Source organism: Fringilla coelebs (assembly GCF_963513975.1).
Source record: "Fringilla coelebs genome assembly, chromosome: 2".
Classification (NCBI taxonomy): Eukaryota; Metazoa; Chordata; class Aves; order Passeriformes; family Fringillidae; genus Fringilla; species Fringilla coelebs.
Window position 1 is genome coordinate 80,047,905 of NC_140029.1, and position 144,179 is coordinate 80,192,083.

Below are 144,179 nucleotides of genomic sequence, written 5' to 3' on the forward strand. Positions count from 1 at the left end.
TGTTGAATCTTATGAGAGAAAGAAGACTCTGAGGATGAGATTTGGAGGAAGTCTCAGAGGAGATTGATATGAACAGAAAATAAGGAAAACAAGAACTCAGAGTAAATCTGAAGAAAGTGTGGAACCAAAGAGAAATCAAAAGAAAGGCAAAGGAGTTCTTGGAAGGCAAAGGCACAAGCAAAACCAAAGGGCGCAACTGCACAGAGGGGGAAAGAATCTGTGCTGTGGTTCCACCAGTCATTGGAGAAAAAGTCAAAAACTGCCAGAGACTGTGAAAATCGCAAATCCAAAGAGTCTTGGCAAGCAACATCTGTTTCTTATTGTCACAAAATATTTTGCCAGTTGGGAAGGATATAATCTGTAGGGTTTTGCCGCTGTAAGTTCCCAGAGGAGGAAACAATATTCAAGGGAAAGGGCCTTGTAAGTGGGCCTTCATATACATGTATATGAACCCATTTGATTATATTTTGTATTAGAACTTGTAATGAACACCACAGTTTCTGCACTTCGGTTGCACTTTATGTGTGATTATTTTGCTTGTTCTCTTCATACATTCACATATGTAAAACCATATGTATTTATTAAAAGACTAAGCTGCTACTGTCACAGAAGTAGGATACAACAAAGGGACAAAATACTAAATTTGGCAATAGCATTTCCCACATTTTACAGTACTGCATAAAACAAATCTATAAATTCTGAGCAGGTTCAGGGGGAAATTACTGCACACTGATAGCTCAACCTGAAAAGATTTTTTTTTCCTACACTAAGAATAAATAATAAAGATTATAATCCTGGCAGCAGATTTTTACACCTACATCCAAAGGACGTGTAGGTTTATTACCTACTATTACCTATGACCTAGAACAGTGCAATGTCTTAAAATGTGAACCAAACCTTTTACTGAGCTGTACTGCAGACTCCACGGCTGCAATCAATACTCCGAAGAGCCCTATTTTTCTTGGACAAGAGACATACATATATCCGATATTTGAGGAAGCCAGGTGAATAAATCAATAGCTAAACAAAAATGCACTTAATCATATCTGTTTTGGACAGATGCAGGCTGGAAAACCTATATAGCCCACACAATGTCTTCTGCCTAAAGCTTAGACAGGAATCTGTGTTTCCTAAATGGCAACATCCTGTTGCTGGGCATCGCTGAAGCTGGAGTGATCACAGTGGCAAGTAATTGTGTGCCAGCCAGGATCTACTGCTCAAACTTTAAAGTTCCGGTATAGTTCGTTGTTGGAGTACTTTAGCACAAATATGAAATTTAATAACTACCAAATTATGTATTTTGTAAGTTTAACAGCTTTCCTGGAATATGTAGCAAAGATTCACACATTCACTTTAACCTTAAATCGACTTGGCTGCATTTTCTTACTTAGAGTCAGCCCAAGGAGGAATTGAATATACACACATAATTTATCTTTCCTTAATGGTTTTAAGTGGTGACCATTATGGGATATTTCTCATGGTACTGCAAGTGATCATTAAACATACATAATAGCCCTACTAAATGAGTAGATAAGTCTAATGCCAAAATTTTCCCCGTTCAAAGGTACGCTTGCGCATGGAATCGCTGCTATGCTTAAAGGTGCCCCTTTACTTGACATTACTTAATAAAGCCCTTTGAGATACCACAGTGCGAGAGATGTTTTAGAAAAGCACAATTTTATTTCTTCTCTGCTTTAGCCCTAAGCGGTTCAGCATTATTTGAACATCAGCAACAGCACTTCTTTATGACTTCAAAGTCGGAACCTAACCTCAAATTGGCAGTGCACCTCGAGATTAAAACTGTGCCCAGCACTCTGAGAAATGGATGTTTTCAGCAGAAAGAAGAGCAACAGGACGTAACAACACGACAGTCTAAGACCACTTAATTAGGAGGTTTATTAAGGTTACACTAAGGTGCCTGTCATGAACATTTTCACAGGAAACACTTCAAGAAAGGCGTGAGGAAAAGGATGAAACTACAAGCATGGAAAGAGTTCTCTAGCTGTTATTAACATGGAAGAAGGGCAAGATTCCTCCCAACCAACCTTTTCAGCAGAAAGTTGTGTTAGGCACACTGCAACCAATGCAAGCCCAAGAAACGTCTTTTATTTCCAAAATGTGTAATCCTGACAAGAACAAAAGACAAATAGATGTCTGAGGTCTTCTATTTTCCACCAGTTACAGCTACTGTCTGTTTAGGAACGCGGCGAGAGGTCCCTTCTCCGCAGTAAGAGAGCAGAGCGTCTCTGTGGCAGCCGGCCGAAGCCAGGGGAGCTGGGCAGCAGCTGCAGGTGTTTTGGGGTGTCGCTGGCGCAGAGATGACAGCATTCAGGCTGCGTGCGGCAGGGCTCCCCAGCACACCCTGTCCCGCCGCTCTGCCAGACAGCTCCTGTTCCCGGAGGACGCGGAGCCGGCCCTCCATTTTTATTTTCGGCCCGTAATCGCAGAGTTTGATCAACTCAACAGGCGCTTCCGTCCTGCTGGTACGCGGAAAAAAAAATGACTTGCTCTTCTGATCCCACCTATTTCGGCGTTCTCCTGTGTGAACCTCTCTCCCCCGTCCTGCGCGCTCCCCCCACAGGGCCAGCGGGCCGACACCGGAGGGGGCCGGGCGTGCCGCACGCAGCTCCCCGGCCCGCGGGGCGCCCTCCGGGCGGGACCGACGCCGGGGCCGGGCTCCCCGGGCCGGCGGGGCCGGGCGCGGCTGGGGCCGGTGGTCCCCGGGCGGGCGGCAGAGGGCGCCCCGCGTTCCGCAGAGCGGGGCCGGGAGGAGCCTCCGGCGCGGCCGGGGAGGGCCGGGGGGAGGGCCGGAGCTGCCACGTCCTCGGCGGCGAGCGGCGGGCGGGGAGCGCAGCCCGCGCCTCAGCCCCACGTGTGGCGGCGGAGCGGGGAAGTTGCCGGCGGCCGGCGCTGCGGACGGTGCTCCTCTCCCGCCGCTGCCCGGCCCTTCCCGTCCCTCGGGAGGACGCAACTCCAAGTAAGGGCGCGCGGCGGCCCCGCTCCCGTCCGCTGTCCCGGGAGAGGCCGGTGGGTGCGGGAGGCGCTGGGAAGGGGGCGGCGGGGAGCGCTGTGACGGGGCACGGGGCGAGCCCGCAGTGTCCCGGGGGAGCCGCGGGCAGCGGGATCGGCTCCCGGGCGGGACAACTTCCTGCGGACTTGGGCTCCGAGCGCTCCGTCCCGCGGCCGGGGTGCCGCGGATAAGCCCGGAAAGTTTGGGAAGGCGGAGGGCGGGCGGGGAGCCGGGAGCCGGCCGGGGAAGGCGGGGGGGAGCCGCCGCCGGGCCACGCTGCCGGGGCTGGGTGGCAGCCCCCGGGAAGCTCCGCTGAGAGGCTGGCGAGGAAAAGAACTGCTCCGAACACTCACAGGAGGCTTTCGGGGTTTCTGTGTTGTTGCTTTTTCCTTTTTTAAAATCTACTTAATTTCAATTCCCAGTCGTGAGTACAGTTGTGCCAGAAAACGACCGAGACCTGTGTTTAAGCAGCCTGTTGGAAAAAAAAAAATAATTCAGGAAAGCATTAAAGGTGACCCAAGAAAGAAAGAAAAAAATCTGTTCTGAATGTTAAAACGTGGGGTTCGTCTCTTTTTGAAAGCCCCGTGCCCTAATTTGTGCGTGTTTTGTCCCTGTGGTGGGCTGTCATGAGTTCGGTGCATAGTTTTGTGGTTCTCCTTATTGTTGATTGTCTTAAAATTTTTCTGCTGTTTTTCTAAACCGATTGTAGTTCAACCCTTCATCTTATTTTTCGACTGTTTTAAATGTTCTCTTGTCAGAATGGTTTTTGTTCCTTGGTCCCTATCCTGCCTGAAATTTGTATGATATTTTTATCTGTCTGTGGGGTGGTGCCACCCTGGGTCGAACCTCTGGGGGTTTCCGTGTTTCTCTCAATTTTGAAAATTTGATTGTCAGTTATTTTTAGCTTTGTTCAGAATTTCCTCCTTGAAATGAACTAGAACTCTTACAGGAATTCCCCTATGCCGTTTTGAAAAAAAGTGAAATGAGTTTCTGTTGGTACATTTTTAATAACTTTTTGCTCTCCTCTCTCTTAATTGCCTTTTAGTAGCCTATTTATAACATACAGACCTCCTAAGATGAAGCTAAGAAGAAAACTATTCTCAGCCTTTGTTGATTTCACTGATTTTTGTCAGATAAATGAACTGCTCCTTGCACAGCAGTTTTAGCTGCTGGTTTCCCTAATGCTTTGTGGGAAACGTGGAAGGGACATCTACCAACAAGAATTTTAGGTGAAGCTATCAAATACTGCCCAATATTTTGGGAGAACTACCTGTTTTTTTAGTGCATTTTCCAGCGTGGACTTGCATAGGTCTCCATTCTTCTCCTCGAGAGGGTTTTGGCAGAGCTGTTGGCCACAAATGCAGGGCAGCACAGAAGAGCATGGACAGCACTGACAGACTTACAGAGATAAAGACAAATGATGTGCAGAGCTGGGCAGCTTCAGATGCTGCCAGGGTGGACACTGGAAAGCTCTCCTAGGGAGCACATATTACACCATTTTTGGGATATGATTTGCGTTCACAGTCTGATGGAACTGGTTTGTGTTCAAACCAGTGAACGTCCAACGTTCAGTAGTGACTGCATACCCACACCTCCTGTCTGTGGAACACCATCTGAGCTTTGTAGCTACCCCAGAGCACGGGCTGGAAATGGGCCTGTGTGAGGTGGCAGCCCTCAGTAACACTCCCTAGCTCATTGCTGCTTGTTTGGAGAGGGGTGTGGGTGCAGAAGCAGCGAGAGACTGGACTGTGTGCTCACTTGTTGCTACTAGATCTGTATGCTAGCAAAATAATTTCAATTTTTTAAAAAAATCTAACCGTGTTTTTCTATGCATTAAATAAACACAGAAATCCTTTTGCATATATATATATATTTGTATATGTATATATGTACATATAAAAGATACATGTTCTGATTAGGTAATATGACCTATCTTATTCGATGGTACATATATTTGATGATGGCAGTTTGTAATGTAATGCAGCTTCCTTGTTCGTTTCCACAAATTTTCCTTCTCCATCATCTTTCTCCCTTTCCTGTTACTTTGAAGACCAACAAGGCTTGTCCCAGTGGTGGTGTTCCACCAAGAAGCAGTGGTGAGGAGAAGCTGAATGAACTCCTGCAGGAAGTCACAGGAGATGGATCCTGATTCTGCAGGCAGCACTGCTGTCCTGGGGGCTGTGCTCTGAGAGATACATTGGTCTTTTGCAGTGCTTTTGGGGTTTGAGGGAACTGACCCCGTATTCTCTCTGCTGAGCTGGGCTGGGCTTTGCTTTTACTGCCACAGATGTGCTTCAGCTGCTCCCAATGCCATCTGAGCCTTTTGAGAATGGATCTGGCATCTCCTTCAGGTCCAGGTGCTTCAGAATAAAATGATCTCTGTCTCCATACTAATCTCTGCATCGTGAACTGCAAGAAGCATCCCTGGGTGGATTGACGTCCATGACATGCAGTAGCAATTTGTGCTCCATGCCAATATAGATTTCTCTAGTTTTTGATTCATTATGAAAATGCTTGGAGAAATTATCCCGCAAAGAGATCTTGCCTGTTGTCTTCTATGGAGATCCCCAAGGCTGATGGCTTTACAGGGCCACCACAGCAGTGGCAGAGCTGTAAGTCCACAAGTTCTGTAACCATGTGAGACTGTTCTTTAGAGGGTGAAAGATCCTGAGGTGTCCATGATGCCAGTTTGGGTTGATTATTTTTTGGTTTGTTTTGGTTTTTAATTTTTTTTTTTTTTTAATTATAGCAGTAACAGCTTCCCAGTAAGTCCTGCATACAACTGAGGAGTTACCTATCTTTTCACTCATTATGGGAAAGAGTTATGTGGGCAGATGTGGCCTGTGTGAAGATTTGCTGAGCTCTTAATCCTGTTTGTAGCTGATAGGCCATGCAAATATGGAAGGGCATCTCTTTCAGTATATAAAGGTCTTAACTGCTCACCACCTTAGGGAGATGTGCTGTTAAAATGCTGTAATTATTTTATCAGTAGCTACAGGCCATGAAGTAGATGTAAAATCCTGCAACAGTGCAGACCGCCTCCCCCAGCCGGTTGTTTTTTTTTTTTCCCCTTCTGGTTGCTTGTTTGGGTTTTTTGAGAGAGATATTTTTACTTGTTAAGAAAAACCATAAAATAATTACTGTAGGTAGCAGAGGAATCAGGCTTTGTATAATGAATGGGGGAAGCAGCTAGAGATGAGATATTTGTGAGCCCTTTGAGCACATATGTATCTTGTGGGGATGAGAATATGTGATAATATTCTCTCTGTTGTCTTTTGCCCTGTCACTAGCTGTTTTTTGTTCTTCTTTATCCTTTGTTTGTTGTATTGTACGCCCATTTTAGATACAAAGAAGCTAGTCACTTCTTGCTTTCTTAAAAGTGTGAGCTTTTGGGTGTCTGTGTACTTAGAAGTTTCTGACCACTGTTGTCATTAGAAATCTTGTAGAATTTCTGAAAAGGTAGGGCATACCCCAATCAAATTACTTTGCGTTAAGGTTCTGAAAGTACAAGCATAATTTTAAGTATATGAGCAACTTGTCAGAGGTCAGAGGGGTTATCTTTCGAGTCCAGCAGTATGCTTGCTGGTCAAAACTTAATGTGAATGAAAGAGTGTGTAGTACAGTGAAATCTCCACTGCAGTTTCTGGTGAGTGTAGAAAACACCATTTTTTTGCAATTCATGTGTGCTGTTTAAGTAGCTACTTCATTGAGGGGGGCTACATCCTTGGGGCCAGAGGAGTTACATTGTGTAGTTTTGTGGTGAGATTCTTTGGGGATAAAAATCTCCTATGTACCTGCCTGCTTTCCTGTTTGCTCATAGCTGCATTAGAGGCATGTGCAAGATAGGGACTTTACTTCCACCTTAACCAAGGTTCGGTGGGAGATGTTGATAAAACCAGAAATTGGGGCTGGATTTGTAGGTGGAAGATGGAGGGTAAGAGATTTGTGACACTGACTTTTGCAGCATGCAAAGCACTTGACTGTTAGGTTTCTCTCGAGTGCAGGTTGCTAACAGAGCCGCACTTGTATTTTCCCCTGTAAGAGCTCCTTTTGTGACCATAAGGCAGTCTCTAACTTGCAAAAATGAGACACAATAATATGGAAATTCAGTGAAAGTGTCAGTCTTGAGTCTTTTTCCTTTAAATAGGTAGTAACAATAATGCTGGGCTTTTCCGAGTCCTCTGCAGGTGCCTGTGGACGTGAAGGTAAAGGGACATAGCAGAGGAGTCTGACTGCATGCAGGGCGGGTGGGTTCTGATCTGCTCAGGTGGGTATTGACTTTCTGTGTTACAGCAGAGGGTCAGAAGAGGCAGGTTTACAAGGTTTTGTGAAACAGCCTGATGCATGGAAGCTGGAATGCTGAAACTCATTACTGGACTTACCAAAGTCTGTGAACCAGGCTAGAATGTGAACTCGTGACTGGTGCCCTAAGTCTTAGTGCCAGCTAACCTCTTTTCTGATCCCTTTCATGATTTTTATTTTATCTTGTTTGGATTGCCCATGTTTTCCATTAGACTTTTTCCTGTGGTCCTCTTATTTGCACTGGCATTTTTCTTTCCTGTTTACCCCAGCTGTCCTTTGACAGTTTCTCTGATTTTTTTTTAATTGCATTGTTAGATTTTTCTCCTGTGCAGGACCTATGTTGTTTACATTTATTCTTCCTTTATTCATCTTACATTTTTCTCCTTTTAACTCTTATCCTTAGAGGAGCCAGTTTTACTCTTAGAGGCCAGCCCTTTCTTATTGATTGCCAGCTGCTTTTATTGAAACTAATTTACATTCTCTGCTCTTATTGTGCTAGACAGAGGACTAGTGATTTTGAGTAAAGCTCTTTCCCGAAAGGCTTTGCTCAGAAATTGTCTCTGTATTTCACAAAAAGAGTGGAAAATAAAGAGCAACATCAGTGCAAAAGCTGCTTCTGCCTAAACCAATGTGTTTGTGTCTTTGTCACATGAAGAGTAGAAATGTGGCCTGCCCTGCTGCAGGCACAAATGACTTTTTCAGGCTGAAATGAGCTGGTGTGGTGAGGGGGAGTGCAGAATGATGTGGCCTTATGTTTACTTACATGGGCATCCCTTAGACTCTGGCAGTAAGAAACCCAGTTCATTTTGATTGTGACTGTGTTTTGCCTTGGTACTGCTGTGATTTTTTTTTTTTAAATAAACTGATCTTAAAAAAATTATGAAGAATAAAGATGCACTGCAGTTAAAGAGTTGAAGAGCTGTGTTTGCATGATGGTAAATTTGGGGAAGAAAAAGGTTAAATGAGAGGAGATGACTTGGTAGGCTTTAACACTGCGAGTACCATCTGCCTTCAGATAGGTTCTTTTGAGAAGGGTCTCTAATAAGGCTTCTCAAGCCTTATTAATTCCTAAGCATAAAACCCTTGTTTTCAGGTCATGTTGATTTTGGGCTTTGTGTCATGCTAGAGGTATGGATAATCAGGGTTTGGATTTACTAGACCTCAGGGTGTATATCCCATCTCTTTCTCAGACTGCTTTTGGTTTATAAATTGGTCTCACTGCTTTTTCACTCATTGTCAGTTTGGTTTGACACCTTGGCTTTGCTTGTATATTTGGAAAGGGGGGAGACTGTGGTACAGTGCTTAGTGTCAGGTCTGGAGGGGCAAGTGTGTTGCATAAATTTGTTACCAAAATTCACTGTAGTGCTCTGCCTCTCAAGTGTTCTTAGCATGGCTGCTTACTGGTAATTACGTCAGTAGCTTCATTGCATCAGGATAGATCTTTACTTTGGCACCCAGCTAGAAGCATAACAAAAGGAAGGAAGCTGCAGGATGGATTTTTTAGTTATAAAAGTGCACCCTCAAACACAGATTAGGTACATGCCTGTCATGATAGAAATAAGAGAACCCAGAGCCTTCTGTTAGTCTTTACTGGTGCTGGTATAAAATATGGCTGTGAGCCTGCAGTCATGCTTCAAAAAGGCTCAGGAAGTTCATCTGTGGTTAGTTGTCTTTGCAAATTAGAAACCTGTGCACTACTGTGCTGGGTCTGGCCATCAACTCAACCTTCACAACCTACTTTGAATGGAAAAACATACGGTTAAATTCTAGCATAATTTAGGACAACACCTGCAGGATAAATGTGTGGCTTGAGAGGTTTAGGTGCGCACCATCAGAAAAACTTGAGTTTTCTGAATTCATAACTGTTACAGGAGAGGCTTGTATTTATACTGTTATAACCTATGAAGTATGTTAGAAGGCTTGGAGTCTTGAGTTACTTGTGATGAAGTCTTTAGCATAGAGGAAAAGGCTGCATGCCAACTTTTTTGTCTTAATCTTAGGCTTTGATACCATTACTCAGAAGTCTTGATGCTGGTTCTTGCTGCTGAATTATTATTTCAGTCTGCAGAGCAAAGTTTCCCTGCATTGTTTAAGTCTTTCCCACAGTTGTAAGAGAAATACTTAAGAGTACAGGAAATGGTGTCTGTAAAAGTAAGATTTGATCTGAAATCTGATTGCCTGAACAATTGCTAAGTCTTTTACACTTCTAAAAGTTGAAGATGAGTTAGTTCTTTCTGTTGATAATTTACTTAGCATGTTAAACTCATTGTACAGTAATGTCCATCAAACACACTTTTGCCTTTCTTTTAAATTGAATTATAAATTGAGGAAGAGAAACAGAAATATTTGTATACAATCATTTTTTCCCATGCCTTCCAGCTAGAGCACTGCCTTCCTGAGTTGGGAGAAAGTGAAACCTTTCTGTTCTGTGTCCGAACAGAACAAAATGCAGAAACCAATAGCAGGAGTAGGAGTGAGAAATCATTTGACTTCTTAAATTCTGGCCTTTGTTAATAACAGGATGGTTTATTATTATTTTATTATCATTGAATATGATGTTGTATTTAAAAAACAAAAAAAAGGTATCAACTTTAGTATGTGCTTAAGGAGGAGCAGGGGAAGTTTTCAAGCACCCCAAAAGAGCTGTAGGAATAAATCTTTGGAGCAAATTCAGTAACAAGTAGAAATACTGCAGTTGGTTTGTGCATCTTAGCATTGATCTCTTCCTGAACTAATCACACCCCTCCTAACACACACACAGTGTAGTTGTACAGCGCCTTGCAGGCTCACCTGCACTTTTCTGCACACCCTTCCAAGTAATTAGACAGGAGCAGGATCTTCCATGTAAGCCTTTGAGCTTTGTTATTTCTGTGCTCAGTGTAAAATGCAGTGCTGAGAGAATGGCCTTCTTTGGCTTAGGCACAGCATCTTTAGCTGCTTTGCATCTGATCCCCTCTGAACAGGAGTGAGGAGGATTGGGTCTGCCTGTGGTGTAGCACTCTGTCATATCCTCTGTCTAGTTCTGGTAAATCAAAGCTGTTGACAGCTGGCTTAGCTGGTTTTTTCAAGTTCTCTTTGGAACAAGATGATCTTTAAGGTCCCTTGCAAACCAAACCATTTTATGATTCTCTGTATATGTTCCTGAAGTGCCCAAATGCCAGTGGGAGGTTAGTCCCAGCTATCCTTTGTGACTGACAAAATTTCTATGTAGTTTGGGGAGGGATGTGATTTCTCTGGGCTTTTAAAATTTTTTGTCCTGTGGCTTTTTGGTTTTTTAAGTTGGTTGTTTTGAGGTGTTTTGGAAAGAAAGAACCTGTGCAATTGCTGCTTAACTTTTAACTTCTGGATATGTTTTGGCAAAAATTGTTTTGGGTTTTTTTTTCCAGTGCCTCACAGAACAGTGAAAAAAGAATCCCTGACCCCTAAAGCTTTTCTGCTTAATGCACTTCCTTGACCTTTTCAAGTACTTTGTGCTTTTGCAAGGATATAAACCTGGATATTTTATTTATTCTTTGTTGCTAAACTAACTGGAAAATTTGGGGGTTTTAGAGATAGGAACTTTGATGATAAATGCATTTTCCCTTGTAAAACTTCATCTGTATTCTCAGTGCTGGGCACTCCTGAAGGAAATTCAGTGTGAAGAGAGGTCTTGTGACAGTTTTGCCCTTAGCAACCCTTAGAAGCACAGGAGAGGAAGAATTAAAGGAAGGAGCTGCAGTGTGCAAAGTCTGAAGAATTAACATCAGTCCCTTTGTCATACAGTGGAAAGAAAAGAGTTGACTGGAGGAGGAAATCTGTGGTACTGGTGGAGAAGTACAGACAATATCTGGCACCTAGGTAAGGCCTCACAAGCAGCAGAAGTGTATCACGCTGCAGAAGCTTTCTGGGCTGTGATCAGTGCTCTGAAATACTGTTTAAGAAACTGTCAACAAACTATGTATTCAGTTAGTTCATCTGCAAACTTCAAATGTATTTGATAATCCCCATGTAGTGCAATTAAGAAGTATTCTTAAGCCTTAACCTTATTTTAATTTAAAAAAAGGCATCATGGTAGAGTATACTGCATGTAGTGAACAGCATATACTATCTGGATAAATGACTGAAAACTTTACTACGTGGCACTTACATGCTCTTTTACTTTATGCCAAATTTTATTTTTTGCTGTTTTTTTTTCGTTGTGAAATGAGGGGGTACAAACCTTTTGCTGAATATTTCCACCCGTGTTTTTATTCATTGTGTGAAAATAATATGACACTGTTACCAAAACAAAAAAACCCTCAGATTGTAAGCATATATTGTAATATCATTGGCATTTTTTTCCTGTAAGAATGACAGTGGATGCAAAGGTGTGTTTAGCTTGAGAAGGGATGTATTTGCTTTCCAAAATAAATGCTATTTATTACAAATTGTCTACAGGAGAGTGAACATGCAAGGATCAGGGCATATAATATTTTCTTTAAAACACACCTTTGGTAAATATATTTTTAGCAGTTGCTAATCTGTTTCCTGCCTAGGAAACCAAGGAAGTCAAAGAGAAAAGAAGATTATGGACATATTTGTTATTCAATGCTGTGTTGTTTCTCTGATTTCCATCTCCTGCGCAGTTAGAAACTCTGCAGGAAAGGGATATGTGACTTGTGTTGAAAACTTTCAGAATTCCTGTTTCTCTGGGCATTTCTAGCTGAGCAGGTTAACCTTTACTGCTGGGCCATATCTCTCCATATTTTCCTTTGCCCTGGAAAATTTTTGGTCTCCATTATTCCTGACCACCCTGGACAGCTGGCAGTCTCTTCCTTCCAGTCTGACAATACCAGCAGTGCAGTGGCACCAGCTCTGTGCAAGTCCCTTTGAATTCTGCTGTCAGTTACATTTTTTGTGAATCAAGTGTTTCAGAATTCCAGGGAGCCCTGAATATAAACGTATCAATTAAGTGTCAACACAACAGCATCTGTCGTTGAAATTGGGTATCAGTTTATTTGGCATCAGCATGGCAAAGGTTTGGCTGACAGCCAGAGTGAAATATTCCAGCAAAAGCTGCTGCAACAGGAGCCATCTCAGAAGCAATTCGCTAAAATTCAGGTGCTCTAACATCATCTTTTAATAAATTCTTAAGACATGAGGGACTTTAAGCAAAAAGCTTTCATGTTCCACATTCTTGCCTCCTGTTATTTCTTTTTCATGTCCAATTTTTTTTGTTATTCTTCTCTTGGAAAAGATACATACAAGGTTCCGGGATGTATATATCCTGTGATTTAATATCCTTTTTTTGCTTTCCACTTCTTACTTCAACATTGTTTACATAAAAAGTTCCAAATGAATGCAAGCAGTGATGCCTGCTTTGGGAAAACTTTGCTGAAGTATGAAAGAGGTAAGGCTCTCGAAACAGGAGAGTAAGAAATTGTCCCTTGTAAAAGATGTGTGTTCTGGAGATTTTGTGTATTTTTTCTTTTCTGAAAAACTTTGTCTCTTCCTTGCTTTTTTTCCTAGATCTTTTTCTTAGATTTAAGTAAGTTTTGCATTCTCAAAGATGTGAGTAAGTCAAAACAGTAATTTCTGAAAGTTAGGAAACCCCAAGTCCATAACACACTCCATTTGTCACGGACATAACTGCCGTGGTTGAGTAAGCACTTTAGCATACTGTGGGAAATGGGGAACTCAGATCACTTTGTTCTTATGGATGGTTTTTATCATACTTGAAGGAGGTGAAGAGGAAACTCTTTGATTTAATGGTATAGCTTGTAAGTATAGTCACCTGGTTGATTCTGATACCTGTTTAGAAACAAAACCAGGATGAGTTGGAAAGGAAAAAATATAGCAGAAAGTCCCACTATCCTGTAGCATATCCAAATGTTTACCTTGTGCCTTTTTACTGACTGGGCTCCAAACAGTCCTTATCCCTTCATCAAATTAAAGTTTTTCACTTGGGTGCTAAAAAACCATAATTTATAGGAAAGCATTAAGAACAATACAGGGATAAAAGTAGTTGGAAGAAAATACACATTGGGTTTTCAGTGCTGGAGGAAAAGCTTGTAGAATAAAGATGAACTGGGTTTTTTTAAAGGTTTTTATGTTTTGATTTTTTTCTGGGTTCCCCTCCTCCTCCTTGAGGTTTGAAGTTGTATGAAGTTGAGTTTTTCTCAGAAGGGAGAGAACAATGAAAGGGATCTATCGTATTGTCTGCATTTTAAATGGGCTGGTTTCTCTTTGGTAGAAAATAAATAGTAAATAGTGGATTAGTTCTTAACTTCGTACTCTCAAAAGAAATAACAATCTCAGAGTTAAGTAATGAAACCTCTTTAGGAAAATCAATGTTACCTGTATCCAAGCTCAGTTTATTCAAGAGGTCAGCTTTGTTGCTGCCCTGGCATGGCTTGAATTTAATGATTAACAACCTCTTAATGACTGTTCATGTAACTTCCATCTGGTATTTTATATAAGCGTAAGCCAAGATGGTAACAGAATGCTGTAGTAAAGCAGTATGTGCTATTCAGGGAAAAATCTCGTTCCAAATCCTGTATGCAGCATGCATCAGCCCCAGTGAAACTGAGAGAAGCCCATTAAGAAATCCGATTAGCTGTCTGCTCTCTAGGTGAGTTAAAATCTCTGTCCAGCGTGGTAATCAGTGATGTCTAACTGCTGGCTTATCTGGTAATAGTGCTGTCACCTTTTATAGGTGCCTCTCTTCAGTTCCGCCTGCCTTGTGTATTCATTTCAGCCATGCAGAACACCAAGCAGCCAAGTGAGACCCTGCTATAAATTTTAAAATCCTCTTCAGAGCCGAGGCCAGCGCTGTCATGTTCTGTTGTGTTGCCCTTTGTTCCTGCAGGTTTCCTTGTGAGATCTCCAGGTGCCGTGTAAGCAGTAGCACACAAGAGCAGGGAGAGTGTGCTTTGTGTGAAAGCAGCATGGAAAAGTACAGCATTAGGTTCAAGTTTCAAAGTAATGTCAAGTACTAGTTAGTGTGCTTGCTCCAGCAGTAGTTTTCTACAGGCGAGAAGAATAAGGAACATATCATTTCAGGAGGAAATAATGGAAAATATTTCAAAAGTAGCATTAGTTAATGCAGTAGCCTGTAAAGTCTGAATTGTTTTCCTGTTAAAATGCAGAATGTGAAGGAGAGCAATTCTAATGTCTGCAGTTTTTGATGTATTTATCTCCAGAAAATACAGATCTGCTGTCCCTTCCGTATCCATAGGTGTTCATGTCCATGGAGAGACCTGGCTGAAACCTGTGGAGCACTGCAATAGCAATCAAGATGAGTTGCCATATGGGAACAGAACTTTTCATCAGCTCTTACCACATAAATACAGTCCTTAGTCTTGTGAAGGTGTCATCTCTTGGTAGTTCCTTCCCATCAATATTTGTTCATCTTCTATTCCTTTTACTCAGAGGAGGTGAATTTAGACTGCAGCTTTCTTAATTGTTGTATGCTCTCTGCTTGTGGGTTCCATCAAGTTACTGTGATCTCAGCCATGCTTGGTACCTTATTTTGTATTTCATTCTATACTTGCTGTTGTGAAATATATTAATACTGTGTCATTTCTGTTCAGGCTTATGAACAATTTTGAACTATTTTTAGCATCCTCAGCTGATTGAAACTTGGGAGTTCCCTAAAAGAAAGTGAGGTGATACCTATGGTACAGCACAGTAGATAAGAGGTTACGCTCCTCCTGTCTTTCCCTTCTCAGAAATCTGCTTTGTACTTGTAGTTCTAGTTTTCAAATCTTGGCTGATTTGTGAAATGAAATATCACTTCTCTGTGGGAAAGAGGGGTAAGCAATGGCTGATGGCCTACATCATAGAAGGAGTAAGCAGATCTGATACCTCCAGCCCTTTGTAGGAAAAAGATTATTCTGAGAGTCCATCTGAGACTGGAGGTGGTGTATACTGTCCTCATCTTGAAGTGCACAGAACATATTTGTTGATTCTCTTGGGTTTTGGAGACCCATGCTCAGGAGTACATTTGGTATTATTTAGCATATTTAGGTTTTGGTGGGGTTAGTAAGAGGCTTTGTTAAACCACTGCTGGGTTTTCTGCTCGGATATTTAGTTTATTCCCCCCTCTGTGTTGAACCTCCATTCCTTTTCTTAGTCTTGTTTATTCTTCCCCATTCAAATTGCAGTTTTGGAGGAGATATACATTTTCCTTTTCTTTACATTTACACCAGAAATTGAAAGGATAAAATTTCCCTTCTTCACTCTCAGGAGTGAAGTGCTATTTTATAGTACCCTCAGATTAAATATTGGGGTCGGTAATCTATTCCTTGCACCACAGTTCTTGTTTAGAGGAACAGTTTATTTGGAGCAGTATTTGCAGAACCATTTCAGTTCATCTCACTCACTATTTCCAAGTCAGGACTGCAACCTTATGTAAGCCAGTCTCCATCCACTTAACTCCAGAACAAATGTGGTGATTAATATTTATATAAAAGCTTTCATGTTTCCACAGTGAAATTGTCTTACTTTGAAAAGAAAAGGTGTCTTTTTCCCTGTTGACTTGGTGTGGAAAAAGCTTGCAAAGGCTTCCAGGAGCACTGTATCTGAGACAGGCATCAGCAGAAGAACTGAGGTCATCTTTAATTCGGTATTTCATTTTGTGAAATTGCCTACACCAAGAGAAATAAAACATTTACATGTATATTAACCAGTGTTTGCCAGCTCTTGGAATAAAGCCAGTTCTCTCAGGGCCAAACAAACGCTCTGAGTGAATGAGTAATAATCTTCAATTGTCACTCCTAATTTATGGATGAGTAGATAGAGCAGTGTTTGCCATTTTAAGTTGTCCTATTTGCTTGAAAGACTAGAAATCATGATTAGCTGTTGGCTTGGAGTATCAATAGCATGTCTGTTTATAGCTGATTTACTCAGTATAGCTGTTGCAAAAGTTCAAGACCTCCGCACATGATAAGAAGTAATTGTGAAAGAAGATGAGAACACATGAAGGTTACAGATGTTTTGGGACAGTAATTTGGAATCCACAGCCAGAAGCTGAAGAATAAATAGCATCTCTTCTTTATAAATTACATGCAAGGTCTCCCTGTGCCTCGTTTATTTTCTGAGGAAATCTGTATGGTCATGTTAAGAGAAAATTTAAAAATCCATGGATTGCCAAGATAATGTCTGTATTGGCTTTTGTTGTGGATAAGTAAGAGGAGAGCATACTACTGATTGTCTTACAATGATGTTTCCTGTCTCCGAGCCTTTCCATTTGCCTAATTTTCCAACAAATGCAGTTAAGAGCAGTTTTGAAAACTTTGTTTTACATTTTCATGAGCATGCTTTTGTCATGAAGTTAACAACAATCTTGCCTTGATTGGGGTGAATAAAAACAGCAATCAGACTCTATTTTGTTGATAAAGAGGTGTGTTTTTAATGGGAATACTTAAAATCCTACCTTATAAAGCCCATATTATATACTGCAGGGAGCCTAATAGCACAGCCCCTCTGGAGTCGGAGTTTATGGAAATGAGAGTCACTATTGAGTTTAAATTGTCTGTAGAGTATCCTGTGATGTCTTCCATGAGGTCTCTCAACTGGTTGTGGGGGAGGCTGCTCCATCACACCTAAATACGTAGGCAGGAGATGGATGAGAAGTAGGAAGCTCAGCTGTCAGCCACTGAAAGCAAAGACACACAGTGCAGAAGTGAAACCTATCACTGATGTCGGTCTTCTTTGATGGATGGACTCTTCCATCCACTTCTTTCAGTCTTTATTTTACTTCCATGCTTTTATTCGCTTTTATTCTGTGTGCTCGTTTGTCTTTGTTTTCATTTTGTTTCCTTTTTTTTCTTTTCCTGCACACTAAGGGGGCTCCCCTGCACTTTCTGTCTTGACTTCATTATCTTGCTCACCTACTTGCGCTACATCATAACTTTTTTCTTCCTTTCCCCCCACTGCATTAAACTTCCTATCTGTCATCCGGTGAAATGAAATAACAGTAAGGGCAGTTGGTGTTGATGTTGTAGATACCAGGATGTCCACAGCCCAGGTTGCAGCCATTAATATTCTGTCTGTAAGCTGTGGAAGACAGGCTCTGAAGAGGTGCCTAAGGACATGATTCCTCAGTCCCTCTTGAAAGGTCAGACATAGAACTTAACTTCTGTACTGTGTAGCCTTAGCTGTCACTTGGTGTTTGCAAGCACTTGGATAAGATTAAAAACTAATATATCCCTCTTTTGAGAGAAGGTCAAATAATACGTGATTCAAACCCTACACGTACTGGATCACGGCAGGAACCTTTAAATGCCCATTCCCTGCACATGCACAGCTCCCAAAATCATCCATGAGCTCCAGTGCTGACTTGACTGCCACTGTTGAGGTTCCAGGAGTAACTTGGTTTGATTGTTGAGTGCTTGCTGTTAAATTGATAAGAGAGATCTACTGAGTACTCCAGTAAAATGATAAATATATATATAATACACATATCAAATGTGTCTGGTTTAAACAAGGAAGCAAATTGAGTTGTATTTTTAAGAGCTGGTCAGCAGTATCTTAATAAAAATAGGGGGGTACTACAATAGGAATAGGGTATATGAATAAAAAAAACCAAAACAATATACATGGAAGGAAAAAAAACCAAAAACAAATGCCAAACCTAACAAAAAAGCATCACCCCAAAGAGAAAAAAATCCTGCAACCAATCCACCCAGCAGCTTGGAGCAATATTTCTTGAAATTGCTTTAAAATATGAAACTATTAAGATTAATCCAAATCAGTCTATGCAGAGTAAGACAGATATGTGCTAAGATCTCAGCAGCAGCAGGTGCTTGCAGTATTATAAATAGAAAGCAATACAAATTGAGGTGCTTATTAAATTTGCCTTTATGATGCTTTGAAGAATTGCCCTAGAACAGAAAAGAAAAATTACCATAGGCTCTGGATTAGAAGGATGACTTAAATAGCTGTGCTGCCAAAGGAAACAGAACATAAACTAGAATAAGTGATAGACTTGTTCAGAAAAGGTTATCTAACAGTGATTTGTCTCTAACATGGAGAGGTTGGCCAAGAGCTTTGGAGGGATGTGATTGAACACAGGAGGGCTTAATTTTTTTTCATCAGTTTTAATACGGTATTGAGTTCTAATATATTTTCCAGGAGATTGCACTGTAATCCTTTCTAGCACTTATATTTCTCAGGTTTTTCCATGTTTCCCTCTTCCTCTTCCCCCAGCTGACAGGAAATATTCATGTTTGTGAAATGGACTTGTTCAGAATTTTTGCAGCCTTTTTGGATAGGCCATGGTGAGAACCCTGTATCTTACTCAGAACTTTCTAATATTAGTGAAATTCTGTAGGACCTCTGCAGAGAAGTGGCCAAGCATAGCAGCTAAGGAATCGTCAAGTAAACCAGATCAGAGCAACAGGCTCAACTGGCAGACTAATAAAAATAGATCAAAATCTGCAACTTTTTTTTCTTTAACAAGATACTCAAATAGATTTAATTTGGCAGATAGCATACCAGGAAATCTTAGCATGGGAAAATAAGTGTGTTGGGCAGGAACGAATTTCTGTGTGTAAGATCTGCTCTCCTACTTTTTAGTAAGAAAGCACAATCATCCTTCATGGTGGAGGGAAGGTCTGCAGCGGCACAGTTGCTCCTGCACCCTTCCTGTTGGGTCACTGTCTTGGAAAATGCCTGGTACAGAAAGAGCAAGGCATCTAGGTTGGAAATTATCACATAGTGAAGGGGAGAAGGGAACATGTGTAGATAACTGGACTTCTGGCATCCATACCCTCTTCTCCCTGGCCCTGCATGCATGGGCGTACACAAAGGGCTGGTGTGCCATACCAAGCATTCAGTGTATTTTAGCTGTCATTAGGAAATCATTGCAACCACATCCTTAGGAGTTGCAGGAAAAGGACAACTAAGGCAGGGCACAAGCATGACTACCCTTGGAACAATGCAGCAGGGAGTGAAGCTTAGTCTTGCACTAAGCTTACTGGGGTTAATTCAGTACCCTGTATCACTGGTGACTGAGAGCGCTGTGAATGTAGCAGATTGCTTTAAAAACAAAAAAAGGAAAAGGAGGAAAAACAAAACAAAAAAAAAAGAACAAGAAGGCTGCACAGGACTAAATAAGAAGGGTGAATGTGACTAATGTTGCATGGGGGAGGTGATGTTTTGGTCTTGGTAAATGCTTAAAAAGGAGGTCACTTGTACTGTACTGTGTTGAACTGTGGTACTGATCAATAGTTGCTTGCTGAGTGTTGTAGAGGAACTTCTGAGACATCCTTCTCTGCCTACCTGGGCTTGTTCATAATGGACTCTGTTACACACATGGCTCCACAGCATTTGCTTTTGCTTCCAAGCTTTTGAGCGGGGGGAAAGTCTTGGCAGTAGAACTGTAAGTAAGAATATATAAATAAATAGGTGGTGCAAGAATCAGTGTTGCAGAGCTGATCAGGCAAAACAGGTTTGTTTATAGGGTGGCTTTGCTGAGCAATTCCCTTTGGTTAGAATGTGCAAAACCTTCTTTCTGTTTGTAATTTTATTAAGTCTTAATTAAACTTTCTGCATTTAAATTAGTTTACATTAATGTCACACTGTCTTATTATGTGTATATTGACAGACACTAACAGGGATTTGATCAGCCTAATCCATCTGTATGTAATTATGTGCCTTCCCCTTAAATAATTGCAAAGAGTCTATCAGTCATGGCAGGAAAGCCTACTGCTTTATTATAATGTGGGATTGTTTAGTGAAATGTAATAAGACTTCAGGTTTAAGCTGGGGAGTAAACAGAATGAGATTTTACTGAGACCAGTAATAGGAAGAAAAACTTCCCCACCCATCCTGTGTTGCAAGTCTCAGTTCTTTTCTCCCTCCACTGCCCTTAAAAAAAAGGTGTCCTGATTGCATTGTTTTCACACTGATGTTGAGAACGTTTCTATAACTGAAATGAATTTGGGAAAGGTGTGGATTTCTGGCTGCTGGAGGAAGAGCTCTAGCCTAAAACTGTAGTGCTCGTCCATTGTAAGGTGGAGGCTCTTATTTCATTCATTGATGACTTGATTATCCAGATGAAATGAGTATGTAGAAAGCAGTAGAGGTGGGAATGAAATCTGCCAAGTGGCAGGACTGCATAAGCTCTAAAATAAAGTTAGGAAAGCTAGTAAGGAGGGGAGTAACAGGTACCCACTCCATAGATTGTATTTGGGTTGATTTCTGTGTGATTTATTTACTCTCCAGAGTCATGCAGTCTTTCCCTGTCACATGTAGAAGCAGGGAGAGACAGGCATGTTGCCAGCAGTCTTTCCTCAGCCTCCTACTGGAAAACTATCTGTGCCAAGAAAAGCTTGAAAAACCAGAACTTCAGACAAGCCCCAAAGGGGATGAGTTTGAGATCTGAATGCCTCATTCACTGTGTTCTGACATTGCATCAGACTTGCTTTAAATCTGTGAATACCTCTAAGATCCTGTATAGAATAAAATGGTAAGTGCTTTTGTCAGTGCAGTGCTGTCCATTTTCCCCTGTTGGACTGTCTGGGGGATTTCAGGAGCCCAAGTGCATGCACATCCATCTTGCATATTCCTGTGCCAGATAGTTCTGTATGTTTGAGTTAGAAGAGCGAGATTTCCCTTTGTGCCCTCTGAAGAAACAAACTGTTTCACAAATAGTTCTGATCTAGCATACACAGATTGTCTTGTGGTCAGGAAGTACACATTTCTGGATGTTCTAGATTTGTGCTATCTCAGACTGTTCTTCCAACTTTTCTCTTCTGTCAGTCATGCTGCATCCTTCCCCTCTCCAGTGCACACACACCTGCCACCCAGGCTCTTGCCTCTGTGGTTTCTGTGGTTTTAGATTTAACATTCCATCCTTGCTTGCTGTGGGCAAGGATTTTTCTGCCTGCTAATCTTTAGCCTGCAATGAATTTTGAGTGCCAAAGTTTTAAAGACAGTAGAATTGTAATGAAAAGCAGTGACAGTCCCTCAACTCTCCTGTTTGCATTACAAAACTGTAACATCAGGCTTCGGACTTGCTGGCATTGTGCCTGGCATGTGCCTTGGGGATCTGTCTCCAAGGCGCTTATAGCTGTCTCACAAAGAGTGACTGTGTTGGGAACCCCTTAGTTTGAACAGGGGAAGCAACAACCAGACCTCACATAGGAAAAGTGTGTTTCCCATCCAGGTCGTCGTCATTTCAGAAGATGAGCGCTGCTACCCTCTGGTGACAGTTCAGCTTGAGGTGTGAGCAGTGACACTCAAGATCTGGGTGGGCTGACACAGCTGAACTGGAAAACAGAAATATTGTTTTCACACCAGATTCCTGTTGCTGTCCCTTCTGGCAGATGCCAAAGGTTGGACTGGGAAAGCAGCACTTAAATTTTGAGGAGCTCTGACACCAGTGACTAGGTTGTTATTTATTTAGTGTAGCTGTTTACAAACTGACTGAATTTATGTAAATACACTGGAAAGATAAATGTTTTGTATCCAAAGGAGCCTTGTCAGGAACAGCTGAGAAAATTACCTTTTATGAAAACAGCTGAGCAAACACATAATACCAAGTCATATGCTAGACGTTGTGGTTTACTGCATTTATGTGCAAGATCATCTGTAGCTGTGGAGATGCAGAATGCCAAGCTCTTCTTTGACAGCCCCCCCATGGAATTTAATTCACGCCGTGGCAGAAATTACATGTTTATTTTTCTTGTGTTTTCAGTAAACATTAGTTGTATTTCTTCATTGGACTGCCTGTTGGAAAAGTTATCTTGATGTTGGTTCTCTACCAGGAAAAATACGGGTCATTTATCCACCTGTTCACGAAGCAAAAGAACTTGCCTATTTATTTATTTCATTTTAATTGCATTCTGCTCGGTTTCTTTGCTGCATTCAGGGCAGATAGGATGGCACTGCAGGTCACCTGGCCTCTGTTTAACAATGCCTTCCCAAATGCAGAGATCTGCAGCTCTTTGTTTCTAATGGAGATTGCTTGCTATAACCAAGTCCTTAGAATTGTGAGAATCATACAGAAATAGCTTTCTGCTTTGGCGGCCTTGCTCTCTCTGACTTTCTGGCAGCATTCAGTGATGGCTTTCATTTTCCAAATGCTGTGAATAGTTTGGAGACTCTCAAAGCTGCATTTACAGTAAATGTGATGTTGCAGTAATGATGGGTCAATTCAGCTTTAGAAAAAAAGCCGTCACCTCTCACTAAAAAATAATGTTAAGCTGACTTCAAACAGAATCTTAATAGTTCCATATTGCTCTGTGTATAATTAAAAGCTTTCACCCTTGAAAACAGGGTTCTTTTTATTTGCTAATTGTAATTCCTTGCTACAGTCAAATAGACTGAGGTAAATTTTTATGATATTAAGAATTGGCCTCATGCTGTAACATGAAAATCCATTTTTCACAGAGCAAAAATCTTTCTCTTAATGCTTTTCTTCATCTTTAGCAGACTCTGAAATCATGACAGTCTCACTGAAAGACGGGATCCCAAATTTAGCATTGCAAGCATTATCTTCAGGTATGCATCAATTCTGCTGTGCAGCTTCACTTTAGAAGGATTGTGTGACCCAGAGCATTTTGATCATGGAGAAAGAAAGTTATTTTTTTGGCTGTTGCTGCAGTCATTGCTTGTTTTATTAGGAGATGGCTTGTACAAATTAAAAATTGGGGTTTTTTTATGCGATTGATAATAAGTTCCCCTCTTTAGTGGTTGCACAGAACTGTGTTCCAGTACTGTAAGAAGCTCTCCTGTAGCTGGAAAATTCACTCTGTCATGGAACCGCTTTTGTGTTGCTCAGAGTGGGTTGTCTGAGGAGGTTTGGGAGAGGGATGGAGGATGTGACTAGGATTGAAGGGTTTTGCTAATCCTTTGGCAGGCCCAGTCTTTAGGGTTGAGAACTCATGGTCAAATTGTTAAATCTTTGCTCTGTCATTCACAAAAGTGATTAAATAGAATCAGTCAAATAATGAAGATTTTTTTTTTTAAACTATAATTTTACTTTTAGTGTTAAAAATGAAGTGTAATAATTGTACTTGAATGTGATGGAAATACTGCTGGACATTTACCACTGCAGTTGCCTAAAAACTGTTAAAGTCAAGCTTTTTTGCTGTTTTTTTCTCCCCAAAATGCTTCCTCCATAGAGCTAAGCTTGCAAGGCACTGGGTGCCTAACGGGTCTGACACAAATCAGGTTTAGCTTGTCTCTGTGTGGGAGATGAATTCCAAACTGGTCCGAGTGCTGCTGCAAGTTCTACCTGGGTAATAGCCACACTAAGTGATTAAATGTTCTCGAGAGAAGATGGAAGGGTTGTTAGTTTTTACATATCTGCCAAAACTAAAATGTGAACTAAAATGTGAACTAAAATGTGAACTAAAATGGAGTTGGACCTCGGTGGATGGAAAGGCTGTGTACAGAACTGTACTCTCTGGAGACCTCATCTAGAGCTCCATGCACCAGTATTCCTGCTTGTACATCTGTTCCAGACTCCTACTGAAATGCTTTTCAAAATTCCCATTTAGCCGCATGTCTAATCTGGCCAAATCCCCTTAGAAAGTGGTGGCCTTGCTGATGCTGTTCCTGCAATGGCCAGACCTTAGAGTTTCAGGAAGGAAAATTCCCCATCCAGAATGTGGTATGTCACCTCAAGGTAAAATCAGTTATGAAGTAATGAAAAAAAAAAAATCATCTGTGTTAGATGGAGGAGAAGCCTGGAAAAGAGGAGGCTCAGGGGTGACCTTGTCACTCTCTACAACTACCTAAAAGAGGTTGTAGTCTTCTCCCAGACAGTCAGTGACAGGACAAGAGGACACAGTGTTAATCTGCACCAGGGGAGGTTCAGGTTGGACAGCAGGAAGTTTCTTCACAGAAGGGGTGATTAGACATTAGAATGGGCTGCCCAGGGAGGTGGAGTCAGTGTGCCTGGAGGTGTTTAAGATAAGACTGGATGTGGCACTTAGTGCAATGGTCTATTTGACATGGTGATGTCTGGTCACAGGTTGGACTTGATCATCTCACAGGCCTTTTCCAATCCAGTTGATTGTGTAATTCTGTGATTCTGTGGGGTAACCTAAAATAAGACTTGTTCTTTATTAAATAGTACCCATGGTTTGTGTAACAGTGTTACATGCAGTTCAGTCATTCATTAAAAAACCCCAAAACGTTTGCCTGGCTTCAAAGCTAGGAAATAAAGCGTCTCTGTTGCTTAGACCTCACTTTTGTTAAGGATGGAAATAAGAGTGATACTACTTCAGCTAACTTGTGGGTTTTGGGCTCCCCATGCTGGGTGGGGCAGCATGTCAGGATTCCTTCTGCTCTGTCAGAAGCTGCTGTCCCTTGGCAGCAGTCACCGCCTGGGCTGCAGGGAGCTGAAGTTCCATGAGGTAAGGTGGATTAAAGCTTTGTGTGTAGGAGGCCCTGCCCTGCTGCTCTGGCTACACAGAGCCCCTGTGCAAGGAGAGGATGCTGTGCCATGGCCTGGGGCTTCGGCAGCACTCAAGGAACAATCCGGTTTCTCTGGTGGGAGGGATGGTCTTTGTCCTGAGGATGGGGAGTGCTTCTGTTTTAATGACCACACAGTGCTGAGCAGTGGTTCCCTGCTGGCCAGGCTTCCTCTTGCCCTTGGAGTAGGGTCCCTACCTGTTCTTTCCAGCTCTTGGGCTCAGTGGTTCTTCCAGCCTCCATGCAGCAGCTGTGGCTGCATGACCCTGAAGTAATCAGCCCAGGAGCAAACATAAGTAACAAGCTGATAAGTTTGTTGGTTTGGCTTCTTCTCAATTCTGATGCTGGTGTGTCTTGGTGATTGGGAGCTGCTGGTTTGGGGGCTTTTTAATGCTCAAATAATTTGAGGAGTATTGTCTGCTTAGATGTCTTGTGTCCTTTTTTCCAACTGCTGGCAGGCAGTCTGAATACTTTGTGTCCAGATTGTCTGCTGGTTTGTTGTTCGATTTTATTTTTAATGTCTCAGTAACATCCATTCCCCTAAGGGAAAATTTAAATTATAAGAATTAATTCCTGTCAGACTATTTGTTTGAATTTCAAGTTGTTTTGCTGTTTCAGGAACGTTGCAGTGTTGGTAGCAGGATCATGAAGCCAGGTTGAGCCAAATTGGCTTGCATACTCTTGTAATTTTGGATTTGGAGAAAAATTAGTCAGTTTAACATGGTTAATACATTCATGCTGTGGGGTTGGTGATAATAAGTTCTTTAGACATCGAGACGTGCAATTACCCTAAGTGCAGATAAACAAAATCTTTTGTGCATGTGTTGCATATGCAAATTTGCAATACTCCATGAGCAGGGGTCTAGCCTGAGTTGAGGCTGCAATTCAAGACTCATAGGAATAGCCTTGTGTAGTGTGAGGAGCTTTTAACTGCAGATTCCTGAAGCTCAGGGTTAATTTTACCAAAAAACGGAGATGACAGACTGTCATAGATGTGGTTGGAAGATTGTTGGTATATTTGGAAGGATATCAGTCAGGTTCCACTACAGCATTCTGGTATAAAATTATCCCTGCTTAGCCATAATTGACTTGGTCTAAGATGCTGTCAAATACTTCAGCATTGGTATGAGTGACTTCAGTGACTCAGTCCACCAATTCATGTTTTTAGGTTTTGAGATTAGCTCTGCAGAAACAGTTCAGAGTAACTCAACCCAGAAGACAGAATGAAGAACACTTTTGTATATAAAAAGCAGTGCTGATGATGGGGAAAGAGGCATGTAATTGCTCTAGTAGGCAACCCAAACCACTAACTTAGTGAATTTGTGTTATGGTGAAGAACGATGAGGAATGATGAAGAACGTTGTCTTTAGATTTCTTCTCCGTAGGCTGAATTTTTTTATTTTTTTTTTCTCCTGGAAACCTCAGCTCTTCAGTATCAAGCTGGGGTAGGCTTTGTGAGATGGACATTTCAAACAACGTTACCAAGTTAACAGTCATTTTCTTGACTTGGCAATCGAGATTGTTTCTTTCTAGCCAGCACGTTTCTGCTTTTGGGGGAAACTTTGTTATAGTGAACTTAAAAATAACGTCATCACCCCGTACAATTTTATTATTGAATTTTAAATTTCAAAATTGATAAAAGTAGGGTGAAGTTACCATGTCTGGCTAGTGCCAGGCTGCTGTAATATTGTTGTGAACTACAGGTATGGCACTTTTGCTAGAGTGTTATTCCCTTCTGTTGATGTTCTGCTTGTGTCCCTGCTGAGGGAGTTACTGGCTTTCCAGTAAAGACAGTAGTTGAACCAGTTTGGTGATCACTTTTCCCCTTTGCCAGATGTTCGGGCCAGTTGAGCAGTTAATACCCATGGGAAGTAGCCTTAGGAGGATGGGATGTGTGCAGCCTGTGGCAGAGAGCCCTCCCCTGTTCAGGGGAGACTGGCATGGAAAGGAGGCTCAGCTTCTGTCTGAGGAGGACAGAAGAAGAGAGGTGAGAAGGTGAGCTTCCAGTTCTTCTGCAGCAAGGTTTGAGTCTGCACAAGACTGAACTACCTGTGGGACAACACTTTCTCATTGACCTTTTGATAGTGGCTTGCTCTGAGATGTTTTAAATGAGCAGTGCTAATGAGACTGTTAATTACACTCATCCCAATGCTGTATTACTTCCTTCCTCTCTTCACTGGCATTCAGCCTTCCCAGAGCACAAGCAGGGTGGTTGCTGGCTGAAGTAGGATGTAGCTCAGTAATGTCAGATAATTTGTTCTCATGGACTGTGCACGCCACAGGGAACAAGACCCTAATGTTGTAATCCTGCCCCTGTCACTGCACTGATGTGCTTTATGGATCTGTTTCTTTCTTCCCATAATTTTTAGTAGTCAGTGAAGTCCACGGGGGCTGGTAAGAGGCTTGGCAGCATAAAGCGCTCTGAATGTGCTTGTACAACATGGGCTGTAGAGTTAATTTGTATCCAGCTGAGCATTGGTTTTTCAGCACTGTTTCATTTCAGGATGAACACAACAGAATCTACAGCATCCTGGACTTTTCCTGTGGGAAAGTGTTGTCTCTTGCAGCAACTATCCAATCCTGGCAGTCATGGCTGGGCACCTGGTGGCAGCAGGACCCTGGCAGCAACTTGCAGAGATTCCACCACTTCCATTCTATGGTTCAGTTAAGATGAACCCTAAGGCTCATTTCTCTGAAAACTCTGGGTCAGTTTCTGTGCGAGTCCATCTCTGCCAGAAGCAAAGCCAAGTAACACAGTCTACTGGATACGTATTTGGAGATTGATGCCAGCTTCCCAAACTGGAGAGTGTCAGCTTGCAATTCAAGTGGTGCTGACGTTTGCGGGAAGGCTTTCTGTTCTAAGCTGTCAGATGTTAGCCAGTGTATGTAATTAACTTGGTATAATTCTGCTTCAGAATGAAATATTCATTCAAAAGAGACTTAAAAAACCATCCCGATGTTTTTAGTGTCTGGGTAGTAAGTGATGCTGCACAGAGCAAGACATACATTTATTGTTAGAGAGATTGGTTTCATGGCAACTCCTCTTTGTTACCGTGGTACACAGAAAGTCCCAGAGGCTTTTACTGTCCATCACTTCTTGGGTCTTGTGGGTAATCCAGATACAAAACCCTCAGATGTAAATTAACAGCGGAAACAGAAAATAATACGAAAATACAGCCTGAAATGCTCTGGTTGGCTAAACAAAGGACAAAGGTAAAACTTTATTTTGCATAGTAGGTTTTCTAGAGTTTGATAATAAATCTTGTGAGCAGAGGAGGAGAGGGAATGGAAATGGAAGGGGTAAAAAATTTGTCTTGCCCCAGAGGAAATTCAGGAATTAGGGAAGTGATAACACCCCCAAACCAGAAACCCGTGGCTTGCAGGTGATGTATATCAAAAGCTCCTCCCTGAGTCAGGGAGAGTTGAAGATTTGCTGAGAAGAAAATGATGGAAGTTTAGAAATGACATAGCCCATTTGATTAAAAGATGGGAACAGGTTGTTGTGTGTAGTTGCACCATCCAGTCCCTGTTTACTTCTCCATTGTGAAGTTCATTGACCACTTCTGGTCTCTAAATCTGTTACATATTTTGATTCTAATGCTCTACTGTGCAGAAGGAATTGATTCTTTTTAAGACTTGAACTTTATTGTTTCCTCTTCTGAAAAATATCCTAGGCACCAAATTTCCCCTTTTCTGCTCTATCAAAACCAAAATGAAGGGTTTACCTCAGGCTGCAAGCTGAATTTGCTAAGTTTAGGATCAGAAAACAACTTCCTGAAAGATGTATAGGCAGGGGATATAGAATTGATGAATCCAACTGAACACTGAGATCTTGTCATGCTTGAGCCTTTTTTTTTTTGGGACTGGAGTTTTTTATGGTTGTTTTGGTTTTGTTTATTTGTTTAGATTGCATCCAAGGTGGACCATATAAAGCCAGAAGTATTGATTCTTTGCCTTGTTGCTGGTTTTCTAGTACTAGGCTTGCTGTGATAGTCTGGTCACTTCTATCAGTCCAAGTTTAGCGGAGTTATTCCACATTGTACCTTAAATGATGCCAAGTAATTGTCTGGATGAGATTCACAGCAGGCAGGTTGTTACTTTTGAGAAAGGATGAAAAGTCCTTTGTAGCTGCACATAACCTCTAAGTGAGGATTCTTGTTTTGTATGTGAGTGTTTGAGTGTTTTTAGTTCCGTTTTGCTTTTGTGATGAGGCTGAGGAATGAGATTGAGTGGTAACACCAAAATAAAGCTTCTCGCTCTCAGTGAAACCTCTTCTTATTTTTCAAAAAAGTAGTCATAAGACAAGTTGTAGCATCAGCCAGAGATGACACATCAAGAGGAAATTGTGTCTGGGGTGAACTGAACTTTGCACGTTTGCTTGTTGACGTGCTCCTCACCTACAGCAGCACATTAAAATCATCTTTACATTCTGATATAAAAAAAAGGGAAAGAAAAGAGGAAGTTGCAGTAACCCACTAATTTCTACATACATTTTATTCTGAGTATATTAGAGTGATGGAAAAACCTGAATTCATAATTTACTTCAATTCAACTCAGTATTTGATACCAGTAATTATTACCCTCCAAATCTGTGTTTATTTATGTGGCCTGTGTCCAGCTGTTGTGCCATGGCAGAACTGGGGGATGTGGTAGAGAAGAATATAACCAATGGCTGACATCCACGCTCACTGTCCAGTCAGGGAATTGCACAGCTCCAAGCAGCTCAGGGGCAAAAAAAATTTGAGTATGGAAATACTAAACCCCTCTCATTTCAGAGAGGCTTTCATACCATGCTGTGTTTTTGTTAATCTCACTTTGTAGATACTTCTGTATTTAAAAATTGTCTAGGAGATACTTCAGAACAACAACCTTCTACTTTATTGATGACTGCTTGTCTACACCAGTGGTTTGTTAGCAGACTCAATGTCACTATCACTTGGGCTTCTTTTCAGTTGTCAATGACAGCTGCGATAAATGTGACAGCACTGAGTCATGTTATGATTTAGACTTTGTTGTGTGGCAGCAGAACCAGAAGTATTAAATTAAGCAGCTCTTTCTCCCCATTTTTTCCTATTGGAGTACCCTTTATGCCAATAAATACCTGTTGTGGATGATAAATGCTTGTGGCAGGGTGTGCTTGCCCCTCCTTGCTCTGCAGGTTTGTGGGAGCCACAGCCCCTGAGCAGGGAGCCTCCTCCCTGCCTCCTCCGAGGGCAGCTGGAACCCTGTGTTCATGCAAGACTAATTTAGATTATTTTCATTAAGTCTTTGGCTGTATTACCTTGTTTGCCTTGGAGGATAAAATGTATGGTGCTGGGCTTTGTTTCTGGCTTAACAGAGTACAATACAAGTTCAGGGTTCTTGGACTGATACACACCATGATGAACTGCTCTGGTTTTTATGGGGAAAGTGTTGTGTGGATGAGCTGAACTCCATGATTCTGTTTCCTTGAAAGAAGCTACATTGGCGTCCATTAGATGAAAGATTTACCAAGGGGAACTGCAAATGTTTTTAATGACTGGAATATGTGTAGATCTTGCTCAAAAGAATTGTTTTATTTCTTTTGCAGTTTCTTGCACAGCCAACCACTCAACAGAAAAGGAATTCTTCAGCCTCTTGTTTCAAAAGACCTTGGACAATCTTCTGCTGTCCACTCCCTTTGGTCCCACATTTCAGCAAAAAAAAAGACCCAAAGAGGAGAATGAGGCAGCTTAGAGGAAAACCCAAAAAAGAGACCTCCAAAGATAAAAAGGAGAGAAAACAGGCAATGCAAGAGGCCCGGCAACAGATCACCACCGTGGTGCTTCCCACACTGGCTGTCGTAGTACTGCTGATTGTTGTGTTTGTCTATGTAGCCACTCGTCCCAATACAACTGAATGATGCAGCTTTTCAGACTCTCTAGCTTTGGGATATTAATTTTACCAAGAGCCAAAAGGAACTCTCTGCCACTCTTTTAGTACTTTGCAAAGGATCTTGCTGGTATTTTCAGTCTTTCTCTTGGCTAGAGTCCCACAGATTCTCTTTAGGAATGTAACATAAAACGTATTAGTGAATGTGCCAGTACGTTTTATGGTCCAGTTATGTGCCTTTCAGACTTTTAAAAATGGTGTTTTTCTTAAAGCTGTTTGAAGCTCTATATTGTAAAAGGAAATCGTGTTCTGCTATAAATTTGTAAAAAATCAGCTTTCAGCTTTTATCACTGTTATGGATAATGTTGCTCCCATGAGCTCTTGTATGTCTATTTCAGAATTTCCAAAGAAGTACATTTCTTCTTTGTACTTAATGTCATATGAAGTGCTTTGATTCAGAAAGGATATATTTATTTTTTGAATAAAAGAAGTCTTACTTGGAATCTTCAAATTATTTTGCAAAAAAAATGTGACATTGTGAGAGCCTACATTGTGTAATGATTTTTTCATCAACCACTATATAGTTCACTCAAAAAGAATTTCTTTTTGGTGCGAGATGCCAACATGCAAAGTGAATACTTCAGGACCTGCTGGATGGAATCGTACAGAATTTGGACAGGGAGATTCTGCCAGGTTATGGTGAAGTAACTAATAACAAACTACATCAATGCAGATAGTTGCTTATCTGAATGTTCAATATTTGAAACTGTATAAGTGGCAATAAAAAGGTGGTTTTGCATACAAACCCTTGATTATTTCTTTTATTAAGAAGAGAGAAGTAACAGTGTAACTTTACTTTCTGACCTGTTTGCTGAAGTGAGCTGCTGTCCTGTGGCATGCCCCCATCCCCTCATTGAAAGGAAGCTGTGAGCACAGCTTGGGCAGTTTAACTCTAGGAAATTAAGCTACAAATTCTCATCAAAATGCCCAAATGACCCTGTATTCTACTACAGCCCTTTCTCATCCAAGTATTTTAAGGCACTCAATAGGCATTAACCTTTAGAAGATTTCGGGGAAGGAGATTGAGAACTCTTCACTGCTGCTTAAATGCAGGTCAAGCAAGAAAGAACGTTGATGCTACGGTGCACTGGTGCATGGTAGGAAATATTTCTATGCTGAAGGTTAAAGATCCCTTGAGTCTTTCCCTCATGTAGTCTTTTGGCTCAGGCACATAGTCCCAGTGAAGTCAGCAGGACTCTTCACTGAGGTGCCAATGAAAGAGGGGGCTGTGTTTCCTGCATCACCCCCTGTACTGCTCCTGTGCAGAATGCTGCTGCCAGCCAAAGTTGCTTTACAAATAAAACCACTTCAGGTGAGAAAATGCAAGTCCTTGCAGTGTACTTTGCCCTAAGGCCCATGTTCCCACAGCAGGGTGAGCCTGTGGCTGGCTATAAACCGGCTCCACTGGGAATGATGCATATACCTAATGGTGTGAGGGGTGGCTGTGGCTCCTGACGTGGTGCTACTGCTGTTGGGAGTGTCTAGAATAAAACTGGCCCTGAAGACCGAGATGTTTATGAAATGCAAAGTTTACTAAAACCTAAAGGAAAGTTTGGATGAACTGTGAGGTTGTTCCCCCCCTGCAGCTTGCATCATAGTTGGGGTATGTGCACAAGGAGCTGCACAGACAGCATGGCCAGCGTGGTCTGACTGCAAGAGCGTTTACCTGCAGAGCGGCCAGCGGGAAGTCTGCTGGCAAACCCCTGTGCTCAGCGGGCCGTGTGCTGACACTGAAATTATCTGTGCTTTGCACTGACAACCGCTTCCTTCAACTGGGGAGCTCTGAAATGATGAATCTGTAACGGTAATTGCTTAGTCTGTCATCTCCCAGCTGTTTCTGTTCTCCTAGGCACCAAATCCTTGTCCTATTTTTATTTTATCCTCAGTCAGGGATGGCTGCAGTGGAACTCTGGTAGTTTGCACCTTTTTCAACTGAGCTGTTCAGCTTGAATAAAATTTGTGCCTGAGCAAGTGACCAAAAGTGTGTGCAATTTAAATATGCATCTCCTGCAGGGTACTTGGTGTCTCGGGTGTCTAGAATAGAAATGCAGTTTTTGATAACCTCTTACACAGATTCCTCATCGTCCTCTTCCACAGATTCTTAACCAGGGATCTCTGACCCTTCTTGTTCTGCAATACTTCGTGATGGCTCTAATGAAGTTCCTGTGACTTCCCCATCACTGAGTAGCAGCTTATTTCAGTTCCTTCTACCTGCAGGGTTTTTTTATGAGCCCAGGCAGTGATTTTATAATTCAGAGAGCCTTTCCCAAAATTGTTCAGAGTCCTTATGCGGTTTTGCCCCACCTTCATTTTCTGCAAGAGTGGAGTCTGTGACATAAGAGCAATGAACTGATGAACTGGCTGATAGTAACTAAATAGGTAAAAGGTCAGTTGGGTTAGATAACTTGTATGATTATTCCTCTAATGAGATGTTACATTTCTGCTGCTTTTTCTTATGCCCTTCCTTTCTATCTTCTGTAAATGTCATATCTCTTCCTTTATGTCATCTGTAAATTCTTCAGGTCACAAGAATAATATTTTCAGAGACAAATGTCTATTAATATGAACCTATAGCTAATTAAAGACGTGTATTTCAATTCTCTGAAATGTGCAATTTTACTGAGTGCTAATTGAGAGGAAAATAGTGTTACACTTTCTGAATGGTTCCTTATATAGTTCCTTATGTAGAAGCTGGAATTGATTTCACAGTTCAACTTAAAAAAACTCAGTATTCTTTTCTCTAGTAAACAATAAAGTTGGATTCTGACATTTTCCACCAAATTCCCTTTTACTAGTATTGAATATAAGAATGTGGATTTGGAAAAAAGGTATGAAGCCTCTGCAGACAGAAACTGTCAAAAATCACTGAGTAATAATGGGGAAATAAATAAATGGTAGTTGCACAAATGTCAACTTGTGTGAGCTTCTCAGCTAAAGGTGTAACTGTGCCTCTATTTTTTTAACTGTATGTATTGCTCCAACTGTCAGTTGCCTTCAAAAATGTCTTAGAAATAGGGTTTCAAACCTTTTCCCAGCATACAGTAGCTTGTGGGCAAAATTGAATGATTTATTACAAGCATTTTCCAGAAAACTCATGCTGAGACACTTCTTCAGCAGTGTCTTATGATTTCCAAGAGTGCTCATTATCAGGTGAAGTCATTAAAAACCTTCCATTGCCTTCTGATAAATCAAGTTAGAGAAGCAGTTTTTTAAACCTGATTTTTCAAAGCATAAATCAAATCTGAGTCAAATACTTAAACATCAAGGTTTGAATGGAGTTTTATAAATGTCTGGGAAGCGCTGAGAAAACAAAGCGATGGTGTCAAGTATTCTTGCAGCGGGTAAATGCCCAGCTGCGTTACACGTGGCCCCAGCTCCCCAAAGCCAGGTGAGAGAAGCCAGTGTGGCACTGCCTGTGGTCTGAAGGAAGAACTACATGTATTTTAAGAGCTTGCAGAGATTGGCTCCTGGTCTCATGTTTCAATCCATCTACAAAGAAAATATTTACTTATTCACTGAAGTTCAGTTTAAATGCACACACCAGAGAGGATCCACTGTTCTTTTTTATGTTCAGTGCCCAGATGGTTCATGTATGGCCTTGAACACTCCTGTAGCTGTGGAAGAGGTGAAAGAAACAGATTGATCTGTTGGTATAGGAAGGGACACGGGAATGCAGCATATCACAGTCTAGGGCATTGCTCAATCTACTAGCAGAAACTTAGATGCAGTACATTAAATTACAGCCTATTTATGGATTTGAGGGTGTCCATGTGATTAAAGAGTAACTCCAACACAGAGAACTTTGAGATCTGATCCCCACAGTGAGGGAAAAACAACACACAGTTCCCACATTGGTTTACCCAACTCCAATGAACTCTGCTTAACCTAACATTTTCTCAGCAGAAGCTGTGCGTGAGGAGAAAAAAACCCACGTTTTCCTAGCACAAGGCAGTTTGTGTGTAAAATCTAGTGGATAACAATTTTGAATGGAATTAAACTGAGAAAATAAAAGATCATGCATGACGTCATCGGCTGTTGTAGGTTGTAAAGCCAGAGGGCAATGACACAAGCTAAGGACCTTCTCCCCAGCCAGCTCTCTGCCAGCTGTTGAGTCTGTGGGAGATGCAGGAGCAGAGAGCAGCAGGAGAGAGAGGAGTTCAGCACATACCTGAGCTGGCTGTGTAATCCAGGCTTTGATGGCTGGCAGGACAGACTCTAGATGTGAAGTCACCTGGGGCTCATGCATTCAGCAGTCTCTGTTGACGGCCTCCTTCCCACTCCCGCCGGTGGTGTTTAGTTGAGCTTTGAATTATGGTGGGCTTGATTCTGTGCGCTGTTGTAGCGCTGTTAAACCACGAATTAGAACCAGTTCCACCACAATAAAGCCAGAGCAGTGACACTGGGGGGTTAGGCACTTCCTGTACTGTCTCTGATCACAGCACAGATTTATTGGCTGTTGTTTAAGTCTTAGAAAGGCAAGAGAGCCGTGCCTGTGATTGTTTGTTTGTTTTTGGGTTCATTTGGCACTGTGTTTTGCTGCTGCAGTTTGCATTCCTCTCTGCACTGGCTCTGAGTACCCACTGTCTGACACTCTTCCATTCTTATACTCCTAAATTTCCCATACATAAAAGGAGAGAGGAAGAAATGGAAGAAAATGTGCTAAATATCCAACTTTCATGTGAGCCATTTAAAATGGCTATTTAGTATTCAGTAACTGCTGTTTCAGCCCCCTCTGAGAAAGTTTTGGGAAGTGAATTGGACAGCAATGCTCTGGCAGCTCTTACGCCACCAACTATTTCAAAATTGTATCTTGATGAAACATGTTGGCAACTGCATGCATTTGACCTCTGTTTTTCCTTCAGCCAAAAAAAAGAGAAAGCTGGTGGCAGCCTGAACCATTGTTCTTTGTATTTAAAACAAGTCTTTCAACTGGGAGCCAAAAAATTGCTTTTCAGTACAGCTTTGAAAAATCATCAAAGTCCAGCAGCTTACAAAAATTTTCCATTGCCTTGCTATTCACAAAGTAGAATAGACATTTTCTGTATTTTTTGGGCAATTTTCAGCTCCTGAAGTTTGCACCTTGTCCTGTCAAATAAGCCTAATGATCAACACTTTTTTTTAAATTTATTGGTGTTTTGAGGAATTTATAGCCTTGGACCTTTCTGATTATTCCTTTTTTAACAATATATATCCATGTTCAAACCCTGTCCATAAATGAGTAATTTCTCAGTCTTTATTATTTCTGCTGTGCATCATTCTTTAAAAAGTTTTTTTGGCATGGTAAGATCAGGAAGATGTATCTTCCTTCAGAAACTTCTCATCTGTTAATTGAATTTCTGCCTTTTAATGCAACTAAAGTATCCAAACCAGTGGCCTGGCTCCAGCTATACTATGGTAGCAATGGGCTCATTTAAATTGGGAATTGTCAGATGAGCAAATTTTGCTCTTCGTTTGAGAAAGAGAAGGACAACCTTTCTGGCTAATAGGTGTTTAAAAAATGGCACCTTGATCCATCGTGTCTCAGCACATTTGTGGCACAATGCTCTCTGAGCAGGCAACAACAGTTACAAGTACTCTGTTCAGATACAGGTGCTTCACAATTTTCAGTGCTCCTCACAGGAGTTTATTATATGGCATTGCACAAAAGCCAGGCTGAAACTAACTCTGGTATTTTATTAGCCAAAATTAGTGCCTTGCCCAGATCTTAAAAAGCTTTAGGAAAAAAACAAACATCATACCCATTTTTTGATTATTTCATTCACTCATTCTGCATCATCTCACAGACTGTACCTTGAGTGGTGTCCTCATGCCTGAACTGGAGGCAGACAAATACTTTTCTTTAAAGATCTGGAGCAGACTGTCATCTTGTAAGTTTGAATCTGAGAGTGGCAAAAGACTCTGGCTAACTGACTCTTTATTTTGCTCTTCTGAAAGGCAGAATTTTGCTGTATTTTTGCTTATACAGATCTTTCCCATCTTAAATTCAGCTTTATTTTCAGAGGTTTCTGAATTTCTTCATTAATTCTTTTAAAACTGCATCTCCCCCTAAGCTGAGGGTACGTATATATTTAGTTTGTTCAGATGTCCTTTCGTCATCTTTTTATTCAGTCCTTGTTTCTCCAGCTGAGTCTAGTAGTTTTCCTGAATTTTCCTGTAAAAGGTTCTTTGATGTCCTCATCTTCATTGCTCATTTTACTGCAAGCTGAGCCAAACTGGTATTTAAAATCTTGGTATTTTGTGTAAGTATGATGTAGTGTATTTTGTCTTAGTGGAAATATAGCATCGAAAAATAATTTACATTTTAGCCATGGTCCTGAATATTAATGAGACTTCTTTTACTCACAAACTGGAGCAGTTTGACAGCCTGGTATTATTTTTATCCAGATTTTCCCAGGAAGTTGGCAACAGTATATGGTGGAAAGCAGTTCTTCAGTATCTCATTCACTGAAATTGGTGGTTCATCAACAGTGTCTGTAATTTCTGTTTCGCTTGCACAGCAATAGAATTCAGTGTGAATTGCAAATAAAAGGAATCTCAATATTATGCAGATTTTCAGCACATGTAGTTGAATTAACTCTGCTTGGTTATATAATGTTTTCCTATGATGTAGGAAAATGTAAAGAATTTAGAGCCTTACCTAAGACTGATCGCGTTGTCCAAAGTTAAAGTTTTTCCTCACTGTTCCACTACAGTTAAACAACGAGCCAGCATGGTAACAAAAGCTTCAATCCAAAATAGGTGCTTTTGAACACAGGTTTTAAAAATTGTAAAGTCTAAATATAAAGTGCCTGAGATCAGGTTCTGCTCCTGGTGAAGTCCATGGGTCTGGTAAAAGGGGAAATATGGGTGGCTTCAAAACATGTGCTTGGTCTTTTAATGTTCTTCTCATGAAGCAGCATTTCCAGAGGCCCAGGACAGCCAAGAACCACCAGAGCATGGGTAAGCTTTTCATGCCAGGAGCTGAGACATGGTTAAAGGCCTTTATTATTTTTCTGTACAATCTAGAGAATTTATCCTAGTTGATTCTAATTTCAAGGGAATAATTCCACTTACTAGCCCTCTGTACATTACAGAATTTTAAGTATCTTAATTTAGAGTGCTGCAACAGGGTCTCTGCTGCACGCAATTTAATTGTGCAAAACTCACCCGTGTATTTTAGAATATGTTCAGAATATGTCATATAGTCAAGTTACAATATACTTAAATCTGTAGGAGAATTATGATTTTCTTGAAAACTTGGTGTTACAAATACATGCTATTGGCAATGTGCCTAAATACATTAACCAGCTAGTTGCAGATTTTAGTTCTGAGAAACTCATGAGTGATTACTTGGTTTGCTTTTCTTAATTGTGTGACTGGCTTAAGTATGCCTGCTTTGCTGCATCCTAGCATATTTTTTTAGAGTATTTTCAGAATATCTTTGCAGCTCTTCAAGGTGTGAATTTAAATGTTCTTCAAATTCTCTGGCGTGTTTCTCTTCCTCTTGAAGGAACTTTTCTGTTGTTGCAAGGAAGGACATCTCAGGGGGAGACTGAGCAATGAATAGAAAATCGTGGTTAGGAAAAACCAGCAAGTGCTACGACGTGTTTGCATTATGAAATCCTAAATGTGAAAACCATCTTGACCTACAGCAGTTAACAACACTATAATGCTTTACACCTCTTCAAGAAAGCACCATTTTTAAAGGCATCCATGTGCCTAAATGACATGAACTGAACGTCGTGTTTGATTATCTCTGATATTCATAGCATTAGCATGTAGCTTGGCCATTAAAAATTTAAATATCCCACTAGACAGAATTAAGCTGCTGCAGAACCTCCAAAATCTATCAACTACAGGTTATGTTAGTTATTTGTATAATGTAGACCAGGGCAGAGGACAATGATCTTTTTTGGAATGACAGAGTATAATTATGTTGGATACTGCTGATTGTCTTCTGTAATTTTAGCTCTCTGCTTCTGTGGTATGATGCTTTCTGAGGAAAGGAAGAAAACTTGTGCTCATTTCAGTACTATTAACTCCAAGCTCTGACATTCTGGAGAATGTACTAAATTTTTGTTCACTGCAAGTAATTCACTGAAAAATCTTCCTTCCATTTAATGAGCATTTAGTAGACTCAGACTGAAACCACACCAATAATCAGGCTTTAGATGGTTGTCATGGGATGCAGAGTTCTATAAAGCAAAGGACATGTGTGAATCTTTGCTGGAACAAGTTCTAAATTTTTAAGCACCAATTTCTGCTAATTTTCTTGCTAATACCTAAGATGTATTCATTGGATTATCTTTATCAAAAGAAATATGAAATAATATTTCTTTTACTAACGATACTATGCCTGTTTAAATACATTCAACGCTTTTTTTTTGTAGAGATAAATTTTTAAGATTTGGCTGAGGAAAAACTTAGTATAGGGGCTTTAATATAAAAAGAGAGGTAGTCTTCTATTTTTGTATTGTCATATATTGGGAAAAATGATTGACATCTTTAATTTTAGTTAAACCATATCTTAAATAGTTTTCGTTACTGATAAAGTTATTAACCTAGAATTTCAGGGTTTTTTTCCGGAACTGAAAAATGTTTAAAGTTTATGTGTTAGCACATCAAATAGGAATTCAAATATTCAGATGGTCTGTGGAAAAGGCCAATTATATTACATCCATAAATTTTTACTCCAGACTCCACTATATCAGAATGGGGTATTCCCTATTTCCACAGCAGCTAGAGACAGATTTGGACCTTGTTTTCAACTTCACTGAAAATTGCTCTTTAGCAGCTTTTAAGGCTAAAAGATGCTAATGAGAAAAATGCTCTGAAGCACCCATCCATTCAAACTCTTTGCAGCAGACTCTGAGATTAAATTAAGAGATTTCCTATAGGAAACCCCTTTTCTTTTCAAAGTACAGAAGTGAGTACTTTGAAAATAAATTCTGAGTTTAATACCATCCTTCTTGAGTGAGAGAGGCTGATGTATAGGGCTCCTAAAATGAAATTCACAGCAAAGGCAGAATCTTCCTTTTCTCAATCACTCCAAATGAATGTTTTAAAATGATGGGCAAGAAAAAGTGACTTAATTTGACATGTATGAATAAGAAACTTAAAAATATTGGATCACTTTTTACCATAACACCCCTCTCTCAATCCTAGTACTAGCAAGAAGAAGAAAGAACACCAATCCTCTAAAGTTTAAGAAAATGGAGGGACATCACCTGCCTTTGATTTTCTTCACAGACATGTGCATGATTTCCCATTCATAAATTATCACTGCTCCCATATGAAGAGTTTTTCCTGACATGCTGAATGCCATGGCTACATGCCATTTATTCCTTCATGGGCTAGGTCACAAATACATCTCCTCGTGATGCCAAGATTCAGTGACAGAATTGTTAGTACTATTTTAAATTATTTGAAGAAGGCTTTTGTATTATGAAGAATACATTGAATTTGGATGCTTTACTTAAAGAATCACCATGTGTTTCCCTTTCATACCAGAAATGAAATTACTAATTCAATGCTAAGCAAATTAAACACTTTCAGTGAGAAGCATGAGAAACTGGGAAAATCTGAATCTGAAATACAAATTTAATAGGTGTCATCACCTAGAGAAAAATGTCATATTAGACTTTTCCTTGTGGACTGCAGATTTACACAGGTGCCAGTCTCAGAAAATTTAAATCTAGTTAGAAAAGATTCTTAGAGATTCAGGACAATGCTTACAACTACTGACTTGTCATTGGAAACAGACTGGCCTCACAATCAAGCTATCTTCCCAAACGGTTAAATGTCCTTTGCTTCAGCTGGTACTTTGATGTGTTTCTTCTTGAAATACACTGTAAACTGCGAATGAGACATTTCTGAATTTCCTCAGAGTTGAGAGAAGAATGTTTATCACATAGAATAAGCAGGTCATGGCTCCCCACAGCTCCTTACCCGAGGGTCAGACATCACAGACCATGATTTTAGATAGGTCCCTAATGCATTCTTTTTCATGCACTTTGAGAGAAGGTTTTATCTAAGCAAGTCTAAAAGGCACCATTCCTTGTTAGCAGCATTTTGCGTTCCAAGCCTCTGGTCTGTTTTTTTATTATGTTCTTTATTGTCTTTACTTTTGGCCTCTGAGGAAGAAAAACCACAAAGAAAGGGCTTTAATCCATGTCTCAGATAAGATTCATGGTCCTTGGTTTTGAATTTCTTTTTCTCATGTATTGCTGCTTTTATGTCTTTTGGGTTTCTAACTGAAACTGGATAGGGATGGGTTCATCACAAGCTTTCCATCTAACTTGTTTGGGTAATAAGGCAAGGAGGACTCTTATTTTTTCATTTCTACAGTGCCAGCTGATCTTGTATTTCTTTGGTGTATACCAGTAATGAGGAACACATTTCTGCCTCATCATTTGCTGGAAAGCAAGGAATGCACCTTACAGAGATGGATATTTCTGTATGTGCTAAGTATGTCTTCTCCTTAAATAAAAACTACCCAAAATGGTTAAGAATTCATTCTGGATTGCTGGGGAGGAGCCCTTTAGGAAGCCAGCTCTCTCAAAGAGAGAGAGACAGAACTGCCTAATTAATTTCCATTGAGGTAATCTCTCACTTGTCCCATGAATTGTCTCAGCATTCTTGGATGCATCTTCAGCAGGGCAGCAAGAAAGCTTTAACACGTGGGACATTTTAACGTTTACTGGTCAAATCATGAGCAGTCAAACCCCAGTGTTAGAGTCTTCTCATGTTTAGCTGCGTCTGTTTTCCAGGAAAGATTATGTAATACCAAGAGTAGAAATTGGTCTGGCTAATTTTAGTCTCCTAGTGACTAAATTTGGGATGTTTTAGGAGCATTTTCCTCTAACCCTACACTGCAATACATCTTAGGCAGCAGGTGCTGTCTTAAATGTGCTTCTGCTCATATATGAAAATTAAATTTGAGATGCCTAGAAAATTGCTGAGTGACACAGGCAGATTTTTAGAGGGCCTACATAGCTAAGAAATAGTAATCCCTAAGAGTGAGAGGCATGGACTACAGCATGCCTCAGGGTAGGATCAAGACTGTCAAAATAATTCCTAATGATGTCCAGGGGTAGAATTTCCAAAACTTTTCATTGCAATCTATTTATTAAGCAAGTTCCCATACTAATGTTAGAAAATTTCCTAATGCCTAATTTAAATTTTAATTATTACAGCCTAAGTTTTGTATTTCCAAGCCTTAAAGCCAGAACAAACAATTGTCTATCATCTGAAGAGAAACATGAGAAACTACTTATTGGCTGATCTTTTGACTAAAAGATCAATCAATCATTTTCTGAAGTTGTTCATTTCAGAAAGAGAGCACAGCCTAAAGTACTGTTTAGAGGATAAAGTATTTCCCTAGATTTGGAAACCCTTGAAACAAGAATTTTTGGGATTATGGGAATTCCCAGCTGAGCTTTCTAGTTTATTCTAAGGCAAGAATGACTCTTTCTATACATGTCACCTCTAAGTAAGAATGTGAAAGGGCAGAGGTTGCAGTGGAACATTTACTAATCTGTGTCTGAAGATTCTTTACCAGGAGGAGAGATGTAAGTCACTGTCTAAAGCCCTACAGACTGTTTTCTCTCTTCCCTCAATATCAAGAGTTATTTTGGTAGGTATCATGACATCACCTGGAAATTTTATGTTTTCAATTTGTGCTACAAATAGTCTTCAGAAAACTAGTGCCTTATAAAATTTTCTGAAGTTTTGAACCTACTGGAGTTTTCACATGGGTCCTGTCCCTGTGTTCTATACCCCTGAAGACCTCAGAACTCTGTCAAAGAACTCTGGTTTACCATATTGTGTATTTTCCCCCCTCCTTCTCCTCAATAGAACAGCTTTGCATTTGAACACAGAACTCTGGAGTAATAGACTGTTGAATGATTTCTGCACTAAAGCTGTGGTATCCAATGTCAGCCTGAGTGATTATTTAATTTCAGTGGTCTGAACTTGTACCTGCTTCAATGCCACTGATTTGAACCTAGACTCTGCATGAGAAATATCTCTTGCTTAATAGTTTTGTTATATGTTTGCCCACACACCAGCTGGAAAGTCTTGGTATTGACCCTGGCCTGAGTGCCAGCTGGGAAATAATTTCCCTGCATCTTGCAGAAGTGTGTCAGAAGGGACATTTTTCCAGCTGTCTGGAAACAGAAGCTTTGTGATTTGGTGTCTTTGTCTGACACTTCTGACAAAAAAGAGAAGAACTGGTGTTTATCAGACTCATCTAGAAAAGTCCAAATGACTCTTTTCATGATTAACAGTTTAAAGAGGAAAACACTCAAGCCATAAGAACCCAAAAGCTGTTTACTTAAAGTTCCTGTGAAACATAAGAATATAAAATGGAAGTGAGATCGAGCACCTGGGACTACATAGTTCTCAGTGTTCTCAGACTGCTGGGACAAAGCTGATGGGAACACAGAGTCAGTGAAGGGCTACACTGCAATCCCTGCTTCCCAAGCACACCATCATTACGGTTCCTCCTATCAACAGTGAGGTTCTGGACTGTAGAGACAGTCCTGCAGCAGCCATATCTCGGATAGGGAAGGCTGTGCATTTGTTTCTGAAGTGGACAGCAGAACCAGGGTACAACAACCGCAGGTACAATTGCCTGTCAATCCCCCCTAATAAATGATGAAAGTCTTCCCTCTTCTGCCTCTACAGGTTCAGCCAGAGCCCTGCAGCTGAGAATCTCCTGGTTACAAAGATCCATGCATCACAGCTGGACAGAGGGAGGCCTGTAGCTCATTCCTCACTGACATTCTTAGTTTCACTGCTTACTGACGGTATGGTTTCGTGGCTTGAGGTCAGGAAAGTGCTAATTGTCAAATGCAAAACAATAGTGGCCCATATTGGAGGCCTGAGGTAGAAGAGAAAATACTAAGGAAGAGGATAAATCTCAAATTTAAAGGGAGCTCTAAAGCCAAATAATTATGGAAAGATTTTCTTAAGTTGTCCTAAGTAAAGTGGGATTTGTCCCACTTGTCATGGAGGGTGATAGTCTCCAGACTGTGAAGACAAACAGAAAGAATGCTGTCCTATTCTTCTTCCACTTCAAGAAAAATAAGGATCACAACACTTAAAATTTCTGTTTCTTTTCAAATACAATAGCTAACATATGGAAAATAGTTGCTATGATTTTTCTGATTTCATCCATCAATCAAAGAGATGTAGATCAAATAGGAACTTGATTTGTCTAATAGCACTTAAGGCAGTAAGTTTGCAGGTATTATAGAAATACACTTGAAGCTGAGTGCTCTTATATAGGCAATACAAAGCAAAATGGCCCAATATAGAAGCCAATAAAATGTAGAAATCTTTCTCACAGTCACATAATGGCAGGTAATTATCACCACTGTTATTATAACAGAGGTATGGCTCAGTAGGGGATGTTTAATCTCCAGAAAAACAGCATTTCTCTTAGGATAAGGTACTTCTATTTTTGCTGCGCTGGCGCTGTATAAATAATAATGACAACAAGATGATCTAATTTTTGGCTCCTCCAAGGCTGCATTTGGTCCACGGATGGATTTTTGAGAATATATGTGTTACAGGAGAATAGTTACTTACCAATAATTTGATTTCTTCTGTGCTGTAAGCAGGGCTCTGAAAGCTGCCTGTTCTGCACGCATCAGGAAATGGCCCAGGAAGGCCCAAAGGATACCCCACTGGTGGTAATGGAGATTTATAATCTATTTTCTTTTCATGGCCTCTGTGAAATGGATGAGAAGATAAAGTGCTATCACTTTTTGATCCAGTGATAGTGCACTGGCCATACAAAGCAGGAGTGCAGTCTCTGTGATGTCCACCAGCAGCGAGCGTAGCAGTCTGTTGACATTCCACTTCCCATGAAACTTTTTTTTGGAAGGATCTAAAAGAAAAATAATCTACATATGAAACCCAGTTAAAGCTCTTAAGCTATCACAACAAAGCCAAGGATTTTTCATTTGACTTGTTTACACAGTTTTGATTACTTAGCTGTTCAAACTGCTTCATGCATGAAGTTGCATGGGCATAAGATTCAGCATTACTAAATTGCAGCAATTTAGCAATTTCCACCTAGGTTACTGTAAAACTCTCAGTGTGTTTTCTCTGTCTGCTTCAGCTGTGAATTAAACCACCCTAATTTAAACCCTTTCAGTGGAGCTTAGGTTGAGGAACCTTGCCTTGGTTGGTATAACTGTGGCAGAACGAGCTAAAACACAAACTCACCTCAGGCATTGAAGATGTCAGTTCTCCTTAAGTTTTTTTTTTTACCTTTGTTACCTATCCTTTGCTAATGGCTACCATTCCTTTTTCCAGCGGAAAAAGCTATGCAAGCACTCTTGGCCATGTCTAAGAGCCAGAGTGAATTCAGCCACACAAATAGAGGAAATAAATGTGAAAGGGCAAGAGGAGAGAAAAAAACTATTATTAGTCGTTGGATAATTAGTCAATTTTGATCTGATAGTAGCTTAAACAACTATGTTCAAGTGGCTAGAATTTAGAATAAATACTTAAACAAAAAATAGTACAGGAATCTTTGATTCTGCACTTTTACTGCAATGATACTTTGCCACTGATTTAATGGTAACACTTTGGAGATTAATATAAAAAATTATTAGATTTTTAAAATGCACTCTCTGAAAAATTGTACAATAACTTGTTCTTGTAATAATAAATGAAATCTTCAAGCTTAAAAAATAATTTTAAAGCATATAATTATGATTTTCCAAAATTCTTGTATCTCAGTGATCAGAATTGATGTGCAAGTACATATTTCTAATAATTTGTATTTATATAAAGCAAAAATTATTAGGGTTAATAGCAACTTAAAAAAAAAGAACGCCATTTTCCTGCCATTCCTAAAATAGTTAACTGAACAATTCTGATACTGTATTGATAAAAGCAGACAATTTTGAGACTCACTTGCCCAGATGTCTGTGAAATTACACTAATTTTTAATTGCATCATACCTTGTATTATATACCAAAACATGCAAAAAAACTTATTTCAGATTCTATTAATTTTACGTTACAGTATTTCTAGCTGAGATAAAAATTTCCATTGTATTGAGGTCTGTGCTTATGATGAAATTTTAATCTTGGGAAGTAACTACTAAAACATGATAGCAGTTTGAACAGATTCTATCATTGCAAATACCCTAAAACACTCTAGTAATTTGAAATGCAGCTATAAAAGCTTTTTAAGAGCATGTTCTCTGCCACTAAAATATAATTTAATAAATATTCAAGAGTATGCAGTGCTAGTCAGTACTTTTTTTTCTTTTTAAATAAAAAGAACTTGCCAAGTGCAGGGAAAAGACAGTGTTTTCTGCATTAAGATCACACCGTAATTTTCTAATCTTAATTTAAATATTTGGTATTGGGAGAGAGTGGCTGTGGAGCCTTGATGGACCTGCTTTTACAGAAGCCTTTCTGCTGGTTTTTACAGGGACAGAGTTGATTTTCTTCACAGTAGTTAGTATGGGTCTGTGTTTTGGATCTGTGCTGGAAACAGTGTTGGTAACACAGAGATGTTTTAGTCACAGCTGAGCAGAGCTTACACAGAGCCAAGGCCTCTTCTGCTCCTCATTCCACCCAACATGAGAGGAGGCAGGGGGAGTCAGGAGGGGACACAGCTGATCCCAGCTGACCTCAGGGATATTCCAGACCATATGGAAAAAGCTGGGGGAAGGTTGCCTGGGCATCACATTACAGGTGGTAAGCAATTGCACTGTTATCACTGGGCATCACTTGTTTCATATATTCTAATGATATCATTATTATTATTATTATTGTTATTATTATTATTATTATTATTATTATTATTATTATTATTATTACTACTACTACTACTACTACTACTACTACTACTACTACTACTACTACTACTACTTCTTACTGCTACTAATATTGTCAATTTTCATTATTACTACTACCTTTTTTTTATGTCCTATTAAACTGTATTTCAACACATGAATGTTACTTTTTTTTAATTCCAATTCTTTCCTTGTGAGTGGGGGAGTGAGAAAGTGACTGTGTGCTGTTTACCTGCCAGGTTAAACCACAACAGCCCTAAAATAGGAAACTGAGTATTCAGTACATGGACTGTGCAGAACAACTCAGAGAACTAATGAAGAACATAATTTTTTTCTCTAATTATAAAAGAAGCTGTGATTAAGATAATCTGAATGCTACAGCAAAGCAAATTATATGCATGATACTGTATTATTATTTGTTATTATAATTTTATTTTTACTCTAATAATAATAGTATTATTATACATGCTAACCTAAAACTCTCTCAGACTATTCACCAAACTTTCCAGTTTTCTAAATCACCTAAAATGTTTACCTTTATGGATGCAGAATTTTCTCCTTTCTTTCATGCTTTTCTTTACATAAATATACTCTGCTCTTTGGGCACAGGAGAATACCTTTTTTCTTTATTTTTCTCCCTATTTTAAAGTCCATTGCATCTATGGTTTGGATGAAGGCCACTGTGAAAAAAAGCCTGCCACAACTGAAGATAGATGGCATGAATAATAAAATCACAGGTTGGTTGTTTTTTTTTTTTTAAATCTCATGTTCTGACCTTTTTGGAAGTAATTTTCTCTCTAAACCCATAGTAAAGTCTATGTGATCTGTGTTCTTTTTTTTTCCTCCAGAACTGCTTCTTTATGTATTTAATAAAAATTATTACTCTTGTGTTATAATTCCTCTAAGAACAGAATTTTCAGACTTGAGTGCCTACTTGACTTGGGTTATGGTAACCTTTAGATAAGAAAACCAGGTACCGCACCTCCCCTCCCCCCCTAAAAGTAAAAAAAAAATTAAAAGGACCAATTTTTTAAAAGGAACTCCCATTCTCCCATTCCTAGTGTAATCCATAGTGTTGCTGGGGCTGCTTGGTATTTTGGAAAAACGTGACACTTACATTGAGGTGCTTTGATAGGGATACTGGGCCTTTACTGGGATGGTTTCCACAGTTGTGGTTCAAACTTCTACCAGTTCATGTGCAAAATAATATCTAACAACATAGATCTACTTTAAAAACAATCTGCAAATTTGTGAAAAGCTGTCCATTTGTTAACACTACCAATGCAAATGCACTATTACTGCAGCTGAACAACTTATGCTTTTGTTGGGATTAGTCATAGTGTATTTAACATGTACACATGCTACACAAATAATATTGCTGTTGACATGGTGACATAGGGGACAAGCAGTGAAAGAACAGTGTTCTCACAAAGGAAATTTAAACAGGAACTAGTTTTCCTGACTCATACATAAAATCTGCCTGGTGCCTGTGTGGTCAATGACTTCAGTGATGCAAAAACTCCAAATTCCTTACTCAGCTTTGCTGGCTGACATGACCAGTGTTGAGAAAGAAAACTACAGATCTTTAATGGCCAGAATGTCTTCAAGAATTTGTGTTGTTGCTTTTACCTGGCAAGTATAATGGCTAGCTTGATTTTAAAATGGATAAAAAGCCTTTTCCTTAAGAATTGTGTTCACTGCTTGCACTTTATCTATTGCAGTAACTGATACAGTGGTGTGACTAAGAGTTGTATGATCTCCAAAAACCTCCTGAACACAGATACTCACTGTAAACACACATCCATTAAGTTATCCCCAGCTACCTTAGCAGGCATCAAGTCTTAGAATTCACCCTTCACTTTCCCACATGATGAAAGTGTGCTTTGGCTTGATCAGTAACCTATTTTGTGCATATTTTTGTGCTAAATAAATAGCTTTTCATTTTGGAACTCACAGGCATGTTTTAATTTTGGAAGAAACAAACTGAACAGATCAGCTTCATCAGAGAGTCGTCTTTGACCACACCCAAATTTAAATCAACTGCTTATGGTCAAGGTCTAAGTAACGGATTGAAATCTTGAGAGTGGGAAAAGCTTATGTAAATGGCAATTAGAAGTAAGATAATTACATAAGAAAACAGTAATTAATTAAGGTGGTTATTGGTAGAGTGTGGGCCCAGTCCTTTTTTAGCAAAAAGACGCTATTTCTGCATATCGTACTTTCTAATATTTAAAAATTCACTGTATACTGAAAGAAGGAAGAAATTATGCTGCTTTTTTGGAATGCCAGTATAACTTCATGCAATTTCCTGTGTTTTCTCTAGAGGTCTCCTACCTAAGACATTATGGTGCCTGTGCCCAGGATTCCAGTACTGACTGAGACACAACTGAAAAATATGGTAGAATATACACCTATCCCTTGCACAAACACCATGTTTTCTAATTTTTTACCATATTAAAAAAGTCTTTTGTGCCCTTTCTCCAGTGCCATAATTACCATGGAAACAGAACTGCAAATTAAACCAGAAATAACACGGTTTATGCTCAGAATAAAATAAACATACCCCAGATTAACTTAACCAACATCAATTTCCTAGTTTATCTCCATACATCTGATGGTCAAAAATTTAATTTTAGTTTTCTGGAAAAATTCTGAGGTAGTTTCCCACTTGGGAAGAGAACTGATAGTATAGAGAGGGCCCAGTCATAAAAACACTGGCTAGGTGATGTGCATACATAGTACATGTCAAATTTCCAGATTTTAAAATCTGTGTATTTATTTATCTGAATAGCTTTACATTTAGGAATTGTCATGAATTATTTAGATCCTGAAATCTAGGCTCAATATTTCTCTTTCATCATATTAACTACAATAATAATAATAATAATAATAATAATTTATATTGTGTTCAGTAGTCTGGCTGAGATTTCTGTTGTGAGAAAGGTCAACTCTCACAGGTGTCTCTCTCACAGTTTTGATTGATCTTCCAACAGCTATGAAATCACAGTCCTGCAAATTACATGCATAATTCTATTGTATCAAATATTTATGTTCTCATACATTAAATTTCACGGTCTCTTATGTACAGCAAGTGTAAATCCTGAGAAGATGGGGAAAAAAAATCTTATTTTTTCATCACTTTAGAGGAGTTGAAGCATGAGCAAACATGGCACTGACCAATTTTGTGAAGTTATGAGACCTACTGGTGCAGAATAATCTGTATCTTGATTTACAAGTATTTGTTTCAGCAACATCTTCAACATAATTTCAAACTTCATAGGAAATCAGCCATACCTGCCACTTCCAAAGATAGGTGTATCTGTGTGTATATATATTCATGCATTATGTATATGCATATATATATATATATATATATATAAAAATATAAATATATCAATACATATATCTATTTCTTTTTATATACCCATGAATGCTATCTCCAACACAAAATATCACTCTTAAAAAAAAATTTTAGGCAAAAATGGAGCTACATTTACTGGGATGCCGCTCTATTTTGCAGAAAGAAAATATTTTTAAATTTTGCCAAAACTTAAAAGAATGAGTTTGAAATCTTAACATGTTCAATTTTGTCTCCAACTATTTCAACTTTACTTCACAGAACTATTTCATGTTAGTGCTATCATGTCAGTTCTTTATTACAAATAATCAATATATTTAGTTTCCTATTAATTTTATTTTTCTGTACTGTGAAATACTGTTTAGCAGGGTGCTTATTTTTTTTTTAATTGCAATGCCATGATCATAATATGTTTGAAGGTAATTCAATGGCTCACTGAATACAGGGAAATAAGAAGAAAGTCATCACTACAATGCTTTCTATGAGTCTGAATATTCTCATTATTTTTCACTAACAAGGAGTTTATTGTAGTAATGACTTAGAGCATCTGAAATTACATTTCTGTTAAAAATCAGGTCACCTAAGAACACTGAAACCAGACAAGGCATTAAAATACATTTAATGAAACTTCCAACAAATGAAACTGGAGGACACAAAGCTTTTCAGCAGGGCCTATAGTTCAAGCTGCTTATTAAGAAAACCTCCTGTTGAGAAGTTTACCACTCATGTTGATTTTTCTAGCCTTGCCTTGTCTTGTTTTTATTTGGTAGTAAAAATACAGTCTGCTATATCTTGCAAAACCTGGAACTAAGAATAGCTTGAGCAGCACATAAAAAGTTTGCAAAGTTTCATGTGCTAAATACTAAAACAGATATGAAACATTTCTGGGACTTCATTTATTGCCAATTTCCATTAGCCATCCAGAAAAATGTAGGAAGTTCTTACAAACATACTAACTAGATTTGATAGATATATTGGTGGGAGTTCTGAATGAACAGAAACAGCAAAAACTTGACAGTTTGGCCCAGTCAGACTTTCCAAAACACTTACAAGAAGTTTGATAAATGTGTACAATCTAAATATTACCTCTCTTCCTTTTCTTGCATATTTGAATGCGTTTGGCAGCAGTGCTCTGTTTCTCTGTATGTATCCATGCAACTCAGCATCGATGTTTCTGTGTCATTTTGTGGTTTAACAAGGCTATTTTGTAGTCTTAAATTCTCATGTTTCATTTTGTGAACAGAAGCTGTGAAATTTCCATGTTCTTTGTTACATAAATCTATACACTGTGAAAGGAGATAATACCATCATTAAGTAGTTATTTTTTCCACAGTAAATGGGTATATTTTTAACAAGCAAACACAAAACAATGTTCTATGCTAAAGAAAAGACCTAGCTACCATATATAATCATGCAACATTTAGGGGGGCAAACCAAGAGAATTGCCTCCAGAAAAAAAAAATCACAGTAGATAAATGGAAAAGAAGGGATAACAGCCTCCATAACACAATAAAACAAATTAAAATTTCTCAGCAAACACGCATTCAAAATATTCTTGTTGTAAATTTATCGCTTGCTTTGTAAAACTGATGACATAAAAGCAACCATAACAGCTATAGCTGCAGACTGTATTGCTCCCTCCAGTAACAATTCCTCCAAAAATAACAAGTAAAATTATAGGAGTTCATTACTACACTAGATACAGAGTATGTGTACAGGCACAATTTAATATGTGCGTTGAGACAGTCACCTTCAGTTTCAGAAGCAGTGAGTAAAGCCACATCAGCCCAGTGCTCTCTGTCCTTGTCACTAAACCCTGCTTCTCAGCTGGGTTAGCCCACGCGGTGTGCAAGGCAAAATACTGAAAGTGCAAGCCACAGGTGCACTGTGATCAGGGGCTAAATACCCCCATCCACTAGGATATCAAGAAGGGAAGATGGAGATTAGCTCTGGAAGTTGTCTAGCCAGGATACTCTGTTCCTTTTTTTTTATCACTAATCCACAAAGCCTGTGCTGCACACCTGAGCCAGCTATTTTGGAACTATCTCTCTGCAGAGTACTGCATTGCATTGTGTAATATGTTTGCAAAACCAGTATACTGTCATCACCAGGAAATTTTCAAAAGGTTTATCAGATTACACACAAAAGACTAAAACCCCTTGCATTTCATGAAGTTGTGCTTTCATATATTCCCAGATTTACCTTATTCTCTTGGAACTCAGTAACTCATTTCAGGTTTGGTTCTTTGTACACTGCTGGCACAACTGTGCTCATGCATTTGAAAACTTGTCTATTCCTAGCACTGATTTGATGCCATCTCTTCCTGTGAACCTCACCTTCCTCAGTTTTAGGGTGAATTTATGAGCCAAGCTGGCATGGAAATGCCAGAAGGTATAATAAAATTTAATATTTTGTGCAACTATGGGGGAGCAGGGGCTCAGCTATGTCTCACAAGTGGAAGGAGTGGGAGGAGTGGCAGAACCGAGGGAGAAGGAGAGCACTAAGTCATGCTACCACTAATAGCTCTAGAATCAGCAGTAAAGTTATTATGGCATGAACCCCAAAAGTGAACTGGCCCAGCTACATTGCTTTGGACATCTAAACCCTGAAAGAAACCCTGCCTGATGGTGCATTACACCATACTGACTTAGGCCGGCACTGGTCTCAGAGGTCTGTGTAGCGCTGCACTATACAGCACAAACATGTCCATAAAAATCTCTCCAATCCCTGGAATCTTAATATCAAATATATCACAATCTCTAATTAGATCCTCACAATACCTTAGTAAAGCAGCAAAGAATTTTTAAGTCTACAAATCTACTGAAACATGTATTGACCTTGGTATATGTAGTAACTAGATTTTACTGTTAAAATATTACAAACATGTGATGTCTCCAAGGACCCTTGTCAGACAGCTCCTCTCAATCTTCAAGAAAAGTGTCACTGCAGAGAAGAGTTAGACATGCATACACACATCCATTTATGCTTGCACAATAATATATCTAATATGCACACACAGATATCCATAATTGTGTGTATGTGTGTGTAGGTGAGACATCACTGATGCACATCTGTAGCAGGCACAGGCCCTGCTAAAGCTCTGTGGAGGGCTGAGGCCTAGAGAGGAAATGCCAAGTCATGGTGAAAAAGCCAGACGCCTCTCTCTTCTGCCTTTCAGACCCCAGTTTATCTCTCTGCGACCCCACAGGTCACTTCTCCTTAACCCCTGCTATTGGACAACTTCTGATCCCCTCTAGCCCTAAATAATGGGCTGCTTTAGCACATTCTGGCCAGAAGAGCCATCGCTGGAACCCTTCACAGACCCCCCAACAAAACCATCACTGTGGAACTCCAGGACGAGTCCTCTCCTCTCTCGTGTCTGCTAACCAGCCAGCCTGGGTGTCTTAGCAAACAAAGGGCTGAAATCATAGAAGAGCTGATAAATCACTCAAGAGCTGATAGCCCTTAAGCTTGCCAAGGTTGCCTGCAGCTAAGAGTGGCATGGGTACTCGGACAGTCTGTTCCCAAAGGACTGAGCTATCCGGCCCGTGCTGCCTGCTTGGGGGCAAACCCGCCCAGCAGGAAGCCGGAATAGACATCCATGCTGTTTTAAGGGCCTGGGTAAATGTAACATTCTTTCATGACAATTCACAGGCTACAAATCCCCCAAAATGTATTTACATTGGTATTTCCAAACAACATTCCAGTGGGATTTTTTTTTAGTGATACAGTAACTGCAGACGTTCTGTAAGCAGGGGATCTTTTGAAGGTTGTTGTGGATAACAGCATATATACTATTTATTATATCTTCATAAACCACAGTTCTAGATAATCTTACTGCACACTTTTTATTAATTAAATTTTAAAGCCCCACTGTTTGGAGACATATAAATACTAAACTCTGAAAATAAGCTGGGTGGGAGAAAAATGTGTCAGTTTTTTTACATTGCTATTTAAATGCCATCTGAACAAAGGGGTAAGATATTAAAAAAGGGGCATATTTTTGTCTGTGAGAATCATGACTGTTTAAACTTAAATAAGTGATACCACTCAAAAAAAACCAAAACAACTCCTGGAAATTGTTTTGTGTCTAGACAGTTACTGAAAAATTTAACTTACTTATAGTTTAATACAATTAAGGTAAAAATTACTCTTAGCTATACTCATATTCAGGCTGTGTGTGAATACCACTTGGTTTTGATTATGTTGCACACCTGATATTTATTTATTTATTTATTTAATGTATGCAAGCCAGAAATCTCTAAATCTGCCATGATCTTAACCAACATTTACAATAAATATAAGTAACTATTCTGCATGCTTCATAGGTTAAAAAAATTTACCATGCAACTTTCACACTCCTGGTTTTCCACCATTTCTTTTAGATGTGTGTTTTCAGATTTGATAGCTTGGTAATGGAATTCCAACAACTAGGAAAAGATTAAGATCTTAGTTAAATACAATAATATTACTCTCAACTGAGATAGCACTGCATATAGATATATTTAAGCTTAATTTTACAAAATGTACATTAGTAACTACAAAACTTACTATAATATTTTTAAATCTAGCAATACCAAAGTAGGAAGAAGTACTAAACCATGTATAAAAGATATACAATATCTATGAATTTATTTATCTTTTTGGAAGAAGTAATGACTTAGGAAAACAAGTTCACATGCAGTTACTACACAGAAAGAGGACAGATTTTACAGGCCACTGAAACTAGATGAAATCCTATTCATGACATCCAGAAATTACATCTATTCTTTTATTGATACAGAAATACCTGGTAAAGAGTGCCACACAGCAGGAGATATCTCTCATTTTCCCCAAACACTAACTTTACTATTGTCAAAAGTAAAATATTACTTAAATCAGTTTTCCACGTGTAGTGACCCTCTCAGAAAACACAGAGATACCCAGAAACCTCTAAACATGATGGTTCTTTTGTTTTACAAACTAAGTAATGAAGCTGACAATTTTTTTTTGAACAAAAATCCCATCAAAATCCCCTCTGGTATCTTACAGTTTCCAGCTATAAAATTACTAGAATTTTCTATGCAGATTTGTACCATTCTTCAAAAAGCTTTGGAAAACATTGGAAAAATTAGAAACTTAAAGCATATGTAATAAGCACAAACTGGAAGTTTTCAACATCTTTTGCATATTAAAATCATAACTAGATGTGAGGGTCAGAATGAATTTCTATTTGGAGGTACAGTTGACATTTACCGGTGATTTCTTGCTCCAGCATCAATTTGGCTGCTTTTGTAATAGTCCACAGATATTACAGCACCACTGATAAAAACTACAGCAAGAAATGTAATGTCTTTTTTTCCACAGATAATGAATGTCATTATCAATGGTGGAGTAAAATGATGTGGGCTGCTTTTTGCCTACTTGCATACCTGCTGTTTTGTTAACAATTTGTGTTTTGTCTCTAACTCCATTTTTAACTGTCTTTCCAGAAGACTAGCTTTCTCCATGATAGTTGCTATAGTGATCTCCTTCTGATGAAGCTCCTCTGTCAGGTCAGAGATTTCTGTCTTCATTCTTTCCTGCTCAGAGCAATGGGACTGCTCCTCTCGATAAACATGGTTTCTTATCTGTAGCAAATACATTTCAAAAATAAAAAATGCTGTGCAGTAAATATGATTGCATCACTTGCTACTTATCAGTGACTTTTTCTGCTGTTGCTTCCAAGATACCAACTCTTCTAAATGAATCAGAGATTCCAAAATTGTAAAATAAAATGTCTTTGGAAGTCAGTGGACAGAGCTTTGTTTATTTTTGCATATTTTTTCACTTCTCTTGTACTTTCATTTGCCTATTTAATATTAGAAATGAACAAAGTACAATACAGCTCAATTAACCTTTTAAGAGAAACTAATAAAAATCATGTATAGAATTAGAATTCATGGTAAAGAATATCCAAGGAAATATCCATTCAATAAATTTAAGTATGATTTATTTATACTGCACTTAGGTTTTAAAAAAGTTTGATGAAGCTTAAATTAACTTAGGAGCAATATAAATAAATCAATCTAGAAGTTCTTTCATAAGAAACTATGTTAGAAATAAAGGGTATATATGGAAAATAATTTTATGAGAATTTTTCCTGCCATTACATGTAAAAATTTAAGATTAAACTTTCTTCAATACCTCCCGTGCAGAGTTCTGCAAAGTATCAAAGCAAAAATTGTTTTCCTAATCTTCCTACTATAACCAACAATTTAGTACTGACATTTTTTTAATAGTATAAAAAACAGAACAACAAAAACCAGCATAACAACCTTTGAAGTCATTTTACCAACTTTTTGCAGTACTATACACAATGAGTAACAGACTGCATTCCATTCTTATTTATGCCAGCAGCACAAAAATATTAGAATGATAAAAAAATAAATATAGATGCAAAAAACCTAAGAGCTACATCATGACTGTCATGCCAAAATTGATGAACCCAAGTCAGATGCATGCAAAGAAAGACATTCAAGACTACTTGGCAAGCATTCCTGTAACCTGCACTAGGTGGCAGAGTGATTGGACCCTTCCAACCCTAACAATTCTGTGATTTTGCTTACATTGCTACTTGGCAAAACCACAACATGCTTGTAAGTCGAGTTCTGAGCATCCTCTACTTCCAAAGTATTTCAGCCTGCCAAGCCATACACCGTTCCACAGTGCCATGCCACTGCTGCTTGCTCACAGCACCTCTGAAATGTGCAACACAATGTGATGCACAGTTCCAATGAGAGAGCTCTGCCCTGGACTGTGCAGCAGGTACCTGGTTGAGCTCTGCCCTGTGTGAGTACCTGCCAAAGGGACTTGTATCAGTTGATCTGTTTGCATATCCTACCTCTGAGACCACCTACAAATTACAGCTTAGCTTTACAGGTTACCAATTAATCAGAGCTTTGGAGGCTTTCTTAGTTGCATGGTGTTATCTGAACCACAATAATGTGTGGGCATGGTCTCTTTCATTATTTCAATGGAGTAGGTAGGCGCTGAATCAGAATGTCAGTTTTACAGCTATACAACTAAATGCAACCATATAAAAAATCTTTTTCATATAAAAAAACTTCATGCTCCCCAGAACCTACAATGCATCCTCCTGCTCTCTACAGTATATGCACATACCCTAGCTCAGTACTCTCTCCTAAAAATCCTATACTGCAGTTAAGATCTGGAAATGATATGAAATACCTTGTTCAGCTCTTCTTCTTGGTGTTCTTGACTTTCTGTAAATAGCAATAACTCAGGGTTTTTATTTTCTAGTTGCTCAGTAAGCTGAACATGAGATGATTGATGCCTTTAAGTAAGAAATAAACAAAACATGAAACAACCAGAACATTCAATACTCTTTACCTTGTAATATCCTCTCCACAGTGTAAAACTGTAGAACACCTGCTTATTGACGAAAAAATACCCCCAAACATAACCAACATTTGGCCTAAACCAGGCTGGATTTTGGGAGATGTCTAGGAATCAAGGACAATACAACTATGTGTAGAAAGACCCCTGAAAGCTCTTATAGAACGGTATTTCATATAATTTGAAATGGCTACAGCAGATTAGATAAGGCATAAAACCATGATGATTTTATTCAAAGGAGGTTATGGACAATTTTAGTTGCATTGTTTCCAAGTGTTTTAATGCTGAGAAAATGAAGAACTGTAAAGATATAGGTAGAAATATTGGAAATGCATTGATTTGTAAAAATCTAGGCATCATTAAAGCCTTTTAACAGAGCCTGCATCTATTGCCTGAAATTGTCTGATATAATTGTCAATGAAAACATCCAGCCTAAAATTTAGAAGCTGATATTTGAATCCAGAGTATCTTTTCAAGCAGATTTAATTTAAAACAAATGTAAGAAAAAAGTTATTAGCTCAGAAGTACTTGTTAATTTAAATATGTCTTCACCATTCATACTTTATTTGAATTTCCTGTATATCTTTATACTCTTTGATTTTCAATAATTCTGTATACAACTTTTGGCATTCCAGTTGTATCCTTCTCCAGAGACCATCCCTTGACTGAAGCTCATTTCTCATGTCTGAGATGTCTGCCTCCAAGTTCTAAAGAAACAAGAAAATGCACAAACAGTTAAATAAAACTAGACAGCTTAAAATGCTGACTTTTAACACATCACATTCAATACCTGTACATACATGATTTTAATTTCTGAAAAACATATTGCTTCCATGTCAGTTCCTCTCATCTAAAAATCAGATTCTGAATATTCTTTAGCCCTTGCAAGGTTCCAATGCATCTGCCTCTGAAATTATTATAGGAAACATAATTCAGAAGTTCTTTATTGTACTAAATGCATCTAAAATATATAGCTTGCTTGTTTTAGCAGGTTCTGCATCCTGGAACGTTTCACATGCCAGAATTGGTGCCATAAGTGGCTTCCATTCTTCATTTCCAAATTTATAAACTTTAGAAACTACAAGGCTGCATAAATCTTCTTAAAAACTAGTTCCATCTGCATAGAGTTAATTGCTTATTTAAATGAACATCACAAAATTTTAAAACAATCAAAAAAAAGATTTTTCTTAGGGACTTGACAAACCTTATTCTGTTTTATCTTTTTTTTCTGATTGATAGTGTGTTAGGCAACCTGAAGACATATATTACAGTTGGCATGATAAAACATTAATTCCGAAAAATATCAGAATTTCACAAAAATATCCTGAAAACATACTAAATATAAGAAATTGGAAATATAACCCACAAATAACAAAAGTAACATTAACGATCAGTGCTTGCAATAATAATAACCAGAGAATATGTATTGCTTCTCACCTAAGATCCTAAAGCATGTTTCAGATTAAAAAAAAAATATATATTTTTCCAAGGATATTGATCCTTTACCTTTCAAACTATTACACTAAAAACATTCACATTTTTCATAATTTCTTCATTTTATTTGAATATAGCTTCCATCTTTAAGAGCAAAAATAAAGCCTTTAAAATGTCAAAAGAGAACTGGATTCCAGAAACTGCACTGCAAGGAGGAACTTCAAAGGTTTATTTCCCTTAGAGGCTCCTATTAGAATGACCCTCCTCCCAAGAAGCCTGTGGTCTTCCTCTGGCTGAAAGGGTTGCTGAAGACAGATATGAAGTGCTTTTGTATTTTTTGAGGTTTTTTAGTGGTGGGACGCATATATGGACTCATTCATCTTATCCTTCGTTACATTAAGACCAAGAGAGCTTTTGTAAACACCAAAATGCAATTCTGGGTATATTCAAGTGAAATAAAGATTAAATTGTTAAAGTTATTGGTAAGACTTGCTTATTCTCATCTTCATGGGTCCACACCAACATTCCAGAAACAGTCGCAGCTGTTTTATAACATATGAACTTAGGAGATGGTTACTCCTATGACTTCATTCTGGGGTGGATAAGGGAAATGAATTTCACACAATTGTATGGCAGAAGTCATATTTTCTGTGATAGACTGCAGTCAGCACACATATTTACATAAATTGTATTTTCTTGTGAATTAAAATAGTAGCAGGAACAACAGCAGCCACAGCAGCAGCTGCAATAATAATTGAAACAGAACTTCAGGTCAAAAGTTTCACAGTTTCACATATCAGTTAAAAAAAATAGATATGCATCACATATTATTCTAGAAAATATCTGCTGCATGTGGTTAAAATGAAAATTAACTTTGAAGAGGAAAACTTTAGGATTTTTTTTGGAAATAGCTCATATAAAGAGTCTATTTCAAGTTGAAAAAATCATTAAATATTTTCTTTCTTTATTTGAAAAGTTTTGCTTCTACTAGCTTGCCAATCAAAACAAAGTACCAAAAATTTCCTGATCAGCTCTTGTCCTAATTCTCCTCAAAGCAGTTTGTGGTGGGTTGTCTCTGACTGGATGCCAGGAACCCACCACAGCCACACTGTCACTACCTTTCCCAGCTGGACAGGGCAGAGAAACAAGAGAAATGCTCTTCGTTTGTTTCTGGAGATAATGACAGGGAGAAATCATTCACCAGTTACTGTCAAGGGAGAACAGACTCACCTCAAATTAATTTATTGCTAATCCAATTAGACCAGGTTAATGAGAAATAAAAACTAAATCTTAGAACATCTTCTCCTCATGCCTCCTTTCCTCCCAAGCTCAACTTCAGTCCTCAGTTCTCTACCTCCTCCCCTCCAGTGCTGTAGGGGTATGAGGAATGGGGGCTGCAGTCAGTTCATCACACCTTGTCTCCAATGCTTCTTCCTTCTCAGGGGGACTCCTCACACTCTTTTCCAGCTCCACTGTGGGTCCCCTCCATGGAAAATTGTCCTCCATGAACTTACTCATGGTGAGTCCTTCCCATAGGCTGAAGTTCTTCATTACCTCTTCCAGTGTGGCTTCATTCTATGGGCTACAGTCCTTCAGGAACAGGCTGCTCCAGTGTGGGCCCCCAGTGGGGTCACAAGTCCTGACGGCAAACCTGAACCAGTGTGGGCTCCCCTCTCCACAGGGCCACAGGTCTTGTCATGAGCTTGCTCCAGCACAGCCTTCCCACGGCCTCCTTCAGACATTCCCCTGCTCTGGTCCCTTCAGGAGCTACAGGAAGATCTCTGCTCTCCATGGACCCCCATGGACTGCAGGGGCACAGCTGCCTCACCATGGGCTGCCCCACGGGCTGCAGGGGAAACTCTGCTCTGGTGCCTGGAGCACCTCCTGCCCCTCCTTCTGTACTGTCCTTGGTGTCTGTAGGGCTGTTCTGGTGATATGTTCTCACTCTTCTCACCCCACTGCACAGGGCTTTTTTTCCCCTCCTCTTAAATACATTAACCCAAGGGGCCACCACCACTGCTGTTGGGCTCAGCCTTGCCCAGCAGTGGGCCCATCATGGAACCAGCTGGCATTGGCTCTGTCAGACACGGGGGAAGCTTCCAGTACCTTCTCACAGAGGCATCCCTGGAGTCCCCCATTACTTTCCCATCACAAACCAAATACACCATTCAACCTTTGAAATAAAATTATAGGGTGTATTCTTACATAAAGTAGTATCCAGCAGCTGACCTAATGCTGACTTTTCAAGAACCAAGCCCCTTGTGTGATATTTTCAGGTTACCTCTCATGTTATGGCTGCAGATAAGTTTGTCAGGTAATTCACAGGGTAGAGAAACAGACTGCAGTCTCCATTTAGATCTTTTGAACTTTGCGTTTTCTGTAAAGTCAACAAACTGCTCTTCCATTCATTTCACTTTATTATTTGCTAATTAATAGTATAAGTGAATCAATTAGAAGCACACTGAAATGATCATAGGCATAGAGGAATATATGAGGCTCAGCAGTTCTTGCTTTCATTGCCATCAGAGCTCTCCACACCAAGATTCCCATCTGCTCCTTCCTTCTTTACCCATATCATGTCCAGTTGCCATCTTCCACCTAATTCTCTTTTTCTGGCTGACAACAGGCCTTGTAATTTCTTCTTTCTCATACAGACATTCCTAAAAAAATATTTTCTCTGAGCTACTCCTTTTCATCAAACATTGGCATCAGTGTTTCCCTTATGCAGCTATTTCCAAATGCAGCTTTTCTAACTAACATAACAGCATTCCACACCACCACACAGTTATTCTGCAACTTTATGCCCTTCAGATGACACTGTTATGTACATCCAGCTCCACTTCTACGTAAAGTGTCTTCAAGCTTCCTACAGCTCCTGTACTCTCTTGAATACATGATTCCAAAATTCTTCCTGCTTGAAGATTTTCTCCAAGGCGACAGCACAAACTCTCCATCATACAGCTTGTATCCACTTGCTCTGACTGCCCTGATTTGTTCCACTGCATATTCTTGTTCCACTGCTTTTGATGGCAGCCTTTTTAACAGGCCCAAAAACAGAAGTTTTGCTTGCGCACTGATAAGTTGTATACAGGCAAAAGGCTCAGTAAACTAATGTGCAAATGGTGTGTATAAACTTGGCTCTTCTGACAACACCTGACAACACAATCTGAAATTAACCTCTGCCACATATATGCTAACTCCTATAAAGTATGTTAGCACTCTGCAAGACTATCTGTAAACAGAAACAAATCTTTCTCCCAAAAGACTTGAAGTTACTACACACCATTCAGTATAATATTGAACCTAGAAGTGCTTAAACAGATAAGCAAAAGCATAACTGGTATATGTCACCAGAAAAAAATATCAACAAGAATCTCATTCCTGATATGTTTCAAACACAGATAATAAAAAAGGTTGTAAAGGTATTGTATTATCTCAATCTTGTCAAAACTCCTATGCCATGACCAAAAGAAGTGGAGCAAATGGCTGTCTTCATAGAACACTGCTATGCAGAAAAACAGTGAACTAGGGATAAAACCTGATGGTTATTTACAGTAGCCAGAAACTGAAAAAAATTTTTACACTGGCTGCATAATCTCCTTTCAAAAAAAACCAAAATATACATTTTTGTATATACTTATTTACTAGTTATATGGCACAACGAACAACAAGGTGTAAATCAGATAAAGAGATTTCACAGAAGTCATTTATATACAAGGAACCAAACTAGGGAAAGTTCATGTAGATGCTATGGATATAGGAGAGTTATAAAACCCTAGATACCCAGACAAGAGGAAAAAAAAAAAAAGACATTGCTACAATTAAAACTTATTTCTGTTTTACTAAAATACCCAACCCATACTGCTCCCAGATTATTCTGTGTTCATGCACAGAATACACCTAATGTATATTTATGCAGGCATCTCATCCTGATTTTCCAACATTAATTCCACAGTCATCATAAAAACCATTACTACCTGGCACTGATTTTGGTACAGTTTTAGATCCTCACGGAGTTTCATGTTTTCCTCTACCAGTGTATTCTTGTTCCTTGCTATTTCATTCACAATTGCCTTTAGCTTTTCAATAATCGAATCATCGTTTTCACTTTTGGGCTGGGTATAGGTAATTAGCTCTTCTTGGTTTTGTTTCTTATTGCATATTTGGAGTTGATAATTCTGGCTCTGCTTCTATAAAACAAGAAAATATTTTAAATTAAACTCAATAATTGCATGTAAATTGCTTGGATGAAATAGTTACTACTAAAATCATAAGGCTATTCCTGTCTTCACTTGGATTTGCTTAGAAAAGATGACACAATTCAAACAGTTTTAATTACTTGCTCTTAAAAAAAAAAAGTTCCAAAAACCTTCAAGGGCACAGGAGTTTTTCAAGGATTTTTTTCCTCCTGTGCTGTGTATTTTCCTAATACTTAATGTTAATGAGCCTCAAATGTGAAAAAGGTGATTATGATGACCTACTCAAAGCAGTTACCTGTGAGAAATAATTTGAGAGAAATGTTCCTCTTTGATTCATTGAACTCAGTGGGAGCTCTGTGTGTGTGTGCCTCAGGATAGATATTAACCTTTGACTAGAGGGCTACCATTACATAGGTCATGCACAAACACCTCAGTTACTACAGGAACTGCACTTCTTTTAGATCATTATCCTTAAACTTGGGAAAGAATCATTCGTACATTTGGCAGAGTCCTACACCCCATGCAGCTTCTTGTACCAATTAAAATCCTAAACACAAAACTTCAGAAAATTGGTATTGCCAGTATTTCTGAATCCACAGGCATCGTGAAGAAGCGTAATTACTATGGCAACTGTTTTTGCTGTTTAAAAAATTATCCACATGAATGCCACTACTGGGAGATTAACAAGCAGCACTAATCTTTCAAAGACTGAGAATTACTTGAAAAATGACAACAAAATATGACCTGGAAATCATATATCATGTGCCGAGAACAAGTTGGGCAAGAAAATATAAAGTAAAAATAAATAGGGTTAAAAATACCATATTTCACTGACAAGGACTGCAAAAAGTCATACTTTAAACAGTTTTTGATGTTATTGACTATGTCCCCATAATTTGTGTTGGCTGAGAACCTAAGCAGAATGGACCACTGGATGCATATCAAATAAAAAGCAAAAAAACCCAAAAGTGCAGGTTAAGTTTCATTTCTATAGATAAAAAATTAAGGTCCCTTTTACATCCAAGTTATGGGCTCTGATATATCCAAGTGAAAAATATAGTGCAAGATTCCAATTGGAAATCAAAGATGTCATGAAAGACGAATTTGAGGCAAAGGTGCAGGAACAATTAACACTTTTGAAACAGCCAAGGGGTAACAGTCCATCAGACTTGGATTTTAAAAAATAGTTGGTGCTATATTACAGCTGTGAAGGAAATTGTCTTCAAAGCAAGTTCACTGGTGGCAATGAAAGTTTCAACAGAAAAATGTGAATCATCATCCTCAGTACTCTATTTTGACTTGTCTAACTGTACAATCAACATGTCATCAGTCAATAGTTTTTCTAGTCAAAGACTTGCTTTTTAAGACATTTGTATGGAAGTTAAATTGCTGGAATATAATGCTCTCCGCAGCTAAACCCAAAACATAACTGTCATCCTTGGAAACTCTGGATATGTGTAAAGAGTCTCATAGGAATTGTTAAGAAAGTGTTTCACTAGATTAAGATCCAATGAGCTTAGTAACAGTGGAAAAGGGAATTACCAGTGAGCAACATAATTGGCTTCCCCTTACTTAATCTTCAAGCTGTCTTGTGGCACAGTCAATCTGACAGTTATTTTCTATTTTCTGGGTTTTTTTTGTAGAGAAGGATAGGTCATCATGACATCATTAAATAACATTTTTTCTGGATTATAAGGAATTAAAAAAAATTAAAATATGCAGTATCAATAGTCAACCAAGGAACAGCATAGTAACTAGAAGACTGAAAAATATGAAAAAAAAGGCTAAGTGATCCAACAAACAACTCCAAGAGTGATTCTGGAGTAGCATATGAAAATTCATTTTTCTGTATAAATGATACTACTGTATATTTACGATCTTCAAAAAGAAGAAGGCTATCAGATTTGAAGGAACTTTATATTTGTGTCAACACCTTAATGGCATGCACTATTTACTTGGTAAGATACTTTTTAATAAATTGTCAAATTAACTGCATATTAGCAAATAACATGGAAAAGTATATCTATAATATGCTTAACAAGTAAAAAGGAACATTCAGTGGTTTTTGTAATTGTTTGGGGTTTTTTTTAGAAATATTAACATTTCTGACATGATCCTTATTCATTTTCTCCTATTCATGAGAAAAACAAAATTAAAATAACTGCATGTTATTTTAACGTCTTCCAGTATGATTCTGCCTTACCATATATTCACTACCAATACAGACATGCATTTTAAGATTCACTGTAAGCTTAGTTGTCAAAAATTAAGTTAAAGTAAGCTCTAGTTGAGCAAAGAGTTAATTTTCTTCCTAGAGTGGGAAGGTCAGAATTTTACCTGAAATAAATTGCATTTCTCGGGCAATAATTTTTGTTGCATATCTACACAAACAGGGTTATTTACACAGTTTGTCCCATTCTTCTCCCATTCTTGTGATTTTGCCTTAAATCCCTGAAAGACAGCAAAGCAAGCCTAGTAAACATAGAGGAAATATCTATTTTCCTCAATCTAAAGAATTTTGTAATTTGTATTGTTCTAAGAAATACATAGTTTTTTAATTAATACATAATCTTTCAATAATTTTGGAAAGTTAAAAAAAAGAACAATTCTATAAATCAGCCATCCAGTCACCCCCATGAGAGAAAGACCAGTCTTAAGGGCTATTCATCTGAGAACGAGCGTAAACATAATAATTTAATAAAAACAGTAGAGTTATTACTATGATACACAAATTGTATTGGATAGCAGTTCTAGCGACTTTAAAGCTGTATCAGTTCTGAGCAGGGTAATCAGCAGGGAATAAAACCCTCAATATTCAGGTACAAAGTGCTCACTTTTCCCTTGGTTTTTAATGGGACAGCAGCTACATTGAATAAATTTTACTTCTTCCTCTCTTTAAAATTGCTGCTTCAGGTTCCGAGTTCATCTAGTTTAAACAAAAAGCTGTTTAAGAAATTCTATTATATTAGATTTATCTAATATTGGTTTTGTATTTGCACTTACATTCATATTTATAGTGTATTTGAATATGCTTTAAACTCATGCCAAACCTTGTATGTTCACAAATATATTTTAAAGGCGGTATCCTAAAAATAACCAAAATTTCAGTTACTAGAACTGTTGCTCTTTTAGTTTGAAAATTCAGCAAAATAAGAGTACACTGATTTATATATTGAAAACTAATGGAAATGTTGTTCCAAAAAGACAGATGATATTTTATAATTAAGCTAAACCAGCATATTCGCCAAATTTAAAACAATAAGGGTATTTTTTTCCTACTGAAAAAAACCTGACTATTTCTCAACACAGATTAATACAAATCTTCTTTCACAGCTTTCTTGATATCTGCTTTGGCATTTATAACAATAAACATCTCCCTATTTTATAAAACATGATACAAACGGAGTTTCACACTACTTAATAAGGACTGCAGGTTCAAGGCCTTACTAAAGCACTGCTGAGCTTAGTAGATTTTCACCACAGTAATTATTTCCTGAATACTCGAATTTGCTGAATATATTCCAAGCACTCATTTTTCATACTGTATAATTAATCAAATTATAGCATTGTCTTACATTATTTTCACATTTTAATCTTGAGTAAGGTTATTCTCAAATTAGCTGACAGCAGTGATATATCAGTGATAGATGTACAACCCATTTGTTATTCTTGTAGTAGCTATGTTGGCAGCTGTGCTGCAGTCCAAAGCATCGTAGCTTTTCTGATGGTGACAATTTCCATGTGGAGGAGACAGCCAACATCATATAGAATTGGGATGTGTCTATGTGGCTACAGGAACCTGGAGGTAGCAGAAGTTAGTCCTATATCTTACAGAATACCATAAAAGGCAAGTCCAAAATAGAGATCCTAAGACTCTGCTTAATTTGGGTTAAAAGTAGGAGATTACTTAAAATCTACTAGTGCTGAATTTCTTGACTGCAAAGTCCTCAAAGCGTCCAAATCATCCACCTCATAAACGTGTAAGTGCTCCCCATGCTTAGAGCTGGGTAAGCAGCTCCCACATCAACTGGTTCCACTTTCCTTGCTTTGCCTACAGCACCCAGCCCAGTAAGCACATGGAACACACACTACTTTACTATGCTCTTCACAAAGGATGGACAGAGAAAACATGGATTTCATGATCATCCTATGCTTCATCAGATTACTGCTTAGATTGTTCTTCCTGTAAGTGGAGGGCTCGGTGTAAAAATCTTTCCATCCAGAACCTGAAGGATAATCTTCCCATGTTAGTTTTCTACCTAACAGACAAATGTTATTTTTCAACAGGCTTCAAAATTCTTCCTTTTGCAGTTTTTCATTTAGCTCAGGGTATCAGGAAATTTATTGGATAGGTAAAAGAGACGCAGCAAAAATTAGCACGTTCAGAGATGATATTGCTCAGTTAGAAGAAATAATACTGGACATCAATTTCTGCCCCAGTGAATGCAGCCAGAGACATTTGGGAGAGAAGACACCACTTGCAGGCACACTCTCTACAAGCTCTCTATCTTGCCTAAATTTCCTGTTGGTCCAATAAATACCTGATTATTCCACATATCATAAAGTAACCTCTGAGAAGTCAAGGCTAGGAATTATGAACAAAAATCAGTGTCTTCCCCTATTCAAGAATAAGTCCGCTAAAATCCAGCCCGTGTCCAAAGGGATAGGGAGTATGACTGAATCCTGTCCTCAGCATCTATTATCTAGTTCCTCAGCCAGTATGCTGGATTCTGCAGCATGTATTTTTAAGTACCTAATCCTTCTTCATACATTGCCTAGGGAAATTAGGCACTGAGGTCAAGGTCATGGATTGCTTCAGGCATATGGGTGCTGACAGGATATAGGTTTAACAAGCAGTTTTCCAATCCTAAATCCTTTTTTCTATGTAGCCCAAAGTGGTCAACGTTGCCCTGAGGTCTACAAAACTTGAATTTAATGACAGGCATTATGTGACAGTATCCTGCATATGTACAAGCTCTCATGCCTCAAGAGATTTTGTTATACAGTACACATCTATTTATCGGAAAAAAAGAAAAACTTATTTATAGCTACATTTACAAAAATTGTGCTATTAAATAGTATTAACACTAAGAACCATTCTTGCCAAAGCAAGACAATGATATAATTTTTGTAGAACTATGAGCAAAATAAAGCTTGTGATTTTAAATCAAAGATTAGTTCTTGAAGCATATTAAAATAAAAATATAATGACAACTCTTCTTACCTCAAGTTTCACGTATAAATTCCTTGGGTTAGATGACGTCTCCAGGTTTTCCTCATATTTTTCTCTGCTTTCAAGCTTTTTTTGTTTTAACTGATGCGACTGTAGCTTTTCATAACTATGTATCAACTTTGAGAACTAAAAACAAAAGTAGAGTTGAACATGAAGAATCTATCAAGGAGGATCACACAGCCAAAGTTTTCTTTAAACTAGAATCACCAACTGCAGCTTTAGCATTCTAAATGTTTAATCAATGTAACAAAAAATCAATTAATAAAGTTAAAATCGATTAATAAAGTTATCACAGATGAACAAGACTATGCTCTCATATAAATGTTAACTAACTGTTTGGATGGGTTCTCTTGACAGCTACTTAATTCTGCTGCAGCTCTCCATGACATTGCTCCCCACAGAGTCATTTCCCCTACAGTGTTCATCTGGATTGTTCTGTACTTGTTTACTGCCATCTTGTGTTGACAATTTAAAGGGTGCTTCACCAGTCAGAATGAAAGATTATCATTATGTACTCTAAACTTGCGTATTTCTTTCTTATGATGAAAATTGTTGAAATGTTATGTGTGTGATGATTGCACTCTTCTGGTACCACTGTGTGGGTCTCAGAATTAGACATCAAATAGACAACAGACACTGCCTACTGATGTCACCATGAAAGCCTGGCTTGGGAGTCAGAGGCACAGAAGAAAAGGTACCTGGAGAAGGACCAGCCTCTCCAAAAAACCAGCCAGTTTTCACATCAATTCACTACACCACACAAAACAAAGGCTCTGTCCAGTACCTGTTCACAGATTTGATACAGAAAAGTGATATTGTTTGCTAGGAATATGTCCATTTGGTTTTGAAAAAAAAATGCAAACCCAGGGATACTGATAAAGGAAACACTAAAAACACAGCGCTGTGGAAAGCTGAGTGAAAGAACTTTGAGAAGAATATTATGCAGAAAAGAAACTTCCAATAAATACTGATCATGCCTCTCATTATTTAGTTCCTTTACATTTAAATATATGACTTAAAAAAACTCTGACTCTCAAAGAAAGTTCTTTGTATATCCAAACAAAATCCATAAAATCTCATGTTTTTGTTAAGAGCTACTGTGAACTACTGTTTGGAAATGGAATGGAATCCTGTTAAGTCAACACTGAATGAGCAATTGAGGTCCATTCGGATAACAAACATGGCCAAAAGAAGTCCAGAAAAGATACAGAACAGAAACAAATTAAAAAAAAACAATCTGGAAACTTCCTAGACACATTTGAGATGAACTTGAGAATCATAATATGGGACAGCAAAAACTAATTGAAAAGATAACAAGAAGGCAGATTGTCCTGGACTAGAATGTGTATCATATGAAGAGGCCCAGGCACAGATTTCACCAGCTAGGAATGTCTGAATAGCAATTCTATAATGTGGGCATGACAGAGCTGAGTTATCACCTTTAAACCCAAATCAAAAGTCTTGCAGTGAAGCTGCCTATATTTGAAATTGGCTTTGTCAGAGAACAGAGTTAAGATAAAATATTTAAAATGAGTCAAGAGTATCCAGACTCAAACAACATGGAACTCATTGACCTTGGAAGAAAGATATCCTTTTTCAAATAAGAGTTTTGCTCTTGAATACATTATGGTATATGTGAACTGCCTGGGAAGACTCAATTCAGATAAGACAGGTATTGGAATGTTTATGCTAAAAAGGCTAGGAAATATAGTATCCAAACAATTTGGTAAATCAGTCCAAAATGGAACAGAGCGTCCAAAATGAGAACATTTAGTTTGAATCTTAGATATTTAATGACAGTAGGATATTAAAGGCAAATTATTGTCTGGATGTTACAATGACTGGAAACCAGGCTGAAAGACAAAAATCCTTTCATTTAAGGCCAGATATTTGCTTTAAAAGGTCCAAGTTGTCCTGTTTGCATGTTGAGCATGTTAAAAAAAAAAAAAAGGGCATTTTAGTGAGTTCTGGGGCAGAATCCATCTTAGTTTAGATTTCTGAAAGTTAGACATACAAGCCTGAAATACTCTGGATCAGAAAAATCTGCCTGCAAATGCTTAGTCATTTCAGCTATCCTAAATTCTTGTCATACACTGACTCAAATTGTATTCTGGGGGTGTCCATTTCTTTCTGTTGATTCTAAAGGGAGTCTGGGATAGCTCAGACATAGGTTTTACATGTCTAAGTGAGGAAATTAGTTGCAAAGTTATTAGAGCAAGAAAGGATCCTTGTTCTTTTGCTGAGAGATTTCCATCACTTTCAAAGTCAGAATATTTACTAGGCATTAAGATAAAAAATAAAAAAAGAAAAAGAAGGATCAAAGTAATGCAGATGAACCTCAGAAATTTATGCTATTTAGTTATGACAAAATGCTGCATGTTTGAATGATACAAAAGTGTAGCCTAGGAGTTTCAGGTTACATACTAGGAATTATTTCCCTAATACAAGAAAAATATAGGTTTTACTGCATTCAACAGGCACACAATCAATTCAGAGGGAATACTGCTCATTAAACAGAAAAGAAATTCGTTCTGAATAGTCTAGCATTCTGAAAAAGTCATCCTTACAATTTTTATCACGATTAGGAAGGAAGAAATCTTGGGTAAGATTTTAAGAATACATCTGTAGAGCAAGATACAATGCTATTGGCAAATAGTAACACAAAATTTGTGCAAAACTAAATTGTAGCTCATATGCTTTTACAGTTTAGAAGGTGGTATAACTTCCAAGTGAGAATAAGAACCAAAAGAAGGGAATCAAAGGAGATAAGGCAAAGATTAATATTGTCACAGAAGGTCTGTATTTTAGATATGAGTTTGTGTAGCTCAGAATTGGAGACGTTAAAGCCATTCCATTGCAAAAAAAATGCATCACTGTAATTCAGGAAAGAAACTCAGTAAGGAGATGTGGCAAAAGCTAGAGGAGCAGAGTGGGACAGTCCTATTGTCTAGCAGAGGTGCTAGAAATTGTTCTGACAGGCAGACTTCTGTTTATCACAAAGAGAATCAAGGAGGCCCCTCAACGCAGGCATTTAACAGCTTTCTTTTTCAGTCGAGGTGAATGAGGTGGACTTTCCATGAAGAAATATGGTTTGGGCAAAGGAGAGGAATGGGGACTGGAAAATAAAATGCAAACAGCATCAGTGCTAGAACCTTTAGAAATAGGAATACGATGACTAAGAGAATGAAACGTTTGGAGACATGGATTGGGAAAGTGATGTATATTCTTAAGACTAGAAATCCAAAGTTCTATCAAGTTTATCTTGCATAAAGATAGAAGAAGAAGCAATCAGGAAACCCAAAGAAAGGTTAAGTGGCCTGAGTGGTAACTAAAAAGGAAAATCTGGGGAAGAAATATAACCAGGTTTAAAGGGAAAAGCTTGTAGGCTAGAAAATGTCAGGTCCTTTAAAAAAATAAAAGAGAAAACAGGTTGCATTTGCCCATGTAAAGGACTTGTAGGGTAATTAAACACTCCAAAATAAAAATATTTATGAAAAATTGCCTGGACTTTCAATTTCAAAAGGTTCAATTTCAGTGAAGATATTAGCAACAACATGAAACGTAAACCCAAGCATTTTTAGCATGGGATAAAAAAAATAATTAGGAAGGGAAAAATATTGCAGCAAATGTTATAAAGAAAAAAGAGCTTTACTATATTTTTGAGAATAGTTCTGTACTGCTAAAAGATACCTTACTACTTATGCATAAAAGTCACACTCCTTTTCATTGTGCAATGTTTATCTTCTCAACAATCATGCTAAGATGATGCTTTTCTGTAATTTGTGTAAATTATAAACCAGCTTTTATTTCTAGCTACTTTCCCAAATGATTAGAAGTGTTAATTACAAAACAGCCAAAGCATTCACTGCCTATTTACAGAATTGTTTTCCAAATCCATTTTCAATTGTAAAAGAAAAGATAAATTAAATACAACATAACATTAAAAATAAGTAATAGATTTATTCATTTGATGGACTCAGGTGTGCTATCACTTCTAAATGAAAATAATGATAGTCAATTTATGCAATCTGACATCACTATAATCATCAAAAAAAATGTGGTGACTAGAAATTCTGAATTATAACACTACATCTCTGGTAAAAGAATCCAGTGAAGGGAACAGAAAAGTAGTAGGAAAAACAATGCAGAGTTGTGTACCTTAGTTGTTAAAATCTGAGAAACAGAATCAACTCAAGTTTGCTACAAAGTTTATATTCATGATTGAAGTAGAAAATACTGAAGAAACAAAAAGATAGGCACAGAGCAAACACAGCCAAACTGCATCATAAAACCATAGAAGGGTTTGGGTTGAAAGGGACCTTTAAAAGATCATCTAGTCCAACTCCCCTGCCATAAAGAGGGACACCTTGCATTAGACCAGCTTGCTCTAAGCCCCATCGAGTCTGGCCTTGAACACTTCCAGGAATGGGGCATCCACAACTTCGCTGGGCAACCTCTTCCATTGCCTCATCACCCTCACTGAAAAAAATAATAAATTGTTCCTTAGGTACAGTCTAAACCTGTACTCATTCAGTTTAAAACGCTTGTCCTTTCTCTCAGTCTGTCTTCACCAGAGAGATGGTCCAGACCCCCCTGATCTTCTTCATGGTGTCCTTTTGCTTGCTCCAACAGGTCCAAATATTTTTCATACTGGGGAGCCCAAAGCTGGACACAGTACTGCAGGTGGGGCCTCACCAGAGCAGAAAAGGGGGAGAACAACCTCCCTCAATCTGTTGGCCACATTTCTTTTTATGTAGCCCAGGATACAACTGGCTTTCTGGGCTGCATGAACACTCTGAAATAAATAAAGCGAGAACAAATTCCCAACATCATTAATGTGGGCTACTCCAATTTTGATAAAAAGGAAACCTATACCTTATAAAAAGCTATCAGGCCACTTTAACAGTTGAGTAAATCAGGGAAACTAAAACCAGAAAAAGATATAGCAAAGACATGATAAGCACAGTATAAATCTTAAAATCCCTAATGTGCATCAGACTCATATTAGCATGAATCCAATTACCTATTTTATTAATTCACCAAGGTTTTAGTTTATTAGTCTGAAGTTAGGAAATCAAGTATCTGTCTTCATAACAGATGTCACATCCACATCAAAATCCATCCAAAGAGTTTTGACACGACGGTACATAAATTATAATGGAGCCTGGGAGGAAGCTGCAGTCATCATCATTTGTATGACACAATTCATCTTTCCCAAATCCATGATGGCACATCTATACAATGTGGCATGTGTAAGTTTTTTATACTGCAATCACAAAATAATGAAACTGACATTTTTCTTACTTGAGATTTCAGTGCTTGAAGCTGAGTTTCATAACTCTGAGCCATTTCATTTTTAGTTTTCTGTAAGTTTTCCAATTCTTGTTGAAGTAGTCCCACCTAAAGTTAAAATAAGCATTCAAATGTACCTTTTCTGACATTTTTCAAAAGATGTAATTTTTGGGAAAGTAATTTGAAACTTTGAAAGATCACTGCTTTAAGAAGAGATATTAAAAATAAGTATTAAATCAGTAGCTTGATAATAGAACTGCATACCATAGACCCAGATTGTGTCAATATCAAATTAGGGATTTTATAGTAAAAAATCTCATTACACACTGATGTTATGGTTTAGTCATAATATTGTACAAGTCTGTCATTAAAGACCATTCCTGAAAGCTTTTTCAACCCGACTACGCTGTTTCCCATTGTGAAAATTTTCCTTGCTTGGCTTATAAAATGATACAAATTACCTTCCAGTATTTATGTACAAATTACCAGAAGACACTGTGGACTCATTTCAGGTCCCTAAGTGCAGTGCCATTTGCAATATCATAAATTCTTACTGAGTTTCACAGAGACCTGAGAAATATGACAGAGACCATACACAGCATGTGTTTTTTAGAGAGGCACTTGGAAGCTTGGTAGAATATGCTGAAGTATTTCAGATAATGTCTATACAACAAATAAATTGATGCTTTCAGGATGGGCTACTTGAATTCTTCTCCTGATTCCTCTGACTGCAGGGACTGAGGGCAAGTTCTTAATTGCTCATTAGGGAGAGTCACTCCATTTTCAAAACTCCCACAGGCAATTTAGCCACCTAGCTCACACAAGGATGCCCTTGTGTAAATACCTAAATTCAGCTGGCTTGAACTAGAGCTGAATGCTATGCAAGGATTTCTTGATGCTTCTGAATAATCATTCAGAAGAAAAGACGGTGAAATACAGACAACATCAGGTGCACTTGGGCTTTAAGTTTCATGAGAAAGTCAACAGAGTAATACATTTCAAGTCTTCACAATGAGTAAAATTATCATACAAAGACGGTATGTAATATAAAATGTTAAAAATCAGGAATAAACAAGAGTAACAAAGACATGATTTTGGGAACCTTTTTGAACTGCATCTTTCCATTTAAAATTTCTGATTAAATGAGAAGTGCTGGCATTTAGACAAAACATCAAACTATCTTTTTACAGCTAACCCGAGAATATTTGATGTAGACTTTAGGGAAATAGAAGAAATATGAGATTTTCAATGACATTTTTACAATCACTTTTCAGAACAGAAGCACACTTTAAAACAAAACACTGAGGATAATTAGTGACCTTTAAGGGGTGTTTGGTATTTTTACATGATAGAACAAACGGTCTTATGGAGAATTTAAAGCATGCTAATAAGAAACTTCAAGAATAAATACTTTCTTTATAGAATGTGATATTCTTAAATACCTCTTGACCTTTTTGATCCAGTTTGCTTTGGGCACTTGCTAATTCTTGATCCTGGATATCCATCTTTGCTTCCAAAGCTCTCATCTTTCTTTCCCATTCTACTTGCTTTCTGTTTACCATGATGTCAATTTGATGCACTAATTCCTGAAGTTCAGCTTCACATGGAGAAGCTCTAAAAACATGAAGAGATTTATTTTTTTCAAATAAAGAATAAGGGAGAAAACAAATCTTTATTTACATTGCTACAATTCTGTTTTAATTGTGACTGAACGAACCACTTTTCAACAACAGAAAGAAAGAAATGGGAAAGTTAAATGATGCCTTCAAATCTAGGTGGAACCTCACTTCATCAGTCTTGAGTTTGCCTGCATGCTCAACTTTTGACTGCATTAAACTGAAAAAACAGCTCCTTAATGTGGATATGGGTTTATCATAAATCTTTTATTTGGTGCTTAAATTGTGCACATCCCTTGTTTTGATAATTATTACAGAAAATTTGAGTGAATTTGTTAGATTTATGACATTGTGATTAAAACTTTGCATGATTTTTTGAAGTTAAATTCTTAACATCCACAAATCCTTGAAACTGTAATGGTATCAATGTTAAGCTTGGAAGGGCTTTTTAAATGCACACATAAATCTTAATGACTTTTTAATGTTAAAACTGTTGGCAATGCTGTTTTGAAATTTAATACGAATCATAGGATGAAAATAACTGAAGTGCAAGCAAGTGATGTATATTGCTCAAAACAAAAACACCCCTCTCCTAAGTCTCTGGAACCCATCTCAAAAGTAGCATTAATGATGGGTAAACTTTGACTGCCTCTGGGTGGAATATAAAATGGGATTTTGAAAACAGAAGATAAAGTGATACTGCTTTATCAGGTCTACCCGCTACATCAGGACTACCTTTTCCTAGCTACTGCTGTAAAGACCTGTGCACTTCCAGCCTCCTCTAATGTCACATGGCAACACTTTAGTGAACCACCAGCAATGACTCAGCTGTATTATTTTAGCCTTCAGAAACAGGTGCTTGCTTTATTGTGTGCCACATGGATAATCTAAATATTGCTATGCAAGTAAGAATGCAACTTCTAGCCTAGACCATCAGATTACCCTTTCAGATCCACCATGGCTGACACCTTTCACTCTTAAATTTCACCTGTCTCTTTCAGATCTTCCTGCACATGGCAAATTCTGCATTTGTTGCTAATAAAAAATTTCTCCTTACAGTTCTTGCATTCTTCTTGAACCTAATCATCATTATATAAAAAGCAGCTGTTGAAAGAAAAACCCCTTCTGAAAGAGCTTCTCAGTCTATTTTCACTTTCTCCAATTCCTTACCTGGATCCTCTAAGCACACTTGCAGCTGCAAAAGGAAATCTGTGTATGTGAAGTTGTAGATTACTGCTGCTGTTCTACTACCAAAAGTACTCTGTACCAAGGCTCCAGTATTGAAGACAGATCTGTAGTCATCCCCACCCACTAGCACAGAGGTGCTACTTCCTGCAGTAACTATTGCTTTAGTCCACTAGTGTTTTGGAAAGAGTGCTCATTAGCTCCCTCAGAATATGGCCAATTATTTGGCACCACAGTCATGAGAATTTATTTTGATCACTGGATGTGGAATGCAATGGTTTCTTTTGTTTAGTAAGACACGTGTAAGCAAACACACAAAGAACAAATTTTCTCATAAGCAAAGAAGTATGCATGGGTTTTTTTACCCATGTGGATTCAGCATTCCCAGTTTGCTGAATGCATACATTGAATGTATTTCCCATATAGGAAGTAATGACCTGTATTTAGCAAGTGGCAGCTACTTTTTTTTTGGTTCATTTACTTTGAAACAGCTCAAAACACTTAAAGTTATCTCGTTTTAAAGTGGTGTAGGCAAGCTCTTAGTCTTCTTTTATTCTGTCTCCATATAAGTGAAAATAGAGATGAGTCATATTCTACTGTCATTAATAACTATTTATCTTCATGTAAATCAAAATGTTTCCAAATTTAGGCAAAAATCCAGATAAAAAGTTTTACCACCTCCAGGCCTTTTACTTTGTCACAAAGGATTTTTGCATGGGCTAGACCTTTCTAGCTCTATTTATCCATCTTTTGCTTTGGAGTTCTGCACAGGTCTGCATTTTTCTGATTGTTTCCTAACAGACAGAAAAATGAATGGTAGAAAGAATGGTATCATCCATACACCCTGGAACAAAGTTGTTACTTAAAAAGAGATGATTTAAGAAATGTTTGGCTCATTTTGTCTTGAATTTATACTTTCTTTCTATATTATTTACATTTGCTTACAAATAGGAAAATAAGTATGGCTGTATTTATGCAAATAAAAGTAAAACTTATTCAATCTTACATAGTATATTTATTAGGTTTGGATATTTACCACAGCTTCCACAGTCAATATTAATTAATTTAATTATTGCAAACATTGCTCTAAAAATAGGAAATATACAAACCAGTTGTGATAGAATCTTCTACCCCAAAATTCCATTATAAGAACTACAACCAACTTATTTAACAACTTTCAGCCATATCGAATCATGCACATCTATGGATAGACAATTTGTGATTTATGAGTCCTTGCAGCTGGAATGTAATTGTCATGATTTTAACCACCATTACTCAGCCATTTTCCCAAGTTTTAAAGGCACTGTATTATCCCTGGAATACTGTCAGCATAGACTGTAATTGTTTCCTTTCAGTGAGGATGAATCCTAAACTACTCTTCCAGAGCCTTTGTATAGTTAATGGAACTTACTAGCTAGCAAGAATTATGGTTTATGATGGGACAAATTCTTCTAGATGCATCAGCAAATAGCCTGAAATTTCATATACTGGTTGAAATAAAGGCAAGGCAGAATCCTGAATTTTTAAAATAGGCTTCTGACTTGTAGCCAAAGAATAGCAATACCTTTGGGGTTTTCTAATTCAAGTTTTTATATGGCTACTTTGACAATCATGTAACTATGATATGAAAAAAGAATTGCCTCAAAGCACACTCTTAAATCCCATTGAAAACTTTCTTGGGCCAGAATAAGGTATGATAGATCATGTGTCTTTTATTTTAAGAAATACTTTTACATTTAATATGTGTCATATCATGTTGTGTTGTTTCTTGGTAATAATGGCAGAATAAACTGGTTTATTTGAAAAGCAGTTAGTAAGTTTACTTACAAAATTATGATGGATAAATATTCTGGTTTAAGTCATTAAGTGGGCAAGTACTTCTTATATTTGTTTTTTCTTAAAATTGCTGAATTTGCTACATCAAATCTTACTCACGTCCTCATTTCTTTAGAAAGACTGTGCTAACATATTTTTTAGATTAACTAAATACTAACATATTTTTTAGATTAACATTAAAAGAACTAAACTTGGTTTATGTAGAAATAAAAAATTATTATGTATTCTTATGAAAAGTGCACTTAATACTTGGGGAGAACAGTTGTAGTTATTATCTGTGCAAAATAAGGCCAGGGCTTTAGCAATGAATCTTGTTTTCAAGATTCTTAATGTTTTAAGAGCTGTGATATGTAAGTTTATATTGCTGTAGCCTAGCAACTTCAAGTACTTTTTAAAAAAAGTTTGAAATAACGTTTCTTAACATCTTAATAAAACCCTACATAGACTTCATTCTCCCCCCTCCACCTCTGGTTCAGGTATGAATATTTAAAACATTAACTAACAGAAACAGTGAGTAGAGTACTAGCCAAAGCAATAAGATGTGTTAATTATCAGCAACTTCTCCAGTTTGCATGGAAAACAGAAGAAATACAGAATCAAGTTTGCTTCCAAAATCATTAATATTTTGTGTTTCACATTTTTAATAAACATACATAGTTCAATTCCATAATATATTCAACTCCCAAGAGAGTAAGTCATTACGTACTTAGTCACAGCTTGTTCCTGGAACACTTCTAAGTCCTCCTCCATAACACTGATTGTTTTAACCTGTTAAAACACCAAAAATCAAATAATTCAGATACTTAAACGCATTCATTTACATAGCCAAGTAGCGCAAACTGGATAGTTCTGTGCTTTCCTTTCATATTATGCAATTTTCTCATTAAAAACAACAAGGACAGGGGAGTGCAGCTCTAATTACAGGCTGGAATGGGCGAGACGAAAACTTCAGGAGTCAGCTCAGCTCTGACAGCAATTCTTGCACTTGCTGCAGCACTGAGATACCAGCGGCGGTGCTGAGCTTGAACCTTGCCTGGGTGTCCATACGGAAATTTGTTCTGGATCATTCCCTGTTGTGTGATGTCAATGATGTCAAAGACACTCTGAAGCACATGAATCCTAATTTGCCAGAGATCCATGGCTGTGCTCATCAAACATTTGTACCTTTGCACACCGCGATTAACCCGCACCCCGGCTGTAGCTGCTCCCAAACAAAAATTCCTGTTGCCTTGCCCGGCAGATGCCGTCTGAGACACGCAGTCCTCAAATACCTCGGCAGGACGATCAGAACAATGCTACTGCAGAGAGCGGCCCGGTGCTGCGGGTCCGGCAGGACTCCAGGGTGTGAGGGCATGCCTGCCTGCATGCAAGAACAGTATGGGTGACAGGGGAGCATGGAACAGCCCTAATTCCTAATTCCTAATTCCTGGTGGGGGAGAGCAGTGGGGGTCTCAAGGACACGGTCCCAGCACCCACAGACGTGTGGGCAATGACGCGCGGCACTGCAGCCTTGGCTCCACAGGGAGCGGGCACTTGAGGTGGCATTGCCAAAGGGGCGCTGTCTCCACAGGGGACACGCTCCGGAGGTGACACCGCCACAGGGGCACTGGCTGTAAAACGACCAGGCACCAGAGGTGATGCTGCCGCAGGACCAGCCATAGGAGACCGGCACCTGAGGTGGCACCGGCACAGGGACAGCCTTGGCTGTGCCGGGCACCTGAGGAGACCGGGGCACGGACGGCACCCCCGGGCTTCCCCCGCCGCCCTCTCCCCTCCCGTTACCTGCCGTGCTCCCCCCTCCGCTCCTGCCGCCCCCGCTGCCGCTGTGGCCGCGGTACGAGCCCCGCAGCCCGGCCAGCCCCGGCGCCCGTCCCGCCGCAGCTGCCGCCCGTCGCCGCGGTAACGCGGAGGGCGGCAGGCGAGGCGGGAAGGCGGCCGGGACTGGGCCGGGGCCGGGGCAGGGCCGGGACAGGGCCGGGACAGGGACAGGAACAGGGGCAGGGCCGGGGCAGGGACAGGGGCAGGGCCGGGCCCCGGCCCCGCAGGGCGCAGGGGCAGCGGCGCGGGCGTCCCGCGGTCACTGCCCGCGTCCCTCCTTCGGCGCAAAGGAAGCGGGAGTGACTTCCACCACGGGAAAATTTCACCCGAGGTGAAGAACATGTACTTCTCCTTTAACATAATTTCAGAAATCACTAGGCAAGGTGGTTTTTTTCCTTATTTTTTTTCCCTTCCCCTTAAAACTGTTATTACTAGATAATGAAAAGGCTGAACATTACCCTTTCCTCCCTCAATGACTAGCTGTGCTTTTGTCAAAGGGCTTCAAACCATTTTCAGGTTATTTTGCAAACGACCTTGGCCTGATGCCTTTCCTTTCTTGGGGCCTTCAGTCTGTCTTACTGTACAACAAAATGCTTTTAGGAATCACAGCTATTTCAGCTCTTTGCAGTAATAATTTGAGGGACTTTACATTTCTTCAAACACCAGTGAGGTTTTGTACCGGGATGGTACCATTCACTTTGTGTGTATTGTCTTGAAATTTCACGGAGCAGTTTCAGGACCTACTAGTCTATTTCTGTGCACTACATGTCCAGCTTTGGCTTTGTTCTTCTTAAGATGTTCACTGAAATTAACCAAGTGAACAGAAGCTTTAGAACCAGTTATAAGGAATAATCTATTTCATTGGGTTCCTACATACTGTGCTGTGGCAGATGGTTTTCGTGTCAGCAGAAATGCTGTTTCAAGCTGTGAAAAATGATTTTTAATTTTTTTTTTTTAATAAGAAACTAAACTAAAATTACACGTGGAGTTTCAGGAAAGTCACAGAATGACAAAATTATTAGGACTGGAATGGACCTCTGGAGATCATTTTGTCCAATACCCTGGCCTAGGCAGGGTCCCCTAGCGCCGGTGACGGGAACTCCCTGATGGGGTTTGCCTATTCATTCTAGAAAATAAGAGTTTTCCCTTGTAGCCAAGCCAGTCAGGATGACAGGAGGAAGCTGTAGGATCAGTTGCTGCGCTCTGAGCCCTGAAAACATTTTCTTCATTACACTTTTAATACTTCACTACACTTCTTTTCATTATTTACATACTGCAATTGAGTTAATATTTCAGATATAATTTCTTATCATTGAAATAGTTTAGAGATTTTTTAAATAGTGAAATTTGGGTTTATTTATTTTAAATACTGAGCTTTGAGATGATCTGAAGTATTATATACTAGAAGTTATTTCTAATGCAACTGCCAGCAAATTTCCATTTTTTCATCTGCTCAATTGAAATGAACTTTTCAGCCATATTCCCAGTGTATATATTTTAATTTCTTCCCTGTCTTACCCTCTCTCAGTGGTAATCAGTTATTCAGAAATTTAACTTCCATCTGTCATGCCTAAATGGAATTAGGATGGGGGCAACTTAAAAAAATACAGAAGAATAATTTTAAAATTAGTTTTCTACATTTTCAAAGCTTTTTAGAAGGACAATACCACTGCCACTAGCTGGAGTTGTGTTTCTAACTCTCTTATGTATATCCAAATACCTCCCCCACTATATTAAAAACCTCCCATATCAAATTTCTGACCTTTTTTATTTGCTTTTGCTCATCCACATCATCTCTTGACTAGAGCTTGTCTTATGAGACTCAAAACTGTTATTTGTTGACTTTAAAGAACATGCCTTACAAATTGTGCCAGCCAGCCAGCCAAAAAAAAGCTAATTTCAAATCAGCTTTTAGATTAAAATTCATGGAAAGCGATAAGTGCATTTCTGCAGGAAAAAAAAGAAAGTAAATCAGGGCAGGTACACAACGGAGCGTGAACAAATGTCAAACAAGACAAGGTGCTACACTGATCTATTTACAAAAACGAGGGGAGCTGGGCATTACTAGGAAGCTGGCTTGCAGAGGGATCTCAGGTTGGGCAATGATTAATGGGATGGAATTTAACAAGTCAAAATGTTGGATTCTCTGTCTAGTAGGTGAGAGTTTCTAATAATAAAGCAATAACACACAATTTAATATAGAATATTTTCAGAGCAGAATAAAAGTGGTGGTGTTAAAGGAGTAGCATAATTTAGATATAATTTCAGTGATAATTATTATATACCTACTAGTTATCCTTCCTAGGTATTTGTCACTTGAATTCTTCAATATGTGTTTGGTTTGTAGTGCAATATGTAATAACAGGTAAAAACTAAGTGCATTTGTGTATTTAACTTTAAATACAGATTGTATTTACAGGATATATTCACAACTTTGCAATCTCAGATGACAGATTTGATTGAACATTTTGTACCAGTAAGCTCAGTATAATTCTTATAAGAAACAGACTCATTTCTTTAGCATAGAAACCACATGATTTTAGTGATATTTATGTGATGGATTCACAGCAGCTCTATAAAAGTTTATTAATTGCATTCTGCACGTTAGTTTGAATGCATATGGACACCCCAACTTAATTTACAGAAAAGAAAAGGAATAGCTGAGTATAAGCCATCCATCAACAACTGTGCAGGAGTCACTGAGAGACAATAAAATCTATGAAAAAGATCCTTAAGATGTAAGCAATAACAGAAGAATGACATTTTAAAAAGAACCTTTGCAAGAGGGATTTCTGCTTGTGAAAATGAGACAGGCATAAAATGTGCCTGAAGATTCTGAAAGTGACTAACTAATTTACTGGCAGGAGCTGCTAAGTTCTGACATAATACAGACATAGATGAAGAGTACTGCTTCTAAATATTTTGTTTCTAGTTTAAACTGAAAACTACTCTTTTCTTAAGCTGCTTATGAAATCACTGAAGGAAAGAACAGAAAGAGTTTGGATTTAGTAGGATTTGCCAGGTAAACCAATTGATATGTCACACTGTAGGCTGAAACCTTGGAGTGGAGAATTTTAAGAATTTATCCTGTAAGAGGAAACCTGAAAATTAAGGGTAGTGCTCTGGGAGAATGCAGACAGGAGATAAAGGTGTCATTAGGCCTGTTTTTGTGATGCTTACAAATTAGTCTTTCTGTGTCAGTTTCTAAGGATGACAAAAAATAATGGTAGAATTGTGTAGGCTGGGAAAGACCCTTTAAGATCATGGAGTCCAACCTCTTACTCAGCACTGCCAAGTCCATCACTAAACCATGGCCCCAAGCACCACATCTACACATCTCATACATACCTCCAGGGATGGTGACCCCACCACTTCCCTGGGCATCCTGTTCCAATGCTTGACAAGCCTTTCAGTGAGGAAATGTTTCCTAATGTAGGATGAAAACCTCACCTGGTGCAACTTTGAGGCCATTTCCTCCTGTCCTATCCTTTGTTATTTGGGTGAAGAGACTGAACCCTGGCTGGCTTCACCCTCCTTTCAGATGGTTATAGAGAGCAATAAAGTCCCACCTGGTCCTCCTTTTCTCCAGACTAAACACCCCCAGCTCCTTCAGCTTTCCTCATCAGACTTGTGCTCCAGCCCCTTGCCCAGCTCCGTTGCCCTTCCCTGGACACGCTCCAGCCCCTCAATGTCTCTCTTGCAGTGAGGGGCCCAGAGCTGAGCACAGCATTGGAGCTGTGGCCTCAGCAGTGCTGGGCACAGGGGGACGGTCACTGCCCTGCTCCTGCTGGCCACACCCCGCCTGATCCAGGCCAGGATGCCACTGCCCTGCTGGGACACCTGGGCACTGCTGGCTCATGTTCAGCCGCTGTTGTCCAGCATCCCCAGGTCCTTTTCCACTGGACAGCTTCCCAGCCATTCTGACCCTAGCCTGGAGTATTGCATGAGGTTGTTTTGACCTAAGATCTTTGTTGCATTTTATCTATATGGTGCTAGATATTGTCCACACAAAAGAACAATCACTTGTTTAAAGCTTGTTGCTAATATTTTTCTGGAAACTCATAATAATTTTTAGCATTACTGCAGCATCTTTCAGTATGGCATAGTCTTTCCTTTGTAGGTATTCCGACTGAAGCATAAAAATATAAAAGCATTTTATCGTTTGGCAGCATGTGGATGGTTTCTAGCTCTATAGACAAAAATACTTCTTGGTTAACTTGTTTTTACTTATCAAATGTTGTCTGTAATCTTGTCTGCAGTTAAAAAAAAAGACTGTTAAACTTGAGACAGTACATTTCATCTGTGGCTTTATACCCTGCCACAGTTGACTCAGTTTCCATATAGTGCCATAGTGACATAAGAATTTATTAAAAATTATTCTGGTTAAGATAGGCAAGCTATAGAAAAAAAATAAACACTCTAGAAGCATAAATTTGACTTTGTACTGTCTGAGAGGATTACAGGAAACAAACTGGTTTGTTTTCATCCTGAATGTAAATTATTTTATGATAGTTTGACAGTTTTAGTTTTCAATGGCACAAATGTGCTAACAATTGTACAAGCTGCTTTTGGTCATATTGAAATTTAATGATGGAAGGGTAGATAATTGGAAGTTTTGTAATGTTGCATAGATTTAGGTTTTTATTTTTTGAATCAAGCACATTAAGTGAAAATTCTGTTGAAATATCTTGTAGAGAAATAATTAACAGTGCTGACATTTAAGTTGCCATTTGGGGTTTCAGAGATAGCAATTGAGTAGATGTTATGGGAGTTCACATTGCTCACTTGCATAAGAATGTATTCATATAGAATACAGCGCTATATTGGTTATACTAAGATGATATTTTCAGGTTATGCTTGAGTGATTGGGTGCTCTGCCTTAACTAATTTTATTTCTTTTATCTTTGGAGTCCCTGTTTAGTTTTCTAATTAACTGAATGTCATTTTTTTCAGAATTAGTGTTGGGGTACAGTGGTAGAGCAATTTAAAAGTATTGCTCTGTTACCTTCTGTAGAAGTCCATTATGAGGCCTGAGCTATTTGGCTTGCTGGGAAAAGTTAAGCCCCCAGTTAACTTGACTGTAAAGAGGTATTTGGGGATTCAGAGGCAGGGACATAGGATACTGGCTTTGTCATTTTCCTGCTTTTCTCTAGAAAAAGAAAAGAGTTTTTTATCAACCTAACATCTAAACTAACCCTTCTGACCTGAGAGCCATAATTCTAATCAGAGTACAAATAACAGTAGCACAGTATTTGCTTGCTGTCTCTGCCTTCTGCAGACACTTGCTCTGAGCATTTACATGCTCAAGGCTGAGTCTGGGCTGAGCAAATACTGCATCTGCTTGAACGTCCTGTTCTCCTTAGCAGTTGGCAGCTCACAGTGATGAGACTTGGGTTAGTGTGAGTGTTCCTTGCAGGATCAACTGCATCCAAATGTATAACACCATCAGCAGCAATGGAAACTTTGCTTCACCTTCCTGGTAAAAAAAGCAAAAAAAAGGCAAAGCTTTCCTAGAAAATTCAAGCTAACAGAAATACTCTACATTTTTCTACAAGTTGAAAATGAGGATTGTTCATCAGAGTAACCCAATTACTTTTAAGGGTGGAACCTTAATCCTTGACTTTCCTCCCAACCTGAGCACCACCATCTCATAAGACTACATTGCAACTTTATGGCAGGCATAACTAATTATTATATTATAAGCACTATGCTATTGTCCAAAAGGCTAACTGGCCAGACAGATATTAGCCATGGTCAGTTTGTTTTTTATTTAGGGTAGCTAATCAAATTAGTGGGGAAAAACATGCAGGACCCATGGAGAAAAACACAGACACTTGGGTATTCAAGCATGCATAAACACAGATGTCTTGATCTTACACTTTTTTTGAGTGTTTGAGTGTCTAGAGCAAAAGATTCTTGGAGAGGTATTCTTGAAGTATTCCATCTTCCAACACAGTACGTGTGGCAAGAAAAATGCTACAGTTGACTCAGGCCTTTGCCCCTTCATGGTTGAGGGTGGCTTGGCCAAGTTTCTGATTGGCATTTCTGGGGTGTATGAGTTCTCCTCAGAGCAGCTGCTCTTGCTGATGTCCCTGCCCGACTAGGCTGAGCCAGCTGGGGCAGGGGCTGTGTTTTTCCTTACTAGTACTTTGAAACCTGCTGCCTTCTGCTACTTGCTAGCTTCAGCCTGACCTCCATCAGGTCTTAAGGTAAAGCCATGAAGATACCAACAGCAAAGTGTGTATCCAGGGAATGGTTTCTTCAGGCTACTGGACATTTTCAAATTTTATGTTTTTCTCATTAATAATTTGCCAGGGTTTGAGCCTGTTTTTGGAACAAGGAAACAGGAAACATCACTGTTGAATGTCATGAACTTCAACCTCTGATAAGTTACCTTTTCCATTGCTCTTTCTAGGAAATAGCAATTGGATCAGGATTTTCTGTGTGTTTTTTGTGTGTATGTGCATACTTTAGACACTGCTACTATTGCTGTAAAGTGGTAAATAAGAAAGTAGGATAGAAATCAGCCCTGGTTTTAATTGTGTCTCTGGCCTTTGAGCAATGAGATTTATCTTCTGCTTGCTTCCTCCTATCTGAAACACAAGACTTGAGAATGAAGTGTCCTTTAACAGTCCTTACAGATACCAGTGTGGTGCATGAGAAACACCAGGATTAAGGGAGGAGCTGAGAGGGGCTGTGGGAAGACTAGGTAGATGAAACACAAGGGAGGTGTGGAGCACATGAGGAAGGGAGTTGGACAACAGTAGTTCTTAAAGCAAGAGGAATGATATTCTGCCAGCAAGGACCCAAATCACCTTTGTGTATTGGGAGCTATTTGAGATGCTAGTTGCTAGCTGTACATACACTGATGCTGGGAAAAGGAGCGTTAGAAGGAGAAATCATATCCATTACACAATGTTTAGGCTTTTTGGTGCAATTTTATGATGTAACTTGTGTTACTTAATTGTCAAGTCCATTGGGGATATAACACACTGCTGTTCATGGAGCACTGCCTTGCTACTGGAGCAGGAAAGGCTTACAGGTTATCTGAAACAGAGAACTGAACAAATACTAAATGAAGAATCAATCCTCCTCTCAAACTTTTGCACCAGTTATGAAGAAGAACATTTAAATGGAATTTCCAGAACTTCATTAGCTATTCTCATAATGTTGCATAAAACCAGATGTACTGTGGAAAAAAATGTGCAGAAAAGATCTTGGTTCATTAAGAACTTAATTGTTTTATAAATAACTAAATAACATGGTTATTACTAAAAACTAAATTATTATCAGTTAAAAATTACTATTTACTTATTACCAACTACTAAATAACATGGTTATTACCTTGTTAAATAATATGGTTATTTAGTAATGTTAGAGCCACCATGGATTTGTTCTATAGTGATCCTTTCACAATCTTGAATATTCTTCTTCTGCCTTAAAACAATTCCAGTTCCATCTCTCTGAAACTTTCCATATCCTCCACAGTTATCTTGCACATCTTTGCACATGTTTAGGAACACTGAGCTGAAAAATGACCTTTGACTAGAAATGCTGCATTCTGCATCCTCTACATCCCTGGAAAGGCTCATTTTTTTTTTCCCTTTTCAAATTCAACTGTTGAATAATTAAGTTATTATCTTACAGGGTTGTCTAATCATGAGCTATAAGCACAAGGATTTGTGTGAGATCAGTGCTCAAAATGTCCTTGTTTATTCTCCTATTTTTACTTGTTTTGTATTCCTGACTATTACCTGATTGCTGCAATCTTTGATTGAGTGAATATACTTTTCTTTATGAATAGCTTGTTGATGTCCTAGGATCCTCTGGGACAAAGTTAGCTGCATACATATAAGGTGATATTAGTATTTTCCATCTTATCAGAGAAAGTTCACAGCTGGGGAGATATTAAAGCAATATTTCCAGCTCTCCTCATTCCCAGTAGTTTAAATTGAGAACCCAAATATAAAATTGAGGGCTAAAAATAGCTTCCCCCACTCAATTCACAATATTTTAAAGAACCTTCTACCTTACCTACTTCTCTCAAAGTCAATGATCTTTAAAGGCCAGTTCTAATCATCTTTATATCCAGTCTAGAGTCTGCTGATTGAAACAGTATCACTCTTCAGGAGGTTTTCTTCAACAGGCAGATAGACCTCACTGATGTGATTTTTGGATATTTCACAGAATCACAGAATCACAAGGTTGGAAGAGACCTTCAAGGTCATCGAGTCCAACCCATGCCCTAACACCTCAACTAAACCATGGCTCTGAGTGCCACATCCAGTCTTTTATTAAACACATCCAGAGATGGTGACTCCACCACCTCCCCGGACAAACAATTCCAATGCTTTATCAATCTTTCAATAAAAACTTTTTTCCTAATATCCAGCCTATATTTCCCTTGATGCAGTTGGAGGCTGTGTCCTCTTGTTCTGTCAGTTGCTGCCTGGAGAAAGAGACCAACCCCACCTGGCTGCAGCCTCCTTTCAGGGAGTTGTAGAGAGTGATAAGGTCACCCTGAGTCTCCTTTTCTCCAGGCTAAACACCCCCAGCTCCTGCTGGCCACACTGTTCCTGACACAGGCCGGGATGCCCTTGGCCCTCTTGGCCACCAGGGCACTGCTGGCTCATGTTCAGCCGGCTGTCAGCACCCCCAGGTCCCTTTCTGCCTGGGCACTGTCCAGCCACACCGTCCCCAGCCTGTAATGTTGCAGGGAGTTATTGTGGCCAAAATGCAGGACTCGGCACTTGGACTTATTAAACTTCATCCTATTGGGCTCTGCCCATCCATCCAGCCATTCCAGGTCTCTCTGCAGAGCCCTCCTACCTTCCAACAGATCGACACATGCTCCCAGTTTAGTGTTGTCTGCAAATTTACTAATGAAAGGCTCAATCCCCTCATCCATGTCATCAATAAAGATGCTGAACAGAACTGGCCCCAGCACAGAGCCCTGAGGGACACCACCAGTGACTGGCCCCAGCTGGATGCAGCACTGCTCACCACCACTCTCTGGGCCTGGCCATTCAGCCAGTTCTGAACCCACCCAAGAGTGCCCTGTCCAAGCCGTGGGCTGGCAGCTTTTCCAGGAGTGTGCTGTGGGAGACAGTGTCAAAGGCCGTGCTGAAGTCCAGGTACACAACATCCACAGCCTTTCCTGCATCCACCGGGTGGGTCACCTGGTCATAAAAGGAGACCAGGTTGGTAAAACACGGGCTACCCTTCCTAAACCCCTGCTGGCTGGGTCTGATACCCTGGCCATCCCATAAGTGCTGTGTGATGACACTCAATATAAACTGTTCCATCACCTTACTGGGTACTGGGGTGAAGCTAACTGGTCTATAGTTAGTTACCAGGATCCTCCTTCCTACCCTTTTTGTGAATTTCATGCTTCCTGCCGAAACCATGCACTTCTGTGAATGTAGCTACTCCTCAGCAGGGTAACAGATTGCTTGAAGTGTCTGAGGATGCTCGAGAGCAATGGATTTTTGGCCATCTTATGTATGGTTACTGCAAAAAAAAAGAAACTATCTGGGCCAAATTTATGATCGTAACTTTAACAATTAGAGAAAAAGGGAGGTTCTTTCAACTCATGAATTCTAGACTCAACTCTGAAATTTGTCATAGGCTTCATATACTTTTCAGCAAACTACTTGGATTAATTTCCAGACACAGAAATTTGATATACTATTAATTATATTCTCACTTGTTTATCTATCCTTTATCTTCTGCAATGACCATTTCCTGTTGTTGTGCATAGAATACGAAAGAAACAGTCTTGGCTTGGTTAACAAGTCATCTCATCCAATGATTCTCTTGTCTGGGATTCAATAACTCAGTGGCCATGGCATTAATCATTCATATACATTCTTCATTCACAGATTGTTCTTCTTACTCATTTTAGCTAAAAGTAGTTTAATGCAATTTGATCTTGCCTTCTCTTGACACAGAAAAATAAATCTAAGCAAACTAATGTTTCTGTTAATATGTTGTAATGAAAAAGTGTTTTGCATTTTCATCTTGTTTTCCAGTGTGATTCAACAGATATCATTGATTATTTTACAAAATGACTGTTAGAGTGGCATTGAAATCAGAGAGGTTGCATTTAAATTTTCAGAATCAGTGGAATATTAGAATTTTTTATATGGCTTTTAAGCACTACCACATCTGAAAATTAGGTCTTTAATACAAGTTTAAATATATTTATTGAAATAATAGTTTATTTGTTTAGAAACATTATAAATGTCTATGTTGCAGTTTAGCATCTTTGTGCTAAAAATTGGCCAGTTCTGACCATTTAAAATTAAGCTGCTTTGATGGTTCCTGTTATAGTGTAAAGGATTTTTCCTACTGAGTTTTCTGCTGAAAGGAATTCCATAGATCAAAGCCCCAACTGACATGCTGATAAAATTTTTTTTGATGTTCTTGCATTTTTCCAAACCTTTGGGGTGAAAAAAAAAAGCATGTGTCCTTGTGAGGTGTTGAATTCTTAATCAGTGTAAAGAGAGTAACCATATTTGCAGCATTAGAGAGTACTGTCTAAACAGATTCACAACATTGCTGTCCTTTCCTTGAGTTTTGGGAAGTGAATGTTACTCTTTTTTTTTTTTTCCTAAGAGCACTTCCAAGCCACATGGCCAGTCGTCTGTTACTGCCACATGGAGCCAAACTTGAATGTTTCTTCTTCTGCCTTCTGTAATTTTTCAGGGTCTACTAGGTTATTTTTCTTAGTTATGAAACTTGACATATTGTTATACAAATGGTGAATTTGGAAATATCTTCTATCATTTTTAGTGTGCACTCAGGCTTATAATTCTGCATCCTTCTCACTGTCTGCAAAGCTAGTTATTGTTGGTATATTTGGTATGTGCAGAGTTTGGGGAAGGTGATGCCTCAGGTTTTAGCTTTTGTGTTTCTGAGATTCTGTACTGCTTTAGTGTGCAGTTCTGAGCTTCATATTAGGGGATAGTAGGCTCTCTTCACAGAGTAGGTAGACAAAACAATTCCTTCTCTCGCTGGGGACCAAGGACAAATGATCCAAATTTCAGGCCCAAGAGCATAAACAATGGGGGACTGAAGAGAGAAAACCAAGGATGGGAATTCATACCCTAAAGCTATTAACTGAACAATTAGCTCCAATATGCTGATGGACCAGAACTGACAAAAGTGAGAGACCCCGTGACCGGTCATCCATTTTGTGACCATTTTGGGTTCATCTTGGGTGCAGCCCTGGTTGGGCTCTTGTGCTGCCCAAGGTGTATCCACTGGGGCCTTCTAATAAATACCTACTTTATTCTTTAACTCTGCCTAGTCCCTGTTCTAGGTCAGCCTTCACAAGGCATCAGTTTCTGGAGACCACAAAGGGACATAAACCCTCACATCTGACAGGTCCCAGTGGTCCAGTGGATAAGGCATTGGCTTCCTAAGCCAGGGATTATGTCCCATCTGGGGTGCCAGAAACAAAATGGACGACCAGTCACGGGGTCTCACACTTTTGTAAGTTCTGGTCCATCAGCATATTGGAGCTAATTGTCCAGTTATAGCTTTAGCTTATGAAGTCCCGTCCTTCTTGTTTTTCTCTCTTCAGTCCCCCATTGTTTATGCTCTTGGGCCTGAAATTTGGATCATTTGTCCTTGGTCCCCATCTAGAGAAGGAATTGTTTTGTCTACCTACTCTGTGAAGATGCCATTTAAGTATGCAACAAATTCCTCAAAATCTGGTTATAAATCATGCTGCTTTTCTATGATTTTAGGTCAAATGAAGTTAAACTAAGTCTCAAGACCTGGAAAGATCTACATAGTTGTTGTCCATAGCTGAAATTTCTGACTTTCTGTCTGTGAACAGAAATAAGCATTCTAGTTTCAGTTAGTCTCTTCCTATGTTTATAACTAAAATGAGGTTGTTGAAAATTGCCTTCAAAGTCCTTATTTCTGTCCAGTGACTATAAAGGAAAGTTACAATGCCTAGTTTACATAGAAAACTGTATATTATATGTCTAAAGCTAGGTGAACTAAATCTTAAACTCAGGAAACACTTTTCACATCAATGTGATACTTTCCACCATCTAGAGAAATTAGTATAGAAGAAAATACACAGGTGGCTTGAATATGTAGTCCTATTACTTAATGTGACATTTCTTTCTTTAAAAATGCTGCTGCTAATGAAATGATATAGAGAAGCTTGTCAAAACAATGTCTCAGAAAGTGAAAGATGTTATTTAATAGAATTTTGATTCCTTGACTTGCTGTTTTCTTTTTGAAAAGACTGCTTTTTGAACACAGTTTTGAATGTGGGGGAACAGGAAGTGATATGTACCTAACACCTGTCTGAAAAACGTGACATTTTTCTTAAAGTAGTTATTCAAGTGTTGTTTATTTGGTTTACCAGTAGAAAACTGCAACCTCTCAGAGAACCCTGAAGCCAGATTATTGACAGTGTATTTATGCACATTTTATTTTGAGATCTAAGTGGGGTGTTTCTAAACAGCAGTTAATGAAGGAGAAGGTTTCCTGCCTTGGAAGTTACTGGTTTTTTAGATGAGTTACACGTAACTAATTTTGATTAAGAAGATAGTCCTGCAGTTAGGGTTGTGTGACTTTTTTGGTGTTCTTACATTCCCTTATTTTCATTCTCTTTTCTGATGCTTTTAGGAATCTTAGCTAGTTAGCTATGAAGTGTTTGGCAAACTTGGTTGCTTTGGATTGTATAGATCATGCTCAGACATCACTGGTTCTAGAATATAATTTATTCTCAGAGAACAGTGATTTCAAACTGGGAGAGGCATATTTCCTCTTCAAGTAAAAATAACTTTCAGCTTTTTTATTCATTATACTGTGCTTTGGAAGCTGAAGGTTTTATTCGTATTTTATAATTTTGGATGAAAGGAAGTATGGAAACAAACCCATCTGAGAGTTCTACAGTTCATTGTAATGTATATGCCTTAACTTGTGAATTTTCTAAAATAATTCTGCCAGTAGGATCACTAAGTCAGGCTTTTTCTGTTCTATTATTGGCAGATCTTTTGCCAAGGTTGCAGTCATACCAATAATTAGTGGCTTAAATAACTCTGTCCTAATCCATAGGGGTTTTTTCCACAATCCATAGATTACATGTGAGTATTTCTCTAACATCTTGAACAGTCATTGTCTTGTGCACTGCTATGGATTAGCTTTTAGTTCGGGCACAAAGTTAATGTGAGTGTATGCTGCTTTCTCAGATGATTATTTCTCTGTGACTGCATACTGAAATCTAGGGAGCTTTGTATTATCTTTTGAAGGCCTGTAACTGAGAATAATGTAATGGTATGTGCCCCTAAATTATTTCTTTCTCATCTGGATGGGTTCCTGCGCTCCCTGAATATTTTCCTTTATGTTTCATACACATTAGGTATTTTAGTTACCTTATGGTGTCTACTATAGTACCAGACATAGTGCTGAGGCAGTCAAACCCTGCCTTCTTCTGCCCGACCGCAGAACCAACAGATTTTTTTCTCTTTTGGAAAGGAAAGAAAAAGATCATTTTGGCCTTCTGATTCATGGCTTTGAGGATCCATGGTTTAGCCAGATTTTCCAGCATGCTATGACTCTCCCGAAGCTCAGGCAACAACCTTCCATTCCTTTTCCAACCAGAAACGGATACTATGCTCTAAATTAATTTCTTTTTTTTCTATATATTTTTCACCTTGTGCCCTCTGGGTTATTTATTTGCATTGTAGTGACTCCTAAGAATGTATACAGGATCTCAAGCCTCATTTCTCAGACATTATACAGGGATGCCATTTCTAAAATTTACATCAAGAAACAGAGAAAACAGAATCAGAAGGCATGGACTATATTCCCAGTTGAAAATTCAGAATTTTTTTCTCTTTGCTTAAATAGGACGAACATCATAGGAGGTATGATATATTAAAAATGTAATTTTTTTTACCAGATTGTTCAACCTGACCATCTTTATTTGGCAGTTACCATTAGATATCTTGTGCTTCAATAATAGTAAGTTCTCTAAGCTTTGAATTTTCTTAAGGTTTTCTTAATGAGAAAAGCAGGGCTTTTAAAAGAGACCAGAATGTGTATTTCCTTTGATTTAGAACTCTGCTATCTTTTCTCACAATAATGTATTCTAATATAATTCAAAATGACTGATACTCATAATTCTACAGAGGGTTTTGGTTTCCAGAGCTACATAGTGTTTCTGTAGAAACACTGTGCTTTTCTTTCAGTCATTTACAATACTAGGTTTTCTGTAAGATCAAATTATTTTATTTCCTGAGAATGAGGCGTTCAGCATGTTTTACTGTGTCTTGATTTATGAACAGCATCACTTTAGGATAAATTAGTTGATTTTTCATTACTGTTTTGTCACAGAATCACAGAATTGTTTAGTTTGGAAAGAATCTCCTTAGGTCAAGTCAAATCCCACTGTTCAAGCAGAGTGCACAAAAGCAAATGGAAGTTCATGTTTTTTAATTTTTGCCCATTACCTCTTGTCTCCTCAGTGGGCACAAGTGTGAAAAGTCTGACTGCCTCTTCTTCATTCCCTCTTACCAGGTATTTATATTTATTTATTGATAGATTTCCCTGAGGCATCTCTTCTCCATGCTGAACAGTCCGTCTTTCTCAGACTCTCCTGTTATGAAACAAGTTCCATTCCCTTAATTAATTTTGTGGCCCTGCTCTGACTCACTCTGGTAAGTTTATATTTGTCTTGTACTGGGAAGCACTGGACTCAATACTTCAGATCTGGCCTCACCAGCCCTGAGTGGACCTCCACCTGCTGGCAGCACTTTTCCTAATGCAGCCCTAGAAGCTGCTGACTTTTTTTGCCACAACACATTTCCTGCCTCACAATCAGTGCTGTTGTCTGCTGTGACTCCAGATCCGTGTCTGCCTTGTCAGCACAAACTGATCCACTGCCTTATTCCTCCAGAGGGAAAGGACTTTGCTCTTCCCTCTTCTGAACTTCAGGAAGTTACTCTCACCCAATGTATCCCATCTGTTCTGACAGCACACCAATCTGGACTACTAGCCAGTCCTCCCAGTTTTGTATTATTTTTAAACTCTTTGAAGGCAAGCACTCTGTCCCACTACCCCGGCCACTGAAGAAGCATAGGCCCCTGTATTCACTTCTGGAGCACACCACTAGTGACTTGCTTCCAACTGGACTTCTTGTAGCTGGTCACAACCCTCTGGACCTGGCAGTTCAACTAGTTTTTAGTCCATATTTCTGTCTGTTTGTCTAGCCTGTACTTTGTCAGGCTGTTGATGAGGATATTAAGGGGGACAGCATCAAAAGCCTTATGAAAGCTGAGCTAAGCAATATTCACTTCTCTTGCCTCATCCATCAAGTTAGGCTACTACCAGGTTGGCTAAGCATGACTTCTCCTTAGAAATCCATGCTGACTAGTCCCAGTCACTTGCTTGTCCTTCATGAGTTTGGAAATGTTTTTTAGGATTATTTGCTCCATTATCTTATTGGGGTTTCAGGTCAGCCTGACTGGCCTGTAGTTCTCCGAATCTCTCTCAGTACTCTGTGAAGATAAGTGTTGCTCTCTTTCTGTCTTCAGGAACCTCTTTCAGCTGCCCTAACCTTTTAGAGATAATCAAGGGTAGCCTTGAAGTGACATCAGCTGGCCCCTTCAGTACTTGTGGGGACAGCCCATCAGTCCCATGGACTTCCATATGTCCCATTCTGTACGTTCAATGGCTCCCTCATCTGATCCTCCTCTTCTGAAGGTCTGATCCTCCTCTTCTGAAGGCATGTCTTCCCTCAGGTCTCAGACTTTTCATCTGGCCTGGGATGCCTGGGATGCCTGAAGACTGGGTTTGCCACTAGAGCCTGAGGCAGAGGCATTGAGAACTTCATCCTTTCTCATGTAATTTGTCATCAGTTCCTCTGCCCCATTCAGCAGTGGGACCATGTTTTTCCTAGTTTTTCTTGTGCTGCAAAAGTACTTGTGGAAACCTTTCTTGTTGCTCTCTGGTTTGGCCTTGGCATTCCTAACCCACCCCTGCTTCTACCTCTTGTACACTTCTTTTTATGTCTGAGTTCACTCAGGAGTTCCTTTCTCACCTGTACTGGCCACCTACCACCTTTGCTTCATTTCTAAATTGTTGGGGTGGATCTTCCATGAGCCTGGAGGAAGTGATCCTTGAATAGCAACCAGCTTTGCTGGACCCCTCTTCCTCTCCCATTGTCTCACATTGTATTCAATGGCTGCTACATTTTTAGTACATTTTGAAGCTTTTGATTGAGTTTATTGTCTCCTCTTTCTGATGAACAAATTCTATGTACAAAAGACTGAGTGTTACAGTGACTAAGGATTTTTGAAGTATTTAGAAATTATCACAGTTTACATAATGTTGCTATTGCTTTCCTGTGTTCATTGCCAGAAGTATTAACATGAAAATTCTCTTACACTGTCCTTTACACTACATTGACAGTGTTCTGACTTTCCATATTCCATTGAAGGGTCCAACCGGAGAAAGCAATAGGAAACACAAGATGCAGAGCTATATTTGAACCATAACCTGGCTTTACCAGAATGTGTATCTTTTATATGTCTGATTTCTGTGTCTTTCAGAAATCAGAAGGCTGAATGTTGGACTTCAGCGCTAATGCTGTGAGATATTTCTTGTGTCATAACCTTGAGGTTAGAAAATTTCAGAAGAAAATAGTTGTGGTAAACTGACACCTCCAAAGTCTGGAGGGTCTCTGTTAGGGTGTACTTTCTATCACTTTTATGGGAGATAAATCAAGCTACTCTGCGTACAAGAATTCAAAACCAGAGGGAAAAACTAACAAGAGATGAATTCCACAGACTGGTAGGAAGAGGACATGCTTTGATGACAGGAAAAGAGTCTTGTATCCTGGTCCTTGTTGCCTCATAGACTTAGTAACTGACTTTCAAAAGCATTGTTATAATTGGTTCACAGAGCCCAAAATGTAAGTATACCCATGAAAAGAAAAGGCAGTCTAATGATAAAGTGCAATCTAAATAGCTGAGGTAGACAAAAGCTTGAAAGAAAATCACAGCTAATTAGTATCACGATTATCTGGTATCCACTGCTTTTAACTCCTGTTTTATCCAAAAAGACTGTCTGAATTTCTTCATGTTACTTGAGGAAGGTGTACAAATGGTAGGTAAATGTGTTTGAATGTGTGGGGAATATTTTTTCATTCTAAGTCATTAGTCTTTCTAGTCTATATTGCCACCCAGCTGTGATCAAAGAAACTAGGATGTTACAGGGCTTGAATATATTGCTTTTACTTCTGCTAGAGAAACAGATTACAGGGTATGCTTTATTAGCAGGAGAAAGTATGAACAGACTGCAACAGGAAGGATGAAAACATGGCATTTGTAGCATTAATAGGCACAATCTGAACTTGTAAAGAGACAGAACTTCCTCAAAGGACCCAGGGGCTGAGGCAATCCTTATCCTATGGGACATTGTACTTTAACACAACAGCTGCCTTGCTGCCTAAGATAGCGCCTCTTTTCTTCCTTTTCCTATGAAATATCTAAACTCAAGCCCATAATTTTAGTATGCATTTATATTTTTGCTTCACTGAGACTAAAAGGATCAAAATATGTGAGTGCCCTGTTTATTGGTTTGTGGACCCAACTGCATATCAGTACATGAGATTCTTCAGTACTGAAGTAGGACGGAAGGAAAAAATGAACAAATACTTATGATGAAATGCATACTAATCACTGTAAAAATAAGAGGATTGTAAAACTTGTATCCAGTTTGCAATTTTATGAACATACAGACTTAAAACGGAATAGAGAAAAAATCCATTACCCCTATTTGATAAATAAGGTAAAGTATTTATAAGATAAGATACAAAATAAAGACAATTATGCAGTATTTACAGTCTTTCTCTCAGTTTTTTAGTTTTGTTGAAGCTGTAGAGAAAATAAAAAAGTATTTGCTGAATCTTTTACCACAGCTGCAGAGCAGAATTTGTGTTGATACACAGGTTTGTAAGATGCAGTACCTATACAACGGCAGCCAGATTACAGAAGTGCATTTGCTGCCTTGCTAGCTGCATTATTTTGTCATGTGTTGAACCAACTATTTTCTATTATGATTAGCTTAACAATAACGATGTCCTTGTGACATGAAATTCCATTAATACAAACTCCAGTGTTAGTGGCTCATTTTTGCACGCCTTTTTTCTGATCACCTGCCCTTGTTGATCAAGCGCTATTTTCTGTGGGTCTTTCAGACACTTCAGAGTTTATCCATTATTACCATTATCCATATTACCTCCTATTAAGTTTGTTGCATGGCAAACTGATTTCATAGTCCAAGTGAACTGTATACTGACTCTGAGATTAGGAGGTCTTGTGTTGTGATATGTCAAGATCTCCAGCACTGGCAGATGAGTCACACTGGTTCAGACTGTGTCCAATGCAATATAGAGTCAAGGAGCTGTGAGGTTTGAAGGTGCATGCAAATGGTAATGAGCAGAGTTTTTCCAGATGAACACTGATCCTTTTAATTTACATGTGTGATGATTTAATTTACATGTGTGATGATTTCACCTGAAAATTCAGTTAAATGTTGCAGGAAATAGGTGCAGGTAGATCTAGATCACACACTCAGAACACTAGTTCTGAGTGTTCCTCAAACTTAATTTCTTAACAACAGAAAATAAGTTTTTAATTGACAAAGGATTGAAGCTAACCTTTTTGTTTCTGGTGATCTGCTTTTCAGTGCAGATATTAGGGCAGGGTATCCTCAGCAGGCTGCATGCATCTGTGTCAAGGGCTGCTCTGAAAAACGCAGGTAAAGTCAGAAAAGTGGGCAAAATAGAGTAGTTACAGTTGTGTGAATTCAGAAACCCAACATATAGGAACCATGCTGAGTGTTTCATAGCACTTTCTGGACAAGTAAATTGATAAAGTTCTTTGACTCATACTTCTGCAAGTGCTGCACAGCAAGAGGCATTGCATTCCTTCACTGCCATTGATAAATGAGTTGAATTATTAGGACTGAAGACAGAAAGAAACAGAAAGAACTTGGCATGATTATCAAATCAATCTGTAGCAAGTTTTAGGACAAATAACAGCGTGGTCTTTCAAATATGCCAAAGTAAACAGCTTGCATTAGAGGCACCAAGGAGAAATTGAAAGCTGCATCCATACAGTGCCATTTGAGGTTTCTTTTCTGAATATTATTTTTCAGAATATTACTGCTCTTTGAGCACTATGACCATACTCACTGTTCAGGATGTGAATGCACCAGAGGGCAGATGATATTGGATATAAAAAAAATGAAAAAAAGTTATATCAGTGAAGTTCTGTTTCAACAGGGACTTTTAAGGATTCAAGGGTCTGTTTATCCCCTTAAGGAGATCACAGTATCGAAATACCAAGCTGGTTATGAAGAGCTGGGAGAGCATGGACACCTTGTAATTTAAGTCACAATATGGGATGGAAGGAATTTACAAATGTCTTACAGGTTCTGTGTCTGCTTTGCTATAAGCCTTCCTGCCGGGAGAAGAAAAACAGGATTCTCCCTTTGCTCCAGGACACACTGCCTTTTCCAGACTGGCATGTTCATATTTTGGAGAAGACAGCATTTGTTTGTAATTACATATAATGAGTAGCTTGCCTACCTGTCACCAAAATTACATTCATCGCTTCTGTTTTCCCCTCTGTAATCAATTTGGTATAAAATATTTCCCATGACTAGTTTGCATTTCCTCTCATGTATTAGTCATATCCATTGTTTCTCTTTTTTTTTTCATGAGAACAGGTTCAGTTATTTGCTATATGTTGCTGGAGTGCCTTAACAAGATGAACTGAGGTACTGCAGTGTTTCTGCAGTACAACTAATGAGTAATAATAGTGCTGGTAGTAATAGAAGGACTGATTTGTTTAATAAATCTAGAAGGGAACTGGTTTGGCTGACTTCGAGTGGAGTGAATGCTGCCTGACATTTTCCAGGGAGACATTAATCATACTGTCTTCCTAGAAAAAGTAAGCAAAATAAGAGAAAACGAGAACTATAGACTTGTTAGTGCCCTTGGGGCAGAGAGAATATATATATCCTACTGTGAAAAGATATGGGAGACTGGACTGCACAGAGGTGTTAAAGGGCTATTAGATATTAGAGTCTGTCACAACAATGAACTGTTATGGACACCTCAATATCAAAAAGTCATTGTGAAGAGCTCAGAAATAAAATAACAAACATCTTTGTGTTCTTGAAGATATAGTTTTATTTGAAAAATATCACAGAACTAACCCACTTCTTTTGTTTGATTTGTTGTATTTTTTTCGTAAAGGAATTTATGGATCCAGTTTTATAATAATGGTTTTCTGTTGAAAGCTTTTCACTGAAGGAAGTTTAAGACATTTGAGAATTATTTGCTTAACCATATTAAGTGGGCCTCTGAGAAGTAGTGCAGAGATGGCTAGGTGAACACTCAATGAAAGCCACTGGGCTATTAATATAACGCTATACAACTACTTTGCACAGTAATTCAGAAGAAGCAAAGCAGAGCTGGACCAAGCCTACTGCATGTGTTCTGCTAGGTGGACAAAACTCATTCATTTGAGGAACCAGAGTCTGTTCCCATCTACTGTAGATCTGTTTCTATCTGCAGTAATCCGAATGGCTTAATGGAACGAAGCATAAAGGTTCAAGTGTCAGCAAGACACATAGGGGCACGTGGAGGACAGGGAGGAATGTGAGTGAACTAGTGGCCTTCTACAATGTAGTGAGTGTATCAGTGGACAAGGAAAGAGCTGCTGGTGTAATCTATCTGGACTTCTGCTAAACCTTTGATATGGCCACCCACAACATCCTTCTGTCAAAATTAGAGAAATACGGATTTAATTGGTGGAGTGTACAGGGGGTAAGGAATTGGTTGGATGGTTGCATCCAGAGGGTAAGTGGAGAATGTCTCAGTGTCTGGGTGGAGATCAGTGGTGAGCGGTGTCCCTCAGGGGTCTGTATTGTGCAATTTAATGCCTTCATTGATGACATAATGGGATCTTGTGCACCCTCAGGAATTTTGCGGACATCAAGCTGAGTGGTGCAGCTGGCACACCTGAGAGGTGTGTCAGAGGGACCTGGACAAGCTCAAGAAGTGTGCCCATGGGAATCTCATGAGAGGCCAAGTACAAGGTGCTGCACCTGGTTTGGGGCAAGCCCTAGTACCAGCACAGGCTGGGGGATGACCAGCTCAAGAGGAGCCCTGTAGAGAAGGATTTGGGGCTACTGGTGAATGAAAAGCAGGACATGACATGGCAGTGTGTGCTTGGATCCCAGAAAGCCAAGTGTATCCTGGGCTCCATCAGAAGCAGCATGGCCAGCAGGCTGAGGAAGATGACTCTGCCCCTCTACTCCACTCTGATGAGACTCCACCTGCAGTGTTGTGTCGGCTCTGGGGTCCTTAGTATGGAAAAGATACAGACCTGTCGGGGCAGGTGCATGGGAGGGAGATGAAGATGACCAGAGGGTGAAGCACCTCTCATATGAAGATAGGGTGAGAGACCTTAGGGTTGTTCGGCCTGGAGAAGGCTCCAGGGAGAGCTTTTTGAGGCTTTGCAGTACTCAAAAGGAGAAAGATTGAGAGAGACTTTTTAATAGGACTGGTAGAAAGTAATAGGATAAGGGGTAATGTTTTTAAACTGCAAGAGGTCAGGTCAGAATCAGTAAAAGAAAGCAATTTTTTATGAGAGCTGTGAAACATTGGAACAGGTTGCCTAGGTTGGAGCTGATGCCCCATCCCTGGAAACATTCAAGGTGAGATTGGACAGGGCTCTGAGAAATCTGATGTAGTTGAAGATGTCATGAATTGGTATACACTCATTGCTAGGGTAACTTGGAACTGGAGTTCTCAAAGCATTCAGAAACATCTAAGGATCACTCCAGAATGACAAGAAAAAATTAGAGTTATTGAATGTTGATTAGAAGTGTAAGGCATTTATTATTTTTTAGTTTCTATCCTGTTATGGGTATGGATGAAGCCTAGAAGCAGTAATTCAGGAACTAATACAGTTTTAAAGCTCTTCAAAAGACAAAAATATATTGAAGACAACAAAATGTAAACTTATCAAAGACTGATTCATTGGGATTCACGAAAATGAAATCTTGATTAAGTGCACCCTCAGTCAGTTCACAGACAGCGGTGGCATCGATCTGCTGCAGGGCTGGAAGGCTCAGCAGAGGGATCTGGACAGGCTGGATGATGGGCTGAGGCCAATTGTATGAGGTTCAACAAGGCAAAGGGTGGGGTCCTGCACTCACAACAACCACTGGCAGTGCTACACTCTTAGGTCAGAATGGCTGGAAAACTGCCTGGTGGAAAAGGACCTGGGGTGCTGGACAACCCTGGCTCAACATGAGCTTCTTGTCTAGCTTGTCGTCTAGGTGTCCCAGCAGGGCAGTGGCATCCTGGCCTGGATCAGGCAGGGTGTGGCCAGCAGGAGCAGGGCAGTGACCGTCCCCCTGTGCCCAGCACTGCTGAGGCCACAGCTCCAATGCTGTGCTCAGCTCTGGGCCCCTCACTGCAAGAGAGACATTGAGGGGCTGGAGCGTGTCCAGGGAAGGGCAACGGAGCTGGGCAAGGGGCTGGAGCACAACTTCAATGAGGAGTGGGGGGTGCTTAACCTAGAGAAAAGAAGGTTCAGGGGGACTTTATTGCTCTCTGCAGTTGCCTGAAAGGACGTTGTAGAGAGGTTGGGGTCAGTCTCTACTCCCAGGTGACAAACAACAGGATGAGAATAAATGGCCTCATAGTAGAGGACTTTTAGATTAAATGTTAGGAAAAATGCCTTCACTGAAAGAGTTGTCAAGCACTGGAACGAAACTGCCCAGGGAAGTAGTAGAATCACCATTGCTGGAGGTATGTAAAATATGTAGATGGGGAGTTTAGGGACATGGTTAGTGGTGAACTTATAGTGTTGGGTTAATGTGTGGACTCGATCTTTTCCAACCTAAATGAAGCTGTAAGGTAAATGAAGTAATTACCTTATTGAAGACAGTGTTATCACAATGAGGTTTCTGCATTGCTACTTTTGTCTAATGGACAGCTATTCTATTATGGTACTGCATGAGTAATACGGTTTCCACATGCAGTTTAAAAAGCAGAATACCTTGCAGCTGACCTTTAACCACTTGCATTGAGTCTGTTCTCCCTTGTGAAGTATTCCACTTTCAGCTTCAGTGAATTGGATGATCTGAAAGCTCAATCTGTTCAGATGCTGTTATGGAACACCAAATTTGTATGTTAAAATTGAGAGAAAGACCAAATGACAGCAGAAGAAGAAATGCCACACTGGATGGACCAGATTCTCATTTTATTTCCATCAGTTATTGCAATGTAGTGGAATTACTTCTGCATGATTCTGCCATAAATAAGCAATCATGACATTATCATGGTTAGAGAGGAAGCACTATCTAGTAAATAGAAAAGAAGAATTATTTAATATGCTCTAATGATAGCCACTTATTTTCTGCATGATATGAGGAAAATTACTTAGTCTTTGTCATTCAATTTTCTTCTGATTTAAGTAGGTCACACTAAAACTTTGCTGTCTTGTTGGATTGTTGTGAGGATAATTAAAATTTCTCAAGTATTTTGATATCCCCAGGTAAAAAAGAGTAAATATATGTGACTACATAATTTTTCTAGTAGATTAAAAAAAGAAGCTGCAATTGGCAGAAGTTAATTTATAATTTCAGTGGTTGGCATAATGAGCCCTTAATGTCAAACACTTGCTATATGAAACTTGTGATTGAGTGTATATATTACATCTTAATGTCTTAAAAGGGACAAGATTAGTGTGGTTCAAGAAAAGAATGAGTAATTTTTGTTAATTGGATGGGAATGATGGGACAATTCTTCTAGCATGTGGGGAATCCTGCATTATTATAATTATAATTATGAATTCATTATGATAAAATGTACACTTGAAGGGTACAGAAGAAGCATCTGCAAGTCACCTCTTAATTTCTACTCTTCAGCCTTCTTGGTCTTTTTTCTTTCCATATTTTAAAGAACCTAGGAAGCTACTCATATTTAAAATTGAATGCTGTATTTTTTTTCTGTTACCAGTAGTATAAGGAATATCCTCTCTATGTCTGCTTTTTTCCTAGTACGTGTTCAGTGATAGGGTTTGTGAGGGACACGTTAAAGGACTATTGTAAAACCATGTCAAATTAAATTTACTACATATCTAACCTAAGCGAGCCTTCTTGCAGCTTAATCCTGTGACTCATCCTGTCCATCAGAGGAATGCAGAATGACTAAGTCTTTTCTGCTTTTTGGCAATATTTTATGTAAGAGCATACAAACATGGTGTCCTTTCTTTCATTTAGTCTAAACAATCCTGATTCTTTCATCTTCCCCCAGCAGGTCATATTTTCTGAACCAAGTATTAACACTTGCTGCTGCTCTCTCTCTTTGACTGACTCTGATCAAATGACTCCTTTGGGGGCACTGCCTGGGATTCCAGTCTTCTTTTCAGACAAGTATAAATCTCAGGAGAAAAGTAAAAGGACAGCCAGTAACATAAGAAAAATTGGCTCACCAACAAAATCCTACTTCTAGCCCCAAATTACATTGATTAACAAAGCCTGAATGAGGATATAATCACATAATGAGAATATAACTCCCTAAGTTATGAAAGATTAGAATTTTTTGTATTCTTAACAGTAGTTCCTAGCAGCTGCTAAATCCTAGTAGTTCTAAAAAGTATGATTTGGGACAAAACCCCCCTGTAGATTTAATTGATCCTTTTGTTAGTTATTTGATTTTTTGCCTTGGCATGCTGCTTTCTCTTTAGCTCTTGGGATTAGAAACTTAATTTAGCTTCTCATGAAGCCTGGAATTACTACATTATTACTGTAGTCAAAGAATTTGGAACTATTAGAATAGCACTAAATATAAAAAAAAAAAGATGAAAATTTAGAAAATTGGTGGCATTAGTAATTTCCTTTAAGAATATAAATCTGACAACTATTGATTTCTTAAACAAATTCATTTGTATATAATTGTTGGTAATCTACAGAAACATTTTAAACTCAACAAAGCTTTCTCCCGGAATTTCAGACACACGGTTTCTTTGCCTTTTCTATTTTATTCAGAATTTTTACCAACTATACAGCTTTCTTCAGGTTGAAATAACCTATGTATACAATGCAGAAAATGAAAGATAAAGCATGAAGAACATTTATTTCTGTGTGCAGTGCAGGTTTCTCTGCACATGTAGTTTCATAAATCTGAAATATGTTTATAACTTCTATAGGTAGTTCCATTCTATAGGTAGTTTCCCAACTGCAGGCGTTCTAAAATAATGAATGATCATTGAGATTGCTTTCTGTAGTATTTTCTATTTACTATTAATCTGTTTATGATTCTGAAAGGCTTTTTCCAAAGTCTATTAAATACATGGCAGACTTCCACAGGTTTTGGATCCATCCTTAAATAACTAATAACATTGTGAATGTATTTTCACTTGAAAGCATAAGGTTGGCATAGTATTTTGTTTCTCATATGGGTAAAGCTGTTGACTGAGAATTGTGGTTTGTCTGTGCCAGCTCAATTTTAATAGAAAAATTAACTTATATCTCCTCCAAGATTGGTACTTTTCCATTGCTCAGTACTGGTGAAAATCTGTCTTGATTTGCAATCTATTAATTGTCAGGAAAATACAGAGAATTTACTGTGTTTCTGTCAAGGCAGAATTTGTCTGGCTGTCCTAAAGTTTATTTATGTTATATTAAAGACCAATTTCCATTCAGAAATGGAAATCCATACATGCAATTTTTAGAAAACAGTGCTAATTGGCTCACAGTTTGACAATAATTTTGTGTTTTGAATACCTTCTGGGCTCTAAAGCCCAGTGGTTGAACATCAGTAATTCTCGTAACATATAGAGAAATTTCTACTTTGCAGAACATGGTCTCCTGTTGCAGAGTATTTGCCACAGAGGTAATAATGATAACTTCAGAAATGCTTGTTTTCATTACACAGAATGCAAAAGCACGTTTGAAATCAGTGGAATAAGATGTCTATAGGCCATTCTGTAAAGCCTTTAAAGTGCTCTAGCTGAAAATTTGCATATGTAAAAACCTTGAAAATCTTGCAGCATGGCATCAGACAAATATGAAAACTCTAGTGAGCTGTGAGGTGTCTACTGAGATGTTCTGTAACATCTGTTAGTGCATGGTGTCTAGTTCATAGCTTGCTGAAAAAGCAAATTCTGCATCTTAAAAAGTAGTTTTGAGAACAGGGATGAGCAATTAATACTCCAGAACTTTTCAAGGAGTCAAAATTCCTTAATATTTACCTGAAGATATACTCCAGGGATCTAGAGGTCTCCTGTTCCACAATATCCTGCCTGGTGGCCTGTAGAAGAGTCTTGCAGTTGGAGCTCTAACAGGGTTTTTTGTTTGGGACACTATGAAGCTCTTAAGAACCAAAATGTAGAGGTAACTAATCAAGTGCTCTTTCATTAGTCAGCCAATAATTTTCTGAAGAATCAATGAATTTAGCTATCATATTTAATCCTCCATAGTCACAGAGCTCAAAAGCTGAGGAATCTGAAATTTTTCTAGGTCCCTTGGTAGCTGCTGGGAAAGCAAGCAAGTTGGTATGGAACCTAGCAAGCAACCATCAAAAAAGTAGAGTGAATGAAGGACTCCCATTTGTTACAGAAACCATTTGTTACAGAAAATTTCAGACCAGCTTAGGTGTAATTTACAGATTTTTGATATGAATGAAAAGCACAATCAAAAATAATCTGCCTGTACTAATGTGTACTAATACGTGGCATTAGAAATTAAGCTTAAGTACATCCTAAGCTGCACCAAGGGAAATACAGGCTGGATATTAGGAAAAAGTTTTTTACAGAAAGAGTCATTAAGTACTGGAATGGTCTGCCCTGGGAGGTGGTGGAGTTATCATCCCTGGATGTGTTTAATAAAAGACTGGATGTGGCGGTCAGTGCCATGGTTTAGTTGAGGTGTTAGGGCATGGGTTGGACTCGATGATCTTGAAGGTCTCTTCCAGCCTAGTGATTCTGTGATTCTGTGAAATTCAGTTGCTCCAATTTGGTCATGAAAGAGAAGAAAGACTATATAGAAATGTATTTCTGATCCACCTCACCTTATTGTCAAGATATTATGCTTATGTGATAATGGAGAAAACCATGTTCTGCTGCTCTCCAAGCATGCAAGGGGATAATTATTAAAGCTGAAATAATAAAGTAAAAACAACAAGATTCTACAAAGTAAATGTCTTCAAGATGGTTAGAAATACTTCAAGCTACATGAATGATTTTCATGGTGTTCAGTCTGTAATCGAAAATATTAACAGCTATTTTTAAATACCTTGAAAAGAGCAGACATCAACAAAGGGTTCTTGATAGCATATGATTATTCAATCAACTGGCAGATGAAAGCTAGGGCAAGGACCTTGTGAAAAAAACATAGGGCAAACAGATGAATTAGTAATTTAAACTGAGCAAGTCGCGCCATGTCCTAACCTTAATATATTCCTAACCTTAAGGTTTAGAAAAGTCTTGGGGTTGACCTTCTTTTTAATGATGAAATTTTGGCATACAATTTTTAAAAAAGTATTCTGCTTTCACTTAAAAGGTAGTTTTCTCTGGCATGTATTATTAACCTGAATGGAACTACCCTTCATTGTCCATAGGGCCACAAGAAATGCACGTTTTATTAGATTTTTAAGGCTAGGTGTAATTAATTCTATCTTTATGAAAGAGCAACTTAAACATAAGACTGCTGTTGTTTTTATTTGCCAAGTTATTAATATTTTTCATTGCTGGTTTTTGAATAAGTAGGAGGTCTGTTTTCTCTAAGGTGTACATACATACACTCACACACACATGCTCAATTCCACCAAAATCACCTTTAAATTGAGTTGCAAACAACAAATAATTAGAGAGTTTTTTCCTTATTTGTACTTCAAAGCTATGTACTGATCTTCATTTCTCCATGGGGACAAATATTTTTAAGTGAACTTCATGTCATATATGACAAGTTAAACCAGATATTAAGCACATTTCCAGTTATCAAACAATCATGGAAATTGATTACTTGGCAAGTAACCGGTTTCTAGGTATGTTTCCCAAAAGAAAAGAGAGCTCTGATATTATCAGGAAATGTCTGAAGTTTATGACCCTGCTGCACTTTCATCCATCCCCAAACTGATGGTGGCACACGCATCTATCCATCTGCCGCTTCATAACTGTGAAGTTGAGAACCATAAATCATTCTATTGCTGCAGGAGTGACAGGTGCAGGATAACAGATGCAGTCTCCAATATATTAAGAGAATGCCATGATTTATTTGAATTAAGGCAGTCTGGGGTTACCAATCTGCTTGAAACTAGATAACCATATGGTGCATGGCTGCTAGATGAGAATATTTGCTGGTAATAATGTACTGTATTAAAATGCAAGCTCCAATATTTAGCCTTGGAAATTGTCTCTCGACACCTATGTCAGCTCCTTGAGATGCCTGAAGACTGCATTATGTGAGCTGAAGTGCAGAATGTCACTAATCTTGTGACAGCAACCTTGGCAATTGGGTGCAGGTTTCCAGTAGATTGAAGCATTTAAACATTCACATTTTCTTAATAGCCTCTAAGTTTGGCACATACCTAACAACCTGACTGAGAGATGGTCTACAGGAAGTTTTCTGATGAAGCATTAATTGTTGTTGTTTACTAACAACTTCTCACTTGTTAGTAAAGATAGATGATCAAGCTCAACATATGGGCAAAGGCAGGATAGCTCTGTGATTAAGAATGTAGAAGTAAAAATTACCAGAACTGAGGCACACACAAAAATGTCAGTGAAATTGATAAGTTCAGGTCAGGGGCAGAGTGTCATCTTTACAGATTCCTCTATAAAGAAACCTGAGAATACACAAAGCTGTTGCTCTAATAGCAGTGTGTCCACACAGACCTCAGGTCAGGGAAAGCATGAAAACCCAGTGATGTTATTTAGGGATGGTTCTCTGTGTAGCTACAGGCCCATTATTCTGATCCCAAAGGAGTGAGAAGTTTAAGAAAATACTGTCAAGGAACAAGCAGGGCTGGCAGTTGTGGAGGAGCTGGCAGGGTTGGGTGGAGGCCTCAGGCAAGGCTGATCAGGCAATTAACTACTGTGAGCGCCCTCAGGGCCCTGACACATATTTCCATGGAAAAAGAAGCCAAAGACAATGAAAAACTGGAGAATGAGATAAATTACAGCTTGAGTTTACTGAATGTGAATCGCATTTTAATAGCCTGACATCCTTCTTTGCCATCTTATTTTCTAGACAAAAGAAATGGCATCAATGTCATCTGTCTGGCCTACCAGCCATATGGGAAATTGGAAAATATGCAAATTAGTGGAAGAAATTTCAGGTGAATAGGAATTAGATGGAGGAGAGACAGCAATAGGTGCCTTTGAAGGGGAATGAGCTATGCAGAGGAAAGTCAGGAGTGGAGTTCCTTAAGGAGTAGTCCAGTGACTGATGTCTTAACTATTTCCACACTTTTAGGATTAACTGAAAACATGCTGACAGAAATAGCTTATGACATTGTGTTATGGGACTTGATTAATATAGAAGAATTTCAGGCTATCACACAAACAATAAATAGATGATCTTCAGATTCAAAGTACTTGAAATGGGAAAAAAAGCCACATATGTGGAAAAAATGTCAAATCATGAATTTATTGAATAGTAAAAAGAATTTCTGGAGTCACTGAACAAGACAAGTCTTGAAAAAAAAAATGAGAAGGGAGATTTCAGCAGACTTATTTTTCACAAAAAGATTATGGGCAACCAAAGAAATGCAACTACAAAACTGTACAGATGCATTGCAGTTACAGTAGGTTTAGTAGAAAAGCAGATGCCAGGTTAAGAAGCCATTGTGCAGGGTAGTATCCTCACAGCTGGAGGGACTGCTCATCCAGGAGTGTCTCCCTCTCAACTATAGCGGGAAATTAGATGTCTGAATTAAGATTCCTACTTTCTCTATGGATATATCAGGGGAAATAAGTCACACTTCTATTAATTAGTTGTGAATGAGGGATTTTTCATTTGAACAGATTGTATAAAAGAACAGAAGAAGAACCTGACCAGGAACCTGTCCATGCATTCTCCAGGAGCTTCCTTTCTCCTTTGTCACCAAGCTCCTAGATCTGGCAAAATGAAATAAGCTGACCTCACAATGGTCTAATTTTAGGACCTATTTGTTCATAAAGATTAAATTGCCAACAAGTTCAACCTAGCAAAATCACCCAGACTTATCTAAGTCCCTTCTCATCTTTAGAGTCAAGGTCCTTTGCAGATAACTGTCAGAACCTTGTATCAATGTTGTGTTTACCACAGATACTGAAACTGAGGCCCAAAGATGGCATAGCTTGCCAAAAAACACAGAGAAGGGAGTCATGCACAGGAACAGACCCCAGCAGACTTGAATCTCTGTATACTGCCTTGTCTACTGCCTGTCTACTGTGCCTGCTGCCTCCCACAAATGAGTAACAAAACAGTTTTCAGAGATGATCTGTAGTACTCCTGAGACAGTAACCATCCAGCAGGAATTCTTCCAGGCTGTTAGAGGAAAGTGAGAGAGGCAAAGAGCACAGTTCTTTGAAAGTGTTTGGCTGAGAGACTAAGATACAGAACTTTGTGGACAAGAGTTTTTATATGCAGAAAGAACAAACAAGAAGAATCAAGATCTTTTAGGCTTTTTAGGTATTAATTTGCATTAATTCATAGGAAATAATTACAAAACTTCAAAATGGAAACCCTACACACCCTAGGCAGCAGCAATAAATCACTGAAGTGATTCATTACCCAGCTGTTTAATCCAACAACATCCACATAGATGTTTTACAGAAAGTGTGTCTGTATATGACTGATGATATAAAAAAGCTGAGGGGTGTCAGCTCTGGCAGGAATGGCCATTTTCAAGGAAGGATTAAAAGATCCACAAATTTAAGAAAGGGAAAAGGAAATGGGAAAGGAAAAAAAAAAGGAGAACTGGAATATGAGAAAGAAAAAAGGGAAAGGGATTCAGAAAAGGAAATCTTCCATGGCATCTAGCTGGGAGGTGAAGTGGTAGTTCTTGTACTGGTGGTAGTGGTGGGCACTCCCTGTGAGTTGTCTCTGGTGCTCTGTCTGGTTTTCTCTCCCAGATATTCTTTCTACAGTAACAACATGGCTTCACCATAATGCACTCCACCTCTGTATTCATCATCCTTATTTCTTGTGCTAATCATACTGCTCAGAGCATGGTTTGATTACACATACATTGCCCATGCCAATGGTCTCCTCAGCTTTTTGCAAATGTGTCAGTGGATTGGCTGGTTGGCAACCTAAATCACTGCTATCTCCTATTGGCAGCTACTAGGCAATTCCTGTTCCCTGACATAATGTTATACATCAAAAGCTACAAAACAAGGGGTTAAGAGGAAGAGAAAGACAAAAAGAGTGGTTCACACAGTGGTGACAATTGCTTCTCATAAGAAATCCAATGCAATGGTCATGGCTGTGGTCCAGAGTACGGAGTGCCAAGCTGGGAGGATGACAGCATGTTGGTTAGAGGGGTACAAAACTCTGCCCCAGCACCCTTGAGGTATGAGCGTGCACAGTTGCACAGGAAGGTGACTGTCATATTGCACTGGAAAAAGCATGGGAAAAGCAGCAGAGGTGAAAACAAAAAACTCTTGGCATTTCACAAGGTGGAGACTGACTCCTCTGATCAGGCTGTGGCACAGGGTCATAAAATCTCCTCTGATCTTCCAGGGAAGCAGATGATTGCTGCAGGCAGGGAGAGACATGCAGTGCTTTCCATAAAACCAAAGCTTGAGCACCAAGAGAGGATTCCCAAACAACCCCCTCTCTGCCTGTCACCCGTCCCATCCATCTGACTTTTGGAAAAACATTCATTCTCCCTAAGTCTCCCTAAGTCCCTAAGAGGCACTTATATTTTCTTCCCTGGCTAATGGAAGACCTTTCAAAACTTTATGGCTCAGGAATTGTTCCACAGAGATGCCTTTGTCGTCTTCTGTATCTTGTGGTAGGACTAGAGCAGTGGTCCCAGTCTGAAGTCACTGTCACTGTTTATGTCCTGGCAGTGTTGTGAGAGCTATGGGATTTATGGGAAAGCCATAGTTTGGAATGAAGAATTTGGTTAAAATAAAAGAACCAGGGACTAGTCATATTCTCACTTTTATCACGTGCTGGTGGCAGCACAGCTGCGATTCTGTGCAGGTATCCCAAGTTCACAGCTTCCATGCAGGTCACACACAGGGCAGCAACAAGTCAGAGTCTTTGGTATATGACTGCAAACTCTTTTAAGATGTTCAAGTAGGCTGATAGAGAAGAAGAACATTGTCCTTTTAATACTTGAGGAAACAAAGCAGATCATGGTGTGAATGATAAGCAGTTGGCTTTGCACAGGTGTCATCTGGTATTCATAGATTCATGGAATTTCAGGCCAGAAAGAAGTCTTAAATCATTTTTATTGACTCACTGCCTTTTAGAGGTTAATACGTTTCACCCAGTGAAGTGAGAAATTTCTTCTTTCAGGCTGCAATGAATGCCATTGAAATTCCTCTGCCCACTGTAGTTTCAGGTGCTGCTGTAGCTATTTTTCTTGCTTAAGTTTCTCAAAGATCTTTCTGTTTATAATTCCTGCAGGAAACTACAAACAATGGTGAAATATGTTTGACCTTTTAAACCTTCAGCCAGCTGGGCTTTTTTTCAGCTCTCACAAGTGTTCAATCTTCTCTTGTTAGAACAATGTTTTGCACTAACACAGTGTTCATTACATTTCTGTAATTGTTTTGAATTAGACCACAGAAATATGTTACTGGCTCTTCACATACCATGGGATTCTATGTAGCATTTGAATCTCAGTGGCATCCCATTAGCCATCAACATTTTGGCTCAGCTTAATTGTGGTCAGCTTCGGAGACAGAATATAAAAGTGATCATCAAATATTCTTCTGCCTTAAGTCAAGCTGAGTAATGAGGCACTCCTTTGCTGTCCATTCATTTTACAGTTACTGCTGACCCCAAATGGCTCTTTCATTGTTGCACAGCAATGCACAAAGTGCCTGACTTTGGAAAGAGTCCAGTTTCCCTGAAATAATGACAAGCAGCAGATAATTAGCATTCAGTGCCTTTTTCCTAAGGCATCTTCTTTTTTTCAAGGTCTCCACTAATGACTGTTGTCTTCTTGTGTTCCTGCACCATGTGAATCTGGAGTTTTGTCTGTCTTGCAGCATTTTCACAATTGCACATTGCATTAATAAGACTGCTTAGTGTTATTGTAAGGATGTCTATTAGGATGCAACTTCGTTTGTCTCCCAGGACAACACAAATTCCTTGATACACCTTATCCATGTTCGTACCACCAGGGAATGTGGACAGGAAAATGGATAAAAAAAGCATTATTCAAGTTAGGGCACTGTGAGCTGCAGGGGGGTAAAACAAAATCAGAAAATCTGGTGGCATGATTGGGCTTAAAGGGTCACATTTAATGGGTCACACTCTACCTTGGAGGCCATTAATACATGGGATACTGCATGGGTCTGTCCTGGGACCTGTCCCATTTAGAATCTTTACCAACTGTCTGAAGAATGTGCCCTCTTGTGAGATTTTCAGAGGCCACCAAACCAGGAGGAAATGGCAAACACTGGAAAACATTTTTGAAGAAAAATACAGTGCAGGAGAACAAAACTTGTTTTTTTGAAACTCTAAAATACCCTCAGTGAAAGAGACAGACAAAGGGAAAGTTATAATGAGAGAGGTGGGGGTGTGCATGTGTGTGTCTATTTGTAGGTGTATAACAGCATATCAGAAAAGTTTATATGGATTCATCAGCCCTACCATTGTGCTTGTGAGCAAGCTTGTGCACAAAGCTACAATGAAGCAAATAGTAATTTCAGTTCCTTATGTGCTTTCTGAGATTCTAATCTCTGAAGTATTTGATAGCACCTTAGAAAAAAAATACTTTCAAAAAAGTGCATCTTACTCCATGCAAAGACCTACTGCATATTTTAGAGCAATTAAGGAGTGAATGCTCTATCATTTGGTGGTCTGAGATATCTCTGATGTGATCTGATGTGATGTGCTACCCAGTCAGGAGTAAATGAATGTTATTAAAATTGCAAGATTAGCACTGCACAATTCTATGTCAGACTTCTTGTCCAGCTGCATTATTGTGTGGTTTTTAATTATCACATGCATTATCAAATACTTTTTCTTTATCTGCAGGCTGTCTTTTATCATCAACTTTCCCCTCATTCAGTGAATGACCAATATTCTTTATTGCTTTAAAACTTTAAAGCCTACTCTGAAAACAAAAAGATATTAATTTCCTTTTGCAACTTTCCATGTGGTTTTTTTATAACCAGGATATCCAGGCATTTATTTACTGTCATGAAATCCATTAGGGTGGAGGGGAGATAATCTCATTTTACAGAATGAGAATTGAGAATCAGAAATTATTTCCCTGGTGAAATAAAGAGCCCACGTGGGACTTCCTGAACATTCACCTAGCAGCCACAGCTGCATCCCACTTCAGAGAAGATCCTCAGGATCAGCTTCCCAGCTGCAACTCCAACAGCTGACTTAGTTTGGAACTCTTCTTTAGGCTGAGAGCAAATCCCAGCCTCACTGGGGGATGTCCAGTCTGAGTTGCTGGCCCTGCATTGGGAGCACTGGGGGAGAGGCAAGGGTAGACTATGGCAGTGCAGGGCAGGGGTGGGCTTCCTTCATCCTGAGCCCACCATTTCTCTTGGCACCTTCCCTAATAACAGTGGCCTCCACTCTTCTTTCTCCACACCTACCTGCCTCTCACTATTCCTCTTTCAGCAGCATCTCTCTGTGGTACAAATGCTTATGGATGTACTGTTTTTCTCCACCCTCATTTTTCTTCCTCATTTTCTCTCCCTTTGTGCAATAGCATGCACAACTTGAAGAGCTGTGCCCAAGTACTTCAGCAGTGTGTTTTGTGTCTCACTGGGCTCATTTCCAACTGTTTGTAACTGGGGCCACAAATTGAAGTGAGCTCTCAATGTGACACTTCAGGCCCTGACTAATATTTAATTAACATAATCCTTAAGCAGTGAGTCACTGCATAATGTTTCTTTTGCAACCTTACCCCGATTTTTGTTGTGTGATTCATGTAGCTCTTTGTGACATTTGTCACCCCTTTCACCATCACGGATAATAAACTCCCAGTTTCAGAATTACACTATTCCAGTAATGGAATCAGGAGCTGTTGTCAGACAAAATACTATTTTGACAATATTGAGCATTTGCATTTTTTAATGCAGCTGTGAATCAAAGATACCAACTGAATTTTTTTAATGTGTACAAACTTCTAACGTGATCCATGAAACAAGGCTTTGAGAACTTGTTTAACTTTTAAACATAGTGTGGCATTACCATCTTTTTCTTTGAAAAGACACTTCCTACATCTCTAAAAGTGGTAAAAACAATTACTCTTTTGAGTTGTAATTAATGGAAAAACTATTACAGGTGTTACAAAATCAGGAATTTCCTCTCTGTGGCCTGACTCTTCTTGCAGTGATCCACACATTGGCTCTTCACTAACAGTGATTCCAACATCATGCTGTTTATGAATCACAGAGCAGATTTTCAAGTAGTTTTTCAAGGCTACATATTCAAGTGAGACCAACAGCTGTCATCATGATGCTTAAGAACCCAGCTAAAGGACTGAGCCTTCAAAAAAAACTTAATCAGTTTAATTTTCTCTCTGCTCAGAAGAGAAAGCAAAGTTATGCTGCCAGTCCTTTCTTTAAAGAATGTTTTAAAGTGGACAGAGCTGGGTGTGAGGAGCTGCTTCCCCCCCTCCCCGTGCTGTGCTAAATGTTTATGCAAAGTGAAGGGAACTATCTAGTGTTGGTGTTTTATGGGCTTCAAGCTATTGAGTAAATGTCTAAATTTAATTATGTTGGTTTCCCCACTCTCCTTTTCTTGGCAGAAGACATTCACAGATGGCTTCTGCTTATTTATTGACACTGCTGTTTTCAATATATCTGAATCTCTTCATAAGACAAAAAGAAATAAAGTAGACTGGTATGGCACAGTAAACAGTTTGATAGGTCAAGCTATCATAAGCTTACCAATAGGGAAATAAACCAGATAATATCCGGGTTGTTAAAGCTTCCCAGATGGGCAGCTGCTCACTTTTCAGTAGGAACTCAGAAGAGCATTGCAGACATCAAATGTGACATTTTTAATAAGGTTTGTACCATTGAAACACAGCTGTGCTCAACGGGCAGAGCGGCCGAGCTTGGTTCTTTCATTAATTCTGTTCCTTTGCGTTATTTGCACAAACGCACTTCAGCCCGGATGAGTGGGTCAGATCAAGGGTTTGTCTAGCTCAGTATCCTTCCTCAGAAAATGTCCAGAGGTACATCCACAGGGAACAGAGGAGGCATGCAACAATCATTTGCCAAAATGTTATTCCAGCCTTCAACAGTTTGCAGCTTGGCGTCTTTCTGAGCCACAGGTGATGTCTGTGTTTTCAGCCATCCCCTTAAGCTTTCTTTTCCATAAATTCATCCCTCTCCTTCATGTAAACTTCTTAGTCTTCATAATATTTTGTATAAAGGAACTCTGTAGTAAAAATACTTTTTTTTTAAAACCTGCCATCTGCCGCTACATTTGGTATTTCTTAGCTTTCCTATTTGGAGAAGCAGATTATAGCTGAAACCTGTTCACCCTCTACATTTCACCTGTCATTTTGCTGATATGGCTATAAACCACCTTTTTTGACAGGATGAAGAGTAAGATGAGGCAGATCCAGTAGGTAGATAGGGACCATTTTCTGTTCTGAGGATCACTAACTTTGCCAAAAATTGACATTTTAGTTAAGCAAACTGTGAGGTCATATCAAATCTGATAAATAGTTAAGGCTGCAGAAGAGGAGGATAAATTGGGGAAATGTCAAAACATTTCATTTTAACATTTTCAGAATGAAATATTTGGTATTGCTAAATTGTTTGTTTTGACATTATCTACCTGAAGCCTACAGAGTTCTTTTCTAAAAAAGAAAGTGGAGTGCAAGGCCTACAAAAAGACCAAATAATTAAAAAGACAACTAAATGAAATGCTTAATTTAGGACTGAATAAGAGACTTCCATGCAAACCAAAACTATTTGTCTCAGTTTTCTTTGTAGAACATTTGAATATAAATGCTTTTATATTTCCATTCAGACCAAACCCTGCTGTGGTTTTTCAGTATGGCTGTAGAACAGAGACATCTAACACATTCCCACCCCTGTTTACAGGGCTTTGAGTTGCCTCCCCCTTTCCCCAGTATTTTTGGTTCTTACTTTCCATTGCCATTCTTTTACTTGGTCATAAACATTTATGCAATGGAAGACAAGCCTATTTGATATTACTAATGCAGAAAAATCTGGCAAGACTTCAGCTTGTTTATCCTCCCAAACCAAAGTTAGCAAGTAATACAGCTGCTCCATATAAATACATCAAGATTGACATGTCAGGGAAAGGAGAAAATATTCTCTGAGTGAAGACGATTTAAAAGGCAACATTGGTGAAAATGCTCAAACAACCTCGTGAAAGAATTAAGTTAGGAAAATTTTTAACTCCCTGGAAAAAAAAATAAGGAGACTAAAGGGAATAGAAGACTATGTTTAGGATGGAACCTGATCAGTTTATAAAAATATAAGAAGTATATAGAAGTTCTCTCATTAGCTACAAATCCAGTATTAAATGTCTCAAGGGATCACAGCACTATTGCCCCATACACCACATAAATACCGATATGGATGAATATTTTGCTAAAATATATCCGTATGATTAAATGAATTCTTGAATTCTTGAATCCTGGGCAAACATGAACCAGAAAAACTAAACTGAAAACAAACTAACTTCTCAGTGGGCAACATTGATTCTAAACATTTGGAATTGTAGTTTGGTCTACAGATGTGGTTAAGTTGGCTTAGGGAAAGTGTCTTTGGCTCCCAGGTGAAACCTGCTGTCAGAGACAGGTTATCCTCAGAAATTATCATTGTGAGAGATAATAGTGAACATTGATTTAACATTTTAGTGTGCTTGGATGGCTACTGTGGCTGGTGATGTGATTTGTACTGGAGAGTTGGCCAACCTTGTGCCTGGTGCTGGAAGGGAAATGGTGCCGCTCCTGTGTGAAGAGTTAAATGCTTGCTGTTTGCTGCTCTCCTTGCACTCATCACTCACTGATTGATGCCTAGAAAAGATTTCTGCACTATTTGCAGTATGCAATACATGCTAGCACAAAAACCTACAAGGCAGAAATTATTTTGCTATTTTCTTTCTTATCATATTTTCTTACATCTGTGGGTTGAATATGACTCTAAATGATGTTGTAGCACCTAGAAGCCAGCCAGGTAAGTCTGTCAGTGGTACAAACAGAGAAGTCCCTCTCTGCACCAAGAAGGTGATTGTGAGATATATGTATGCCCAGAGGGAGGGGAAGCAAAGGGGATCATGGTGCAGGTCCAAATGCTTATTCTGCAAAGCAGCTCAGCTTCAGCAGCAGTGACGGGAAGGCATCACTGGGACCAGCCCATACTTGTGCTGTTTGCTCAGGCTGGGGACAGACTTGGCAGACTGAGACCTGCCTGTCACCACTGGCTGGGCTGGCCATCCCTGGGCTGCAGCTGACACCAGCCCCTGTCCCTTTACCTACTGTGCTTTTCTGACTGGGTGCTGTGAGACATGAGAAGTTGTGGATATCCCATCCCTGGAAGTCTTCAAGGCTAGGCTGGGCACCCTGGTCTAGTGGAAGGCATCCCTGTCCTTAGCAGGGTTTTGGAATGAGGTGATCTTTAAGGTCCATTCCAACCCAAACCATTCTGTGATTCTATGATTCTGTGGTCAGGAATGGCACTGCCCTTGCCCTCATTCTTACTCTGAGACCCCATCTCTCCTGCCATTGCTGCACTTCTGCCTGACACTGAGGGACATCTCAGTCTATGCAAGACTTTGGGTATATGTCTATGCATTAGAAATTGCCCTGCTGACTTGAACACTTCAACGAGGATGAGTAGGTGCTCCTTTGTCACAGAGCAGACTTGCATGACTACTCACTGGCTGCCCTATGGAACAGTCTCCAGCAGAATATTTTGGAGGAGCCAAATTTGCTATCAGCCACGCTCTGCTGATAGCAGATCCATCCATCCATCCATCCATCCATCCATCCATCCATCCATCCATCCATCCATCCATCCATCCATCCCTACAGCCTCCTGAGGCATTAATACCCCGGCACTCCCCGGTTTTTGAGGTGAGGTCCTTAGAGTTCATGCTGGTTTCCACTTGATGGCAGCAGAGCCCGCAGCAACGACAGCGGGCAGGTCTGAGAGCAGGTCTGGTTATTACTGGTGCTGAATGGCAGACACTGAGCCCTCACAGCAAAAAGGTGGCTCCTGAAATGAATATTCAGCATATTTGGACAATATGGATTTGGATCATTTGGATATATAGATAATAATATGGATTGCGAATGTAGAGTGCCAGTGAGACCAGCTCTGACAAGAACTGGTGTCCTGCCTGTTTCCCAAGCTGGGAGGCACAAATACAGGGTCTTTTGTGAGGGACGAAATCTCCCCCACTCTAACTATGTATGAGACCAGGTGTCATCAAAATTTCTTAGAAAATTCAGGGAAAATATTTCATATTTCAGGTTAGTTTTGTCTACTTTCAGTATAAAAGGTTTGTTATGGATTTTGGTGTGCTGTGCAATTAGAAGGCAGCCAGAAGTTTATCATTTATAAGGCTGAGCCATTTTTTGGCGTCGACTTCACACTTTTTTTCAGGGAAGTGTCCACAGAAGAAGCGAAACGAGAAGAATTTCAGAGAATAAACAGAGAAGTGCAACAAGGACACAGATTTACAGAAAGAGCATTTTTTGCAAGGTAGTCAGCTGCTCTGTAGGCAAGTCAGGTCTACATTTGCAGGTGTTTCCTAAGAGCCTAATCATCTTTGGAGGAAAACATCATTTGGAGTAAACTAGAGGAGCTTGAACTTTTCTGAGCCCTATCTCCCACATGTCACCTGACAGCTGCATAATTTACTGTGTTTTTAAACTCTTTTTGCATACTGCAAGTTCTGAAACAGAGGCTGCTTTTTTCATTCTTGTCTTTGTTCCATGGTTACATTAACAGAAACAGTATATGTATTTTTCAAATCACATCAGACACCAGTATAAAAATGAATGAAATATTATTCTCATCAACTTGGAAATGTTTGCCATTGTTATTTAATGGCTCTCCATTTTCCTGCAAGGATAAGTAATAGTTTTTAAAAGACTTAGTTTCTTGTTGTAATATATACTGTGTAAACTGAAGGAAAGAGCCAAAATGTCAAGTCCATTAGACACCTCTTTTCTTGGATTCTGGTGGAATTGAAAGTGCCATGTTATTTCTGCTGCTTGGAAAGCAGGGCAGAAGACCTTAAATGGAGGAAATCAGAAGTTCCCAGAAAGCCCATCTACTGCTTTCTCTGACAAGTCTATTCCTGATAACGTTTGCTCTTTCTGAAACTAAATACAGTAAACCAACCCACCACTTTGTGTCCCTGCAAAAGAACATAAACCCTAAAAAACCAAAGCCATGATAAAAAGCACTTTGTTACAAAAATCAAAGAGATGAACAGGTGGCTTTATATAATCCCTTGTCTATTTATCTTTCAACTGAAATTCTGGTGTTTCACATACTGCAGGGGCCGTAGAAGGTGTTAAGAGGAATAGCAGTGATATTCAAGACTGAGTTACTTTCAAGTTCTTCCTCTGTTTATCATGAGGAAGGCTCAGGGAAATGAAGTAAGACCTTATAGAGTGGACAGCTCCTGCTTTCTTTTTTTTTTCCCTGCTTCAAGTACCCCACAGGATTAACTTTACAGAGACTGTGAGAGGTTATGGCATGTGAGGTGGGATAAGATCAAGGAAGCTGCCAGAGGCACAGAGAATGATGCTCACTTTCTTATTCTGAACCTTTAAAAAATTACTGCTTCCAAATGTGTTTTCCTATTTTATTATTTTTAATTTAATGAAGCATAGGTTTGTGGTTTAGTGACTTCTGTACACTACAGGTATCTGTCACACTAGTAAATGTTAACTCTGATTTGCTAGTTCACTACTTTGAGACAGGACTGTGTGAGAAAATATGTTCATCATCTACATTGATACGCACTGGTTTTTGACCAAAATTATTCTGTGGCTGCAGTACAGGACACATTTTTAAAATTTCAAGAATCACAATTTATTATCGTCTTTGGGGAATGTGGGAAAAATGTTACAAGGCTCTGACACAACCATCACTGCCAGGAATGTCAAAATTTTAAACTGGTTTAGGTCTTTAGATTCTGTTCCTCAAAGGTTTATTAAAGAATTAATAAATTATTAACCCATACAAATATACTACAGTTGTAAATCAAGCCCAAGCAGATCAAAAGAGTTTCTAACTTGTAGTCATGGATAAGCATTCATCTACTGGACTCACAAAAGAATGCTAAATTTCTTGAAATAATAATTTATTAGGACATTTATTACACATGCAGTAATGTTTGCAGCCTTCTCTTGCAGGCAACTTTGATTTAGATTTATTTTTCTGAAACATTTCAACCTTCTTGGTGACAATTCCTGTGAAATCTCCAGTGTTAGCACAAGACCTGAGGATGGAGTGGTGATCCAGAAGCAGCTGCACTGCGTCTACAGCAGCTGAGCTCTTGAGCAAACACTCCACACCATTGCCAGTGAGACAGGGTCAGATCAAAGGGGAAGCTGGTGACAGATTCCAAACAGTAACAACCAGAAAAGACTTTTTTTTCTCCTTTGCTCTATTGACAGATTAGTTTGCTACCTATAAATAATTGCCTAATGTTTCAGGCTATATCTGGCTATATTCCCACCTGAATAGTTACTGCTTCTTGGTGAATATCCAGCTATTGTTGTGCATTTAACTATTCATTAAGGCATTCAGCATTTTCATAGGTGCCATTTGATTCTTGTTTAAATCAAAAGAATGATATAATAAAAATTTACTTTTCCATGTAGTATAATCTGCTTTAAACGTAGTTATTGCTTCTTTTATAGCATCATAATATTTAATTTAATTAGACCTACATGTTCATTGATGCATCTATTTGATCTTTGATATTATTTAGAAGGTAACAGTTAGTGGTATGAACAGATTTAAATTACTCTTATTCACAAAGTTTTGAAATTGTGACATGAATTGGAAAATGATTTGCAAAGGCATTTAGGTTAGATGTCACTTTTCAAATAGATATGGAAATCTAATAATAAAAATCAAAACAAACAGCTTCTTTTCCACAAATGTTCAGGTCTTTTGAACCCTTTGTAGTTCTTTGTATTTTTGATATTTGTGAAAATTTGTCAAGAGATTTGGAGAGGTTTTTTTTTTAATTCAGCACAGAAATAGAGATTTGGGAACTGTGAAAATCTTTGCTGGATCAGTGGGTCTAAATTCTCATGGTACAGAAAGCCATCATGCATCATCCTCATTTTTAACCAGAACAATGAAAAGTAGTTTTAATTCAGGCAGAGTTCAAAGACATTCCTCCAACTGAAGATTAAAACTTATTCATAACCTGTTATAGCTACATATTCTTGCTTTACCTTACATGTATTTTCTGCTCACTGTTTATCTTCTCAGCCAGCTATGTCTCAGCTCATTTTGTTAGACTAAACAAGCCAATCTCGGAGCTTTCCCCTCAGATTTTCTCCTCCTCGGACTGAAATGACCATCTTTCAAAGCACCTGTTTCTGCTGAATTTATCCTTCTTGGCCTGCAGTACACAGGGGCTTAGGTGACAGTTCACTGTGATTTCTGCTGTGCCATTACCACCTTTCTTTCCTTGCTGCCTGATTCACCTAATACTCAAGGTGAATGATACTGGGAGAAAAAAACCTGCCACACTGCATTTGTTTGTGACAATCAAAGGCAAGGAATCTTGCCATGAGCTTCTTAATGAATCCATGTGAGATGGATTTGGGTGCCTCCACTGGAGAGAAGACTAATTCTGCTCAGAGACCTTTCCTACTGTTGTCATCTTTTGGAGATAGATTTTTTTGACCTTGTTTTCTGAAGCCAATATTGCTGAATGGCATGATAGAGACATTTTACCTGGGAAATGAGTTTCAGATACTAAAGGGCAGCTTATTTTGAGGTGTGCTATGGAGACTGGGCCACCTGCATTTTGCTTTAACTCTGTTTTGGTAGGAGGTGTCCCAGGTACTCCTCAGAGAATGACACAGCCTTGCCTGTGGAGAAGTGTGAGGCTGAGTGGAAGTGGGAAATAACAGTCCTTTGTCACAACTTCTCATCATCTCCTCTTGTCTCCTTGTGACACATGCAGAAATTAAGACTTTCTGCGTCCTTGTTGCTGAGTAAGCAGAGCTGCTCCTACAACTCTGTGCTACCACTCCTACACACCATGGTATATCCTGATGTTTATTGTTCCACACACTACCTAACATCTCTTTGAAACAGAATAAAAATGTGTAATCTAGGGCTCGGTGTGGTTTGGCCACTGAATTGCAAAGGGTTTGAAGGCGCTGTGCATGGGGAGTTAGAAGTGCTTAATAGTGGATGAAAAGGGGCAGTCTTTGGCTATCAGTCAGATGTGGGCTCTGAGCTCTGCTGCTGGAACAGCTCTTGAATAAAATGCCAGGAGACTTTCTGCCTCCTTGGTTTCCCAGTGAGACCTGGTAAAGACAGTAATAGAAACACCACTGCTTAATGCATAATGGTTTCCAGACTCTGGATCCCTGGTATCTCAGGGGGTGACTGCTGTGATAGAACAAGGAAAATTGAGGGTTATTCTGAATAATGGCAACTGCTAGTTCTTACCCAGGGCTTTGTTAGGCCATTTTCTCAGAGATGGGCAGGATCTGGGTCTTGCTGTATTACAAAATCACATATTTCAAACCTTTCAAAACATTACACATGACAATCAGCCGTTCAGATCCACCCAGAAAGGCAAGCCCTATATTTGGAAGCTTTTCTTTGCCAAGTATGTAATTTTCCTGTCAGACTAGAAGCTTCCTCATACACATGCATGCACACATACACACAGAGAAATCCCTTCTGGTAAACTTTTTTTTTTTTCTGGAAAGAATTATTTTTATTTTCTTTTTAGGAATAGCCTAAATAGCCAAGGCATTTGTTTTGTCACTTACTTGCTCCTATGTGGGAGGTATTAATTATCTACTGATTCCAGTTTTTAGGGGTGAAATGTTTTTGAAGTTGCTGTATAGTGACAGAGATATGAGAAACACCTAAGTTACAGCTAGAAAGTTTTGGAGACTAAATTTATTTATTCAGCCATTATTGGACTTTTATGTCCAACACTTTCCATCATTTCTGTGTAGATTAGGTAAGAAAGTTTCAATTAAACAAAATGGAGACTACCTTATGCTCATGCAAAGTCCTGAGTAGAGCAACAGAAGGAATAGAAATTCTAGAAGTTTTTCTGGTCAGACTGAAAAAAATACTGCAAAGGATCTCTGTATCAGCCTAATTTCCTATGGATTCAGCTGGATTCCTTCAGGTGCGGGTGGGTTATCTCTCCTCACTTAGACATCTATTGATCTCAAAAATTAAACAAAAAATGCTTGTTCTTTCAACTTTTAGAAATAAAATATGTTAGAAATTTTCATAGTTTTGATAATATTTTCTTTCTCCTCTTTTCCTCTTCTGACATTAAATGCAATAGAATGAACAATCCTAACAGTTTTCAGGTTTTTTTTTTTTGCATTTTTTAAATCAGAAAATTGTAACAAAGCAGCTTGGCAAGAGGGAAATGAAACTTTTCTGAGTACAGAAAAGATAAAGTTAGAGAAGACAAAAAGAAAAAAGACAGAAAAATGGTAAAAACTTCCTGTGAAACTTTATGCCACTGAAGGTTTTAGTCAACAAACCAAAAATCTACTCTTTTCTCCCATTCCCACAGAGAACTCCGCTAGATGTAAAAGCTGCAAGTCTCAATGTGCATCTCTCAGTCTCCCTTCTACCTGCTCTAACTTCTTGTTTTTTCATGCAGGAGTGATGTAAAGTGCTTCCAACCAGCGTGCAACAAACATAACTGAGAAGGAACCTTTTTTTACTTTTAGTTAGAGAACAAGAATCCCTCTGCTGGTCTCTTCTACTTTCAAGGCTGGAATATCTGTCTGACCTTCAGCTGTACTTGGGAAGAGCAAGACAGCCATACGATAAGATCATTTACCATTAGAATAATAGACCTACACATGTCTAAAGATGCTCTGACAAAATTGTTCTCATGTAATTCCAATCATCTATATTTTTAGACCATTATTAGCTTTTAAGTCTTAATTGATGCCAGATGTGTCCATCATGTTACCTGTTATATCATCTGGCTGACAATTTAAAAGTAATATAATGGGACATAAAAGTTTAAAATTAAAGACTGCTAATGGTACTTAATGTATAGATCTAAAAATAAGAAATCTCAAGGAAAAATTAATACCAGTTGGTCTAACTCATAACAGAGCTATACCATCAACCATGGATATATCTAAAGAATTGATGTACTTTTACAAAGAGACCAAAGCAGCAGCTGGTGTAAGTCAGTACAGGTCTGGTTACTTCAGCAGAATGAATGTAGCATCGGTGCAGAAACTTATCCTTTGAACAAGGTGTCAGGGTGCTACTAGAAATAGTTTATATTATATTATATGGTTTATATTATATTACACTGGGCTTACAGTCTGGTAGTGTACCTGTTTTCCAAACAACTAATACAATTCTCTTTGCTTCACCATCTAAATGAGGAATAAATTTGAAAATAAAAGTAGTTAAACAGTACAAAACTCCAAAACTGAAGATGCAACCTTAACTTAGCAGTTTTGTCATGCTTTCTGATTCAACTGCTGTGGATCTCCTGCAGGTGGTCTACAAGTATTGGTAGTAACTTGAAAGTACACTTAAACGTGTCCTCAGGCCATGAGGAGGGCTGCATTTCTGAGAGCTACAGCTCATTAGCATCCAGACTGTTTGCTGAGGGCACATCCACACGATTCAATGAGTTGGCTCTTGGCACCCTTGGCCAAGCCCACCCAGCAGAAGGCAAGTTTTCCATCAGCATCCACACCGCCTTAGACATGGGTCTCCCCTGGATGATGTTTGGTACCCCTGCAGCCCTGCAATGAGGTTACTCTTCTGCATATTCACATTTTGGGGTGTCTGTAATGGTGTAAGAGCTGATTCTGAGCAGACTGGTGTGGTGTCTTCAGCACTGGAACCTGCAGGTACACGTTGCCAGCTGGACACATGACTTGAGGGCACTCGGGAGCTGTCAGCTTTTCTCCCCCGAAGGAACAAGGCAAAAACTGGTGCAGTCTCACCCACTCTGTGTTTTGGGAGCTGTGCTGGGAGATCCTCCTCAGATCCACTTGAGTATTGCCTGGCAGAGAGCTAGCTGGGATTTTCCCAAATATCTTTGGCAGGCCAGAATCAGCACCGTAATCAGAACCACACTCTTGCACACTTCAGGCTTCAGGAAAGCTGTGGAAATAAGGCTTGAGAACCACCTCAGTACTTGGTATCCACCAAAAAATACCTGACTGTGTATTTTTGGGGCCTAATGCAAGCTAAGCTATTTTGGAAGTCTGGTCTTGGATAAGATGACATGCAAGTACAAATCTTTAAGAACACCAGTTCTGCACCCAGTGTCACCACTGTGACAACCTTACACATGCTTTATGGGAATTTCGAACCTCCAGTCCTCAAATCACATCTCTTGGCTTCCTTTACAGTTTTTCATTCCAGACAAAATTTACTGAAAAACAAAAGTTGTTGATCCAGTGAGAGGCAGATCCCACCATATTTTAAAGGAAATATTTAAAATTACCATTATTTATGTTGGCTTCCTTTAAGATTGAAATTGATATTTCTAATTCTATGGATTCCAGACTTAAAATGAAGTTCTTTCAACAGCTTTGTTAGAACAATAAATGAGGAAAAGAGAACTGTGGTAATTAAAAAAGATACAATCACTGTATATCAGATGAGTCTCACCAAGTCAAGCCCTAACTTGATAAGATGTTTTCTTCTGGAAATACTGCAGCTATCTTTGTTGCATTTGTCTTCTACTAATTACTTAGGCCAGTGAGTTTAGTCTGGTTCAGGCAAATTTGCACAGAAAAATATTACTTCATCTGTTTCCTGTCACATTGCCAGTTCCACAGTTAATCAGATGGGCAATGCCTTTTCCCTACATGTGTGGAAAGTTCTGTTTCAGAACTAGAATCAGAAGATTTTTAACAGAAATGGAAATATAAACCCCAGACTATTTGCCAGGGTAATTAGGAGAATAAACAGGCTCAACAATTTTAAAGTAAAAACATCTAAAGAATAAAATCTTTCTCCGGTACTGAAGCTCTTCCCATTTTAAAACTTGAATGGATAGTGTCAGCTTGACTTGTAAATACTCTTTGTTGTTTGTCTTATGCAAACACTGCAAGATTTCAAAATAAGCTGTCAAAATCCAGTGGCTGAGTGAGAAATGTCCTCTGATTAAGCACTGTCAAATCATTCCTGTCAGCTTCTGCCTCTCCACTCCTGGGTGATCTGATGCTGAAGCAGCAGCAGAAGATTCAACTAGCCAAGTCCCAGTCAAAAAATAAATTATATCAAAATTTCTTTCACTTTTTATGCCAAGCAGAGCTTCACAGTTCCAGGTTCAAACAGGCTTCACTTGCTATGAAGCTCAAATCTAAACCCATATTTTAAAGGATTCTTACAGGCCTGAAAAGATAAATAACTATTTGGATCTTCATTTGCTCTTAAATGCCTCATATCTTTTTATTGCCACGATAATTTCAAACAGCAAGCTAAGATACATAGATGCAAGGTACACAGTACATATTATGTGCTATAGAGCATATATTATATATAATATAGCTGAAGTCCAGTCATGGCTACCAAGAGATGACAATGTGAGTTGACTAATACCCTGGGTGCAGCATCTGGCCAGCCCAAAAACTCCTCCAGGGAGTGGCTACTGCAAAATTCACCAATCTCTACATAGAAAAAACACCTGAAATAGTGTGAACCCTGCCTACAGAAGGGGAATTGGTCACACAGGACCATCCTCTGTTGTCAGTTAGGATAGGGAGGGGATGTTTCCTGTGCAGTGTCAGGAGTGCTGGATTTCATGTGTGCTGTGGTGGTGATGCAGCAGCACAGGCCAGCTGGGTGTGTGAACACTATACAGCTTCTACAGTTTACTTAAAATCCACTTTTACAGTCCTTTTCTGTGATTAGTTTGTAATTTCCTTTTAGTGGCCATATTACTCTTTCATAAAGGGCATCTTTACCCCCAAAGCTCCCCCCACAGTAGCACACTAGCACACATGCATAAATGAAACTCTGGACAAACAATTTAGCTTCTGCATGAAGACCCTTCATGGGCAGCTTGCAAGGGATGCTGGTTGCTGGCCAGGCTTCTCCAGCCTTTTAACCTTTTCCTATGCACACTGCTGTTCCATCTCAGTCTGTTCCTTTTTTTTTTTTTTTTTTGACTGCTGCAGGCTCAAATAGGGCTGTTAAGCATTTTTTGGTGCCTCAGCTCCCTTGTTCAGAACTGGCTCAGGTACCTCTCATGCCACTGAATTATGTTTTTGAGACCAAACCAGTGAACTCCATGGGATGGGTTTGAGCAATTTTACCTGGCTGTATTACTTCATTCTAGTACCTCCTCTCTACAGAAAGGCTGCCCTGTTACATCTGTCTCATGCTCTCTAAAATGAGGACAAAGAAAGCAACAAAAGAACATGTAAGGGTAAAAAGGCATCTCTGGAAGGCAGGGAGCAAGCAGCTCTTATTTTGCTATCCAAAAGCACTTCTCAGTCCTCATTGGACTTCTCCTGAAAAGCTCTTCAAATTAAGATCTGACCACCAGGAATCTTCAGAAGGGAACAGTATAACCTGCTACACATTTCTCTGTATCACAGAGTTATCAGTTCATGCATCTTTTGCTAGCAGTCAAATTCTTGACTTGGGTGGGTTACTTGAACTGTAGTTAGGGGTTGGGTAACAAAGCAGTAGGAAGGATGAGAACAGCTGATTCTCGTGTGCATTGCATACCTGATGTACAGTGAAGCAGGCTGGAGCCCTTCCCTTGTTCCCTGTGGAACACAAAAGACCCACTCACCAATATTCCCTGCCTGGCTCTTTCCACTTTGATTCTAACTCCAGGTATGACTCCACAAGGCTGTGGGCCATGTGGTATGTGCTGGCAAGGAGCACATGCTAACCCTAGAGATTAACTCCTGGAGGCCTCCAATAGCCCCACTCTCACAGATGCAGAATTCATCACTGGCACTTGGGCTTTCTTTCTGGCTTTGGCTCTACCAGTTCATGCCATATGAAAGCAGCTGTGCCTTCTGGGCATCAGACTTCTCAGTGGCGTTAATTAAACCCTACAGGCTAACCTATGTCAATATAATTTAATTCTGTCTCATTCTAAATATGGTCAATAAATAGTGGTCAGGAAAGGATTTTTTTTTTTCTGAAAGGGGTCAATGAGAAAAATAATTTGAGCATTGCCCCCAAGAACAGCTGAGAAGGAAATGACATTGCCATTATTGGCAGATTGCCACCATTCATCTGTATTAGCCATGTGTTGGCTTTTGTCAATAAGATTTTATTTTTGTCCAGTTCTTCCTTATAGATATTGGAATTCTTTACAGCCTGCTAGGCTACTGTGAGACATATTTAGAAACACAATTAGTGATCCTAAGGCCCCATTCCCCTGTCCCCAAGGGAACTCCATTGAAAATGTTTCAGGTTTGTGCAGCAAAATAACACGGCTTATCACATAGGGGGGAAACATTTTGTGCAAATAAACAGAAATTAAAAAGAAGTAAGTGAAAACTGCATTGTCCCCAAGCAGAAAGAGACAAATGATTCTGTGGCCAGTGTTGTAAGAAATGTGCTTCCAGAAAGGAAGTTAGACCCAAACTGAAATAAAATGCAAAAGCTGTATAAGAACTTAGTTTTCATTCCATGTTAGCCTGGAAGACTTTATTTTAAAAATTATTTCTGTCCAAATAGCTTCTCACCTAATTTTTAATGAATATTTGGACGATATCTAACTTACAAGGAGTTTTAGAACATAATACAGAGGACTGAATAGCATGGCCACAGCATGACTCCTCTGTCATCAGTGCTCTACAGCTTGTCCCCTCTGTGCCCTTCTGCTCCAGTCTAAGTCACAATACAGGAGCAAGAGCCTAGGCTGTTGTGACCCATCTACTGCGGACCTTCTGTTGGTGAATGACCAGTTCACTAAGCATTAAATAATACACTCTGTTGTAAATCCAGGATTTATTTGGCCCACTTAATTTTGTAAGGACAGTTCTCACTGTTTAGAGTAGAACCAGGCATTTTGTCATTCATCTCTAGGAAGGGTGTGGTAGATACAGGGAAATACTTCTCCAGATGTTTCAAACTGCATACTAAACACACTGTCTTCGCATTTGTAGAGGAGATATTTTAATTTAAAAGTAGATTCCTCAACCTTATTTTGTTGTTTATAACCCCCCACTTTTTCTTAATGAAAAACAAGGCACTTTTTTCAGCACGCTTGATTGTGAAATTGAAGTGGCGCTGTTCTGTTACTGTGGAAAACATTACTTTGTCTATTTCCACTGGTTTTACTGATTAAAGGGATCAGTTCCTTTCATTGATTAAGAGATCATATTTTTGAAAGTATTACTTAAGAGATCATATCCTTGGAAAAAAGGGGGGGATCCTCTTCAATTCCTGAAGGAGCTGAAGATGCTTTCATTGTTGTACAATGTTCCCATCCCCTCCCATGGAGTGAGAGTATCTTGGTTGATGAAGGTTTTTAAAGCACTTTTTTTAAAAATAAGAAGCATGTGTGAATGGCCTGGGGCTGTGGCTGAGTGTTACCTACCTGCCTGCTTCTTCCTGAGTTCTGTGTTTCAGGAGTGGCCATGCTGACTTCACTCTGCACTCTGCATTCAGGAGAATGCTGACCAAAGAAACACAGACTTACATGTAGATTTGACTCTTCCCACTCAGCAGACTGGGACAATCCTCCAGGAGGAGGCAGCAGGGGATGAAATCTCACTAGATTATGACTGAGCTCAGTAAGTTTGCAAATGGCATTAAATGACAAGTCCATTTCATGACTGCAGGTGGCCCAAATGGCTGGCTGATCCCCTGTCCATGTAAAAAAAAAAAAAAAGAATCAGGGGAAGAAGAAAAACCAATGTTGTTTTTTCTTTGGGAATAGTTTTGTTCACCTGCACCACATTAGTACTTTGGGATAAACTTCCCTTGATGCTCATGATCTCACTATAACCACATCAGATCACTGATGACAGAATAGGGCCCTCACTGCTGTCACCAAATGGCACCACAGAGCAATATTGTTACTAGCTGTTTTCTTCCACATTAGACAGTTGCCATTTTGGTGTAATTTTCAGAGTTCAATTACTATAATTAGAGCCATGCCAGTATTTCATTAGGACTGTTCCTTAACCAGGAACTCTTCAAAGAACACAACCTTAATAAGCAACCATAGCAGCTAAGAGTGAACAGTCCCATTTATTGTTTAGTTATGTCTTTATCCTGTAGGGATTAAATCCATTGAAATATTAGGCCAAAGAAACTGGCCTAGCTATGGCTGAACATTAATATAAGCAATTGAAAACAAAAAAAAACCCTACTCTTTAAATAAAGGAAAATGTTTATTTAAGCAAACATCACTCATGCAAATGCCATTGGAACCTCTAACTAGTTTTCTTCCAGAAAAGTATTCAAATACATACTTTGGAAGTACTATTGGCTTACATTAAAACATGTTCTCTTACCATCCTGTGTTGCTGGATCTAAATAGCATTTAGATATGTGCTCTCTATCTAGGAATATCTAGGCTTTTTTCTCCCTGCTCAGAAATTCTCCCCTCTTATGAGACCAACTGGAATAGATAAAGACACTTGTGTTGATTATGAAATGGTAAACCAACCAAGTCTTACAAGCCCAAGAATGGATACAACTATTGGCATATTTATGATTGACAACTCATTGCTGAATGGAAACTAATTTCAAGATGAACGCAAAGCCTGAAAATGTTTTTTTCAGGATTGCTTAGAATTATCAGGATGGTTATATGTAGATGTTGCAAAGGGATCTTTATGATGGTGCAGAATACTTAGAAGGGTTACACTGACTAGTGCTGTTACTTGCCTACTCATTTCTCCTTCTCCAACTGTCCTGAGTTTGAAAAGGAGCAGCTCAAGACTTAGAGATATATAGTTCCTGTACAGAGACATTCTTTGCAGAGTCTGTGCATACCTGAAGTAATTATTAACTTTTTCAACCAGAAGAAAGGCATTGAGAAGGGCATGTACACAGCTCTTCACACACTCCTCATCAACTCTGTGTTGGCCACAACACCACTGCAAGCAGCACAGAAGAGAACTGTGTTTTGAGACAAACAAATAACAGCCCATCTCTAACATCTGCTTCCCAAACTACCCTCCGTAGACCTATGAGCATCTCGCTGTTTGCACCAGAAAAATAAAATGGTCTCCTGTGTCAACACCACCAGTGGTTCCCAAGAGTGTGATGTGAATTAATTAAATATGTAACCAAGACAAAGACTAAGGTCATAATATCTTCATAGTGATAAAAGGAGTTAAAAAGACTTTGGTGCTAATTGTTTAGAGGTAGCTATAAGGTTATTAGAGTGTAATATTGTGATATGTTTTTTCCTCTGTGGAATTAGCGTTGCTTATCTATATTTGCACTACTGTACACATTAATACAAAACCATGATCATCACTAGAAAGCTGGATACCCTTTAGACAGGCCTCAAAACATAGCAAGTTATTTGCTTTGGATACAAACTCAAAGGGCATGACTTGTGCAAAATAGCTTGATAATTGTTATGCTGTCTTTGTGCAGACATCACACCAAAGATCTTCAATGACTGAAGTCTTCAAGTATCTCTTATTTTGCAATTGATCTCAACACAAAACTACTACCTGAGACAAAGACACAACTGGGACTTTGTTGCCAGGGAGATTTCAAACTCTGTCTCAGGCACAGCACCAGTCACAGCCATCACTGTAGGATGATGTCTAGAAGAATGCTGTTTCTAGAAAAATAGCTTATTTCAGTGGAAAAAGGAAAGTACATTATGATGATTGCTAGCATACTTTTAATTTTTTTTAACAACATCTTCTGTGACCTAGCTGTGGCTGTTGCCTACTACAGATTTACAGATTGGCACATCCATTGTTCAGTAGTGGAACAAGGGTTCAAGAATCTTTGGGTTTTAAGGATATTTTGCTTGGGGACTCTACCTGAAGCATAATTTATTGAACAAATATGGTTAGCATTTATGATCAGAGTGTTTTATTTCCCTAATCTTGCTTGATTACACTTCTACCTTGGATCAGCTATGATAATATTTATTCCAATGGGATCTCATTAGTTTCAATGCAGGAAATCATTGCTAAATTAACTGGCTCAAGGTATTATTTCTGCATGTATTTATAAAAATGGTTGTGTTTAAATAAGTATGGGATTCTTTGTTAATTGATACATCCATCCATATTAGTACTTCAGGCTTTGAGATCTGTCACTATTTAGGGCCTCACACTAAAATTATTTAAGTTATGGGAAGGTTACCATTATCTTTGTCAGAGTTTGGATAAGACTGCCTATGGTGAAGCTCCTTTATATCCTATTGGATGTAGAAGAGAATAAGGGCTGTAAAAGAGACTGAGAATCAGTCCAATCCATTTGCAAAGCTGCTATTTAACTTGTAAAGCAGAAATAGCTCAAGTGAGATTCGAAAAGTGAAAAAAGGGCTGATTTTTGGAATTAAATTTAATTAGGTGATTCCTTGGGGAGTTTTAGAAATTTTAGCACATCATTTTCAGGCAGTACTTTTGTTTCTTTCAGGCTGCTTGTACTTCAGATAGTACTTTTAAAATCAGGATACCTGGTACATTTAAGGGCCAGTAATTAGAGAACTCTGCAAATTTCCAACCTTTTGTGCATTCACTTATAATCACTCAATATTAATTCTTTACATACCAATGGCACACTGGTAACTCCTGTAAGTTTCTCTAGGTGAAACACAGTTTTCTTCTTTCTGCATGGTCTTCATGATGTATATAGCCCAATTAGGACTGGTTAAAAATGCTGGACACATTCTCAGAGTTATTAGTTAGAGCTCTTTGAAACTGAAATTAACTAAAATGAGCTTATTAGTTAACATTTGCTAAGTTAATATTTGTTTAAAAATTGTGCAGATTAGTTAATTAACTACTTAACTATTTGATCTAATTGATGCCAAGGCTGGATTGGGTTCTGAGCAACCTGGTCTATTGGAAGGTGACCCTGACCATGAAAGGGGGATTGGAACTGGGTGATCTTTAAGGTCCCTTTCACCGAAACCATTCTGTGATTCTATAATTTGTTGGCTTTATCAAGGAAATGCTTCCCTATACCACTATTCCATAAAGATCCAGAGCACAATTCTTTACTCAAGAATAGACACTGCCAGGAAATTTTTGTTTTTTATTTAAAGAACAGCAAGACAAGTAAGAAATTAATTCTACATTTAAATTTCCATATTTCCTTCCATTCTTAGGAGAGTGGAGGATTTTTATAAACAACTGCTCCAAATACTGGTAGATCTTTCAAACTCTCTGAGCTTCTTCCTGAAAAGAAAGAAAGGAAGAAAGGAAGAAAGGGAGAAAGGGAGAAAGAAAAGAAAGAAAGAAAAGAAAGAAAGAAAGAAAGAAAAGAAAGAAAGAAAGAAAGAAAGAAAGAAAGAAAGAAAGAAAGAAAGAAAGAAAGAAAGAAAGAAAGAAAGAAAGAAAGAAAGAAAGAAAGAAAGAAAGAAAGAAAGAAAGAAAGAAAGAAAGAAAGAAAGAAAGAAAGAAAGAAAGAAAGAAAGAAAGAAAGAGAGAAGAAAAAAAGAAAAAATCATTATGCAGCCCATGATGAGGGGAAGCTGTTTATAGAAGCTCCTGAAACTCTAGAGCTTACATATTTAGGGGAACATTATTTAAACTTTTAGTCTGCTGCTTGTATTTCCCAGCAGCATGGATGTAGCCAAAGGCAATGCCTCTAGTACCATATTAAGTCTTCTTTTGCACAGGGGCCAACTTCCAAGCCCTTTTCCCCTTCAAAATAGGGAGACAATTTAATTGAGAATGATGGATGGCATATGCCAAATCCTAAATTATGCCTGGGAGTTGTTTAGGAAACTTTGAGCATAAAAATACCCCAGGCTCTATCCTAACAATTAAACAGTTTAAACAATCACTTGCTGTGTCTAAAGACTGTGCCCAGGCTTTGTTTAATTTACTGTTATTGCTAGTAGAAGTACATGCTGGTAATATAAAGTATCTCAGGCTTTATCAATTCTGAGATGTGCTTAGATGCTGAATACAATCCAGAAACAGATAGGTTCTATATTGAAATAAACTCAAAAGAAATTTCCCACTAAAGTACTCTGAATACCTATTGACTAGTAATACATGCCAGCATATTCTCACTCCATATCTCAAGCCAGGATAACTCCCTGCTTAGTATTCTGCCTGCTATATTCACCAACAAGATGGATGATTAATATTTATAGATGTCCTATAAAAGTAACAATCCCAAATGGATGAGTTCATTATTTGCCGTCAGCTGCACGGAGGCTGGTCCTGCCCCCTAGCAACATCTCTGCTTTGCCCTCCCTTCCCCTCATACAGCACTCTGTACACTACAGATGCTGAGTGGCATTTTTAGCTGCTGCCCTCCTTGAGGACACACATTTGCTTTTTGGGAGCAGCAAGGAGCCAGGCTCTGCTGTTTGGCGTCTTTCCTGCCACCTCCTTGCTGCAGCTCTGTTTGTGTGAGTTATGCTCAGGTGTGACTTCAGCTGGTGCTGCTCTTTGTTAAGGTGATGTAGCTACAGACGCTGCCTCCTCTGGAGATGGCTTGTGCAGAACAGGAGGGGTTTGGCTCATGGTCGGAGGGAGGGAATTCCTTGCTCACCAGAGGTTTTCAAGACATGACTGGACAGGGTCCTAATCTCATGGAGGCTCAATGTCCCATGAAAGGCTGGCCCACATGATCTTTGGAGGACCCTTCCAGGTTCTGTGGTTATTGCAGGATGTAAAATCAAGAGTCTGTGCTCACTTTTGTGATTTTTATTTTTCTTCTTTCAGTCCCCTAGTTTTTTTCCTTACAGGCTGCTGTTCTGGAGTTTTCCACACAAGATTTTAACCTTGCTGTTGGAGATGAGAAGTAAGCTTTCTGTTTTAACATTGGCAGTGAAAGGTTTGTGAACACAGCTTCCTTACAGGGCTCAAACTCACAGAGGTAATAGAAGAATTCCACGTTCAGATTTATTTTTTCAATCTCAGCTCTGAAAATCTTGTAGTGACTTTTGAAGGAACCAAAAATATTTGAGTAACTGAGTTTACTGAAGTTACTCTGAAAAGTTATGCAAAGTTACTTAGAAAATTCTGAGAATTCTTACATTATTCTACTGCAGACAAGATTCTTACTTGTTCAGTACCTTAACAAAAAAAAAAAAAAAAAAAAAAAAAGAATAAACTATTTGGTGCATGGATGCAGCCACTAGATGGGAGGCAAGAGCTGGTTAAGAACTGGGAGCATGAGTTGGGGCTGCATTAGGGAGCTCCTATCTGCTGCCACTGCCGGCTGTGACATGCCACCCTGGAGCTGCACACTAACACAGCTGGGACCACTTTGACCAGTATACATAGGGAGGTTATTCACTAAACTGCAATTTTTTTTTTTAAATTAATTGATAGTGGTGGTGATGAACTGTTGAAGGAGGGGGATATTTTAAAAATAACTGTGTTAATTCTTTGCCTCTAAATGGCTTTGCCATAGGAAATTCTCCTCTTTCATCTGCAGTGCTGATGGAAACGAACACGGTTCACATTAACTGATCTGCATGAGGTCTGTTACAAATAAAACTGCCAAAGGCTTTTATGGGGCAGGAGTGGTATTAGCCCATGTTAGGAGTATGGAATTCAGGTCCTTCTAATGTTGCAGAATTTCTGTGTAGCTTTAGGCAAGCTGATTTTATTTCTCTGTATTTCAGTTCTTCCTCGACTTCTCTTTTTTGTCCCTATTGAAATGGCTTATAATGGAATTTCATGTCTTTTCCAGTGGAGATTAATACTGTGTTAATAATAAGACTGTGTCATCATAATACTACACAATACAGAAGTGTCTTCGAGCAATATGTGGATACATTTTTTAATAAGAAAAAGTCTCAATTTTTCAAAGCTTTGTTTGGCTTCTTATATTTAACTTTAGCCAGGATAACAGGAACCTGATCCAGCCAGCTACCTAAAACTATTTGTAGAAGCTAAAATATTTTGACAAAGTAAAATATTAAGAAATTGAATAATTTGAAACAAAAAGACATAGTAATATTAGCCTAAAAGGATGTGGTTGGAGTTACCAGAGGACTAAGATGGAAATGTAAGAAACTAAGAGCATCAGATGAAGAAAGTAGGAAAAAACTCAGTTTAACCCTGGACCCTTTAGTGACGCTTTTAATATAACGATACAATCAGTATAACTTGGACCTGTGACAAATGACTTCTGTAACATCCAGGTAGGACCTGGAAGTGCAATCCAGTATGAGTGTGCTGGCATGTCCCATCTTGGGAGTTAGAGTAACTTTCCTGAGACAGACAGAGGGAACCAAAAGATCCTCATCTCCACCTTTGCCAGCTTTGGCGACATCTTAGTATTAGATCTGGAGCTTCTTTTGCCTTTTTCCACGGCTTGTACCTTTTTTGTGTCTTTTATTCTTATCTTACTTCTTTTACTCCTTTAGCCAAGAAAGTGTGTTTAGTAATGCTGGCCTGAGCACAGAGCAGCTGACTGAATCATACTAGCATTTTTCAAAAAAAGAACAAATAAGAACACCAAAAGCAGAACTATACACCAAGTTCTTGTTGGAGTCTGGCTGCCTGTGCTCAAGGGCAGCTCTGACGTGGCCTCACCACGCTCAGGGCCTTGCCCTTGGTTTTTTGTGGATCCTGCCCTGCTGACTTGCTGGCCCTGCTCAGCTCTTCTAGCTGGGTGCTGTGAGATGGGGCCATGTCAGGGGGGCACTGTGGTGTCCCTCACTGTCACCTGTACCTTATGTCTCACCTGCTCCTGCTGCTCCCTGACACTGTATTTACCATCCTTGCTGCTTCCCTTGCTACTTCTTTTTTCTTTTGAAAATTTGTCTTGCTTTATCCTCAAGAAAACAGGTCAGCAACACTAACAACTTCAGACCACCTCCCAATGAAATTGTCTTTCATCTTCTCCCTAAAAAGGGCAATCTAAATGATGGCCAAATGTGAAAAGTTTCCATTTAAAAAACCCTTTCTTTTACAAAAGAGAAAGACACTTACTCATGTTGTTAAAATTAAAACTTAGTCAATATTGTCACTATTTCTCCTTTGAGAAGTTATAATAATGTTTACCATGAGATGAAGCAAGCCCAAATCTCAAATCTTGACTCAGATCTTCCTACCATTTAATATTCTAATATTAGCCTCTGCCTCAGTCTTACCAATGCTTTTAACTTCTGTCCCATTTGGTCCACCAAAAATACCATAAAACCTATTATTTATCAAAAAACCCCAAGTACTAAGCACTTTTCCCTGTCTGAGAACGCACTTTAGCTTTCTCCCACTAAAAAGATTGATACTAGATCTTGCATATCTGTTGCTTAAATGTGCTTTAAATATGCTACATGGAGAAGGTGGATTTTGCTTTGGAGAAGTAGGAGCATATTCTGGCAGACATAAATTTGAGCTTACAAAGTTTAATCTCCTGTCATGTACAGTCTAGTCCTCCACTCCACATATCTTAACAGTTGCCCAGGTGCAGTCCAGTATTAAGAGTAAGGGCTGGCATCCCTGAGATCAGCCCTGCAACCCTGCTGTTCAGTGCCATTCATTATTTGCTGCTGCACAAATTCAGACAGGTGTGTCTGCAGCCTCAAAAGGAGTAAGTGCCTTGTCTGACCCAAGAGCTCCAAACTCAAATAATGCTGTAGAGGTTAGAGCCTGATTAAGGATATATGGAGATGTCCCAAAGGAGCTGCTGTCCCCTGTTGTACCTGTGATATCCAGGAAGGATGAGGCAGACACTTCTGTTACATGACCCACTGTGCTGCTAACACGGGAGCATTAGCCTGTGTTAAAAAACCTTCTGTGTCCTCAGCACAGAGTTTTTAAATCTTCATTGAGGACTAAATAGCATTTAAAGCCCATGTACTCTTTGACTAAGCATTCAGATATCCTTTCCCTCTCCTCCCCGATTTTTAAACCAGCTTTATTATACAGTGAAGGGAGGATTTGTCCAGGATAGTTTCCTATCCCAGCAATATTTGGTCTCCTCCTCTGCTTCTGCCTCCTCTTTCCTACATAACCAGCCTTTCATTAGCAAAATGTTAGAATCATAGAGTGGTTTGGGCTGAAAGAGACTTTTAAGATCATCTAGTTTCAATCCTACTTCTGGCTAAAATTTGACAAACTACCACATACCCAGAATACAGATACATAAATAGACCTTGCTCATTTGCTTTTTCCCCCTCTGCTCTGCAAGAAGTGACAGTCTTTCTCCATGGAGTCTCTGGATGCTCCTTGGCCTGGATTATCCCTTAAGAGCAGAAGTGTTGTGCTGAATAGGGAAACAATTTACACAACACTTTAATTTGTGAAATGCAATTGAATTGCTACTAATTATAGAGCTGTAGTGTACAGAGGGGAAGTTGACTCAGACAGAGTGAACTGAGCAGAAATCACATCCATACTTTCCTTCAAGCATCCCACTGCAGTGCCACCAGAACCAGCTGGTAAATGTCAGCAGTTAATATTTCTGTTTTCATACTGCCTTAATTTGTCTGAATAAGCCAAGGAAAAAATAGCTATGTCCCATTTTCATCACTGGGTCTAGTGCTGTGGAGCAAGCTGTGACTGAAAAAGGACATTGCAGGCATTTTTACTCAGAGTGGCAGGGAGAACTGGACTCAGAAGATTCTGGCATTCATTTCTGTGCCCATTGGCTACACCAGACATGGCTGATTCACAGCATTGCTTTACACACAAAAGAAGCACCTTACACAGCAAACATCTGCTTTCTCTCTCCCCTTTGCCCATGCTCTGCTCTTGTTCCAGGTACAGAAGAGGGAGATTCTGCAACTTCTTGGCTCCATCAGGAACCACATGCTTGTTGACCCCCTCTTCAATTCATCTATACCAGAGAACAAATTCTATGCTTGTAACCAAAACAGGGCATGATCCTTTTTTTTTGAGCATGAGGTAGGATCCCATATACTTAAGGTTTACCAACCTCCAAAATGAGATTGCCATATCCAACCTTGTTGGGAATAGTATGTGTGCCAGTTGTGCCTGGAAAAGTGCAGGCTCAGATCTGAATCATGCCAGGTTTTGGATTATAATTTAATATAGATTATCGCAGAACACTGATTTTATTCACCATCTAACAAGCTTACTGGTATAGTCAGTCTATATGCCTATTTTCTGGGATATGCAGCTTACCCACAAACCAGGACTGGCACATGTACACGAGGATATCACCTTTTGGATTTCAAACTCATGATTGCCTCTTGCAAATCTGTCCGGGTCGGCTGTTGTCTGTGTCTGCCCAGACACGCGTGAGATGGGTTCATTCGAAATCGGGCTCCAAAAGACGAGACTCTGATTTTCGGTCTTCAAGGTTGTTTATTATTTCTTATCTACAAAGTTTTCTCTCTGCCCAGCTGGGATCTGACCAGCAAGGCAGCCAAAGGCACTCTGACCGCCCACGGGGCAGTCGTGTCTTTTTATAGTAAAAACTACATATAACATATTTACCTTTTATCCCCAATACCTTTCACCCTTATTAACAAGTGCACCTTCACCATGAACCAATCCACAAGTGCCAACATCACACAGAAAATGGATGACAAGAAGAAGAAAGAAGAAACACGAGACAGGCCCAATTTCTTTCATCTTGTCTCCATAACCCCCCTGTACCAAAACCTTAAAACCTGTGTTTCACCTTGTAAATATAGTGTTTTTACACTACTGAAACCCCACTGATTCTCATATCCTCATATGCAGGTGGCACATCCCTAGAGGGATCAAAGTCAAGCCACCAAGTGCTTTTGGCAACATTCCAAGACCTCCGAGCCCCCTAAGGGTTCTCTGGACATCCAGAGCGATGTGCTGAGTTCCCACACGAATCAATAGCAGTCTCCACCAAAATGTTCCTATTTAGAATATAATTTGGTGATGTAAATGGATGGATTTCCAAATCTATATCTATATCTATATCTATCTACACAAACACACACACATATACATATATACAAATATATACACACACACACACACATATATATATATTAATTATTTCCAGACTGTATGTAATCCTTTGATGCAAACCAACAGAGGCAGAGACCTTACTAGAAGCAGAGATCTTACTATGAGCAGCCATTGCTTCCATGAAGCAGCTCTTTGTCACCTCAGTCCCTCTTTGTAGTCACACCTTTATTTAACTGTTAAGTGCTTTGCTATTTTTGCAGCTGACATCATGCTTATCTCAGACTTTTCAGCTGAGAAAGGAGGAGGAAGGAATAATGAAAAGGGTTAGCAAAAAGGAAAAAAGGGATAAAGTTAATGGTGTAATTTCTTTTCATGCTACATACAGAACTGTAGCTGTAAATGGGTACCAGTACCCATTCTATTGTTAGAAGTCCACAGCCAAGTATAATACTCAACATTAAATTAATATGAATTATTATTTACCTCAGTCTAAATGTGCAGCACTTGTAAAAGATGGATATGCTAGTTATTTTGAAAATGTCTTTATGAAATAAAGAGAGAATGAACTTCAGTATAGAAGGGGAGGTGTTCAGCATATTGATAAATACCATTCGAAAGCAGTTCTCCAGAAAAAGACAACATTGTCAGTGAATCCTTTAGTTCTGGTAAATGCTTTATTTATGGGGTTTGGGATGGGGTTTTATGCAACTGACAATTCAAAAGCAAACATGGCATTCAACAAAGAGTTAGATCTTTAAGGAGAAAAATGGTTTTTGTCAGGTTGTACTAAGATTGGCTTCTAATTACAGTGTAGCAGAACTTCTCCATGAATGGGAAACAACATTCATTGTGTTTAAACAGAAAGATGAAACAATGGCTGATAATTTGTGACACTGACACTCCATGAATGGAAGTAAGTGAATTTTTTACTCCTCTCCTTTACCCTTGTCCTGGGAATTGAGTGCAGGAAGAAAGGAAGGCTGGGAGAAAGGTGGTTTTAGATTTTTTTTTTTCTTATTTCTCATTAACCTGCTCTCTTTAATTGACAATAAATTAAATTAATTTCCCCGAGCTGAGTCTGTTTTACATGTGATGGTAAAAGCTGAGTGATGTCTTCCTGTCCTTTTCTCAACTCACAGACCTCTTATCATATTTTCTCTCCCTTGTCCAGGTAAGTAGGGTAGTGATAAAGCAGCTTTTGTGGGCATCTAGTCGACACCAAAGGTCAACCCACCACAGTGGGCCGAGCATTACCTCCAACGGGTGAAGCAGAGCAGCTCAGAAGAGGGGCAGAACCTGAAACCATGCTTATGCAGATCAGGTGGGCAGGAGGCTGCATGCAGGGGGGGAAACGGTGGCTGTTCTCAAGCACAGCAGCCAAAGTGCAGCTGTCCAGACAGATGATTGCTCGCTTGCACATTGAATACGTTATGCAGACAGAAACAGGCCATCAATTATTTTCTAAACTACTCTGGGTCTGGCTATAAAGACAGTGTGTGTCATTGATTTTATGCTGCTCTGCAGGGTGGCTCCTTTGGATGAAAGGACACCTTCTAAAAGCTTCCTGAATATGACTGGCTGACCTGAGTTTCTAAGATAAATGCCAAATGCCAATACACTTTTGTTTTCACAGACATAAAACAAAGCTCAGAGCAGATGAGAAAGAGCTTGATTACCATATTTACTGAATAAATCATTACCAATGTAGGTGCTTATATATATACAGCAGTTGCAAATTTCAGAATAAGAAACTGATCCTAGGAAAATCCTACAGATGTCCTTACTCCAGTGCTCAATTGTCTGAATGATCATAGATTTTCTAACATCTCATACTTTCTAACCCTTTCCAGGAAGCTTCTTTTTTTTTATTGGATGTGATTCATCCTCTGAAGTAAATTAAAATTATCTATGCAGCTATTTTTAAATTCCTATAGTTAATATTTCCTACAGCTTTAAAAAGTATTTGCGGTATCACCTTTTAATCACTAACGGGTTTTACAGTGTTCTACAACTACTTTTACCTCAGGAAGCTCAAGCAGGCAGATGATCATCCTCCTCTTCACACGCCTCTTTGAACACCGCTTCACAGGAATACAAGGGCTGTACAAGCCTTGCAGCTGGTGGAGGGAGAATCCTCCCAAGACGCATGAAAGAAGTCCCTGCAGTGCATGCTGCGATGTGGATTTTCAGTTGCTCTGAGCTGTAGTTTTCTGGAGTTTTCTCCTGAATTAGAGCAGACTTGGGAGTAATGCTTTGTGCCATGGGCTGTACTAGTTTCCAAAGCTGATGTGAATCATAGGAGTGGGAGGGTGGCTGACAGCTACCTCAGGGCTCTGCTGGTGGGCAATGATTTTTTGTGATATTACAGCTATGGGCACCAAGAGACCTACACCAATGGATTATATCCAGCTGTGAAAAACTATGAATGGTAGAATTTTTAAAACAGGAATGGTTTGTCTTATACCATCAAGGTTCTTCTCCCCTCTCCTGTCATATATTTTCAGTTCTTGAGGGTATACTAAATGCCTTAGAAAAGTTATATGAGGACACATGAGCTGTTTGAAGGTGTAAAGCCTGCTAGAATACTGTGGGGGAACTGTGGAAATGGAGGAAGACAGATTTCATACATTCTTGTCCACAGTGCTTTTTGGGAGCTGATTGAAGAGGCCTGTTCCCTGACAGTCCTGGGACACAGTCTTGGAGAAATCTGGTTAGAAGTCCCAAACAGGGCCATGACTGAGACCTCCCAGATCCTTTCATTACTGAATACTCCAGGACAAGACACAGCTGACCATAAGTTGGAGGCAGATGTCAAGATTTGACAGTGTCTCTGGTCATAAGCAGAACTACAGACATCTACCTAATTTCACAAACATCAGGGTAGGTCTATGCAGATGCTTTAGAGTATATGGAGAGTTGTATTTCTTGGACACCCTCAGAATTCAAGCACTATTTTTCAGATTGTAGGACTCCTGAAGTTAGGAGAA

General features: G+C 39.1%; 2 protein-coding genes across 3 annotated transcripts; one reads left to right on the forward strand and one right to left on the reverse strand.

Moving 5' to 3' along the window:
* The first annotated feature begins 2,836 nt into the window (after positions 1-2,836).
* On the forward strand, positions 2,837-31,337 carry SMCO4 (single-pass membrane protein with coiled-coil domains 4). Of its 2 annotated transcripts, XM_084226720.1 has the most exons (3): positions 2,946-2,977; positions 11,075-11,149; positions 30,270-31,337. In XM_084226720.1, the coding sequence occupies exon 3, from the start codon at positions 30,402-30,404 to the stop codon at positions 30,579-30,581; it is 180 nt and encodes a 59-aa protein (XP_084082846.1). In that variant the 5' UTR covers positions 2,946-2,977; positions 11,075-11,149; positions 30,270-30,401; the 3' UTR covers positions 30,582-31,337. The 2 variants fall into 2 exon arrangements, with proteins under 2 accessions (XP_084082847.1, XP_084082846.1); XM_084226721.1 differs by lacking the exon at positions 11,075-11,149 and having other exon boundaries at positions 2,837-2,977.
* Positions 31,338-37,970: 6,633 nt separating this feature from the next.
* DEUP1 (deuterosome assembly protein 1) lies at positions 37,971-78,692 on the reverse strand (the record flags this gene model as incomplete). Its single annotated transcript, XM_084226719.1, has 13 exons — positions 37,971-38,141; positions 44,183-44,483; positions 50,857-51,056; positions 54,114-54,200; positions 55,182-55,379; positions 56,980-57,085; positions 57,709-57,854; positions 62,559-62,771; positions 65,118-65,231; positions 68,005-68,139; positions 73,318-73,413; positions 74,748-74,919; positions 78,649-78,692. The coding sequence occupies 13 exons, from the start codon at positions 78,690-78,692 to the stop codon at positions 37,971-37,973; spliced, it is 1,983 nt and encodes a 660-aa protein (XP_084082845.1).
* Between the last annotated feature and the right edge of the window lie 65,487 nt (positions 78,693-144,179).

What these genes read in the sequence shown, in the direction of transcription:
- SMCO4 (XM_084226721.1), top strand. Translation starts at nt 30,402, where the DNA reads ATGAGGCAGCTTAGAGGAAAACCCAAAAAAGAGACCTCCAAAGATAAA.